At 38.7% G+C, this 144,179-nt stretch overlaps 3 protein-coding genes across 7 annotated transcripts; 2 read left to right on the top strand and 1 right to left on the bottom strand.

Annotated features, from left to right (window-relative positions):
- The first annotated feature begins 65,067 nt into the window (after positions 1-65,067).
- On the top strand, positions 65,068-81,148 carry ANXA10 (annexin A10). 2 transcript variants are annotated; one of them, XM_061373024.1, is made up of 11 exons: positions 65,068-65,560; positions 67,983-68,077; positions 72,303-72,416; positions 73,704-73,794; positions 74,408-74,487; positions 75,924-75,977; positions 76,076-76,169; positions 77,492-77,587; positions 78,320-78,378; positions 79,757-79,879; positions 80,793-81,148. In XM_061373024.1, the coding sequence occupies exons 1-11, from the start codon at positions 65,521-65,523 to the stop codon at positions 80,859-80,861; spliced, it is 915 nt and encodes a 304-aa protein (XP_061229008.1). In that variant the 5' UTR covers positions 65,068-65,520; the 3' UTR covers positions 80,862-81,148. The 2 variants fall into 2 exon arrangements, with proteins under 2 accessions (XP_061229008.1, XP_061228999.1); XM_061373015.1 differs by lacking the exon at positions 80,793-81,148 and having other exon boundaries at positions 79,757-79,981.
- A 1,382-nt stretch (positions 81,149-82,530) lies between these two features.
- LOC133222863 (uncharacterized) lies at positions 82,531-92,082 on the top strand. Its single transcript, XM_061373002.1, has 8 exons — positions 82,531-83,345; positions 84,705-84,791; positions 85,010-85,243; positions 86,957-86,979; positions 87,826-87,971; positions 88,865-88,965; positions 89,150-89,251; positions 90,239-92,082. The coding sequence occupies exons 1-8, from the start codon at positions 82,809-82,811 to the stop codon at positions 92,006-92,008; spliced, it is 3,000 nt and encodes a 999-aa protein (XP_061228986.1). The 5' UTR covers positions 82,531-82,808; the 3' UTR covers positions 92,009-92,082.
- Positions 92,083-94,909: 2,827 nt separating this feature from the next.
- On the bottom strand, positions 94,910-140,148 carry DDX60 (DExD/H-box helicase 60). 4 transcript variants are annotated; one of them, XM_061372960.1, is made up of 39 exons: positions 140,048-140,148; positions 139,350-139,400; positions 138,492-138,847; positions 138,297-138,357; positions 136,441-136,618; positions 135,968-136,309; positions 135,403-135,510; positions 134,638-134,799; positions 133,623-133,781; positions 132,971-133,112; positions 131,730-131,891; positions 130,278-130,380; positions 129,226-129,341; positions 126,799-126,962; positions 125,572-125,824; positions 124,593-124,756; positions 122,358-122,510; positions 120,374-120,523; positions 119,474-119,593; positions 117,991-118,086; positions 117,163-117,278; positions 116,462-116,607; positions 116,170-116,279; positions 115,969-116,073; positions 115,754-115,882; positions 114,795-114,922; positions 112,042-112,200; positions 110,707-110,851; positions 109,263-109,415; positions 107,278-107,382; positions 105,849-106,049; positions 104,700-104,804; positions 103,882-104,020; positions 103,108-103,229; positions 100,117-100,264; positions 97,859-98,001; positions 96,948-97,099; positions 95,694-95,756; positions 94,910-95,598 (listed from the first exon to the last, which is right to left on the bottom strand). In XM_061372960.1, exons 3-39 carry the CDS (start codon positions 138,838-138,840, stop codon positions 95,496-95,498), a joined length of 5,454 nt encoding a protein of 1,817 aa, XP_061228944.1. In that variant the 5' UTR covers positions 138,841-138,847; positions 139,350-139,400; positions 140,048-140,148; the 3' UTR covers positions 94,910-95,495. The 4 variants fall into 4 exon arrangements, with proteins under 4 accessions (XP_061228944.1, XP_061228962.1, XP_061228953.1 ...); XM_061372978.1 differs by lacking the exon at positions 117,991-118,086; XM_061372969.1 differs by lacking the exon at positions 139,350-139,400.
- Between the last annotated feature and the right edge of the window lie 4,031 nt (positions 140,149-144,179).

Genomic DNA, 144,179 nt, shown 5'->3' with positions numbered 1-144,179 from the left:
CCCATCTCTTGGAATGCAACCATAATTTCAAAAGCAACTGTATCTTCCTTTGATATAATGAGGAAGGAAATATACATAGGATCTTTACCATATGAGACAGGAAATGTCAGCTCCAAAGCTTGAACTGTTTTTCCACACTTAGATCCTATTTCTCTAGGTAGGGTGCTACCTCCCCCCCTTACTGCACTTCACATGATGAAGAAAGCATTCTCTATAATGGTCGCTACCTGTGTATTGTCTGTACTTTCCTTTCTAAATATACCCACTGCTTTAACCTTACCATACTTGGTAGGAAATGATTCAGTGACACACAATGTGACACAATGACACACACCCCACGCAGAAAGATAATCATTGGAGGGTCTGCTTTGTCGATACCTATTATGTCAAGGACTGTCCAGTTTTTCTGTTCCACTTCCACACATTTTGCTGCTTTCCACATTTACTTCTCAGGTTATTCATTACCAGTTTTATTTGGGGGGATTTTTTGCAGCCTCGCCAGATTTTCTTCTTTAGCTTCACATTAGCTACTTTTTGAAATATAGGTAATAACTAGAAACCATCATCATCCCAGTTGCCTTCCCCCTCTTCATGCTACAGTTATTCCCATTTTAATGGCATCTTTAGAAAATGATAAGTAGTTGCTGAAGTGTAGATGTGTTTGTACATAAGCAATGAAATTTCAAGGTGGGGAGGAGGGGAAATAAGAAGAGAACATCTGCTCAGTCACCAAGGATCTGCATAAATCAACCCGTCAGAATTACACGCCTCTCTTCCTGAAGAAACTATATTGAACCAGACATCATCTATGCACAAGACAAATATTTTTTGCCTCCTCTGGAAGCATATGAAAATCTTTTGGTGCAGCAATTACAAGTAAAGGGAGTAAACCAGTGGAGCACAGGGTCTACTCGCACTGTTGCTTTTAGTTTCAAAGCTGATTGAAAACAAGAGCCAAGTAGGAGCAAGGCAGCACAAGTCTCCCTGCCCTGATCTAAGTTGAATACAGAGATGCTAATGCCCACACTTTGCTTTAGCAAGGTAGAAGAGAGCGAAGAGACACCGCCTTCTTTACTGCTTCCCCCAGTTAACGCCTAGTCTGAAAAGCTGTGAATATCGCCTCCAATACTTACTGTGTCATTTCTTTACCAAGGTATTGCTATGTTACCTTCCAAGAGCTAACAAACTGGCAGGGGAAAGAAAATAAATAAATAATTAGGATGGGGTATTTTTGTTTGTTTTAATGGAGTGATGAAGTTTCCACTCTATGAACAGAAAACACTATAGCTGGGTCTCTCAGACATAGGCTGCCAGGCATAAGCTACTCATTTGTTCTTGAATACTTCGGGAAGTTCAGGGAGAATGAACATCCTCCACACTTACTGGGTTTTCTTAGGGACCTCATTACAGTTAAAGTAAGCAACATGCAGTTTGAGGGTTTCTGAAATAAGTAATAAAGTAGTCTCACTTTTGTTGCAAAGATAAATGAAAAAATAAGTAATAAACCAAAAATCTACCCGAGAAGCCATGCCAACATTTCCTCATCATTCAGATTTCTTCAGGTTTCTACATGCACAAAGTCCTTCTCTTTGCCAGCTTTTTTCACCTTGTCTTTTCTCCCACTTCTAACATGACTTAGAAAAAAAAAAAGTCTCACTTCATTCACTCCAAATCTTGGCCCCATGACAAAGAAAATGTTATTTGCAAAGATGTATTGCAGCAGACATCATGTTGTCTTCTGTTCAATTCACTGATTCTGCTGACATTATGTCACAGTATCATTTGTGGGGAACAGTTTTAAGGAATAGTAATATTACTGTAAAATTATCAGAACCAGCATTTATGTCCCTCTTCCTCACCTACTAAGTAAACTACAGATTGTTATTCAAGCTGCTAAAAAACATAAGCATTAAGGAAATGTCACAGGTCACAAAGCATTAGTCACTAAGCATTATGCTGTAGAAATAGTTTCCATTTCCTGAATTTTGGCCATAGCAATCTGCCATTCAGATGTCCTTCTGAAACAGTCTTTCTAAGGCGGGGGGTGACTATGAACCACACCTCTCAAGCACAGAACCGTCAAGAACAGCAGCAAACCTAGAAGATAGGAATGGAAATTGATGGAGCAGCACTGAGCAAGGTCTGTTCTGATTCTACAGGTATTTTCTGAAACTCTAAAAGCTGACATCAGAACAGCACAAAGGAGTACAAAACAGTGAAAAAAAAGCCAAGTCATAGAATCCCATTAGATAAGTCATACTCCAGAAAATCCCTACACTGTTTTCATCTCTTATCCCCAGCTAGAGAGAATCATACAATAGAAACACGTTCAGGCACAACTCCTTCAGCTTTGAAAGAAAGATCAGACTACAGATTTTGTACCTAGACAGGTTTATTGGAAGATTAACATAAGATCTATACATCTGGTTATATCATTACACTAACGATTGCCCTAATGATGAGGATTGTTTTAGATCAGATAGTCAGTTTTTCCCCTGAGGATTCAGTTCCTTTCTTCTGTGCTCCTAGATGCCATGCAGACCAGTGTCACAGTAAAGCGTTCTACACCTGTCAGTAAGCGCATATCAAAGTGGGGCATGTTCCCATTTTAAACACCCCCATGATGTCTGAGCACAGACATCTATCTGTTTGAGGTGATAGCCTGTACCATGTTCCAAATAACCACCCTTCTGAGGAAAAAAAGGGGGTGGGGGCAGGTCTTGAAACCTCTTTCATGGTGTACTACAGGGAAGCTATCCGCGTTCTGTTTAAAATGACTTCGACAGTGTGACGCAGACTGTAATTTTCAAGTACAGCAAATGCAATGGAGACTGCACAAATAAGCTACTTGATGCCAAACATTTAACAGACTATCCTACTTCAGGCTGGTCATAAGTGGCAACTACTAATTCAAAAGTATATCAAGACCTTCTTCCACACTGCCAACAAATGGCTTAAAAGCATTTCAGGATGCCCTTGTCTGTGTAGAAGTCTCCAGCAGCACACATAGACTGACGAGAACTTAAACTGCCCAGATACCTTGCTTCAGGATCTAAATCTATTCACTAACCACATTTAAAGAGCTGTCAGAAATCCACTACTGCCCGCCATAGATCAAAACTACAAGCACTGAGTATGTCTGAACTCCTCCAAGATCTGATTGACCTTGAAATACTAAAGCCCACTCTTGGGATGCGCTCATGGCCAATTAACAGTTCTCCAGTACCAGGTCAATTCACACTTACAATTTAGAATCACTGATAACCTGCCATTTCTTTGGGTTCATACTCGGTATAAAAGCCCCAAACCACACTACCAATCGTCTCCCATGTCTGTGCCTAGAGATGACTGAAGGAAAGCTACACATCACAGATGTATCCCACAGGTCTCTTTCCAAGGGAGTGGACTGTAAGGCTCTCTATTTCATTGTGCCCTTGAGACTAGAACAAAGGCTGAAATGCTTCCCATTGCGTTTGTACATAAATGCTGCCTACTTCCAGATGCTGACCATTTTACTTATGTTCAGCTTAGTTGATTTCACATCCTTGCACAATACCTTGGAGTTTAATTAAGATCAATAGTAAATTATATCACATGTTGCAGTTATTTTACAGAAGGCAAGTTGAAATAGCTTGAGAAAAATCCACGTAAATTAAAAAGCAGCTTGTTTCTTGTTTCGGTTCTCTTGTTTTGACAGTGCCTCCAGCATTTGCAGGTTTAATTTCTCTTTCAAGCTAGAGGCATAAAGCAAAATGCCAAAGAAAAATATTTTGTCCAACCTCAGCTAGTAATTTTGAGGTAATTACAGTGCTGAATGCTCAGCCTGAAGTTTCCAGATAATTAGAGGTTTGGGTTAGCTGCCTTTCTTTAGTAAGTATTTCATTTCCAACTCATCTCTGTTAAAATAACCCCCCAAAGCACACAGAAAACAAAATTCCCTGGGTTAGGGTAAGCAGACTTTGTCATATGACTAGTACACATATAGCTTTCCTAGAAATCGAGGTAAATACACTAGTTATTCTGAGTTAGAGAATGGCTGTGTGTGATAAAGCATGGCATTAAAGTATTCCTGAGACCACAGAAATCAGTTATTCTATTTGTTTTAAATATAACACCACCATCAGAGAGGCAGCCACAGTCTTATAAGAAGAACTGGTATGGTACACAGAGAAAACAGCCAAGGTTAATTTTGTTGTGATCAGTTACACTCCTAGGCTCTATCACACTACTGTTAACCAGCAGTCAGGTTTGCATTAGGGTTAGGGTGTTAGGTTTTAGGTCACAGACAGTAGTGCACAGAAAGAGCAGTCACTGGAGAACCTGGCACCCCCTTCCACATAGGGTACATGGAATGGGATCTCACTGCATGATTTCAGACTTGGCTTCAAGTAGAGCACCCACTGCTGCACTTGAGGCATGCTGTGTGGGTCCAGGTACAAGGGCCAGGCAACACTGTTCCTAAAAAGACCCTTTCCAAAGCACTGAATAGAATCATAGAATCATAGAATAGTTAGGGTTGGAAAGGACCTTAAGATCATCTAGTTCCAAATAATTCAAGTGTGTGTCCACTGTGGTTGCTAGCAAGCCAACGCCTAGCATCATTCCAGAGTGAAAGGCCAGGTTGGATGGATTAATTCTGGAATGCTATTTATCACTTTCATATAGCACTTAGAACAAGGAATGTGGCTTAAAGGATTAAGCTTTGCACTTTTTCTAAATACTGAATTCACTATCAAAGTATCACCATCATGACCAGTAGAGGAGGCTACAAAAAGGCAGCAGTACAGCAGCTACCTAGCTGTAAGTCTCTTTTTATCAAATTAAGAGCCCAGTGGTGCACCACTGATTTAATGAATACTTTCATCTCTTAATGCTAATGGCATCTTTTCAACTCTCTGAAGAAACAACAATATATTATGGATTCATAATCAAGAAATGCTTTATGACTGCAAATACTATTTTATATATCCCTCTGTATATAATTAAGAATTAAATTCCTTGCACTGTATTTGAGCTATAAGCAACCCTCTGAGGGTTTTTAAATGAGCTTTAATGATCGCTCCACATGAGGATTTTGAATACTAACATTATCAATAAAAATGGCTCTATAAAATATGCCAGCTCCACAGATCTGTTTCTCATATTATAATGTTACTGGTATCCTTGTGAAGAGCTACATCATCCTATGGGCAGAGTAGGTAGGATATTATCCATTATAAAAAGCAAACATTGTATTGAAAACAAAATTGCAAAGCTTGTATTTCCTGCTGATATACCACTAAGGCTGGAGTCTAGCAGCTCTTTCCTTGTTGACTTTGTCTTAAAAACATTCACCCCAAGAGATACATATCAAATACCAATGATCATCCAAGTAGCATTTCCACAGTACTGTAGTCTACCCATGCTAAGAACAGCTATTCCCTTCCCACCTACTGACATATCCCCCACAAGAATTGTTCATTATAGCAGTAGCACCTTGTATTGGTTGGGCATCAGCATCCACAGCTCCTTATCACTGCAGCTTCAGTAACAGTGCTCCCTCTCTCATAAACAATCCCAAAACACAATGAAAAACCCCAAACCCTTTCATAGTTGCTGTAACACTACCTGAATACTCTTGATTATTCGCCATGCTAGTTTTTATAATACTGTATTGCTTCAGTCTACTCTTTTCAAAACACAACTATTTCTTTTAAGTTAACGTTTGCAAGAAGGGAAAATGGATGCACACTGGAATAGTTCATTTACTTCACAATGATATTAATACCAATTTAGCTCTAACCTTGGCTCCACTCCCAAGAGGCAGCCAACACAGTCCCGGGCAGAGCTGCCACCAGAGGGCCCCAGGACCAGTGGGAATGTTGTGGAGTTCAACAAGGGTAAATACAATTCCCTGCACCTGGAAAGGAAGAGCAGGACATCCAGGCACTACCAGGCTGTGTATCAGCTCTGTGAAGTCCCTGGGGGCTGCCAGACCTCCCAAACCCACTGGCCATAGCCAGGCACTGATACTCTTCCCTTTCTTTCCCTCATAAGAATTTACAACAGAATTAAGTAATACAAGTAAGAGTTTCACTAGCCTGGTGCTTTGAACTGTAGCATCAAGACCACAAGTGATACAGGAAATCTGCTTGATATAAACACAACATCCAAAGGCATGCAGTTTCCTAAAACTATTTTTATAAAACATAAGGAAAATATAAGTGTGTTAGTTTGACTAAAGCATATTCTCATACATTTAAGGTACTGCAGAACTTACCCATTAAAGAATAATTTACTTAAAACATATTGAAATATTGGTTTAAAAACAAAGTGCCTAATAAAATACGCAACCATGTGTTATAAAGAAGGCTTTTCTTCACTAGAAAAGCAGATTATTCCCTGAAAGCACAACGGAGGCCAAAGATGATGTCATCACATCAATTTAAATTGTGTTCCTCACAAGCTCGGCACCTCTAAAAGACCATTTTCCTTTATTGCGATGCTTCTGCTGTTAGCTTCTATACCGTGGGTATCTAACACATTACAAACAGAGAAAAGAAAAAGGAAATGTGGAGCCTTGAGTTGATTTTAAAATCAAGAGGCCTTTGAAGTCAATGAAGGTAACACCCCAGAAAGAGCCAGCCCTTTATCTTCCATTTTTTTAACAAGATTCCTAACTAATTTTGTTTTAGGTCAGTGCTGGCACATTCCAGACACCAAGTGACATGCTTGGTAGCAAGACAGCACAACCTGAAGAGCCACTGCTGCCACAGTGTCCTGCACACCAGAGAGGCAGGACTAAGCCACAGCACAGCAGCAGCCAGTTCTGGGGACCTGGTTATACTGAAAATCCTGAAACACATCAGTATCTGAAACTCTCTCTAAAATGACACACTCAGCCTCTGGGTTTATAGCTCTCTATGCCATTTATTCCTCTTTATGAAAAAAAAAAAACAGGTTTTCTTCTGAGGGCACCTGCATCCAAAGAGGAGTCCAATTTTCACAAAATCCAAGTTGAAATGCAGTGAATACAGCACTCCCACAAAAATCATTAATCAGTCACCAGGATATTTAGCTTTACATTGGGCTGAATGCAATATGAGCTGGGAAAAACTGCACATCTCACGGGTTTGAAATAATATATTTATAGGTCAGATGAGTTCAGAACAGACTGAATGAACTTGAGCATATTTAATAAAACTAATACTGCTTTGACTAAATCAGTACTTTCAAGGGTTTTAGACAGAAAGCATTCTTTATTTAGAAGGCAATACATTTTTAAGGTTTGTCTGCACACTTTACATTATACTAATATAAACATCTTTGTGCTGGTTTTCCTCATGAGCAAGTGCATAGAGGGACTCTTCTGCTTCAGCTGATTCCAGAAAAGGTCTTCTCAAAGGCATATGAATTCCCCAATTAGTTATTTTACAGCATATCAGACACAAAATCCAACCTCAAGGATCCAGTCCGAGAAAGAATGTCTAGAGCCATAATACTTGTTCTTTTCATTTCCCACCCCAACAGTGATCTTCAGTTTTCTGCACTGAAAACATACATAAACTCCAGACTGTGTTCCTGTCTGCTCAGGAGGGTGCAAGCTCCAGTAGTGGGGGAAATGGGACCAGCAGCTTAACTAGCATTCAAAGCAGTACCAAGAAGATATTCTGGGTAATTAAACTGATGCCAGCCTCCTCTATACTCAGAAATATTAGTATTCCCTGCAGGGGAGGAGGGTGCAACTTCAGTGAGAAATTAATGGGATTTACAAAATCTGCATTACACAATATATTGTTTCCTATGAGGAAGTAGCTAGCAAGACGTACACAATCTCATTAAAATAAAAGAAGTTCTTTCCAATCATTACCATCATATTTTTCTTGACTTTCTTCTCTATGACAATTGGCTGCAAGTTTTAATTTATTTCATTAAAATCACTAATATATCAGAAAAGTGATGCTACAGCTACCAGCAGGAAAACTACTGAATATATTTTTCATTCCGAATATTCCTTCTGGCACAGAGGATACCAAGACTAATTTTGTTTCCCCATGGTGGATGGAAAGGAGCTCATTTACACAAACTGACAAATGTAGCACTTGTTACACAAGAATTTACAAATATTCCTTTCAACAGTATTATGTTCTCTTGCTGTAAAGCTAAAGCCAAGTAGATCATGTAACTGCAAGACAGTTCTACTAATGAAGAGAAAAACTAGAAGAGGCCTCCTGGATCACAAACATAATTTGCCTACTGCAGAAGTCAATTATAATAAGCTCTAGATTTATGAAGGCTCCTCTCTGGAAAAAAGATTTCCTCCCCAGCCCCCATCAAAGTATGAAAAATAATCACTTTCCACATACAACTAGATTTTGTCTCCTAATTTGTAGCCTACGTGAGTCCATTGTCTGCTTACACAAATTCATCCTCACTAATTCCCTCTTTCTTTTCCATTTATTTATCCCTGCTGTGCCATAGCAAAGAGCAATGGCATGCCTCTTACAGGCTTAATTTTCCCAGGATAAACAAAATCCAAAATCTCCGAGTCCTAAGATCACTTCAGAAATGGGGGGTGAAAAATAGCTTTGAGTTTGTAATTTCGACCGCATATGCATTACCTCAAAGACTTCACCTTTTGTGCCAGCATAGTATTTCAACATCTCCCACCACATTTCCCACTCAACACACCTCAGGATCAGTTGCTTATTTGCAATTAGAAGTACATACTTTTCCTATGATTTCCCAGTGCAACATGGTGACAAGCCACATCTCACAGCAAAAAGTTTTAGTCTTAAGGGAACAACCTTGCCCTCTATACTGCAAAGTTTCACTTGGCTCTAGTAATATAGTCCCTTTTCTAAACAGCAGTGCTCTGTAAAGCTGAAGGCTGCTCTGGAGACCGACAGCTTCATGCCAGTAGTAAACACCCTCCAACCTATCCCACTTCTCAGCCAAGGTCATCTATACGGGGAGATCCAAAATCACTACAAGAATAGTGTGGCAGAACAGATACCATTTTAGACCTTCCTAGATTTCTTGAGCATCACTCAGTATGAGCTTATCTAGGGGATCTATCATATTTGTCAAAAACTGGACTGAAACATTTTGCATTTCCCAGAACTACCAAATTTTAATTAGCAATCCAGGAGTGATGTTTTGGGGGTTTGTTGGGGTACTTTGCTTGGGTTGGAGAAGTTCTTTTGCTTGTGGCTTGGGTTTTTGTTTGCGAGTGTGGCTTTGGGGTTTTGTTTGTAGTTTACACGAGTTTAACTCTGTAAGTTTCATGTTTGAGAACAATACATGAACTGGATTTCTCCTGTAAGAGTTACTACTCTCATGGAAGAGGGGAAATCACTAACAGGAGTGACAGGAACATAAAAACTGATCCAGACCAAACAGCAAATACACCTATTCTGGAATACTGGTGACAAGGGGGTTGCCAGCACAAAGCCCAGAAGTTAACCTCGCACTTGCAACTTCTTCATTTGTCATCTGGTAGGAGTGGAAGTTGAAAGTAAACATGAAATGTAGGTACTGTTATTGTATTAGTTATGCCACTTACTGTACCTATCTAAAACAAAGTGCGTTTTATTTGGAATGTCTTTAGCCAGAATTAAAATGCTACATACTGCTTCCCCCTACACAGTAAAAGTAAGCGTGTTGATCAGGAGTTAAACCAGACAAGCTCAAAGGCCCCTGCCAACCTAAACCAAGCATGATTTATCACCAGTGATGAAAGAAAAACCTGTTAGCAGCTCACCCCCAAAAGGTGGGCTCAGCAGCACAGATTTCAGCCTCATGCACCAACTGCTTTTTTAAAAAAACCCCAAACAAGCCACCAAATCCCCAAATCACTCTGACACTTGGGAATCATTCCTGTTCAAAGCAACTCCTGTCCCAGGTTACACAGGAATTTTGTGCATTCAGAGCTGCTCGCAATCAATAGCTTTAACTCCAAAACATTATTACCTTCTACTGCTTTTTAAGGTGACCCAGTGTTCCAGAAGGGTATTTTGAATGCACGGATGTACTGCTCTTCTGAGCCCCTTCGGTGTCTCACCACCGATGAAGCTATTTCAGATTCAGATCCACTTGTTAGGAGCCACATTTTACTATTTACATGCTGCAGCACAGTTAGTCAAACAAAGAGCATAAACTTAAGCCATGGGTTCTGCTTCAAATTCTTTCTAAATTTGCAGTCTGAACCAACTGATGTCAGTCTTCAAGAAGCTTGCAGTCTATGCTCTGGGAATTATAGGTGCACGGGGCATTACAGAAGGATTGAATGAGAAAAGAATCATGCTGCCAGCCATTAGGACTGGCTCACATGAGTAAATCATCATCCCACACTGTGACTGTCAGGGTTGATACACAGCATGGTATCTCTTGTTGAACAGGGGATTTCAAGCAACTTGCTTTAAATACACAGAAAAGCATGCAGTTCTATGTCTCACACCTAACCATCCACAGGCTTACATGATTTATCACTGATGATAAATCATGCTGTACCTTCCCCAGCTGAAATAACAACTGGCACTTTTCCTCTATATTTTGCTGTAGTTGCTACATTTTTCCATACCTTCATCTTTGTGCAATATCAAATTGTTCCCTGATGTCTCAGACACATCTGAAAGGATCAAGTATTTGCTACATAACTATGAACATATAAGAACAGCAAAAGAGCATCACAGTTCATCTGGTAGCTGTCCAGGCTATTTCCATTTCATGCACATTTAAAATAGTTCTATTTACTGTAAGCACAAGGACTTGTGAGAAACAGAAGTGTTGTGCAACCCACCTTGTGCCTTTTCACCAATTTTAGAAGCTATGCTCACTATAGTTAAGTCTGTTCTACAATTATTCAGAGGTGGTAGCATTCCAAGCTTACATTCCCTCTCCTCCCCAAACATGTATGTACAGAATAACATGTAACAATGGCTGACATTTACACACAGGACACTGAAACACAGAAGAGCTTTCTGTTCTTAAGATGACACTGCTTAACATTGCTACTTCCAGAAGCCGCAAAAAAGCAATTTTCCAAGTCTCTGGCTTGCTTTCATTGACATGAAAGATATTGAGTCTGAGGCCAGAGGGTTATCCAAAACCAGTGAAGGGTTCAGGGATGGGCAACTATTAAAGCCCTTGAATCCTGAGGACAGCTGTGTCAGCCAACCTGCAGCTCAGGCTTGTCAGTATTCATTATGCTCTTCCCACAGCAGAAAAGAGCTTAAATGCTCATTAAGCCTGGAACTCTTCCAGACATTAAAGCAGTATGCTGACTTATCTAGCCTTTCAGATATGCCAGCATCATACCACCCTCTGGTTTTTATATCACCTCCTACACCGAAAAGCCCCATATCTAGGCCACTTCTTTAATTTTACAAAAATAAATAACATCTGCTATGCTGTTACTACTTATGGTTACTCACACACAAATATATGGGGAATATTATAATAATTAAGCAACCTTTATGATAGCACTGCTTGATCATTTAAACACAGATGTTCTCCAATGACAGTTCTTCATACCAACTGAACTTACAATACTAGCTCATAATAATTTCCAGCAGCTAAATTGCAAACAAAGACAGGTAAAATTCATTCAGTACTTCCTCAATATTCCTTAGTCATAGAAGCAATTGCTGCTTTACTCTAGCCACCCAGCATGGTAGTAAATGAAAGGAGATTGCAGTCGGATTCTCCAATCTGCTCCTGCCGCGCCACATCAATACACTATGACATACCCCTCAGCATATTGCTAAGGCAGGCTCCAGTCCTAACTAACATTGCTGCCCCTCAGTTTAGAGGATGCTTTTTGCTGAATGAATTCCTGCACTCAAAGAAAAACAATACCTTGCATCTTATCTTATTCAGGGCCCATATTCTTACAACGGCACAACAAAACCCACCAACTATAACTTGCCTGTCAGTGCTTCATGTTATTTTTGATGGACATCATTTACAAATGAACAGGCAAGCAACTAAACATATAGAGCAGACACAGGTTTCCTAAATCAATATTTAGTTGCTGAACTGGAACAACTTACAAAACTTACAGTATTCATAGGAGCAGCATTCAGTGACTTAGTCTAAGTTACTAGTTTACAGGCATGGAAGGGTGTTACAAAGCTCAAAGTGAAGCTTATATCAAGAGAGGACTGCATAACAGGGGGAAATCTCTGCAACAGAATGCAGACTGTGAAATAAAATTAAAAACCTTACCTACATAGCAGCTCCTTTAAATCACAAGCATCATCGTACCAGCTGAAACAGTCATGAAGAAACACCAGGAAAAAAAAGAAAACAAACTATTCCTATTTTCTCCTAAAGTAGTCATAAAACTGTGAGGAGATCTCTCTCCTTCACTCAATTAAATGTAATGCAACAATAACACATCCCCACACCACACCCCATTCTCCTCCTCACTATTTCAAACAACAGAGCCACCTGGTAGTCAGCTGAGATAATAATTCTTACTGCCACCTCCTTGTGCCTTGCAATAGCTTCACCTGTTCCCTTTAACCTCCCCTGCAACACCTGATACAGTCTGAACCTGTCCTGGAGACGAACCCTTTCCTTTCCATGTCTGTGATCTGTGTTACACATGACCTTGAATTGCATTATGAATTGGTAAAAGAAAATGCAGCTATTTGAAAGTGATGATTCCATGTTCAGGCTGGATATGGACAACATCCTTATCTTGGGTAAGGCCGCTGGACAAAATACAGTGTGTTGCGTGGCCAACTTCTGTCTAGAGTGCATCTTGCCAGGAAGGTGGCTGAGCTAGAAACAGCAACTCAGTCAGGTTAATATATGATACAAACCTGAAGACCCCCTCAACATTTCTTTTGCCCCCACAAATTAAGCTTGAACTCATAGAAATACTCATACATGTGTGCCAGCACACATAGAAAGTAAACTTCATAATCGTCACAACCTTTTTTTAAAAGCAGAAGGCTACTTTAAAAATAAAGGTAGTGGAGAACATCAGCGTAGCAGCAAACACAAGTAGCTATGGAAGACTATAGGGTCAAAACTTAAAGATGTAGAGCTGCTAACTAAAATAGATTTCTTCTGTTATAAAACTCCATACAACTTAGAGGAGCCGTAACACAAACAAAATAGGAAATGGCAGCCAACAGAACTCAGTTAAATGAAACAGAAATAAATTGCCAGGATTTATATGTCACAGACTACAGCAGCCTGACAGAAGTTCGCATATGGTGTTTGTTGTTATCCTTACACTTGCCTACTAATTTCTTTACCTTTTACATCTCTTCTATAACTCCATTACAAATTTTACTTGTGCTGGTTGGTCTGCTCTTAAAAATGGGATTCATTTGTGCAAACCAACCACAAATTAAACAGACATCGTGCGACATCTATTCAAGTGGGTCAGCAAAATGAAACCTTATGCCACTGCAGCGTATTGCATGGCTTTACAGAAAAGATTCTCCATCACTGATAGGCAAAGGACCCAGAACTGAGGGGGAGCCACAGAGCTCCATTTCCCTGTGTGAAGTGGAAATGGATCCATGCCCAGCTGGCATGCTATATATTTTCCTGTAAGAATCACAAAAGCACAATACAAACATGTTCAAGGGTCCGCATCATAAAATTTTCCTGAGCTACAGGCGCTCAGGAGGCATATGAATTCCAGCAACTGCGTATCAGACAAGTCACTTCCCAGACATCTCCTACTCTTCTCCTAAATACTCAGTGTTTATGTTGCATAGTAGGTTTCACACTAATCACATTTATAAAAGCATGCTTCTATAGCACATGGGTTCATCCCCCTGTGAGCTCTTTTACCAGTAACCAGCTAACATCCTGCTTTTTCATTTTGTGACTAGCAACAAACTAACTCATTTGTCAGCACTGTCTTAATTAAGACCATTGCTTACCCTGATAAACTTTTACAGTAAAAAAAAAATGAGCCTAGAGAATTCCATACTTGGGAACTGGATCCCTGTGCAAGCTGTTAAAACACTGTGCCTTCCCCATGCCACTGCAGAGGAGGGTGCTGGCCTGTTGAGCATTTAGAGACCAAAAGTTGCATCACAAAAGCAGAAAAACAGCCTTTCAGAGACATGGTTTCTCTTCATACTGCAACTGTTCTGCTAGTGGCAAAATAACTTCCAACAACTATGCTTAGACCACTGGCAGAGAACCCGTTTCATTTGAGCAATTCACACAGAGGGAAAGGGCAATTTTTACTAAAAGGAAAAATGTAACCAATTCCTATTATGTTTGGGGAACTATTCATTAGAAATCATAGGTCACAGGATGTAGCTAGAGACAGTGATGACTTTTGGATATCTCTATAGCAACTACATTTATTAAGAAAAAGAACTAAAACCTTTCTGCATCATATAAATAGTGGTATTTGTCTCGTGGAGTTTAGAGGGGATTTTTGTGTTAACTGCTGCATGCATATCAGTGCTGCTTACTTAAAACCAGTACTTGCACATTCCACCTACTAAGAAAAACGGTATTTGACTGCAGAGGCAAACTAAGTTTTTGCACTGGTCTCTATACATTAGTAATGTTTCTGTTAGGGGTAAGGAGAAAGGGAACTTAAATGTATTTTAGAAAACATAATTGGTTTATAAATTAGAAAACATGACTGTTTTCTAAAAAATCTTCATCAGTCAACAGCAGACATCTGCATAAATGCGACAGCACTCAAGTGAGTCAAACTCAGTTCTCTTCCTTCCCTCACTGACTGAATAGTGTAATATTTCTTTTCTCACCTGAAACTTTATTTTTTACAACCAAACCTTTACTTTAATAGTGTTAGATATTTCCTAATTCACACAGACCTAAATTTGTGCACACTTTCGTGGAAGGAAATTGCATTTATGCTAATATACATAATATGAATAATATGCAGCTTTCATAGCTCCATACTACTGTACACAGGATGTTTCCAGAGCTCCACCTCACTTAAAAACCACCTTGTCAAGCAGTGACTCCAGAAACTGCAAAGATGGGAGTTATAAAATGCAGGCTACTCTGCAGGCTGCATTACCTGGGAAGTGTAGCACCAGTGTAAGTAGGAACCAACTCACTAAGTAAACTGAGCAACAGTCATAGCAGATCGATATACTGTGCCAACCTGCAGATCAAAAACTGTTTTTCCTCCATGTCAGCTCTCAGTAGTAACCTTTGATCAGAAACAGAAAAAGGGACTACAGCTGCTATTAAAGCTGTGAGAGAGAAACAAAAGGGATTTCAATCATGAGAGATTCAGGGCCAGCTGTTCCAACCAAGCTGTATACATGAGCACAGGTGGCTCACAGAAGAAAAGGGCACACTTTAAAAAAAAAAAAAAAAGCATATTTTTTTAAGAAGTCTGGATTGCAGTTATGTTTACTGCATAATTCTGAGCAGACTGGACTCTTCTGCATGGGCTTTTTAAGCCCTGAAGCCGATGTTGACTGAAACTAGAGATTACTGCCAGTGGCAGCAAGTAACTTAATGTCCTCTGACCCATTTTTCTGATTTGGAGTGCAAAAGTGTTTTCAAAACTACCTCTGATGAGAGAATTCCCACCCCACCCACCACTCCCAACCTCTTTTTTGGTTTTGGGTAGGTCTTTTTTTTCATTCACCTATCAATTTTAAAAGATATATCCACCTCAAAGCTTTGTTTTCAGCTATTTTAACAATCCCTGAGTACTGTGCCATTTCACTCTGACAAACAAGGACGAATTTGATTCAGGACAGATGATGATCTATTTCAAAGAATATTCATTAATACCAACCTTTAGTAAGTTTTAGAAGTGATACAAAAGAAATAATTCCTGACACTTCCAACATACATAATTACTTTGTCCTAAGTGAATAAAACCAAATTTGCTTAGAGGTCTGCAATACAGAAACATACTGTAACTTAACAGATTTCAAATAGACCCACTCAGAGCATTAAACAAGTTCGTCTACAGCTTGTGAAGTATCTGCATTGGCTAAGAGCTCATCACAGCTTCATAACTCAAATGTTTATTCACCTTCTATTACTTTTGAAGGCTGCTCTGATATTAGCTAGTTAAAACAGGTCTTTATGAGCCTAGTTTAGAAGGAATTTTGCCTCTAACAGCTATCTTGCCCTGTAAAGAGCTGGAATAAAAAGCACAAGTAGATTTGTTGAGGTTGACTTGTATTGCTGTATGAGATTTCAGAGATACAGACGCATTTGAATGAACTACTGGGTAATGAAACTAGATGGCTGTTCAATTCATTGATCAAAGTGCTAGTAGCTCACATTCTGAATCAAGCAAAGTAGTAAAATGGTAACTATTGAACAAATAAATTTAATCTGTCAAATTCCCAGAAATCACTTAGCAACTTAATTTCTCGAAAAACTGTGGTTTTAAATAAAAAAAGTTTAAAAGATTTTGTCACTTGTGATTCTCAACAGCAGCATGTTGTTACGTGTTCTTGGAGCTGCAAGATATACAGAAGGAATTCAGATAGCATCTTCACAGATCAAGCAGAACAAGATCAAAAGAAACTGTGGATTAATAGCCTGCATTCAGACAAGTATTTTTTTAATGTGGCAATAAAACAGTCTCAAGAATTATTGTTTGAAGGATGGCTGACTATCCTTATTTGTTTTCATCTCCCCTACTTCTGGGAGGTTGAGCATCTCTTGAAAGGTTTGGGGGGGGGGGTGTTGGTGTGGGGGGTTTTCCTATTTATTTTTCTTGTTGTGTTTGTTTCTACACACTTTCACACAGATTATGTTGCTTCTCAGCACGAGACATTTCTGTTTAGCAAGACAGTGTGTTTTTTGTGAAGGGTAATCTATACTACTTTCTTAAACCACACCAAAAGCTCTTTTCAGACCTCAGACTGACATTTGCACAGTTATTTAAGTCTAATAACTACCTATTTGGCATTATTCCTCATGTGGCCCTGAAAGCAGCAAAGACTATAAAGTAGCAAAAAACCCAAAAATTATCAGAGCCAAAAAGCCATTTAACAAATTAGATACTGGAAGCTGTAAGCCAATGAACACCGACATTAACCAGGAGTTCTGGGTTTTTCTTAGGTGCGTGACAGTAGAAGGACAGGAAATAACCAATTAGGCTCCTAAAGGCACTCCAATTTTTCTTCTATTTATTCAAAAAATGTGTGGGTTTGTAGAGGGAAGCTAGTTTGAGCACTTATTTTCTTTCACAGCTGGTATTCCAATTCCATGCAGTCTCTTCAGATTGCTTCCTTTAAGGACTCCAGGCACAAAAATGTTACAGAGCAACAGAAGTCCATTTCTCAAGAAAAATTATGGGCAGAAAACCTAAGTTATCATTTCATCATATAATAACTTTTACACCCATCTACTTATTTTTAGCCAAACTCAAGAGAAATCTGTGGCTCCAGTCTAGTTATTTTGAAAAAATCCAGTCACAACTCTTCAAGAAAACTTTTTACAGCTATTTGTTGAACCTATAGCATGTACTGCCCCAGCAATGAGATGTATGTTTAACTACAGATTAATTTGCCTACTGTGTCTAGTTTAATGCTTTCCTATACCTTGCAGATTAAGACCAAGAGTCAATATTAGGTAAAGAAAAAAACATTCTTTTTTTTTTGGTAGTTTAGCAATCACCAACTATTAAGTCTATGATAGCTACCAGAAAGGCCATATAGTGTAAGATAATCAGTGTGTCTTTCCAAGGAATTCAAGCAACTGAAAAACAATAAAACAAACTCATTTAATCATTGCCTTTACCTCATCTTGGTGAACTCTCTAAAAACACAGATAAAAGGAGAAAAAAGTATTAACCTCCTTTAAATATTGGTAGTTTTCAAAAATCATAACACTGACCCTACCTGAGCCACATGGTTTGTCAACGGGTTGTCTGGGACACACCTAACCGGAAGCTACTCTTAGAGCTCCTGGGAACTGTGCTCTAGCATGGTGCCTCTGGCCAGAACCCAGCTTCCAGCTCCTGCTTCTCCAGGATACATTTGTACATACACAGCTTTACCCACTGCTCATGAATCATAGCCACTTTTCCATTTCTCCACCATCTCAAAAAACATTTAATCACGTGCCATGCCTATCCTCTGTTCATCTGAGCTCCACAGGTTTATGTTGCTGAAGCTTCCACTAATTTACTGATTCCTAAACAAAAGAGCATTGAAATCCTTTAGCCTGGAGGGGAGAACGGCTGCTATAAGGAGCTCAGACCCAAGCTATACTTGTCCTCAACACAGAAGCAATTCAACTTTGTGAGTTTAAAAATGAAGATTGTAGGAAGCAGTAAAGCATGAGAGTAAATAATGCAATTAACTTACTTGTACGACTGTTCCAGCACTATGCTGGTTTCTCCCTTCCCCTGACACATACACCCATTTGAAGTGAACTGAAAACATGATGTATTGCACAATTTTTCAACATTGAAATGTGACTGCATATGCACAACAGGTATGCACACAGGCAAAATATTCAAAGGTGGAAGGATCACATTCATCTCTCACAGGAACTAAAATATATGATGTGATTTATGTAGCTCATCTGAGCTAGTTCAGCTTAAAATATTCATTCAAACTCTCCCCAGACAGTTAAAAATATGGAAATATTTACAGAAATATTTTGCTAAGAACTCCAAGTACTAAAAGGATGAAGAGAAGAGGCGGGAAGAATCACAAAATAATATACTGTTTACTAGCTATTTTCTTACAAGCAATGGCATCTCAGATGGACGTGTAATATGTGACCACTGCTTGTACCCTTTCTTGCCCACAGTCTTATTAGTGTTCCTTTCCCCTGGGTTTCTGCGTTCCTGGGAGCAATACTTGATCTCCACAAGGGAGATCTTAATGGTGGTTCTACAGAGTTGGATTTTCATACAGATCGTTCAACTAATCCTATCTGTAGCAATAGCAAGCAATAGCAAGCAGTATAATGGAAATACATATAAACACAAATCCTACTTCTTGGCAATTCTTTTCAAATACTGAGATTTATTGTTTCTTTTAATAAGGACCACGTAGGTTCACAAAGGCAAATATAAAAAATAATTTGTGAACATGTTTTCAAGTAAATACTGATTGCGTTATTTTTGTTTATGAAGCTTTTTTCCTTGCAAGAATATTTTAGTTCAAGTAAGTGCTAAAAATATCATACAAATTTGTATAACATGGAGGAAAATCCTAATGAAAAAGTACCACTGCCATCCAGAATAACAGTAATAACTTTCTATTACAGATATGTTTCATGTAAAGCTATGTGCTTAGTCTACTACTAAAGTCTTACTACTTTTCAGGTCAAAAATTTGTCTTAGAACGTTATAATATTGCACATAGTGCCACTATTAAGACTCTTCATACTATATACAATGGTTTCTATGATAAATTACATAGCTATATGTTTTATATAGATATAAATGAGAAAATAGTAGGCAGTGAAATAATACATCATTTTCTTATTTTTCAGATCTTTGTGTTAGCGAACCTCTCTGATCAAGTTCTACCTGTCAACAGCCTGTTCAGAAAGAAAAGGATAATGTATGCTCCTCCTTCATTACTGTTTTTTATCATTAAATGCCCAAATCCTTACAAGGAATAAGCTTCAAGAGAACAGTGACGATTCATTTTGTACCCTATTCCTTGTCTGCTGTGTAATTTCATTAATATTTCATCCCAAGTTGCCTTTTTTGCACAGCACCAGTCTCCTGCCAAAGATCTCTTACAATATTTTCGCTGCCAGAAATTGAAGACAGATGATTTATTCCATAACCCCTTTCTTAAGAAGAAATACCTGATGTCAGCATTTTTTTAAATGGGGGTGTTTGCCTACTATTCACACATTCAATTACTCTTCCTTGGTATGGAACAGTCTTTTACATTATTTTATTTTGCAGTTTCAAGTTCTCTTCCTGCTGATTTTTGCTCTGCCTGACATCTTTTGATGATGTGTCAGCAGGTCTCATCATAGAGGCAACAGTCAAGAAGCAAAAAGTAGCTCCAGTTTACACTTTGAATCAAGTTAAGATGCATACTTCTTGTTTTCCTGCCAAGAATAAATTCTTCTAGTAACAGATGAAACAGAAGTGACTCGTCCCTCAATTCACACTCCACCTGTCGGTGACTAGATATTCTCCCACCCCCTTCATCTGACCTGGGAGAAAGGAAATCATAAAGACAATACACATTTGTTCCATAGTTTTAGAAAATGTGCTGTCCTGGAACCCATGAAAGAAAATTTTCATCATTAAATGTACTTATATCCTGTATTTTTGGCCTGGGTGGTTCTTGGCACCTAACACTGATTTGAGGAAGAGATGTCAGCACCTCACATTCTTCCCAGCAGCACAGCTGTATCATGCTTGACAGGTACTTGCCATATCACCCTTCGGGAAGTGTGATCTGCAGGACCTGTTCTCCCAAGCTCATACTCCTCACAGCCACATCCCTTCATGCTCCCCTGTTAATCTGCCTGCCTCCAGCCACTCCCCTATCCTTCAACAGCACTGGCAGTTATCCGTGTTTAATGTTTTGGGGTGTTTGCAGATTAGCTTGGCATCCCTTGAACAGCTGAAACTTCATCATTCCTGCATAGCATCAGCTGCAAACAGAGCTAAGAAGAGGCAGCTAAACAGTTTGTGAGTAAATACAGGGTGACAGGCAGACACTGATGCACACAGATAGGTATTATTAATCAATCCCAAAATAAGATTAAGAATGGAACGTGCTTGTGCACATCCCAGAGGTCATTAATTCAGCCAACATCTACATCTGAATAAAAGATGTCACTCGGGAAACTGAAATACTCATAAGCCCCGAACAGCTATTATCCTAATATGAAACAACCAGTGTGAATAAACAGTTTTGATAACAGGTGTTTCTCATAATGTCCAAAAAGAACACCACATTGACTTCATGTTTACAGCAGGCCTAAGCATCTTAGCCCCCAAGCAATTCACACTGTTTGCAGTTATATTTAGACCTGCTCTCAAGAACCGTAAGTATACTCTTGCTCTCCATCACCACCTCAGATATCTAGCTCACATACCTCTCCTATCCAGAGACTCTCTTGACAAAAGAGTGACTTCCACTGGAGTATAAATCCTTCTCTATGATTGCCACTTCTGCTGGACACATCTTCTCACAGTACAAGCTGCATTTCTCTCCTGTTTCTTATTTCCCAGGCTGGCCTCTTTCTAGTCTCAAGCCTCCCTTTACTTGGTTACAAGAGCTTAGGAGTACAAATTGTCCGGTGCAAGAGTTCAGCTGCCTTGGAAGCACTGACTCGCACCAGGTGTTCTCATCAATGACCTTGCTGCTCAGTGATGTTAGCTCCTTCTTCAGAAGAAACTGCTCTGCTCTGAAGAAAACTGGTGGTGTCATACACTGACATGAACTCCTCCGACACCACATGCTGCACATTACTTGCCATGCTGATGGAAATAGGGAGTTTCACTTTTTAAACTGTTTGACAAACAGAAAGGAAGGCACTGTCATTCTGTACCTTGCTAAGAGAAAATGGTTCTTTCACAGATGCCGTGGCCCACTAAGCATACATCCCCTACCACTGCTTTGGGAAAGCTTCACAAAGGGTGAGTTTCTCCTTTCTAAGGGTTGTTAGAGGACAAAAAAACCCAAACCCAAGAAATGGATCAAGAAGCAAAACAATATAATGGTAAAGGACCATCACAAAGGATGTAGAAGCAATTTAGAAAAGCTGTTCCTGGGTAAAGAAGAATGGAAAGTTGAAGATGCTGTGTTTCTGTAGTTAACTGTACAAGTTTTGGAATTCTATAACAAAATGGAAAAAACAGGCCTTATGTTGAAGTGCATTGAGGCAAAACCTCTGAAAGTCTTCACTCAATCTGCATCTGCAAAAGTTTGTAGATCTTAGTTTTCTGTTACTTCCCAATGCTGTTGTGAATCTAGGCTTAAGAGGTTTTCTCCCCCCTAAATAGGTGATTTTGGAGGATGGCTGCACAGTGCAACCAGAGAGAGAGGCATTTAAATCCTGGACATTCAGATAGAGAAATTTCTTCGTGAAGCTGGTCGCATCTGTAGCTTTGCACTGCTTCTAGCTCATCATGTATAGACACAGTTCCATTTTTCTGATGGTTGTTAAAGGTGACAAATAAAATTACTTTTGGCACTTGCTCTCAGCTTTCCATGGAATGAGAGTCAAACTCAGAATTCATGCAATAAAAAAATGTTGCATAAATATGCTAGAGTCTGACAGGTTGAAACAATCTCGTTAGGATAGCAAGGACAGACTGAAACAAATCAGGCCCCAGAAAGGTGCCCACAGTGTTTGGGGATTATATTATTCAAGTGGCAGAAGTGATGGAAAATTAGCAGATTGCTTCCTCATAGCAAAAATAAATCAATAATTTAATTTTGGTCATCATGCCTGAATCTCCCCACCCCAATTTCTGAGCTAATGACAGCTTGTGTAAAGACTTTGTTGCAGCGTGAAATCATATGTTCAGGATAAAGATGGTGTAACTGCATTGTCCTGTAATAATGGGCTGCATGCTGTGCACTGAATTTGCATGGCTTCAGAACTGTCCAGCTTGGTCTGTCCAACCCTGTCTTGACCTGCCTGCAAACTCCTTTTACTTTGGTTAGCTCTAACAGTAAATTTTCCTAATTGACCAGGTTCTAGGGCTAATTTGGTTTACCTGTGTTTATCTTTTATAGTACAATCATAGTTTTCATACAGATAGCAATAACAAGAAGCTATTCCACGTAGAATTAGATGTTTATGGATAACAGAGAAACAGATACAGAGAAATAGAATCATAGAATCACAGAATAGTTTGAGTTGGAAGGGACATTCCAACCCCTTTGTGACACAGGCTTAGTGCAATAGCAGAGGCTTGAGAAGTGGAGAAATAGAACGGAGCAGAGAGGAGTACAGGCATGAGAAAATAAAAGAGGGGGCACAGACCTGGTACTGGAAAACCCGCAGCTATAAACAACTCACCAGTGGTCACTAAAAGAAAAGTGGATCTGGAACTAGGTGAAAGGTCTTATGTGTAACAAAGAACAAAGTCGTGTCCAACACATGTGAAAGGCACAAAATTTGGATGTTAAATGGCACTACAAACTATGAATAAAGAATGATGACCAATGAAAAAACCCACAAAGGCATGAAAGAGTGTTAGCAAACACAAAAACGGCCTCAACCAGATCCCAAAGTGAGGGAGAAGAAACCAGCAACATGAACATAATGTTATTCCCAGCAAAGGAGTGCATACACTGACAAACAGCTGTAACACCCCCACCACCACCAGAATGAAACCACAGACTTCATGTCACAGAACTGTAGCAGAAGAGAAAGTAGAACAGTTTCTGACCCTTTCCATCATGAGTGTGTGAATAACAATTGTAACTCTGTTTTCATTTATGACATTTTTTCTGCACAGATGTATTCTTTCTCTTTTTTTTTTTTTTTTTTAATAATTACATTTGGACCAGTAATGATTCTTGGATTAGACTACTGAGATTTCAGTTATGTTCGCAATAAATTCTTGGTTTTACGTGAGGTGTGTTTCAGTTTTGCCCACGAACAAGATTTTGAACGCAACAACGGTTGGCAGTTCTAACTACACAGGAGTTTTAAAATACCTGAAACTTGGGTTTGCTAATGAAAGGTCGTCTTCTGCAGAGTAGTTGTATTTCTGTATATAACTTAATTATCCAGTAATAAATAATAAAAAAGGGGAAAGGGATTATTTAAAGGTTTTGCTTACTCTCCCAAATACTTCAGGAACATTTTTGTGCACAAATTGGACTGTATCTCTAATTTTGAGAACACTGTATTCTGTTCTCCTTCATAGCATACTCTTCTATTGTAAAACAATTTAATAAAACCGTAAGGTTAGAAAGACCTTGGAGTCCAGAATGTTAGTCATTAGTGTAGCAGGAAACTTACTACTACTGTTATTATTGCTACTCCAATTAGCTGTATTTTGCTTAAATATATTTAGGCACTATTTGTACTTACTTGTTCCTGTGCCAGAACTATTCATTACTCAAAAAATGATCTTCGCTGCCCATGTTTATCATTCTAAAATACTCAGTGTTTGTCATCTTACTTTTCAGTCTTTATTTTGCCAAGCTAAGAAGCTTTTTTTAATTGTCCCATTGAGACAAACTCTTTATTGCCCTGTAATAGCATTAACCCTTCTTTCTATCCATTCCAGTTAAACACTGTATCCCCTGAACTCAAACAGAACTGATAGTCATACTACTAATCCTTACTTTACTAATTCTTAAGTGTTTGCCCCATGCTTTGTACTAGATTTATTGTTGAATTACACCACACTTAGGCTCCTTTTGTTCTTAGTGCTGTGCAGCTTCTTCTGCTCTTACTCTCCACATTTTCTTGAGGGTCTGTCAGCACACTGCAAATGTACATTGAGCAGCACATTTAAATGTGCTCTTTTAGTGCCTCAATCACTTGTGAAGTTATTAAATATGATGAGTCCCAAACCCATGCTCAGAGAAACACCACTTGAAACCTCCTTTTATTTTAGTAGTTCCTCTGTCAGTATAACCGAATTTCTGCTTAATCTGTTGCATACATAACTCCCACATTTTATCTCAGTCTCCATCTTAATCTACATACTGCTTTCCCATGTGGCACCATATCGGATGCTTTATTGAAATCTATACAGATGTTTTCCATTTCTTTTGACTGGTCAATCATCCCTCCAGTCAAAGAAAAATATCAGGTCAACTGGCACTATAAAAAAAAGTCTAGCTTGGACTCCTATGGTAGCCTGTTTACCAGCTCCTTCCATGAATTCAAAAGAATTAACTTCCTGCAGCTGAAGATCTTGAATTCTACTGACTTCAAAGCAAACTATTTCAAAGGAAAATATCTGACTTGTCTTCCTATACTTTTACATGCTGAATGAAAAATGATCACAGTTTGTATGTTGAGATTTGTAAATGAGGATCTACACAGTTCTCTACCAAATCTCTAGCCTGTTCAAATTGGTTAATAGTGACAAAGTGGAGTTAAATTTCCTTCTGAGCTGAGGGACACAAGCCACTGACACCATGTGTTGTGTGAATATCCTCATTGCCAGAGGGAGTCACGAGCTGAGTCTGCATTAGCAAGTACAGCAGCCCAGTAACAGGAGATCTATCAGGCAAAACAGTTGGTGCTGAAGACCTAACATCTACACTGGAAATATCTCAGTAGGTTTTCCCTTTGTGCTAACTGTAGTCCAACTCTGTTGTGACCAGAGTGCACTAGATGCATTCCTGGAACATATTTTCCAGCTAAGCTTTGCCTGAAATCAGTCAAGCTCACACTCTGAGAAACTGCTTTGCAATGTAAACCGAAGCTCAGTAAGAGGACACATCCAGGAGACTTGCTTCAAAAGTTCATTTTCCATCTGAATTAAAACATGAGACTGTTTTCATTACAGCACTGCCAGCCTTAAGCTACACACAGCTTGAGATGGACAAATCCATCTGGAGGCCCAGGTACCATCCCTGGAGCTAATCTACAGCAGTAAAGATTTCAGCAGATGCTCCCAACCCTGTTTTTGCCATGATGAAAACATCTCACTCATTCCCCACTCCACTGATGGCATGAGAGCCCTATTCAGTATAATCAAAACTAAAAGTGAAACGCATCCTCTATCAACAGGCATCACCATGTCTTATTTGAGAAGTAGGAAGCTAGTCACTTTTCTATTCTGCCCTATGCTCATTAAATATAAGCTTAAGAAACGAAGTTTCAAGGACATGCTGAAATAATTTGTGTTTTCTGGTCTGGGCTTGTTGGTTTTTTTTCCCTCCTTTCCTTTAGACCATTAATAAAACATTAGTTGTGAATGGCTGATTTGTTCCAGTTCCAGCAGGTATGCTCCAGGCTTACTGCAAGGCTTTTCATTTTGAAAACGTTTTTGACATAACTTTGCAATATTACCATCTGCCTGAGTGACAAATCCCAGATAAACAGCTTTATTGGGACACTTTCTGTCCCTTAACACACAATCTGTGCTAAACATCCAGGGGCAGTTTTAGATATCTTAAGACCAAAAGCAAACACTACAACTTGCATTATGGGGAATATATTGAAAGGTTATACTAGCATATACAGTATGAGAGGCCCACACAGAGAAAGGCAAATGAAAAACAGATAGCGTTTATTAATTATTAAGAAAGAGAAAAAACAAACCAGTCTCCAATCTAAGCCATGCTTTTTTTCTATCTCATGATGGATGTCGTAATGAGCTGCAAGGAAGAAACAGGAACGGAAGATGGGAGTTCTTTCCCTTGGAGGTGGGCTAGGAGTCTGAAAGCTTTCTGTAGTCCACAGCATATGCTGAAAGAGCAAAGGTCCTTTACTGCCATCACCTGGAATAAATGAAAGTAGAAAAAGAAACCAGTCAATACAGTCAAAACTCTTTGTGTGCTGTTATGCAGATGCAACAACAACATAGGCTTGGTTCCTCATGAGAGTAGTCAGAGGCAGTGAAATTAGAAAATGGTATCTCTCAAGAGAAACAAACGTATCTTGATTCAACATTTGCAGAATGAAACCAAGCACATATGGTTTACAGTGAGGTGTCCCTGCCCATGGCAGGGGGGTTGGAACTAGATGATCTTAGGGTCCTTTCCAACCCTAACTATTCTATGATTCTATGACCTCTGCAAAACACAGATACCATTCTACCCCAGCAGGGCCAGAGCTTCCACACCTGGTATGCTCATAGAAGGACCTACAGAATTAAACCTGCAGTTGCCAAGGTGTTAAGAAAAGACTCCATAAGATTTAGAAGAAAATGTAAGAGTGTAAAGCAGAGTCATCAGGAGTATCAGACAGAAAGGCAGTGGGGCTCTCAAATCTCCATGTGTTGATTATGGTCAAATTTAGCTAAATATTATATAGTTTCTTTGTGTTCCACACTGACACCAAAATATATGTTTGGAGGGAAACATACACAGAACAATGTTCTAATCCACACTTACATCATTTGTCCTCTTTTCAGTATATCCCATATGGACATATCTTGCAGCTTAATGTGACAGACACTACTACAGCTGAAACCAACAAAGGAACACAAGAGTTAATGATCAATGAATGCCACTCACCCTCAATAGCATAATCATTTGGAAGTATTCTGATCTGCTAAAGATTGAAGAACTCTTACACTGAGAAACTATTAAGAGCTTCCCTACCCAAACAGGCACTTCAAAGCCTTCTTTGGGTTAAAAATAAAGATTCATCCAGTAGCTTTGAATCACTCCTCAGAGACTTTTGTATCCACTTTTTAAATGAATTGCAGTGATTCACCTCTAAAAAAACTACTCAGATGGTATGTGGTGCAGCTCTATGTTATCTGCTGCTCACATAGCTCATTAAGGAGTTTTAAGACTCTCAAAATAATACAGGAAAAAGTATCCACAATTCTGTGAATGAAGTCTGCGCTGTTGGGGTAAAAGTCTTCCACAAGCTTTATGTTCATTTAATTGTCTTTTCTTTTTCAAAAAGGTAAAGAAGAGTGTCACTAAAAATCCTGATGCTGCATTTCAAACCTGATTTGAGAAATGGTGCAAATTCAAAGAGCAGAAAACTCAGAATACTGGTGTAATACATTGCTCAATTTCTCTAAGTTTATGTTAACAATGGGGAAAAAATGTACAAAAACTGGCACTTTGATGATTCTTCAACACCTAGCAAAAGCTATCAACTGTGCCTTTTATTGGAAGAAGCAGCAAACAAGTTAGTGGTCAGTATTCAGCTAAGCTTTGTGGACGCAACACTAGTTAAAAAACTAGGCATAAATTCCTCAGCTGGTACAGATATTCATGGCTTATTCATATGGCATGTCTGTTCTTAATGTTTTATTATGTCTTTTATCAAATTAAGCCAGAAAGAGAAGTAGAGTGAAGGCCGAAAATGTAGAGTGAAGGTCAGAAGTAACGGGCATCGCAGATTGAAAACTTAGCATGTTAAGTGTATTACATGAGGGAAATGAGAATAGGAAGCATAAGAATAGAAAAGCAGCTCTTCAGGGCTGGAGTGCAAAGAGTACATGCTCTACAAGAACAGGCTGGCTTGCAGCAGCATACCTGGAATTAGTGTTGTGAGGAGGTATGCTATACTACAAACTTGCTGCTTGTGCACAGAAACACTTTCAAATGTACTTTTCAAAGGCACTTACCTTGACAAAAGCCATTTAACTTTTTTGCCATGACTAACTATGAAAAACAGGACTATCAGCAAAAGCATGGTGAAAACCAGCAAAAAAAAAATAAAAATAAAAAGTTTTGCAGACATGTCTTTAGCTTAAATAAGACGCAAAACACTTAAGGAAAGAATTTCAAAATCTGTTGAAGACTTCAGAAGCCCATATCCCACTGAAAGTCACAAATTTAAAGGAGAGTATTATGCTATTAATATAGTGTTTATTTTGCTCAAGGTCCTGTTAGACCAGCAGGATTGAAGTGCAACTCCTGCTTTTGCCACATACATGGAGAAGCAAAGAATAAAATGGAGATTGGAGGGTATCTTTGGAAATCACCTAGTCCAAGCCCCAGCAAAAAACAGGGCCACTTCTGAAGTTAGAGCATGTTGCTCAGGGGCTCACCCCACCAAGTTTTGGAAAGTTCCAAGGAAGAGTATTCTTATTTCATCTTTGGCAGGTCATTCAAATGACCTGGCTCACAACCTGGGAGTACGGACACACCTTACTTCAAGCAGTTGTATGGGAGTAAATTTAGTGCTTGTGATATATGTTTACCTTGATTAGGACAACTTATAAATAAATCTCTAATTCCCATGCATTTGAGTATCTCCGCTAATATTTAAGGACTTGGAAATGTAATTTTAAAAGGTGATGGGTATCAAACACTTTCAGAAGATAATTCTGATTTAAAGATGTATTTTGGAATACTTCTGAATATTGCAATATTAAAAACTGTAAGAGAAACTGGAATCACTTCCTTTACGAAGCTCTGTACTAGTTTTTTTTTGGTTTGGTTGCATTTTTAAGATAATAAAGCTTCTTGAGAGGAACCGTCCACTACCTTCTTTTTGCACAGCACACTGCAGAACAAACCTTCCAATTTCCCTGCCTTATCCCCATTTTAGTTCAGGCCTTTTAGAGCTGCTGTAAACCAAAATTGTAATAGTACCTTTTAATAAACCAATTCAGACTTTATAGGTAATTGCTTTTGCCATTGAGTGACCCTCCCTCAATTCAGGCAGAGCTGCAGAGTGCCAAGCAACAACAAGTTCAGTTTAAAACATTTCCTGACAAATTTTCTTTAGATGAAGTTAATGGCCCTGTGTCATTGCCTCAGGCCATTAACCCCCTCAATCAGTCATTAATCCCCAGAAATTGCCCAGGGCCTCAGTTGTTATTGTTTAAACACACTAAATTAGGTTTTGGACAAACAGAGCAAATGAAGGTCAGTATCAGGGAACAGAATTAAGTGAAAATTAAAGAAATTCTGAGAAGTACAGAATAGGTCTGAATCAGTTCAACAGATACAAGGACTTGCTCACAAGGTCTTCTGTGGTTGCTGAGGACAATGTCAGAAGAGCTAACGTCAGTGGGCTTTAGGTCGTATATTTAATGCTCTAAACTCTCATTTCTGGCACACAGTCACATCATAAAAGGTGCCTCTAATGTCAAAACACTAAAAACAAGTTACAGTTGAATAATATTTTTAGTTATCTCAGGGTAAACAATGCATTTCAAGTACACTCTTTCACACAGGACTCTACAGATACTTGAAATACTACTTTCTAGACTTCCCAAAGAGAAAAAGTATTTGGGAACTACCTTTATGATGGATTTTGTTTGCACACACACACACACACACACACACAAAACGCATACTGTTCTTCAACAGTATAAAGTATATGCATGCTTCCTTGTAGAATTTGTTGTTTCCTTTCCCCTCCTCATTCCCCTTGCTCCATTACATTTGTCATTACTATTGTTAGTAAGCATTAAGAACCAATTTTCCTAACCAAGAAACAAAATGTTTACTTGCCCTCTTCCCTTAGGTTCGTTTTCTTTTCATGTGCAGCGTTGTCAGCTGGGTACACCTAGCCTGTAGAGGACTTCTGCAAAGCTGAATCTTCCACTTCTACAGAAACAGTTGAGTTTACACCATTAAGACCAACCTTCCCCCTCAGCTTGTGAGGAATTTACACATGAGTGTACACAGCAGCAGCATATGGGTTTACAAGGCTTAATGGACTAGAATCAATCCAAATGCAGTGCAAGTATCTAACAACAAGGAAGCAAAAGTGGTGTACAACATTCATAAACCTAAGCCACATAACACTTTTCTAGTTATGGACTTTATTATATACCTATGTAGCTCTTACAGACAATAACTGAGTAGAACTGCACCAATTCAGAAGCTGTAAGCATTTATAATAAACTGATATCGCAGAAGTACAAAACATACCATGTCTAGAAAATGTGAATGTCATCATTGTATAGATCATTCAGTAACCAGTGAAATGTGCAAGTTAGTTAATGTCAAATAATTAGGCAAGCAGGACTTAATGATGCCTTAAACTGGTTCACTTCAGTACATACAGGGTAACTTAAAGAGAACTGATTTTCACACACATTCAGTATTTTCCATGTGCTTTGCAATACAGGTAAACCTTGGTTTTGCGTAGCCCTGCTAGGGCCCTTACATGTTACTACTGCAGTACCAACAAATCACTACATTTACACAAGCAGATCCACTGGCTACCACTACAACATAAGCAAAGATTATGCCAAAATGTTTGTCATTTTCTCCTAATGAATACATGCTTTTTCTTAGCAATACCAGGCTTTCGCAGCTTTCCAAGGCAGTGCAACAGCACAGGAACTGTATGGGTACTGGTGACACATAATCTCTATTGCAAAGAACAGCTCTTGCTACCTTTTGTGAGCATCACATCACTGTGGCTGCCATGGAACATGGCAGATAGGGTGGCTTTATCTTCAGTCCTACTTTTGTTCTCATCTAAATAATGCAGCAAACAAAGTCCTTAACAGTAAACCAATTCGGCTAATAAAACCCAACATTTTTACTTCTTACTCATAAATTTAGATCTTGAGGACATCATATACTTTATTTAAAATCTATCAGTGCCTACTGAGTTTCTTATTAAACTAATATTATGCACTATACCCAGCAACAGAAAACTATATAAAAAAAATCTACGCATTGATTCAGAGAAAACTCCAGGAACAAACTTGCCCACAAAGTTTTCAAGCTGACAAGCAGGTCAACTACAACAATTTATCTTGTACAAGAATTCTCAGTATGTTTTCTAGCTGTACTCTTATTTTTTTTTCTCTGTGTGTCATGAACCTCAGTAATTTTCCATCGTTACTATTACAAAGCCATGAAACTTAACATTACTCAGAACTGATTCTAAAGGTTTCTATATTCCATTTTGTAATTTTGTGCCCCCCCTTGACTCAAATTCCCCCTTTTTATGTCCTTCTGCAAATTCTTTTGCAACATTTTGTATATTACCATTGCCGTCTAAAGTCTTTTTGAAATAATTTCTCGTTTCTACATGGTGCTTAATTTCATTCCTTTTCCAATCTTCATAATTTATCATAGAACGTTTACAACACCAGAGGGAACACTGTATTATACCACAAGTAATCAATATTAAAACAGTTAACATCAATATTCCTGCAACCAGTTGCCTCAACCAGGAGAGATCAGGTAACCATGAAGTTAACTTTTTCCATGTTTCTTCAAAACCCCAGGAGGTGTCATCCATGGCCATTTTATGAAACACTTCAGTTTGTTTCCAAATTTCCTCCAGATCTATTTCAATTCTGCCACTTTGATCTATATAGGAACAGCAACTTTCATTGCTTATGGAACAAAGCCCTCCTTGTGAAGCCAGTAACATGTCCTAGAGCCATTTGGTTTTGTAGTACCACTTTAGATAGGCTAGTTATCTCTTTTTGTTCTGCTTGGATTATATCAATGGTTTTACTTTCCTCTATGGTTGCTGTGATATTTACAATTGCCTTTAATTCACTTACTCCCAAAGATGGAATTAGCCCTCTTACAAAACTATGAAATGCGGTGTGCCATTCAATAATAGGGTTAAACCCTTGCCTAATCCGTTTAGCAAAACTTCTAATCCAGGTCCCAGAAGAATACGTGTCAATAATAGTTACATTGGGTATCACAGCGCCTAAGGTGCATGCCCCCTTCCAGCTGGGGGGTAAAATCTTATAAGCATTTTCTCCACATAACCAATACCATCCTTTCCCTTTAGGAATGGGCCACCACTGAACTATGATACCATCTATATTAAGTGTGACTGCAATTTGAATGGTGACCTACATCTGTGGCATTTAAACAAGCATGATCTCCTACCCTGCTTCCTGGTGTAATACATCTTTGTGCACAGGTATAATATTTATTACCTGGATTAGGATTAACTATTTCAAATTTTAACCTTTCCCTCGGATATAGACTCCTAGTGTTCGCTCACAAATTTGTCCATGTGACAGTGCTAGGAATTGGAACTCCAGTTAATGGAAGGTCCGGATTTTCCCCTGATTTAGGCAACTTTGTACACACCCAACAGTCACTATGATTAAAACCTTAGTCACATTCTTCACTAATTTCAGGTATAAATTTTGGTCCCAAGCTTGTGCACCAGTTATCATATAAATCCAAATTATGACTGACACAATTTCATACGTAAGGGTCTTGGAGGTTCTATCCACCATGTCTTCTCTGGCTCTGGTGCTTTCTTTATTCTTGAATAATATATCCAAGCAGGTTGTTCCTTTATCTTCACTGCTGTAAAGGTGATCAATAATATCTGGTATGGTTCACTCCACTTCTCCTGTAGAGGGTCTCCTGAAAAATTCTTAACATAAACCCAGTCTCCAGATCTGAAAGGGTGAATCGGATAATCCCCAGATCCCCGACAGTCTAGTTCCAATTCAGTCACTGCCACCCCATGGCGCTCCCCCCCCAGGGCAGTCTCATTTCCAACATCCAAACTCCCCATAGCACACACACCAATCCAGTTCCACAGAAGAAGAGCCCACTCCCCCACCTCCGCCCGACATCCCTCCTCCACGAGTTTCAAAGCAACCACCACAGCCGTGGCTACAGCACGACCCAGCTTTTTCTTTTCTACCTATTCCAGATCCCTGTAAGCTCTCCCTGCTTCCTCCTTCACTCCCGTCCACATTTATTCAACAGCCCCTCAGTCCCGTCTGTCAGCATGTCTGTTCCCACTTGTCTGCTTGCCCCAGCACCCATCCCACACTCAAACACAGGACTTGAGCGAGCTCCCCTCCTTTCCTCCTTGGTTTTCCTTTTTTTTTTTCCCTCACAGCTGCTCACCCTGCTCTGCAGGGGCTGCAGACTCCTGCCCCTGCAACAGCACTTCTGCTTTAACCCTTTCTTAACTCTGAATGTGAATCTGCCGCTTGTTGCCAGTGACAGCAATCTCCTCCTTCTTATCAGTATCTGACAGGACAGGTACAGAGGGTGCTCCTCTCAGAGATACTTGTGATATATAATTTTCCTACCTATCTTCATGATTACTGTTTTTTTAACTTTAAACATCATTCCCCCAATATCACAACCTGAACATCTCCAGCTTAACTTTCAGTTTTTCCTCCAAAGCCAAAATTAAGGGATCTGGCGGAGCTGTATTAATTTTGCATTCAGTCTGTCACTCCACGTGGTTTCCTAAAGTGAAAAACATATCTGCATACATTACTTCATTCCATTTTCCTTGCTGCCTCAAAATATTAACTGTAACAATGTATTATAGTTCGGAGTTCCATTTTTAGGCCATTTTTCCTGATCTTCCAAAGTATACAAAGGCCACCATCAGTTACAATATTTTACCAATGTTTTCTTATTTAACGAGCACCCAAGAGACCCTCCCAGTTCTTTCCAGTGTGCCAAAATGCACCCTAAAGGACTCTTTTTCATGATCTCTTCACTCTGCTGATTTTCCATCATCAATCTCTCACTCACACACACTGGGGATCCTACAGACACACTCCACACAGTTACACTTGAAACAGAGACAGAGACTAAAATTCTATCAAACAAATCACAGTTAATAACACAGTTGTAACAGTCTGTCACTGATACCGAAAACACAAGACCCCAAATCCTTAATGTAACAAGCCACAAAACAAATCAAATACCAACAAGACCCAAAACCATTTTCACAAGCCACCCCCTGTGTCTTGTAGGACCCAAACCACAAGATGCCCTCTGCTTCTTGTGGGTTTATACCGGTAAAATCCAAACCCTTTTCTACAAGACACCCCCTGCGTCTTGCAGGACCCAAACCACAAGAAGCCACCCCTGCTTTCTATTAAGTTGGTAAATACCAAACGGACGCTAGCAGCCGGGTATACGCCTTTACCTACGAGATTTCCTATCTCAGTTTACGGAAGGCTTCCAAACCTTGCGTACACTTGCCAAACCAGCCCAATTACCAATTTAGCCTTTATGCAAGATGCCCCCTGCACCTTACAGACTATACAAAAGAATTCCTTTTAGGAAGATGGTCCTTGTCTGCTCCCGCAGCGATCCGAATGAGTCGATGGGTCCCTCCGGGAAAAATTCCCGAGGGCTCTAGGGAGCCCTGTCCTCAGCGGGTCCTGCAGCCGAGCAGAGAGGGTCCCTTATGGGGTGCCAAACTGATTCAGAGAAAACTCCAGGAACAAGCTTGCCAACAAAGTTTTCAAGCTGACAAGCAGGTATTCTTTACTGTGGCCCTGGGAGACATGGGGGATAGCTCCTCCTAACATGTGTCTCTTATTGCTACACAGGCGGTCCTTATATAGCCACTGGGCATACATACATATTCATGAGGCTACGTATGGATTACATCATTTTCTAGAAAGTTCCCCGCATGCATACAAAATTATGGTGGTGGTCTCTGAGGGTCGTTTACTTCTTCCAACAATCTTCATCACTTCTGGCAGCCTTTGAAGCACACGCAGTGGATCCTTATAACAGTTTAATTGGTTCGTTAGACCACAGACAACAATGCTCCTGTCCTACTTATCATTTGGTTTAACTGTAGCCCGTCCTGGACACCTGCGGTTCCCAGATACTCCTTATCCTTGCATCCTGTTCTTCTAGACTGTTTTTCTTAAAACTTTGTCAACTACAACGATTTATCTTGCACAAGAATTCTCAGTATGTTCTCTAGCTGTACTCTATTTTTTTTTCTGTGTATCATGCACCTCAGTAATTTTCCATTGCTACTGTTACAAAGCCATCAAACTTAACATTACTTAAAACTGATTCTGAAGGTTTATATATTCCATTTTGTAATTTTGTGCCCCCCCCTTGTCTCAGCATATAGCAACGTATTTTAATCTATTTTTATTATTTTTTATTAATTAATTATAATTATTCTGGACAATACAGTCACAGCCAAAGTCTGCATCAGTTTACAATTCTTCTTTTTGGGGGGTGGGGGCTGCAGTAAATGAAGACAGGTGAAGGTAGTTGTAGTTACTCTGCCACTACTGCCCTCTAATACAGATCAGATCAAGCAATAGCTATCTATTTTTTCCAGAGAAAATTTATGCCACCCTTAGCAAAAGCAAGCCAAACACAGCTGACTAACTAGCTGCTCACCTATACCAAGGAAACAGGGAACAGCTGTTGGAGTACCATGCATATCTGTACAGCCAAACCAGCAGCCCTCCTCCTGCAGTCTCTGGACAAGAGTTAGGAAGTTGTATCCAGAGATAGCTACTGTTTTGGGACCCCAGCCCCAGCCCAATCCTGGGTTTATGCTTTCCTGAGCAGCCACCCAAGAGACGCTAAGAGCACTGGAAGGAGGTGCTAGCATCCTTCTATGGCAGTGGAGATGGCCATGGCAATGGAGAAGGTCACTGCAAGTGCAGGTATAGTGGTCTTTTATCACAGAATACTGGGAGAGAGACAGGCTGGCCTCCGAAGAAGAGAAGGAAATCTTTCCTCAGTCACTGAAGTTCCTCTGAACACTCCCAGCAAACTTTCCTTACCAAGAATTTCCCTTCACCAGCAATCCACGACCAATTGGCCTGTTTCCACATCAATTCTGAGCTTCACTGATTCCCTCATGTTCTTCCCACAGACTCTCAGAACTCCTACAAGTCTCTTTGCAGTCTTTCATGCAACTCTCCCAAAGCTTCCTCTGCTCCTCAGCCCTACATTTACCTTTCTCTGACTCCTGCCAGACTTAACTTCACCAAAACCTCCCAATACATCTAAAGAAATATTGCACAATTTCTACAGAGAAAAGGATGCACAAACTACCTAAACCCACAAGTATTTTTTTCTTTCTTTCTTTTTCTTTGAGTAAGCCATAATGATTAAAAAAAAAAAAGGCATAAAAAAATATGTGGAAAAAAGCCACAAAGAATTTGTCAAGATAAAACCTGCTATATTCTTGGCCTTCTTTTACACTCTTTACCAAGTACATACTATTGGCCATTCTCAGAGTCAGGAAACTATCTTAGATACACAATTGACATGCTTTTACTGTCATGGTCAAAAACAAGCCATTGTTTATGAAAATCTATAAAGCCACTCATCTTTCATAAATAGGTTTTTTTCTCTGTTCTTTTGCTTGACCGTGTAAGAATTACTAATCCCGTACATTTGACTTCCAAAGTAGTTGTCATGGAAATTAAGGTAATCTTGTGAACTGTAAACATGAGTTCCTTCTAAGAGCAGAGAGAGACAGAAACAAGAGTTCTTGCTTGAAAGTGAAACAACAAATTCTGGTTTGAGCTAGACAGTCGCATTTCACTCAATGGTAGAGAGTCTAAGTCACAAGCCAGCAGAAACCATCACACCTTTACTATAGAATTTATCCAAATTTACCTGGCTGGCTACATTCTACCTCCCTCCCTGTCCAAATATTTTATAACTATCTTAGTACAGTTTGAAATTGCATCAGTAATTATTCAAAGACATTAATTTCTGCTTATTTCAAAGGTTTTGTGGTAAATAAAAATGGACTTAAACTCACCTGTCACTTATTCCAAAACTGGAGTGAGAAATGAGGTATTTCACTATTAATCAAGTTAGAAGTAAGCAAGTGACAAAACAAATTTAAAAACTATTTATAATTCCAGTGCAGACAGTTTCTGGCACAAGCTTTCTTTCAAAACAATGTTGCCCCCAGTAACGTACTGGAGCAAAATACACTGATCTACTTAGAGCAGTTTTCACTCACTTCTTCCTATGTGGCACCCCCTTCTTCAACGTTTGCATAGATCTGGATTTTATGAAATTATAACATGACTATTTTGCTGTCTAGTCTCAATCACAGCACTTAAAATGCTAATATTATTTAAAATAAACAAATGAACAAAATATAACAACTCTCCTGCTTTTTCTTTGGAAGTTGCAAGGGAAAAAAAATGCACCTTTAACTCATGTTCCCCAAGAGCAAGTCAGGGCCTCCCAGCATCACCTCTTCAAAAGCAGGTTCTCTTCTCCGTATTTCTGAACTGTCTCTGAGCTTTGTCTTTTGTTTAGGCCCAGGTAAAAAGAGTAGCTGTTGATTTAAAAAGCTTGTGCAGAATATCTCAATTCTCTCAATTATGTTCTCTTGTAAAACTTTGTACCAGTCTGAAAGCTACCATTATTTTGTAGTTCTTCCACTCCAGAAAATTCCTCAAACTGAAAAGCTCCAAATAAAAACACTACAACGGCACCCACTGTATCTATTTGCATGATGGGATTTATACCTCATTATAGTTTTACATGCAGCTTGTGAATAGAGAAAGTATCTCCCTATACCCACTTGGTTATGTATTTGTTGACTTCTCTTTCTTCAAACTCTTGATTAGCTAGAGGCATCAAGAAGATTGTTACCATTTCATTACTGCTCAGAAGAGAGGCTAATAGAATTCTACCTACTATATCCAAATCAGCTCCATTTAACATTTTAGCTACTTAAGATTATTTATTTTTAGATTCTCAGCTCTATGGCATCTCATCACACTTGTAACATATTTCTGTCTTACAAAAGTTCAGCTCATACTTCATATTTGTTACAGAAAACAAAAGCTTTTCCTTTCAAAAATTACTATTTTTTATTTGCTTCTGCTTATTGAAAACCTGCTAGTTACAGACTCAAATCTGCAGTCATCTGCAGTGTTAAGTCTTTTGGTTGGTTCTATTTTGCTTTGTTTTTTAAATAAGTCATTAATTGCTGGTAGATGAGTTTCAAAAAGAGGAGTGGTTTGTCTCCATTTCTGCACAGATGCCACTGCCAAGATTTGAAGGCAGACATCAGAAGTGGAGCTACTTTGAAAATCAGGATACCTAACTAGTCATGAAAATCAGATTTGGGAACTAAATTTCATACATTTTAGTTCCAAAATCTTGAAAACAAACTTCACTAGTACATCATCAAATCCACTTCACATTGAGGTTCTGTTGTCATGATAAAATGGTACTTATAATATTTCCATAATTATTTGCTTGAGAACCATAAACAAGAACAGGACAAAAAAGAGCACAGGATTTTAAGTTTTCAATTGCATCCATATGTTGAACTGCTACCACCTCAAAACTGTAGGACATTAATACCTAGAACTATAGCTTAGCTTATCAGGCAAGATTTCAAGTGACATATCTCTATATGGAAAAGGAACATATATGCAGTGGATGCTGGAATGTGTTGCTATTTCTTCATCTATCCACAGCATTTGAAATGCTTATGACTATAAAACAGTATTTTGGCCCCTGGGCTATTCCTCCCCAGCCTAGCCAGACAGTGCAGAAGCATGAGAAAAACACAGCAAAGACAGAAGGCCTGACAGCACAGTGAGTTTGGCTCCACTTGTGTGCTGGTTGATGATGTGATTCTGGAATTTTTCCCCCAGAATCTCATGGACGTTGTACGTCACCCAAGGAAAATACCATTTGTTCTGCTGGATTTTTCATTTCCTTCCCTTGAAACTATACCTATACAACTAAAGAAATAATAGTTGGAAATACCCAAAATCTGGAAAGAAACAATAAATTATCTGCCAGACCCCTAGAGCAATTTTATTCCTTTCTCTTCCCTTCTTTTCAGTACTGGAAATACTCAAATTGCAGCCCGTAGCTGTAACCAAGGACTCAGTCATGGGAGTTTAATTACAAGCGTCTAGTGTCATTTCCCTTAAATATAAATAATACATTAGGTGCGGTTGCCTACACTTTTCTCTTTTCCTATACTAAACAGTGGGATGTTGACAGAACAGTGAAGTAGCTTTATGCTCCTTTCCAGTACACAGTGTTCACAATTATATAGCTGTGGGAGGACTGAGACAATATTTGTCACAAGTTCTACTTCATCCTTTAAGGATGCAGCAGCTTCTATTTACCCTTTCTGAATGGACAAGTATTGCCAGAAAAGCCCCAAAACACTACTGCATATTAACTAGCAAAATGTGAGCAGTTATCTACAAAACAGGCTGATTGATCATTTTTGGTAGTTTTCTTCTAAAGCACTGCCCAGATCATCACAAAGTGCAAATGATTACAAAAGCAGTGTAACTTCACATACAGTATACACCACTTTAAATATTAGGCAGATTTTCACAGCATTATTAATGGAGATTAACAGCATTAACTGCAAGTCCAAACCATGTTTTCTTAGCAGCCTGCGAAACCACACACAATACAGCATGTGTTTCTCCACAGCTGCACAGCTGCACTGGTTTAGAAGTTACTACTGTGCAAGTACATGCTAGTCAGGTGTTTACTTTTCCAAAGAGTTCTGCTCCAAAGCCACCTAAGTTGTATCCTTCCTACAGCTAAACAAATTGAAGCTAATTCATATTCATCAGAAGCAGGCTGGATGGATCCGTTGAACATGCTACTTCCCTGAGCATTGTACTTGGTAAAACCGAAAGGGAAATTCTTTTACCAGGAAAGCTCCATTTCATGAAAAATGTTTAGGCATATTAAAGTATTGTATTTTCCTAATGTCTGACAACTTATCAAATTCTCCTGAACTGTAGCTCACAAAATGTTCTTAAATGATCACGGTGTTAGTACCGCATAACCGAGAGTCTCATACTGAAGATCAAATCATAACTTTCTAGGCCTGTATTCCCCAAAACTGTAAGAACTCTTTCACTGTAGAAGAAACCAGGTATCACTAAGTAATTGTGAACTTTAAAGGAAAATACACAGGTTCCCTCAATTATTCTGCCACTATTCTAAATCCTACCCAGCTGTTTCAAGATGTTTCTAGACAGAAAAGTTAACAAAAGGACATAATGCTCAGTGGTAATAATCAACCCTCATAAATTATTGCAAAACTGTAGTTCTGAGCCAGTTACTGTGTATTAGGCCCTGTAAGGAGCTCTCACAGTGAGCCTGTCAGCAGCATAGACCCTGACACTAGCTACAGAATCAGTAGATAAGGAAGATGAGGATAGCCCTTCATGAAAGAAACTTAGTTTCAGTACGTGCCATGCTCGTTCTGCACTCATGAAACAACACTGATGGGGGACTGGGCTTGGGCTGGGTTGGCACTGCACTCCTGGGACAATTGGTAGCAGCTGAAGTTTTGGGATAATAGGGGAGGTCTGCACTAAGATCACAGTGCAGCACCTGAACCATCCTGTCTTAGGAAGCATGAGCTATCAACACTGGCAGCTGCTAGTGCTTGGTAGCTAACCAGTACGCTGCAGATGGTGGCTGTGCTCCACTGGAAAAGGCACTGAGCAACTTCCTTTAACTGGAACAGGTCTCATCTCTTTTAAAAGGGTTTCAGGGCTCTTAAATCTCCATCAGTCTCCTGTGATTAAGAAAATCCTAGTGGTGAGTGATCTGTACAAGGCACAAGTGAGTAAAAGGGAGTGGAAGAGGCAGAAAGTGCTTTGGCAACAGAAGCATGGAGGACGAGGAAAATTTCACAGGTGATTTTAGCCTTGGGGTACAACAGTTCATTTAGGTTGTCATACTCCTGAAGAGAAAAACACCGAAGCAAATAAACAACTAAAACCAAACTAAAGCAAACAAATATGTTTGGAAAATGTATTCTGAAAGGTGGTTGTGTGTGCTCTCCTTCCATGCCCATTTTCATCACAGAAATGTTTTCATCCTTACATGAGTAGTATAAAATAAACCCATTCTTTCATGGTTAAACCTTGTTTAATAACATAATTTACTTTCAGTGATCTGTTTAATAACAGTATGCTACTTCTCAAACAGTGTTAGATACACTGGATGGCTGTTCGAGCACCCTACACCCAGACTAGGCTGAGGGCACACAAGGGTCTGTGCTGCAGCCCTTGCCCTGCAGTCCTTGCTGCCAGCTCCCCACTACCTCTCAACCTGGAGGTTAGCTGCTTAACAAATTCAAGTCCCAGCTCTGACAAAACACAGCTGCATCGCCTTGACTCAGGATGCTTTAAACTTTTGAGCTGTATTTATGCCACAAATGCCAAAATGCAGCAACCCGAGTAAGGGCCAGAGGAAACAGCTGTAATCAAAGTTTTGAGTAGTTAAAGTTCAAAGATAAACAGCTGTTATGAATGCAAAGACAAGGCTGTATCCAAATTATAGCCTCTTCTATGAAATTTCAGTCAATCAGTCAGTAGTGAGGAAAGTGTCAGAGCATGATACTGAATCAAAAACATAGACTATAGTATTCAAGGGAAATGGCTGCAACGTTTACATGAGTCATCTATGCAACATTTTGAAATAGTATGCAACAGAAAAGAGCAAAAAGCAGAACAGAGAAAATAGATTTACTGGCTACAGTTCGGATGACAGATTTTGCAGAAACTGGGCTGAATGCTACCGAGGGTACTGATAGGAACATTATTAGAGATTCTGCACAACAAAAAAAAAGGCAAAGACTGTTACTGATAGGTACATAAAAGGAAAATATTAAAAGAAAGTAAAAGTAAAGGAGTAAATATAAAATACTGATTAAAAACATCTGAAAAATGGCTTTCACAGCATCATGCACTAAGGTCTACTCTGTGGAGAAGTGTTCATCTGACTACCTAAATACTGCAGGAACATATAAGCTGTTTTGGTAAATACAATGAGATTGGAAAGAATGAGAATTGTAATCCAAGTTGCAGAAGTTTTTACACAATAAAAACTCTGTATGGCTATATATACCTTCAGGCTTAAACTAAGATTCCAAGTACAGAGGACAATGAAAATTTTTCTTGGATGTACACGAATTCTGCAGAATGGAGGCTACCTTGCCTTTGAATGCACATGACAATTAATGTCGTGATCTTTCAATATGGAGATCAGACCAATCATAAACAGAGTTTTCATTTTCCTATCAACATTAAAAGAAACAGGACTCATCTTCCTTGCCACGGAGATACTGGAAGTTGAGTTCATAGTGTTTATTTTCAGCCTAATCTGGTCTTTCCTGCCTCCTGCTTTGTAAGTTATTTATACTAACAGGATAATATATCACACACAAGATAAAGCCAAACATGCATATGTGTTCTTACTGCTTTTCATGAATAGCATCTAAGTAACTTTATAAAAGATATTATCATATGCACTTACAGAGAGAAGATGGAGGAACAAACAGGTGAGTTAACTTTCCCATGGGGTCTCAGCCCATTGATTGCATATCTAAGAACACAAACCATGCATCCCAAAGCACATTTTGTGGTTTTATCAATTCTTTCTCACAAAACTGAAAATAATGACCAAAATATAGAAATCATAATCCATAACCTCAAATTATCACAACAAAGAGACATATCCTCCACACAGGGGAGGAGTTTAAGATTATTCTTACTTTTTATGGCCAACTTTGGAAAGTTAAGCTTATGTGATTGGTAATGCCTCCAAGCTTTCAGCCTTACGTACATTAGACATAAATAATATTATTTTTTTCAGATGAAAGTGCATATTCTAGTGTCAACCTTACTCCAGTTTCTAGGGCAACAAGGAGGGGACACACACACACAAAATGCACAAGCCAGATAAAATCAACACCTGTTTATGCATGAGTTGTGGCTATCAGCATTGGCAAAGATTTAAAAATCAGATGACTGGCACTAGGCTATTAAAGAAGCAGCATTAATTTTACTCCTTCTGCTGCACGCACCACATTTCATCTATGTCCCTTTGACTTCACTCCCAAGCAGAAAATTGTTCTACCTTAAGTATGGCAGTTATTATCATTCCTCCTTTCAGACACAAGCACCCAAATAAATGAAATTTCAACAGTGCTTAGCTTCAAGCAGCTTCTAGGCTTGAAGGCTAGTGGAACTGCTCAGGATTAAAAGACATAAGAACAGGCTTAACAGTCTGGAATAATGTAGGCAAAATATCATATCACTTTTATGTGAAGTAATTTGACAGTGAAGCAATAATATTGAGCTTCACATTGACCTAATCAAGACTAAGTTATAGCACCGTATCAAACCTTTATTATCGTTTTTGGAAAACAATTCTCACAGAAGTTGATTCACTCTATCTGTAGCACTTTTGTCACAGCAGTTGCAGCTCTGCTGTAAACAACTTGGTAATTGTATTTCTCAGTCTTTATGGCAGGAGACGTGGTAATGGATTTAAGCATGTCATTGCGACAGAAAAGTTCCTTGCAAGAAACAAAAGCTCACAAATAAGCTACGCTCTCCAGATGAATTGTAGTTGTCCCACAAACACACCCACAGCCCCTACGCTTCTTTCTGAGAGCTTGCATGGGAGATGAGCAACATCTGTTGTCAGCACAAGCATGCAGGAGAGAAATGTTCCACCCTCTGCAAGATCAAGTGCTTGCATAGGAAGCAGCACTGTAATTTGACAGCTTAGCATACAAGAAATCATACATTCATTATGTTTTCTACAAGCGCCTGTGTAAATCACTGGTCTATAAACACTGATTCATTGTGTATGCTGGTCTTGGTATAACTTACAACACATGGCAACTTATAATATTTAAAGCAGGCATCAATGTAGAAAGTTACAGCTGCATCTTCTAAACACAGCTGGTCTTAACAAATTGCCTAAATTCACAATATTTTGTATTTTATTTATATATATATATATATAAAAGTAACATGCTGTCTATGGGAGCATAGTGAGGGTTTCATTGTATAAAGTAAACCTTAAATGTTCTTTGTAAAATGTATCATATCCTTGAAATGCTTGCAGTAAATTCTGCATGAATAACTCTGATTTACTTTGAAACTGTTACCAGATAAATTACACATCTATATGATTTATGTGCCATGAAACTAACAAAACTAGTAATAAAATATTGTGTTAATCAAAACCAAGAGTTCATCCTTATATAGCTGCATTGCCAGAGAACAATATTAATTTTAAACTGGAACACCAATGGACCAAGAATGCTATGAAATGTTGCTGTCATCTACACAAATTAGTAGTGAACAAATTTGGTGACTATTTCCTTTTCATTTTTCAATAGGCAGCAGCTTTAGGACTCTTACTCCTGGGATAATTATGTGGTTTATGGCACTTCCTAATTTTTCATCCTTTCTGTGTATATTTTCTCAAAGGAATACCTTTTTCCTCTGTTATGGCATTTTAGCAAAAGTGGATTTTGTTTAAATTAATAAAACAAGCATTTTTGAACACTTGCAGAACATCCAGAAGAATGTTTTAAGTAGTATTCAGAACAATTCTGCTTGAGCATAAGGGAACAACTCATAGGACTCCTTTCCATTCACCTGTATTTCCACTACCTCACCACATAACTTCCTGAATATACCATACATCCACTATATTCTGTAAGTTTACATTTGCTCCAGGCATAAATTAATTTTCTCCACAAAATACCCTAGTTCTCCTGCCCAACCACCTTTGAACAGCCTGACATTCTTTTACAAAAAGCCAAAATAAAGAAACAGTTCATACAGTGCTGGACAACAGCCAGCTTTTCTAGGTCAGCAGAAATCTGTCTTCAGTTGATACAAATATTTCCTTCCTATGGGGAACATATTTAAAGCTTAGGGTTTTTTCTTGCAAATGCTAATTGCTTTAGCTTTCTGAGCTATCAAAGAGAAATGACTGGAGGGAAATTGCTAGGAGAAGAATACCTAGGGCAAAGTTAAAAGAAAGCATTTTCATACATTTTAAGGGTGAAAGGATCACACACATGCCTTTTTCTTTAAGGACCCTTGCAAAGGCCCCTTATGCCTCAAAGTACAGCTCTGTTTCCTAAACTTCTAAATTCCTATACAAGTTCTTTCGTCTGCTTTTTTACAATATAGCTCATTTCAATTTCCATGGCAATCATATTTTTGAGAACTGTACATGTATTCTGCATTTATGTTAGTATGCTTGAAGTGTAATTGAGAGAGATGCCAGCATCGGGACTTAAGTGTAGACATGGGCACACCTATTCAAATGGACAGCAGACAATTATTTGAACTACAGCTAGACGAGAAAAAAAGCAAGAAAGCTGAGCTTATCACACAACAGAGCATGGCACAGAAATCCCCAATGTAGCACATACCCAAAGTGGGTGTGTATGGGAATGTTTGGGTATGTAGCACATACCCAAAGTAGGAATGGCTTTAAATCGATAGTAGATTTAGATTAAGTAAATTCATTACTGTGAGAGTGGTGAGACACTGGAACAAGTTGCCTAGAGAAGCTGTCCCTGTCCATGGCAGAGCTGGGACTATATGATCTTTAAGGTCCTTTCCAACCCAAACCATTCTGTGATTCTATGCATAACCTCATGTCCCAGAAGCAGTAGAGCTGTTGGCACTGTCCTCAGCCTGAGTTAATAAGCCTTCCCACTCAAGCATATCAAAGCTAGAACAGTTTACACCAACTAGACTATATGGTATTTATGCCTGATCATTAGTCTCAGTCCTCTGATACTGGTTTCTGATATAGGTATAGACTGCTTTTACTAGACCAGCATTTCTGCAAGTCTTCCTGTAAATGGGAACCTGCTCTAACTGTAGGAGCGCAGTTTCACTAAGAGATCTGAAAGCCCTGACACCTGCTACCAGCTCTGCTACTGCTTCCTAGGTGACACTTTATCACTGTTTTCTTCATTTGGAAAATAAGAGAAAAATGCTAGTTTTCTGGGGACAGCATGCAATCAATCAAAATATTAAACATAATAATTTAGTACAAGGTGTTACAGATATGAACAGTTAGCAGGCAATTCTCTGAAGCAAGACATTGATACAAAAAATGGAATTAAGAAGTTAACCACAGTTTTCATTCAAGCAAATGATCCTTTAAGGAGAATATTCAACAAAGCCTGAAGTTGATAAAGACTTCCCCAAATTTCAGGATCATTTACTAAGCAGCGGCAAGATATGCAGAACACAGCTCAGCATGAGATACAATTCGTAAATAACTATGGTTGTGGAAAGACCTGGCCTTTAATTTACTCCTTTGAAAGTCTACTCTTTTCCCTCATTAATCTTTTGCTCAGATTTACTGTAACCTGGAGAAATACAGTAGTTGAAGAGATAAACAAAGGAAATGGAATTGGACATAAACTACAAAACAAAAAAAAACCACACAACCAACTTCCAAAGAAAAGAATAATAAGCAAAGCAGAACAGCTTGATTGCATACTCAATGTCTAAGACAATGTAAGTGCTATGTATTTGTTTGACAAATATGTATTGTATTTAAATTCATAAAAACAATTACAATGATATTTCCCTCCATCAGTGTTGCACAGTTTACCATGCTATTCATGCCTAAACATTTTAAACTAACTTCTGTAAACAAAATATCTTCTGGTATAAAGGATAAAAATCAGTTCAGTTTACAAGTGAAGGAATTCTTCATACCCATTACCAGTTGCCATGGTAATAACGCAGATTCAAGAAATATGCATTTGCCCGTTTGGCACAGACACTCTGCTTCCCAAAAAAAGGTGCACAGAGGAAGTTAAATGTCTGTAGGAAGACCATACCAAGGTCAGATACTCATCCTACTGGCATTTACACATTGCCATTAAAGTTACATGCTAACACTATTAATTATGCTCAGCTGCCTCCCTTTCCTCTTTTTTTTAAGCAAATAATTGGGAAGTTTTATTATAGTGAAAAATTCCTTCCATGGTAGTTAAGTGAAAAATACATTGAAATAATGTGATTTTCCTTGGAGTATTAGGTTAGCTACTGTCACTGGTATTTTTTTTTTTTTATAGCCTTCATTCCAATTTTATATGTAAACTGTGAAACTTTAAAAAAATGTGTCCATGGTTATTCAAACACAACCATTCCAAAAATGACAGGAATTCTGATGAAATACTTTTATACAGCTTTCATAAGCTTTTTAATTAAAAGTTTTTCTTCGCTGGAAATGTAGTTATTTTTCATTTAGCTACCAAGCTTTGAGAATGGGGTATTTTGTGAGGCTGTAGAGCTAGAGGGGGATGTCATCCACGAGACCTGCAAACTACCACATAGAAACTGCCAGAATCTGCCAATCTTTTCATTGTACTCAAAAATTTTTAACTGCTTCTCACAGAAACAAATTATTTTGTATGTGTGTGAAATTTCTTTAAATTATTACACTTCCCTAAATTTAGTACTTTCTCCTAAATCAGGGATCTGTGCTTTTGACATGCTGAAAGATTGGGGTTTTTCAGATGACCTATGCTTGTCCCAAGAAAAGTCACCCAGATCCTGTTTGCATTTACAGGTAATAAAAATCTGGAGACTCTTTTCAGCTCCCTAACTTTCCTTCAGTTCCTTTCCCATCAGGAAAACATCAGTGCAAGCTTAGTATAATTCCACAGTATTCAAACCAGTGACAAGCAGGACTGAGAAGCGCTCTGTAGGCCCAGGAGTTTTTTCTTCTTCTGATGAACCACCAGAAATTGAAATTCTAAATTCCACTGACACAATGTTAAAAGCATAATTTTACATGTACTAAGTAGTAACAATTCTGCTGTTTCTAGAAAGCTACGCACACTTTAACTTTCATTACTCACTGTCTCATTCAACCCTATTCTCTTATTTAAAAGCCCACATTGCTTCATGTGATCAGCCTTCTATTGCTTGCTACATCCCAAATCACAGCTGGCAGTCACCCTTCCAAGGCTTAGATTACCAGCTCCACAGTGCTCATTGTATTTGACATTGCCTCCCGCGTATAATATGCTCAGAAAGAGGGCAGAATTTTGCCCTGGCAACCATAAGGGCAAATTGACAGGTAGATAAGTGTCCAAATTTATTTTGTAATATAAATACAGACTTGGGAGTTGAGAAAGTTAAATTTGACTCATAGATCTAACAGCGATTCATTGTATTTATCACCAAATACTTTGCTTAATCATGGTGAGTAAGATTAGGCCACGATTGTAAACTCCTACAGTGAGTATAATCCCCGTTGTCACATTTTTCAAACGCCCATGACTATTACTATTACACTAGAGCCAGAGATTTACCTTTCCACTACTTCTTGACCTCTGTTGTGTGCTTATGCATTGTCTACTCTGGTGGGGGCTAACAATTCCACCAGCTCCAGTTATAGTCAGGTTTTCTTTCCACCACATAAACTATATGCTCATCAGCACAGACTAAAAAGTCCCATGCTTTTAACACATTACTGCTTGGCACTGCAGTAATAATAGACATAACCAACAATACAGATGTATTTGTTAGCATCCGCATTTTGATTATCTGAAAAGACGCCAGAGCAATACCTGAAGCTTATTATACTGATAACATGAATTTTTGTTTTAATTTATATGCAACTGACATGCTAGAACCTAATTTTCAGGGGAAATATATAGAATAATTTCATATTAAATCATTTTTACTTTTCACTTTAATTAAACTATTCTGGATTAGAAATATATGTATCTCTAATTAGAAAATAATTATGTCTCATTATTTTTACTCAGGGTTTCCATTAGCACAACATGGAAATTATCAGTTGCAACGTCTAAGGCTAATCACACCAGTGAGCAGAACAGAGGAAGTTTGAGGAAGAACCTTTACCACAGGTGAAAAACCCCATTTTCTGGGAGGACGTGAAGAGGAACGGACCCCTCGTCACTCCTACAGAAAAGAATTATGTCTCTTCAAAAGGATAGAACAGATAACAAAGTGGGAGAGGAGAAAATTAAGAAGGAACAGAAATAGGAACATTTTTGCCAAGAAAGAGAAAGGAAAGCAACCAGGTGCCCAGAACTAATAAAAATCTCACCCTATAACCGGGTGAGAATTGCAAAGATTAGATGGAGGAGGAAACAGAAAAAGGCTTTTCATCTGTCCAGTCCACTATGAACAAGAGAACAATTTATTTTTTTTTCCATTTCCCCTTACAACAGCTTTTATTTTCTTGAACTGTTAAGGTCTCCATCACTACTCTTTAGTCTGAACAAACCTAGCAATTCCTGTCTCCCTGTGTAAGTAATTATTTCTCCTCTCTTCTGCAGTCTCCAAGTAGTCCATATCTTTTTTAAATGTCAGATTGCCGAAACCACTTGCAACACAAGTTCTTTGGTTTTCTACCTAAGGACAGGATAAGGTCCTCCCCTTATTCATACCTCTGACCTACCAAGTCTTGAAAGAAATGTAAAGGTGAGATTAGGTTCAACATGCTCACTCTGGAACACAAATATTGGATCCATTTTGTTGAGCATTACGTGGACAAATAGGCTATGCATTTCCTTGTCATAAGCCCTGCCTTGGAGGAGAAATGACAGGAAAGGACAGACAAAGGACACTCACAGGGAAAAAGAAAGAGGTTGAAACTTCCCCTTCTGTTGAACGCATTCTCTGCCATTATTCTAGACTCTCTCACAGCTTTTCTCAGAAAGATTCATTAAATCCAGAATTTAGCTCAGCAATCAGTTGTTTTCCTCACATTATATGCCAGGTATTAATATTTCACAATAAGTTCTGTTCATAATATTGTTCCTGTGTGGAGCAATGGTTATTCTCACGAGGGCCTGCACAACCCAGGATTAGAACTGAGTGAGACAGCCTTGAACTCTTTCTGACTCAGCTGAGCTGGGGAGGCCTGGAGTCGAAGAAATGTAAGCAGAACGCTGAAACAGGAGCTTGCTGGCCACAAGGAATGCACCGCTTATCACAAGGCATGCACCCTGCTGTTGTAGAGATATGTGTGTAAAACTTAGCTTAGCCAATAGCAATGTATAGACAGGCGCGTGAAACATTCCTGATATTAAGTTTTGTCTACTTATTTATACCCCATGCTTCCTGATCACTGAAAGTTTTGACACAAGCAAACTAAAACGTTACTGTGATCCTGTAAACTTAATCCATTTTGTCTGTACTGAAGATTAACTATACTACATTTTAATCACAGCAAGGAAATGCATCTAAAACTAGAGTCTGAAAAAGAGAGGTTTTAAATGTTCTCCTATTCTTATGGCTACTATAAAATATGTATGGCCAGGAGACTGGCTCCTACTCTAGGTACCAGCTTAAGCATGTGACATCTTCCATCTGATCAGACCGGATCCTTTATGGAACATTTTGCTTAGCTGTACGGTGGGACTATATTCCCCAGCCATCCCCAAAGAGCACTTGAAATACAGAGATGAAAGTCAGTGCTTGGTATAAATCTAATGAAGAAAAGTACCTACCACAGCCCTCATGAAAAAAGAGAAAGCAAAGACACACCAGTCCGAATCACGTTTTACAGGCATATGTGAAACTCTTCCAACTACTTCTAAGTACACACATGTAGTCCTTATACATAAGGCAGGCTGACATGCAAAAGCTTGCACTCAAATCAATACCACTGAGTTCATAAAAGCCCAGAGAATGATTAGACTTGCTAAGATATTAAGGCTACAAAGTAAACTACTTTTTTATTCTTTCCAAAGTCTTCCTAAATTGTAATAAAAAATAAAAAACCCCACCAGCTTTTAGTAAGTGCTAGAAAACATGATAAATACATTAAGAAAATAAATAATAATAAAAAAAAAAACTGAAGTAATTTAACTCAGATTTCAAGCTACTATTCCTGTCCAACCACTGCAGAAAAATTATCTCTTTATACTGGTACCATATCAGGATAATGGTAGCGCATGCATTCCATTCATGTTGTACTACAGGATATGCAGGCTGATTCTGCACCTTTATTGCATATTCTGTATTTTCTTAATGGTTTATCACAGTAAGAAGTAACAGAAAAATACATGTTATTAGCTGTGAAAAGCACTGGTTTGCTGTCAGTTGAATAGCCCGGATTCTGTATAAGTCTTTGAATAGAGCAATGTTATGGGATTTTCAATCAGCTCTTTGAAGGATTTAAGAAATTGTAATTTGCATGAAAAGACTCTCATCTGCATGGTTCCACTGGGGCCCAAGGGTCTGCCTTCATCACTCCAGGTAACACATGAGGGTTATAAAACATCTTCCTATGTGTGCCAGGTAACAAATAGTCATTAGGAAAAGGGATGAACTGAACAATTTCAGCACAAGGAAAAAAAAGGAACTAGAGCAGACCCAATCTGAAAAGTAAATCATTAACACAAGCACTTTCTATAGGTGTTTCATTCTGTGCCTAGCTGAATTATGATTCTTAAAATCAACACAGCAGAACAGAGGGTGTTGTGCTAATGACTCTGTTTACTTACGTTATAATCATACTTATTCACATATGATTAATGACTAAGTACACAGCGAATCTACAGAACCTGAGGACATACAGTACCAAGCTGCGATCCTGCTTCATTGTTACCTTGGTGCCTAAAGTACTTGGTATCGGTTTGATTGGATGGTTTCTTTCAATTCTTAAAAACAGAATAAGAGCATAACAAGAGATAACAATTCAATTTACTGAACTGTCAGTTTAATTCTAGGAAAGCTACTGTTTTCATCTCAACAGAACCTGAAGACTTGCATAAGAATGTATTGTGGAGATTATGTGAGTATAATGATCTATTCTTCAAAATCTTTCAAAACTTTCATTGCTCTTGAGTCGCTGTCACACATGTTGGGACCTATTTCACTCCACTTGTAGAAATTAATCTCGGAGTGAATTTTTTGTGATTTGGGTCTAACTCTGGGGTTATTTGTAGTATATATTAAGTGTCTGAAACTAAGATTAAAATATAAAGAATCTCACAATTTTAGATCTTTCAAGACAAAATAATTTATCTTTTATCTCCTTCTGCGACTGTGAGCTTCCTATACTTTTACCTAGCTGCTACATAAGACACAAAAGCGCATACTACCACCTAACTCTATTAAACATAAAAATGTGAGTTATACAGAAGTTACTGGTTCATAGCACGATTTTGGTAGGTTTATATTTTCACAATATGGTCTATAACTGTATAAAGTAAGTGAATGACCTTATAATTTATAAACATTTGGTTTTGTTCACAAGGCGAAAAGCATTCCTAAACAAAGAACTGCTACCTCTACAAAGCAGAACAACACAGGAAAGCTGCCAATTATTGTTCCTCATCAATAAAATGCAGCAATATTTTAAATGGTTTCATTAGCACTCTGCAAGAAAACAACAGATCATTCTGCAGTTTTAAATCTCCATTCTGAAAGCTGCTATAATTATTAGTTCATGACAGTAAAATGTGAAATTGCTTTTGCACCTAGCATACTGATAATTATGTTCACTGAGGACTTTCTTTTAATTACTATTAATAGGAATAATGATTCACTCCTCTCAAATGCTTTTTGCATGTGCATTCCCAATAAATTTACAGATCAATACAGAATTTTCTGGAGGATAAACATTTTTTTTCTTCCCTTATTTGAAAATATAACTACACTAAATATTCCAATCTCATCGATAAAGTCTTTCTTGCCATAAAATTATACTGCATATATGTTAAGTAATACATATTGAATGGGTTTTACTAATGTGTTTGGTCTTCTGCAATTTGGGATCTTGCATTGTTTACTAGATCACTTGAGAATTGAAAAGGGATTTTCTTCTTTGTTTCTTACTTTCCCTTTTAATTACTATGCAACTAATCTATTCCTTATAATTAAAGGAAGACAGGAAGATCTCCATCTGACAACACAGGTAGATCCACTTCAGTTGGAGAAGTCAGGAAATTCAGCTTCCTTTCTTCTGCTAATTTACTGAGACCAATTGTATATAAATAATCAACACTGCATCTGCATATAGTATGTTGTCTGATATTACTGGTAATACATTATCAAATAACATATAGAAAAACTATTTTGTTTTAAAGTCATTAAAATTGGTATTAAGATTTGTAATAATATTGCAATAGTCTGACACTATTATAAAAAACTGTGTGAGATATTTAGATCAGCTGTTTTAGGCTTAATTAATGTAATACTTATGTGCTAGTCAACCTTTCAGATCACATAAGCAGAGAGAGAATTTAAGTTCCTAATTTAAATCTTCTGACGTGCACCAAAATACTCCAAAATAAATGGTGTGAACAACACCTCTCTATTTCCTCTGCTTCTGAACATATAAAGACACACTGATTAGCACTTTTTTTTGTTTTTTGTAATCACAGAAGTAAGAGAGCAAGAAGCAACTGTAGACAATGGGGTCCACTATTGGTCTCAGGAAAGACATCAAAAAGTCATTACAGGCTTTTGATGAAAAGTATTGTGATGGATTCTCAGTTTGGGTAAATATTTATTCTTTATTCCCATTTCCATGTGTTGTGGGATGGGAATGGAGAAAAATTGGCAGTTTGTATGAATTAGCTCACTAGGTCCTAACCAGTGGAGGAGACTTCCCTGCAGACAGAACAGGACATGTAGTGCAGAGCCCATACAAACGTTCTTCCTGCATGTCTGCTGGCTCTTCAACATAAAGTCAGTCATGGAGCAGTGGCAGCTTTCTCAGTGTGACTCGGCAACAAAACAGAAAAATCACTTGTAGCAAACAGCAAGCAAGAAAGCAGAGGTTACACGAGACTGAGTGGTGAGGCTGTCACATTAATTTCTTGTCTACTCTTTCTAAACAAAACATTAGATTGAGAAAAGTCTTAACAGTATATTTTAGACTTAAGTATACTTGCAAAGAATCCCAAAACATTAATATATCATTATTCAGAAGCATAAGAAACATGAAAAAAAGAAATGGAAGTATTACTTTCAAAATTTACTTGGTTCTTTAAGATTATCTCCTTAATATTTTATGTTACCCTTATTAGTAATTACGTATGTTATATATGAACAACTGGATAGTATGGAGTCCCCCAAGATCAATAATGAGATGTACAAAATGTGAACAGCAGCAGTTCTGCCAGATGTAGCAATGCAGGATGACATTATCAGAGATTACATACAGAAAATGGCTCCCCACAGTACCACAGAGATAAAACTACCAAAAATCAGAAAAGGTTACATCTGTGACCTCTCTAAAATCCATATACAGGTAAAGATGGGAGGCTCTGAAGAAAGGATTTTCTATATTTACGAGTACCCTTTCCATTACTGTGTCATATATTATTCAAACAGAGTGTAACACATACAATAAAGTCACACTAAACCAAAATACTCATGAAATTTTTATTTAATAAAGTTGCACCCAAAGAATATCATTGCAAAAGTAGAGCCAGCTTATACCATGTAGTTAGGTAATAAAGCAAGCATTTTATTTTAGTGGATATTCCCTATGGGGAACATTCAGACTAAGGAGTCTGACTGTGACTTTTGTTATCAGCAGAACGACTTACTGAACAAATATTATTAGAAGACTGTTCATACTTTAGATTGCTTTTTCCATCACAAGACTGAGTTGCCTGAACTTTACACATAATTGGATAAAAGCAGCCTCAGCTTTTACTGATACTTCTGTTGAACTGCTTATGGCTTTGGTCAGGAAAAGCTGCAGCTTTCTTGCTCTCGCACAGAAGGAAGGTAGAGTGCAAGTATCATTTCTCAGTCTCTTTCCAATCTCTTGTTGGTTTGATTCATTCCACTAACACCACACAAACCTGTTCTTTCTGCATGGCTGTTTTAGAATCAGTTCCTTTCAAAGGAGTTAAATGCACATGTGGAGAAACATAGATACATATATGAAGAACCCACCTGGACCACCTCTTTGGGAAAAGATGTTTTTTTGTAGATGAGGGTATATTGACATCAAAAAGAGGATTAACATCACTGAAGTCAAGAATCCCTGAATCACCTCTGGAGATCTGTCTGCCTCACTTTTAGGTGCTTGGATACTTTGTGAGAAGAAAGCAAAATATTGTTGGTTTTCTTCCTCCTAAATAATAAGTATCCTTTTTCTTTAGGATGCTGCAGAAGAAAGACAGTATGTAAACCATTTCTCCGTGCTCCCATACAGCATCTGGTCTAAAGTAACCCATAAAAAGGCCAAATTGCTCTCAAAAATAACTTTCCTCACCTGCTTTTTAAAGGCATTTTCTTTGTAATGCAGAAAGTCCTGCCATGCTGAATACTGTGCTTGCAAAGAGTGTTCCAGCAGAATGGTGTGCCTGTGATGAGGGATGCTAGAATCCAGATACCAAAATTAAAAGCCTTTTAAGTTGTGGAATTCTCTCAGTGACCATACCAGGCATTTTCCGTTTGGATTCTTCAGAAAATTTGGCTGCATATTTGTCCATCCATCTGTCCCTACCAGCAACTGAACTTGATAGTGAATTTCTATCATATTTGGCAGAGGAATGGCAATTTCTTCTGAAGTTTTCTGAAACCACTTCTCAGTGGAGGTGAGGCATACAAATTCTTTTTCCAGTTAAAAAAAAAAAACACAGCAGTTTAAACTCAACAGTCACATATTCTATTTGCCTAGCATTTATTAGGCAAGCAGTACATGCATCCTTTGGACTCAGTCACATCTTTTACTTAGCCAGTAGCTTACTCAGAAAGGACCTGATGGATTTTGAGTGTAGATATCGATTCAAGGAACAAGAAGGGAAAATTACATGATTGTGGTTGGAGGAAGTAGGAATAGAGAGTCAAAAGAACCTGTTAGAAACCACTTGTTACTAGCCACAGTACTCACAGAACAACTTATATCACAAAACAACGTATTTCAAAACAACACACCATCCTAATATCACAGAATCCCAAGGGTTGGCACCCAAACAGAGTAACTGAATGGACATTGTTTGGTCAGCAAAACACTTATATATGCACTTTTCAGGAGGGATATTTGTGAGCGCAGACAACTTGAAGGAAAACTTTATTGTATTCTGTCCATTGTATCTAATTAATATATCTAAATATATGCAGATCTGGGAAAAGCCAGAGAGGAATGTATGAGTTTCTATAAGGTTCATTATGAAGATTGTGGGAACATGCAGTGTATTAGCAATGAGGATATATGAAGGATATCTCTGCAAGAGAGGAATTAGGACATTATACAAGTTTAACCATCATCTTGTGTTAAAACAGAGCTTTACTGACTTTGACAAAGTTCCGTACATTTACACCAACAGTATTTCCTTATGGCAATATTTAGATATTCCCTCTTTTTTTTTTTCTTTTTTTTTTTTTTAATGACAATATTTGCCATGGAAGAGCTGAAATGACCTATTTGCACTGACTTTACTCTGGTTCCAGATGCTTAGAAGTTCAGGTCTGCAACTGCAATGGATGCTAACATCCCCTTGGGAAGTAACTACATTCCGAAACTGGTGGAATAGTGAATACCTCACTTACCATGGGATCTGCTCTAGATTATTATAAGTCAGACCCACTTAGGAAAAACATCTTTTTAACATGATTAATTTATGACTGGCAAAGATAAACTGACTTGCTGTAGCTTCCATATGGACATTATAGCTAGGCTCACTTAATACCATAAACAATAACTTTATTTTCTGTGCAAGTATCAAAGTCTGACACCCCTAATAGTCAAACCTCTTAGGCTCTATGATCATTGTACCTTCACTAGTTCCCCTTTTGGGAAATGAAAATGCATAAGTAAATTGCTCATAATGCTCATAGTGGTTTTATACTGACAAAGTACACAATGCTTACCAGTATAACTCAAATAGTTATGTACAGTAGGCACTAGTGATCACAGACACAAATGTTTTGTGCCTGATCCTGCAAAAAGTTCATAATTCTTCAAAGTGTATGTCTGGAATTGGTGTACACCCTACAGGATGGGCCCCCAGAGCATAATGCAAGTTTCTGTATTACTCAATCCCATGCCACTGAGACCAGCAGGTGTTTGATAATGTTTAATTTTTAAAATGTCATTGGCAAAATTCCTGTTAACTTTTGGTCTTGAAAGAAATTATAGAATTATTAGATTGAATGGAGGGCTGGTAGGTCATCTAGCCCAGCCTCCTGATCAAAACAGGGTCAACGCTGCATTCAAAACAAGGTGGTAGAGATTTGCCCAGTTCTGTTAAAACCTCTGAGGATGGAGGCTCCACAAATTCTTCAGACAAATTCTTCTACTGCTTGGTTATCCTCACAGTAAAAAAAAAATCTTCTTCACATCCAGCTAAAACATTCCCTGGTTTGTTTTATGACTGTTGCCTTTCATTTATCATGTACCTCAGTAAAAAGCTGGGCTTTGATGCTCTTCACACAAGTACTGCAGAGCACCTGCTGAGTCTCCCCAAAGCTGTCTCTTCTACAGGCTAAGTCAAATTCTCTCCTCACATAGCAAGTGCTCCTGCTCCAGCTTTTTGATCACAGTGGAGACCCTCCAGTGTCCACCAACAAGCTCTCCTTGCTTTACTCAGCAAAGTAAAAAGAGTTTTGCTCATTAAGGGCACAACCCAAAGCTGCCTGAAATCAATAAAGACCTTTACTGACACTAACCATAAGACTTAGATAAAGTTCTGAGACTGTTACATGATCCAGAAATGCCTTCCTGCTCTTCTCAATTTTCAAATATTTCTGTTTACTTCTGAATCATAGTTTTGTTCTACTTGTGTAGGTGGGTTGGACAGCACTGTATGTACAGAAATTATATTCTAATATAACTAACTCTTCCTCTGACATCACCAAGACAACTGGCAACACAACTTTCATTGCTTTGCCATAAAGTGTAATTTCTGCTCACTGCAAACAGCAACATAATGCTCATTTTAAGTGTGAAATTCAGATCACAAAGCTGATGTGAGCATGAATCTTAGATCTTTTCTTCCACACTGCCACCAAGTCTTGCCATCTTTCAGACTTCAGAAGTTTGTATTTCAGCAACCGTGTCAGTTAGTTATTTTGTACTCTAGTAAACCTCTGAATCACTTTTATTTTAAGAAAACAGACACAGAGCATACTTGGCTTCAGTTTGAAGAGAGTTCTGCCTTGAATTTTACTATTAAGTATAGAGCAGCTGCTTACAGCTAAGTAATTACAATGGGACTTTCCTACAGAGGGAAACAGATATATTAAGCTCAGGGTCACAGAAGGCAATAAGAGCCTGCCTTCCCTCCAGATAATGGAAATAGTCCCAGCCTCTTTAATATAAGCATGTGTGGGACTTAAAATAGTTTAACGATTAAGGACAGATAGGGAAATTGGGGTATTTTAGGAGATTTTCTCCTATTAAAAAGTTTCACTCATAAAGCAAATTTCAGCAGACTAAAGCTGAATTAATGTTTAGAATTCTGATCAGAAAAGTTTAACTTTCAAAGAGCCTGCTTTTCTATAAATCAAAGAAACTTAGTCTTTAGACGAAATGCTGGAATTGAATTCTTAACATTATAACCTAGAAGCGCTGAACTACAATTAAACAATAATGACTTAAATTGTCAAATTAGTCCTTAAGAAAGGGAGAGATTATGTCAGTGCAATCCTAGCCTTTCTCCCCCTCCTTAAGCCACTGTTCTGCTGATCCTATTCTTCTGAATTCTTTTGTCTTTATTCTACAGCAGTCTACTGCTCAAGGTGCAGAACATGCTCCATACTGCTTTTTCTCATCATTTACTACTGCTCTTGCTGGGCACAACAATGAATGCTTTTTATGCTGTTTCTATCTAGGATGGCTTCTGATAAAAGCATGAATTGGGTGCATTGACACACCTCCACCCCTTTTTTTTTTTAAGATGATCATCACAGTAATTCTCAATGGTGTCTCATAGCAGTTGCCACCTCATGTTTTCTACTCTGCAGAGGAAGCTATAGTGATTCTGCAGGCTTTTATTCACTTTGATTTATGATGTACTCTCTGGTCCTGTGAAATATTTTCAACTAATCTTCAGAAGGAGTTATTGTAATGCGCTTGCTGCCTCAAAGCTGTTGGAATCTGGTGATGGTACCAGTGCTTTGGCCTTCCTAATAATTCATCCTGATCAATGTGGAGCTGTTGCTTGAATTACTCAGAACCCAGTTGGACATTTTATTCACTGGAGGGTGTTTAAAGGTTTATGTCTTCTCTATGTAGGTAACTTTTTTCTTTCACATAAATTTCATTTGATGTTCAGCATCTTCTGGTGGATATTTGGGAGAATTAAATGTATTTTTAAAACTAAACATTAAATAAGAAAAATCTCAAAAGGGGAATGACTTAGCATCCCTGCAGGGACGATCTGATGGATGTGAATGAAAAGTCACAAGATCATACCATCAATTTCCCTATGCTTTTTAGAGTTTAAGGGAGAAAAAGATGTGTGAGGAAAACAAAATGGCCATAGACTCGAAACTGGCCATCTTACAGTCAAGAGTCCAATATTCTCTCAACAGGTTCTTTTAGATATTCCATGCATAGAGGTTTTATTGTAAAATATCAAATTTACTTGTTTCATGATAAGGGATTTTACTCAGGATTTTCAATCTAGCAGAGGAGTACAAAATGTACTGAAAATACAATACAAATGTAATACTGATGAGATCCCCATTACCTTCTTCTGCTACACTGTTAGGCATCCCCAGTCACTGGAAAGCTAGCTCAAACCCATTGCTCTCTCCTGAATTATTTTGCTAGTTGTTGGGTATTTACACTGTATTGGGCTGAGACACACAAGTATTGATTCCCATCATGCTGGTCTGGCTAACTCAAGGAGACTCACACCCTTTTAATGAACTCAGGTATAAACATTCACACCACCACTTCATCCACTCAACTGTTGATAGATGTTTATCTAAAACAAAAGCCACCCTCAGTCCCTTTTGTGTTGAGACAAAATCAGCTTTCCTCACAACATCTGTGGTCAGCCATATCCTGCATTATTTACAGTATCACAGTATCACAGTATGTTAGAGATTGGAAGGGACCTCAAAAGATCATCTAGTCCAATCCCCCTGCCGGAGCAGGAACACCTAGATAAGGTTACACAGGAACGTGTCCAGGCGGGTTTTGAATGTCTCCAAAGAAGGAGATTCCACAACCTCCCTGGGCAGCCTGTTCCAGTGTTCCGTCACCCTCACTGAGAAGAAGTTTCTTCTCAGGTTTAAGTGGAACCTCTTGTGCTCCAATTTGTACCCATTACCCCTTGTCCTTTCATTGTTTGCCACTGAGAAGAGCCTGGCTCCATCCTCGTGACACTCCCCCTTTATATATTTATATACACTAATAAGGTCACCCCTCAATCTCCTCTTCTCCAAACTATAGAGACCCAGCTCCCTCAGTCTTTCCTCATAAGGGAGATGCTCCACTCCCTTAATCATCTTAGTTGCCCTGCGCTGGACTCTCTCCAGCAGGTCCCTGTCCTTCTTAAACTGAGGGGCCCAGAACTGGACACAATATTCCAGATGAGGTCTCACCAGGGCAGAGTAGAGGGGAAGGAGGACCTCTCTCGACCTACTAACCACCCCCCTTCTAATACAACCCAGGATGCCATTGGCCTTCTTGGCCACAAGGGCACAGTGTTGGCTCATGGTCACCCTGTCGTCCACCAGGACCCCCAGGTCCCTCTCCCCTACACTGCTCTCTAACAGGTCGTTCCCCAGCCTATACTGGAACCTGGGGTTGTTCCTGCCCAGATGCAGGACTCTACACTTTCCCTTGTTATATTTCATCAAGTTATTCCCCGCCCAGCTCTCCAGCCTGTCCAGGTCTCTCTGGATGGCAGCACAGCCTTCTGGCGTGTCGGCCACTCCTCCCAGCTTAGTGTCATCAGCAAACTTGCTGATAGTACACTCAATTCCCTCATCTAAATCGTTGATGAATATATTAAATAATACTGGTCCCAGTACCGACCCTTGAGGCACTCCACTAGATACAGGCCTCCAACTAGACTCCGCCCCATAGACTACAACTCTCTGGCTTCTCTCCTTCAGCCAGTTCACAGTCCACCTCACTACCCGATCATCCAGACCACACTTCCTCAATTTAGCTGTGAGGATGCTGTGGGAGACCGTGTCAAACGCTTTGCTGAAGTCAAGGTAGACCACATCCACCGCTCTGCCATCATCCATCCACCGTGTTATTTCCTCATAAAAGGCTACGAGATTGGTCAAGCATGACTTCCCCTTGGTGAAGCCATATTGACTGCCCCTCATAACCCTCTTAACCTTGATATGCCTTAAGATGGCACCAAGGATAAGGTGTTCCATCACTTTCCCGGGAATGGAGGTGAGGCTGACCGGTCTATAGTTACCCGGGTCCTCCTTCTTGCCCTTTTTGAAGACAAGAGTGACATTTGCTTTCCTCCAGTCCTCAGGCACCTCTCCTGTTTCCCAAGACTTGGTAAAGATGATGGAGAGCGGTCTAGCAATGACCTCAGCCAGTTCCCTCAGCACCCGCGGGTGCATCCCATCTGGACCCATGGATTTATGGATATCCAGATTGCTCAACTGGTCTTTAACCCATTCCTCATCTACTAAGGCAAACCGCTCCGTTGACCTATCTTCATCCGAGGTCTCAGCGGTACAGGGCTCTTCAGGACTGCCTCCGGCAGAGTAGACAGAGACAAAGAAGGCATTCAGTAACTCTGCCATCTCTGTATCTTCTGTCACCAGGGCACCCGTCCCGTTCATCAGCGGGCCTACATTGCCTCTGGTGTTAGTTTTACCTGCCATGTATTTGAAAAAGCTCTTTCTGCTGTCCTTGACCCCTCTCGCCAGCTTTAATTCCAAGGAGGCCTTAGTCATCCTAGCAGCTTTCCTACATCCTCTAGCAGCAGCCTTATATTCTTCCCAAGTGGCCAGCCCTTCCTTCCATGACCTGTAAACTCTCCTCTTCCACTTGAGCATACCGAGCAATTCCCTATTTAGCCATGCAGGTCTCCTGACCCTCTTCCTTGACTTCCTACGTGTCGGGATGCTCCAATCTTGAGCTCCTGGAACTTCATGGGCACACTGCCCTTACCCAGCTCCTCTGAGCCTTGTTTCATTACAGGAGTTTATGGTCAGTCACAGCTGACTTCAGGGGAAATGAATGAAGTAGCACTATGTGTAACTACGCTCAGGTGTTCAATCAACCCTAAAAATGACCTGCTTCCAAACAGGGCAGTAGGAATTCTCTAATCAAAGATAATGGAAAGGAACAACTTATTTCCATGTAGCTGCTTTCTCCCTGATCAAAATTCAATCTGTTGTAATTTCAGTTACCAAATGCCTCTACTGCTCTGCCCCCTCAGTTTGTGCAGTGATGAACCCTGCTGCTATGTATGCATTTCCTAGACATGCAAACCCTGTATAATTTTGGGGGGAAACATGATTTTACACCTTGAGCCATACATCCTGGAAGCAGAGCCCCAGCTTTCCCAAGGTGACTGCTGTTTTGATGTGTTTCCTTGTTTTCCTGAGGAATGTCAAACAGAAGAATGTTGTGACCACAGATGCTTCTAAAATGACAAGACTGTAACAAATCTTTGAAAAACAAATTCCTGCCACAACCTCTAAGTTTATCTCTCAGTACAGGAGATTACTGTAAGCATTCAGTCTTGCCCCACAACTTAAAATTACACCATCTCTTTCATGCTTTTGCTCTCCCCGTAAAACTATGTCAAAGGGCAGTAGAGCAGTCACTTGCTCAGAAAATCAACCTCTTGGTTTGTGCATTACTTTTGCAGCATTTTTTTCCTTCTCACCTGCTGTGTAGCAACCTGTCACCACAGGACAGTAGTGCTACCTGCCGCCATGGCCCTAAGGCCCGGTCCTCTGTGACAGGTGTATAGATTGTCTACCCCAGATATACTTCAGAGGGGCACAGACAGTACTGCAGCATCCAAGAATCAATCCCTGTCTCCACTGAACTCTCTACCAGTAAATCTCCTTGGGTTTTCTTTCCACAGTAAATATCACACAGCACTCTTAAATTATTTGCTACTGGACATAGGAAAAAAAGGCTACAACACAGGTAGGCTATCGCTGTGTAATCACACTCAACTCACACCAGCAATGGCTGTGACAGGTTCAGAGAGCACTCACATGGAATGACAGATAAGCTCCTGCTTTCTACCTTTTGTTTAAAGTGCAGGCTCAAAGTCTTTGAATCTCGTATCTGTTACTTTCATCCATTTGCATCCTACTATTCTTTATTATTATTCCCACCAAAATGTCTTCTGTTTTGGCAACCTTATCATAATATTTGACAATGTGTTGTTCTGTTTTTCTCCTCAAGACTGATGAGCATTTTTGTCTCAGATACTTTGGGGAGCATAAGTAAGAAAGCCAAATTTATTTATTTTTTCCTAACTCAGAATGTGTATCAATATATATTTTTGATTCTGCATTCTAACAGTTTCTTCTAGCGCTTCTTTCCACAGGCATTTTGTTTATTAGTAAGCTTTGAGCTGGTTTGTCCAGTTCACCAGGCACAGAACTCAAGCATTTCTACCTCCTGAGCTGTAGAGAGTGATGACTGAATAATGACAAATAATGCTAAGAACAGCATTATTTGACATGTTAACAAGAGGGAGGAAATGGAGCCTCACATACCACCTAGCCAAACAGCACTCCAACTCTGTACAGTTGCAGATGGCATGTGCCTAGGAAAATTCTGGTGAGCAAGATCTGAAGAAGTATGTGTACTGTCAGTAACTACGATGTCATGAGGATATAAACTCTCAGTTTCTGAGGCTAGTATCTGCAGAGCCCTACCCTACAGATACACTAAGTGACAAGTGAAGCCCAAGCTACAGTAACCATTCCCACGCTGACAAAGGAGGATGGGATGGCTCATATATCTGAAGGATGAGTCTGCAATTCATTTTAGATATAACAGCATATATCAACCTATAAAAATTGGTATGGTCCCCCTGTCTTCTCTATGGCCAGTATTTATCTCCATATCTCCAAAAGATTATTTTTTCCTCATTATTTTCCTGATTGTTTTAATGAGTAAAAAGGCACTATTCATTTTATGTTCACTTGTAAAAGTAGGTCCTTGTATTTAAAGAATAAGGCAGGAGAATATTTCTCTACTAGTGAGTACTTTCTTCCTTTTGTAAAGGCATGTTGCCTTGTTGGTACTTTTTCAAGCAACTTCTTTAAAAATCTTAAATTTTTGACCATACGTTCTTTCCCTCACTTAGCCACTGACAATTTATTGCCTTTACCTTGGCTTGGGGGTCTAAAGTAATGATCAAATATATTAAAAAATTGTGTTTTCATTCTAATCTAAAATACTGACTTCTTGCTTGGTGCTTTTCAATTCCTTTGCTAAAATTGCAAGCCAGAGAAGCCTTGATTAGAGGCCATACATGAAATCTGTACGTGTATGTCATTACTATGGAAGGCATAACATATAAAAGGCTTTGAAGTGTATATAAAGCTAGCAAATAAATTAATTAGTGTAATTATTGTAAGTCCTTACTCTAGGAGGTATTAAAGACATAAAATACCTAATTTGTATTTATAAAACATACCCCATTTTTCCTTGAAATGTACATGTCAACAGTGTCATTTTAATCATGTACTGACTGAGACAAGGAATCATTATAAAAGATAATCTTTATACTTGGTGCATTCGGAAAAGCAGGTAGAACCCTGAGAGGAACTAATGAGGTTAACCAGGGGACAATATAAAGTGACTTTCAACCTCAGTTATTTTCTTCTGTATACATATGGGCCTGTGACTCTATTCAAATGAATACATCAATTCTGTTTATTATTCACAGATTTCTTAAAAATGAAATCAAGTATCACTGATAATGAACTGGCTGTAATTTAACGAGTTACAAAGCAACTAGAAAAAGAGTGCTGCCTTCTACATGGAATATCAGAAAGCTACCTGACATTATGCATTAACATCATTTATTTAAAAAAACACTGTATTGCACAGAGATTACGTATTATATATGTATTTTAAAATTACCTATATATTTAATTCATCATTTTCTCATTAGTCTTTTCAAATTAGAAATACCATGAGAAATAGATACTGAAGACTGTCAGGGAAATCGTGGATTAACTATGAAAGATAAAATACAATTTTCAGAAAAAGGTTGGAAGAGAGGAACAAAAATGTGATTACATTTTAACGCAAAAAAAGTTATTTAGAATTAGTTTGGGTTTTTTTTCAGGCCTAACTCATGCTAGGGGTGACTTCCTCAAATATCATCTGTCTTCCCAGGATTTACTGCAAGTTTAGGTTCTGTTTCATAAATACAAAAATTTCTGCGTCCTGTTCCCCATGAAGCAAAGACAATTTAATGTTATGATTGTTGGTTTTCAACAGAATCATATATGAAGTGTTACAGATGTAAAACACCTTAGTTAAAAGCTGCTTTCTCCTTTAGCTGACACAAGGAACGATTTTTCCTGCTCCAAATTTTAACCCTGTTATGGATGCCCAGTTGCTAGGAGGAGCCCTACAGGGAATCAGTGAGTATCATGACTAATCCTAACACTTTTGTTGTTGTTGTTGGGGGGATGGGGCTGTTAGAAAGTTCTCAGAAAGTAAAAAGCATTTGGCAAAACAAAAGTTCACAAAATTAAAAATGTCACCAAATATCTGTTGATTCTTCAAGGTCACAATAAGATACTGGTGATGTCCAAACAAATAACATATTTGCATTTCCAGAAACTAAGAGGTGATTAAGGTTAATCTAAAATCTGTACCAACACTTACAGTAACAAATGCTTTGCTTGAGAAAATAAGAAAAAGAAAACAGAATTCTGTGTTAGTCACTACAGTGAAGGCCAAAAAAGGAAAGGTTTGTAATTGTAACTTCAAGAATTAATTATTACCAGGGACTGTTAAGTCTTTTAATCAGTCATCAAGAAATAAAAATTAATGGAGTAGAAAGTTACAGTATTATATTTCACTCAGGAGTAATTTTTGCTTTCAGTCTATGTACCAAGAAAAAAAAATTGTTCATCAAAGCATTGTTCTTTTTAGATCTTTGTGTTTTCCTGCTGAACATTGTTGGTATTGCTGAGGGTCAGAATATTGATTTCTTTTTTTTACTACCTGAAACATTTTCCTCACATTAAAATTGGTTTCTGTATCACAATTTTTATATCCCTTGGGCTTTTCACAGGGTTGTACAGCACCAAATCTTGCACTCTGTTTTCAGTTTCTTTAATGGAAATGTAAGGACTCAGACTTAAAGTCAAATGAAGCACAATGAGTATTATTGATCAAGGGGAATCTGAAGCATCTTTCTAATTAAGTTGGCTACAGATGAAAAGTTTTAAACATTTTGCTAAACTTCAAACAGTACTTTTAATGCCACGCCACTTACACAACAATGCAGAAATCATTGTCTTTATTTAATACTGTAAATACATGTGTGTTAACCTCACTTTTCATTTACCTAACAAAGTCCATGGAACAAAGTTATAATTTAAAGGACCCCTGGCAAAATAAAAAGTTCAGCTTCAGAGAAGTTTAAGTCTCCATAGCCTTTACAGGAACTGACAGCCTGACCCTGAATCTTGCACATGACGTTCATTCTTGTGAGAATGTTCAGTCACATACTGTCCCACTGATACCACCGGTACTACACAAAAGAATAAAGTTATTTAGGTTTTTAAACCTTTCCTGAATTGTTCTTGTCTTTCACTGTAGAGATGATATAAACTGTACAGATTCCGAGTGATCATTCTTTTCTAAAAAACATAGTAAGAAATCCTTTGTACAGTTGCAGCAATACTTCCATTTTGTGAGTCTGACGGAAATGAATCAGACTGATGTTAAATTGGTCTTACTAAAAAGCTGATGCAATTGTGGCTAGATGATTCAGAAGAAAGAGAACTCAACCTGCTGCATAATGAGCAAATAGAGACTTCCTCTGCCAGCTTAAAAAATATATATATATATTCAATGTCCAATTACATTTGTGTCAAAATGAAGCCTGTCAGTTATAGATCATATAATAAAATCTGCCTAAAGAAGCTGCAATAGGAACAGAATGTGTACCTGTAACACATATATACATGCCCATATAACAATGACTGGTAGAAACTTGAGAGTCTACTCTACTTCATTCAGATGCTAGCTGATCCCCATGCTTTCCAGCCTAATTCATCTCTGTGGCAAATATGATAAAGTCAATTGATTTATACCTGGAGATACATTTATGCTGGATTTCATTAAAATACTACTCAGGCATCTGAAATTTTCAAAAGCCAACTTTTGGGACGAAAGAACATTTTTAAGTTATACAATAGTTTTCAGAGTATATTTTTCATAAGCAGTAAATACTAATTCATTATAGAAGTTTAGCAGCATTCTCTAGCCATCATGCAAAAGATCATAGGTAACCTTCAATAATATGCCCTTGGAAATGGGTGAAAATATTATATTTTTTAAAAACTTCATAACTTATGCAGTTCCTTTGAAAATATGTATCTTTCAGTTTTTCAAATGGTCTGACCATCATTTTTCATCCCTGTAAGAGATCCCTAATCCTGAAATGACAATTTATTCAATATCAATAAGGCATACAAGTATGACTTCCCAGGCTCAGCCACAAACTCTGCTAATGTGCCTTGTTCTGAATAGATGAAAGCGTCTATCCATTTTATTGATGCTTTCAAATCCATTGAGCTTCAGATAAATGGTGATGCACCTGATAATAACTGGGTACTTCACTTTCTGCTAGTATTACACCAGCAAATGAAAGGTATATAAGCACTGTAAATATCACTGATGTTAGTAAATACCAGCAGGATATCAATCAATTTATCTGTTTTTTCAAGAAATAACTTTAATTTTCTTGAACAAAACATGAATAATCACAAATGTAAGTATGTAACAACACTTTGTTAATTTAGAGTCTGTTTTGTGTTTCTATTACAGGTTGTGAAAAAGATGTGTTGATTGATATCCTCACGCAGCGCTGCAATTCACAGCGGCTTATGATTGCTGAGGCGTACAGAGACATGTACGGCAGGGTATGACACAGCGCTTTGTATTTTCATTACTTCTGTCTCTCTTGTATCCGGTGCAGCTGCTCAGCCCTTCTCTCAGGTCAATCACTGGAACCAACAGCCTATCAGGCAGCTGGCTGGCACCAATAGACTGGCACACAACTTTGCTCATGTAACTACTGATATCTCTGAACGTTTCATATCGTCATTTATATAACAGCAGAAGTACATCTGCCACTCACAAAGTTAAATAAAGGGGACATGAACAGTTCCTAGTTCATTCTCCTCCTTTATTGACCAAAGCAGAATTTCTGGACAGACTTATTTCTTTGTCTATGTGCTTTTGCGGGGTTCTGCATTACTTCTTAAAGTTTATTGGAATACAAGGTAAAGAGTATTGCATTTGGGTTGAAACACCAAAGGGAAACACCGTAACAGCAATTACAAGTAGTTGTATCTGATGCACTTGTTTATATTCTCATTTCAAGCACCAACATTCTTAGACCTCATACCATGTAATTCCGTTCATACTCTAAGCACAATACTCGTCTGAGCTGCTTAATGTTACATTTATGAATCTCTGAAAGATGTTTCAAAAAATTTAGAATCACAGAAACAGAAAGGTTAGGATTGGAAAGGACCTTAGGATCATCTAGTTCTAATCCCCCTGCCATGGGCAGGGACACCTCACACTAGACCATATCACCCAAGGCTCTGCCCAACCTGGACTTGAACACCGCCAGAGATTTACCATTTCTTCAGGCAGCCTGTTGCAGTGCCTCACCCCCCTCACAGTAAAGAACTTCTTTTCCTTATTTCTAACTTCTGTTTCAGTTTAAACCCATTACCCCTTGTCCTGTCGCTACAGTCCCTAATGAAGAGATCCCTTTCTGGCATCCTTGTAGGCCCCCTTCAGATACTGGAAGGCTGCTATGAGGTCTCCACTCAGCCACCTCTTCTCCGGGCTGAACAGCCCCAACTTTCTCAGCCTGTCTTCATACAGGAGGTGCTTCAGTCCCCTGATCATCCTTGTGGACCTCCTCTGGACTTGTTCCAACAGTTCCATGTCCTTTTTATTTTGAGGACACCAGAACTGCACACAATACTCCAGGTGAGGTCTCACAAGAGCAGAGTAGAGGGGCAGGATCACCTCCTTCAACCTGCTGGTCACACTCCTTTTGTTGCAGCCCAGGATACGGTTGGCTTTCTGGGCTGCAAGCACACACTGAAGGTGGCTCATGTTCATTTTCTCATCGACCAACACTCCCAAGTCCTTCTCCTCAGGGCTGCTCTGAATCTCTTCTCTGCCCAACCCATAGCTGTGCCTGGGATTGCTCCGACCCAGGTGTAGGACCTTGAACTTGGCATGGTTAAACTTCATGAGGTTGGCATCAGCCCACCTCACAAGCATATCAAGGTCCCTCTGGATGGCATTCCTTCCCTCCAGCATATCAACTGAATCACACAGCTTGGTGTCCTCGGCAGACCTGCTGAGGCCGCACTCAATCCCACTGCCTATGTCACCAACAAAGATGTCACCAAAAGACCACTGAGGGACACAAGTTATTACTGGTCAATTAACGGGTGTTGAGCCATTGAATGCAACTCTTTGCAGGAGGCAATTCTGGCCAGACTCAATTCTAACTGGGCCTTAGCTTCCCTGACCTGATCCCTAGCTTTCCAGACAATGTCCCTGTATTCTTCCCAGCTTGTCTGTCCTTGCTTCCACCTTCCATAAGCTTCTTTCAAGACATAAAAAGACAGCTTTTTAAAAAAAAAGAACCAAAACAAAAAGAAAAAAAAAATTACCCATATTTACTATATATAAAAACATACACAGAGATAGTTATCCTCATTCTTTTTTAGATCTACTATTGCTAACTAAATGAATTTGGGAATGTTAAAATGCCTGCATTTTCTTCAATTACCTCAGCTATATAAGGACAAAATAAGTACATAAGGACAAAAATAATAGCAACACCTTTTGTAAAATCCAGCGATGAAAAGGGATGTATTGGAAAAGTAAAGAAAACACTCTGATTAAATTGACCAGACGTTCCCTTCCCCTCACAGAAGAAAGGCAAAAAAAAAAAAAAAAAAAAAAAAAATCCAATTTTTTCCTCCTCCTGAAGACTGAAAAACTAATGGCTCACTGGAAAATGCTCTGAAGGTCAGTGTATGGTTGCCATTGAATCCATCAGCATGAGTGAGGACAGTGAGTCTGCAGAAATACTACTGTGTAGCCATCAGCGTTAGAGTTAACTAGAAATGGATCATTCACAAACTCCACAGTAACTGCTGATGTGGTAGCGTGTTACACCACTTGTCTGTTCACCAGTAGATCAGTGTATTTTCTTTTTTGGATAGCTGAGCAGTTTTCTAGGATGGGATGTGTCTTCACCTGAACTGCTGCAGTTTACACTTCAGAAGACACTTTAGCACGCACTCGTGATAGCATTTCACTGGCTGTAATCCATATTACGGGACATACTGCATTGGGCAAATGTGCCATTTGGCAGTCCCAGTTCATGAGTGGCAAACTCTACACAACAGAGAAGACACAGCTAGGCAGTAACAATTTTAGCATTCTCAGTTTCATCTGTGGTAAACCTGTCAGTCCGATCCTAAACCCTCCTAATTTCAATTCATTCTGCTCAATATGGTTGCTACTGTTCTCATTCATTTGACAAATGTAAAGTGTGACACGTCAGAAGTAGAAATAAATATAAAAAAGAAAGTAAAACCCTGAACTGGCCTTAAGATTTCTTCTTACAATTAGCCTTCCAGGCTCCCTACAGCAGAGATGATTAGGAAATGTTACTAATGACAACTTAGTTGTCTTTTTTTATTTTTCAGTACTTCCCTTAGTTCTGATTGCAGGAGTAATTTTTAGCTATTACTAATCCATTTTCCCACAGGCATATTGTCAGAAGTAAAGTCTTAATGAATTAATTTCAATTTCATGTGTGATTTAGTGGCTGTCAAATGCATCCAATGTGCTTTCACTGAGGACTCTGTATGTTTCTTCATCATAAATTCAATTTTTAATGGGTATATGTCCCCATGCATTGCTGCTGTAGCTACTAATTTAATTATATTTAGATATGTATCAAACCCAAACTACAGGCTTGAAAAAGCTGCAGCTCCAGAAACAATAGTTTCTTTCATGGGAACTGTTTCGGGTACTCCTTTAAATTCAGACTTACGTCAGAAAATATCTGACAGCTGCCTAGCACCGTATGCAAGATACATGAAAAAAATGAGTGCACAAGTATCCTCTTAATCAGAAACTGTAACAGTGTAACTAACAAGCTTTGGCATTTGCACTGTTTTGAAGGATGCTATTGGGAAAGGGAAGAGTGAGAAGGAAACTCCCATCCATTACTCAGGTACCTGGCAAGCAAGTACTGAGACACATGCGGGGGAAGAAGAGGGTTCCTTTTTATTAATTCAGCATCTGTCAAAAGTTGTGAATTCACTTTCAGTGTAATATACACACAAACTGGAGCACATAACCAGTAATCCAAAGCAGGTATTTTTATGTATTAGAAGCAATGTGGATGATTTAAATTACTCACATAGTAGGTAACACTGAAAAAGGCACAAGAAACTGAGTGTGTTCATGGGATTTGACTTCCAAAGGTGCTTTGCTCCCACAGATTCACACAGGGAATGTGCCAAGGGAGCTGCAGATACTTTGCAGTGGTATTCAAGTTGACGAACCTTTAAGTAGTAGTAGCACTTAAAGCCCTGAATTTTCTTGTCTTCTAATGAACCAAAAATCAACAATCCTATATGGTCTGCTGGCTTGTGTATCTATTGTCACCTCACCCATACTATTAGAAGAAGTAGGTACTATTTAAAAGAGTATCTTTCTTAATTTTAGCCAGAATTAATCTTCAACTGGAACACAAGAGGTTCCACTTAAACTTAAGAAGAAACTTCTCAGTGAGGTGACGGAACACTGGAACAGGCTGCCCAGGGAGGTTGTGGAGTCTCCTTCTCTGGAGACATTCAAGACCCACCTGGACACGTTCCTGTGTAACCTTATCTAGGTGTTCCTGCTCCGGCAGGGGGATTGGACTAGATGATCTTTTGAGGTCCCTTCCAATCTCTAATAGACTGTGATACTGTGATAGTTCATCTTTATTCATTTGCAGAGAAAATCACAGGTACGTTTTTAAAGTTGTCCTAATCAAGTGTGACTACTGAAATAATCCTGTCTATGCCTTTTCTTTTTATTTTCAAGGATCTGATAACGGACCTAAAGGAGAATCTCTCTCATCACCTGAAAGAAGTCATGGTTGGCTTGATGTATCCACCTGCCTCCTATGATGCCCACGAGCTCTGGCATGCCTTGAAGGTACCTGTCAAATTCAGCATTTCTTAAGAGTCTCAGTCACTAATTACAGTACTGAACATGTTAAATTGCTTTTTTTTTCACATTCAAAAAGTTGATAAACAGCTGGAAGTTAATACACTGGATAGTGTACTACTACATAGTACTCTAGTTCATCAGAAATACAGTGCTATATGAAGTTTATTCAACGGTATGCTAAAACCATCATCAATAATACCCTTGTCATGTAATAAATACAACCTATTTAATACCCATGGTAAACTCAGTAACTGAAGAAATATTTATACAGGGAAAAGGCCCTGATCCTGAAAGCATGTATGTATGTCACAAACAAAATTAATTGGAGAAACACCTCAGAAAAAGAAAAACAACTTTTTTTTTCTTGTCCTTCAAACACTTAAACCAATGCATTTTTTAGTACTACTGCTTCATTTTTAATTGTGGTTGGCATTAAAGAATTGTGAAATATCACTGGTAGCACTGCAGGCATGATTTTTATTAAAACTATTGACAAGATTGCTAAAGTTATATTTTTTCTAAATGTAGCTCAAAGTTGAACTTTCTTGATTTTAACTTTCTATCTTGACCTGGATTTATACAGCCAAAGTGAAAAACAGGCTACGTGTGTCTCCAGGCTCAGGCCCAATGTCATGTTCTCCCCATTACCCTAAATGCAGAATACTCACCAACACCACACCTGTGCATATTAGAAGCTGCCTTTTTTGTGTCAATTCAAGTTTACAAAATTAACTCAAATTTCGTGGGAAAATACAGTGATTTGCAGCTCTGCATACATGACCATACTGCTTACCTTAAATAACAAGTTCTGCAGTAGACATAGAGTCCATTAATATTCCTAAATAAATAAAAATAAAATTAAAAAAAGCAAAACGTAATAGTTGTGCTCATATCTACTTCAGATTGCCTGAACACTTGATTGCTGGGGATATATGCTCAATCTTTGCATCTGATTTCTTTCAAATTCTTACTAAAGCTCTAAAATTCTACCCATTATGTTTCTGTCAACACCAGTCTTGCTTCATTCCCCTCTTGTTAATGTACATGCTGAAATTCAGATCAAGTAGGAATTTATTTGAAATACAGGGCTCTATTATTCATTTGAAGTCATTTTCTATTTAAACAGGTAGACTACACAAAAAGCACACTCTGCTTCGCTCCAACAGAAACTGCTTTTCATTCTTTTGTTACTTCTGATAAGCACAGTACTGCTGTCTTCTAAAAGCTGTGGTTTCTACTAACAACTTTTCATACTTAATTCTTTCCACACAGGGAGTAGACACAGAAGAAAAATGCCTAATTGATATATTAGCCTCAAGAACAAATATCGAGATCTTCCAGATGAAAGAAGCCTACTTAATGCGTAAAGTGTCTTACAAGTGTAACGTAGTAGTTATACTATGTGTTCTCCCAAAGTATTAGCACATATGAAGGAACTGAGCTACAAAAATGATTTCTCAGTACTACCTTGTTCCCTTCCCTCTATGAACTATATTCAAAAGGCTGGAGCAGAATGTTTTAATTTGAAAATACACCACGGGATTTTGAGATGCATTGCTGCCTATGACATTTGAAATACTCTGAAGACACATTTGGGGCTTTTCAGAGACTTCTGCATGCTTTATTCAAAAAAAGTACAGTAGCTGTTTTCCTTCCAAAAGTCCTTACTCAGGCTGGATGCTCCACTCACCTGCCTTGATGAGACATTTGAGTATCCTGCCACCACACAGCACCCATGGGTGGGTGGAGAGGTGAGGCAGAGCACAGGCTAAGGCCCCCCAGCAGGCAGAAGCACCTGGCAGGCCCCAGACAGACCTAGCTCCATGTAGAACCTGCTCTGGGTTACTGTGGAACAATCACCACAGAAAATGGACAAGTATTTGCACCCTATTTATTTTTCCTTTGTTTGCTAGATTAGTGCTATTCAGAATATGTTCATTAGTGATTTAGATTATATGTTTTTTGGTTCACCCTAGAATATAATAATGATCTTCAACAAGATATCGATTCTGAGACTTCAGGCCACTTCAGAGATACACTCATAAACCTTGCTCAGGTACCGTAAGAACAAGTAGTATACTTGCATTTCTAAAAAATTCGTAATAACTTTTGATAATATTTAAGAAGTCTTAAAATTTAAGGTGACTGTGATTACAGCTATTTCAATAGGGCTACACTTTTGAACAAAAGAGAGTGGAAAGCAAAAGGAGAACTTCAATTCCTTCATCTACTTTGACTTTTGCGTTCAGATGGAGGCAAAGGTCAACAGACTATTTTATTGAGTAAGTTGCTGGATATTCAACTGCTGGCCCTCTGCTCAACCTGTCTCATCTCAAAAGGAGTCTGTGTGCATGCACAAATGAGCTTTTCATTTTTAACTCTTTTCTCCATTGTCAGGATATACAGTTCATAATTCAGTCTAGGCATTATGTAAAAAGGAGATATATCCACATTTGACTATGAAAGAAAGCATTTAATAGTTCTTTGCTTAAAACATTATATTCTTTGTGCTACTGCATATGCTAAATCACAATACTTTTGCATGGAGGCAAATTCTCACTATCAACACACCAACTTTGGCAGTTACCAACTTGGAGTTTTATATTACAATGTTGGTCAACTTTGTCAGATAATGAGTTCCAATTCTCACTATAGTCACTGTGCTCATTATATTAAAAGTCCTTTTTAAACAAAAGTATAGTGACAAAAAAAGACTGCCAGGAGATAACAGCATACACAAGGCATAGCATAATATATATGCTGTACATACATCAATACAGCATATATAAGACATATCTGTATTTTTATATATGTGTGTCTGGGGAAAACATTCTTAGTAAGACCTAAAATAGCAGCAGACTTCACTGAGATACAGAGATAAAGAGAAAATGTTTCAAATGTAGAAACTATAAACAGGAAGCATTTTCTTCTAATGTTGGATGTTTTTTCCCCCTAATAATGTAAATTTATCCCTGCTTAAACATGAAGAGCTACAGGTTAAGCAACCTCACTTCTCATCTATATTAAATAAATGAGACACATTTTACTCATCAAAAGAACACATTTAAAATAGATTATCTGGGACTACATTATTAGTCCTTGTTTTCTTAAAGCACAAATATTGATAAAAGAGGTCTGGGGCAACTCTGATAAGAAATAATCAGTGAATGTCAAATGTTACTCTTACCCTTGTTTTCCCCTCATAGTTACATATTACAGTAAACAATATAACATCAGTAATACTGGAAATGGTGATGGGATGGGGGTGGTAAAGTAAAAGCTCATTTAAAATGGGACTAAAAAAGGGGTAGGCTTACCCACTTCCTCCATTTCTTCTACTCACAAGACCATGAGTCATTCCAGAGTTCCTCTTCTTGGAGGAAGTGAAGATACAACACCACAACTTGAAGGTATTTTCTACAGTTACAAATTCAACCACTGAATATACTGATCCAATCTAAAAGCCCATATGTGTATCTTTTTTCCCCCCAGGGAACAAGGATGGAAGGTTATGCAGATCCTTCTACAGCTGCTCAGGATGCAATGGTAAACATGCGCTCCTCTCAAAAAAAAAAAAAATGTTGAAAAGTGATTTAGGACTTACTTAAAATCTTCTGCATTTTTTCCCTTTTCTGATATGTTAGATTCTATGGGAAGCATGTCAGCGAAAAACAGGAGAACATAAAAACATGCTGCAAATGATTCTCTGCAACAAGAGTTACCAGCAGTTGTGGATGGGTAATCCAGCAGTTCAGCTGTTTGAACAAAAGAGTGGAAAGGAAAAATCTTGCTGTGTAGCTAAACTACGGTTTACACACCAAGCAGCTCAGTCTGCAGCAGGGTATTAGCCTAAAACCTAAGTGCAAACTGTTGGAGTTCCCAAACTCCCACTGATACTAATGGGACTTTGGAAGTAATGCAGAATTTTGAAACTTAGCCTGATGACTACAGATATCTGTAGATAGGACAGACATCAGGATGTTCAGTAACAGAGAGAAGAATGCATGACCAAAGAAAAGCATACACTATGCCTGCACTGAGTTTACACGCAGCACAAGGAGGCAGATTTTTCTTAATTATGTTCTCCATAACTAACTCTGTTATGAGGGAAAACACCTTGGGAGAGGCAGTTGGAGTATTTTCAACAAATGTTTGTATGTGAAAACACGTTAGTGTGTTATAGCTTTTCCCTGGAAGTTTCAAAGAAGTTTTTGATGGGAGCACTTCAGGGTCCACATCCGCTCTCTTGTAACAAACATACACACAGAAACAGAAGCAGAATGGAACATTTTTATTTAAAATAAGTAATAAGACATAACTACAGATGGCAAGAAATTTATGTGAGATCATCCAGATCTTCCACTGTAGAAAAGAAACCTGTTGTATCTGGTTGGTGGCAAAAAGTCTTTGCTCTGCAGTGAAAAAATAGTCTGTTTACCACTATGCTGCCAGATCTATTTCTTATGTCAACTTCTAACAGTAGCTTAGAACTACTTTGCTGTCATGGATCAACAACTTAATTCTTCTGTTATGATCTGCTCTCTTTCTGCAACAGTGATTTGAGGGCTCTGCATGTAATACAATCCTCTGTAAGTTTTCTAGTAAACAGTGAGTTGAAAATTTTCCCCCTTTCCTAAAGGAGAAAGCAAGCCCTGTGTATTTGTGTGTCTGGATACCTGCATTATGCCAATTTTAGCCAACCTGAGGAAGGATGTTGTCTCAATGACATGACATTCTTATGAGTTTCATAAACAGAGGTTGCTAGGTAGAGAATTTATTAAAGTCCCCAGTGAAACAGAGGAAACAGAGGCTTTGGCATGCATTCATTGTACACTGGAGAACCCAGAGAGAGAATGTCCTGGAAGGCAGGTTTCAGGCTATTCCTTTAGATTGCCTCACCTGGGGAATATAAGCCTAATGAAACACTGAGAATAGATGGGGGGGGGGGGGGAAATAACTCCATAGTTATAGTACTGGGGGTAAGAAGGAAAACACAAGCAAGCTGATCATTACTAATAAACTAGAATAAAGCAAGATTCTCTCTCCCCACCCCCCCTCAGTTTTTCAGGAGTTCCAAAGTATCTCTGGGCAAGACATCGTAGATGCCATTAATGAATGTTATGATGGATACTTTCAAGAATTATTGGTTGCAATAGGTAACGTAAAAATATTATTTTACACCAGCAGTAATCTCTTAAGATCTAGTATGGTATCGCTGATGTATTAAATGTATTATTTTCTGATCTTTTTATTCACTTTACCCTCCTATATTGTGTAACCGGATTTCCAGAGATCATTAGAAAGGAATATGTGAACTATTTTTCCACGTTTGTGTAAATCTAAAAATGTGTATGTGCAGCACTAGCTTCAGACTGAGCAGAACTGGTATCTGTTATTTGATTACAAATTCTGTTGATTGATCATAACTGTATAACCAACTGAATCTACACATTAACTAACTGGCAAAGTTTTGGGGACTTCAGTGGTATATAAAAAAGTTCCAAGCTTTATGTGCCTTTGTTTTCCATTTATAGAATAATGATAATATTTCTACAAAGATGTTATGTGAGTATATTCACTAATACTTAGTAAGTCCCTTGATGCAAAAGCAATGGGCACCCACCCCAAATAAATACCAGAGTTTTAAAATTACAAATATAGTTATGTTTGTGAAGACAGGTAAATGATTTTAAGATGAGTCATGGACCACACTACCCAGCTTTGTACTGACTATTATTAATGAACTAGAATAAAGCAAGATTTTCTTTTTCCCCAAGTTTTCCAGGAATTACAAAATATCTCTGGACATGACATCACAGATGCCCAAAGCAAACAGAAATTGTTTTATAATAATCTTATGTTTACTTGTTGCAACTTTTCTCTCCTAGTTCTCTGTGTTCGTGACAAGCCTGCCTACTTTGCTTACAGGCTTCATAATGCAATTCATGTAAGTAGTCTTTCTTCTTCACCTATCACACAACCTAGCTTCCCTATCTTTATGTCTGGTTGATTATTCTTAAGAACTTACAAATCAGACCAATCAATCTTTAAGGTGTGACTGTGTATTTTAAGACTATTGTTGGACACATACATTTCAAAGCAGCAGTGGCTAAGCAACAGTTAGGATATAACAGTAACAATAAAAGTTTAAATATTTAGATTCCTTAAAAAGGTATCTGCCTGGTAACTTTGTTCTCTTTTTTTCTGACTTGAAAACCTTTATTTTCTATGGATTATATCTCCCCCTGCTGTGCAGAACTCAATGTGCACTTTTCTTACTATGCAATTTTTGTCTTTAGTTTTCACTAGAGACAGTAAAAATCAAATCATAAATTAATGTTACATAAACAAAATTGGTCATACTTTCTTTGGGGATTCGATGTCTCAAGTTCTTTTTGTGTGCACATACTAACATACTAAAACAAATGAGAGAGAAGAAGAAATGTGAGTAAATGCAAAGAAACACCTACAAATTCTTCTTATTAAAGGTCACTGAAGACATATTCTTTTTTTTTGTTTTGGGGGGTTTTGGGTTTTTTTATTCACTAGTGAAAATAACGAGGCATTATGTTACGTAAAATTGAAGTATACTCTGTGAAGGCTAATCTTTTAAGTGTATAGGCCATAATGGTTTATAAGACAGATTTAATATAGCCATCAAGCATGTATGGAATTCTCTATATGCAGCTTTTTAACACTTTTTTTTTTTTTTTTTTGAGAACAAGATTTCAGAATCAACGGCTGTTGATAAAACTACGGTTTAGCTTTAAACGATCCAAACTGTTCGTCAGTTGCCCAAACAAAATTTTTCTTATGACTTTCATTGTCACTAGATGTCCCCATTCTCCACAGTTACATTATGACAAATTGTTTGGACACAGTTAATATAAAACATAGCTGAATACAAGCCATGTAAATTCTAAATCACTGGTTTAAAATCTGCACTCACATTTGGCAGCAGTTGTGAGCTAGATCATTGGCTTCAGTATAGTTTGAATGGACTGCACAACAGTCACAACACCTGCCTACAAACTGAGTACCTAAGACTACTGACAACAGTTCATCAGGTGTTTCTATTCGAAAGTTTCCATTCATGGTCAAATCACTGATATGTGGTGAATCTCTGTTATCCAGTAACATGAATTATATTATTTGAGCATGTGAAAACTCTGTAGGATAAAACCTTTGAATGCTTAGACTCTTTCTTGGATCTCTTTATGGAGAGCCTAAGTAACTGCCTTACGTATTACCTATTAATATGAGCATATATAGATAGGCAAACACATACTGTCCAACTGCCAAGTAGGCTCTTCTTTTCTTTCTAGGATTTTGGGTTTCACAATAAAACAGTTATAAGGATTCTGATTGCTAGGAGTGAGATCGACCTGATGACCATACGACAGCGATACAAAGAGAGATATGGGAAATCACTCTTTCATGACATTAAAGTAAGTTTTTACACACCTTTGCGTATATTCAGCAATGGCACCACACAGGCTGTGACAAGCCCTACCACAAAAATACAAAGTGTTAATCTCCCTTAAATCACTCAGTTTACAAAAAAAAAAAAAAAAAAAAAAAAATTAAAAAGAGCGATGTGTCAAAACAATAGTATATCTTAGAATCATAGAATAGTTAGGGTTGGAAAGGACCTTAAGATCATCTAGTTCCAAACCCCCTGCCATGGGCAGGGACACCTCGCACTAAACCATGCCACACCCATCTTCTCAGTTCCTGAAGGTGACTTCAGTCAGGGAACAGTGAATTCTCAACTCACTCTCATTCCACGTGATTTTGTCCCGCCCCTATAGCAAGAGGAGGATAGAAACAGGGTAGGACAGTATATGATGAGGAGTAGTATGCATTAATAGTTTCTACAGTACTTGGTACCACCTTCTTTCACACACTCTGGAAAAGTTTGGCTAATACCACTTTTGTGCAAAACTGAGATAAAAATCTGCATTTATGTAGTCTAAACCTTTAGAAGAATTATTTCTCTTGTACTCTTGCTATGGCACTGTTTAATTGTACAAAAAGGACCCTTGCTAAGACATTTTACCTTTTTTATGTTGCTCTAATCCAACTGTAAGCGTGCAGTAACTCTAGAAAATTGCTTGTGATTTTTTGGTATTGAGAAGTGTTAAACAGATTTGCTCCTACCTTTCAGAGGCAGAATGCCTCTAGGTGGCCAAGCAGACAAAGCCCAAGGTATGTGAAATTAAAACAATCTTAGCCTGGAATTATTGGGAAAACAGTGAAGTATTTTACAAAACCTCACATCATCAGTCTAGTCCTTGTCACACACCAAGAAAATTAAAAAAACATACAGTTACAGAAATGTTCCTTTTTTTTTTCTTGCAGCATTTTGCTTCAGGGCATTATGAGAGTGCTTTACTTGCCATATGTGCTGGTGATGCTGAAGATTACTAAAGAAGATGAACTTTGAAGACTGTATAAATCTATTCTAAATAGAAACTGAAGGTATATGTAACACACTAACTGTAAGAGACCCTATTCTGTTTCTAAAAAATGAGAACAGAGTAGTTCTGATTTTTTTAAACAGAAAAATCACTGCTATACATTTGCTAATATTAGATCTTTCTTGAGACAGGAAAAAATGTTGGCAGGAACATGATTCTTATCTCTGGTTCTGATGAATATTTGTTTCTATGATTAATGTAAATTAATGAAGCAAGAATTAAAATAACTGCATGTAAGTGTATGTTTATCATTTAGTTCCACAACTTCCTAAACTTTACCTGACAATAGTCTCTGGAAAAACCTATTCACTTCCACATTGGAGAGAAGAAAAGCTTTGTTTTACTTACTTTTTGGAGCACAATTTCTCCCCATAAGTAATTTCTTTCACACTTCTTATACCTCGTGTTTTATGCTCTTAAATATTTAGTTACTACCAAACTAAGAATCTACCCCATTCTATTGAGAATGCTTTTGTATTCTCATAGTTACTAACATTTCCTTCTTTCTATTTGAAACTAAAGAAAATATTGAAATCAAGTATGCCAAACAATTCTTTATTTAGTGCCACGCTCTGGAAACCCCTGGAAGAGGAAGCATTATATAGCTTGGAGAGAACTGTAGGAAGATTAAACATTTAAATTCCATTTACGTTTCTCTCATTTTAATAATTAACTGAGTATTAACCTTCAGAGCACTGAGGTATTTCCAGGATGCGCCAGACGGTATATTTAAGGAGCTGAACAGTAGTAGGTGACACACCTCCAAATGAGATTGTTCAGTGTGGAGAAGAGAGGACTCTGCGGAAAGCTTGTTGTGGCCTTTCAATAAATGAAGGGCATTGTAAGAAAGATGGGGAGAGCCTTTTTACCAAAGCCTGTAGTGATGCTGCAAGAGTCAATGGCTTACAACTAAATAAGAGGAGATTTAAATTGGACATAAGGAAGAAACTGTTTATAATGAGGGTTCTGAGACACTGGAATAGGTTTCCCAGTAGTGGAAGATGTGGATGCTCCATTATCAGAAGTGTTCAAGATCTGATGGGTGTCTGAAAAACCTTATCTAATGAAAGATGTGCCTGTCCACAACTAGGGAGTTAAGACAAGGTGGTATCTAAAAGGTCCCTTCCAACCACCACCCTTCAATGAGTTTGTAAGTCTAGGCCAATGTGTCAGCATTAACAAAACCCCAAGCTTAAATTACGATTCTGCAGCTGTAGTACAGGGGCAGTTAACACCAGCCGTACCTCAGCCCTGTGGAGTCACTTGGCTCCAGCTCTGCGCACCCGCACGTCTCTCAACCGCCACTGCCGTGCTCGCGCCGCGCTTCCACAGAGCGAAGCCCGAGGAAGCCTCAACACGCTCGGGGCAGGAACTCCGCGTAGTGCCTGTCACAACATGGCTGCAGTGGGGCCAGCGCCCGGCACGTGACCCTCACACACTGGGCAGGGGGCGGGTCCCAGCACTCTCCGCCCCGCCCGGGGCAGTGGTCACACACGGACAGCCCCGCGCCACGCCCCCATGGTGCCTCACGGCCCCGGCTGCTCTGACTGGACAGCAGCGTTGTCAATCTCGGCTTTCCCCCAATCGCCAGCGCGTCCCTCCTAGCCCCCTGTTCCCGCCTCCGGGTTCCACTTCCTGGAAAGTTGGCGGTTGGAAGCGGAGGTTGAAGTTGGACGTTTGAGGGGTACTGGGTTCCCGTGCCGGGGTCCGCCGCCTCTAAGCGGGGCTGCTCGCTGCCGCCACGCTGGAGGCGGCGGGACGGCGCGACGAGCAGGGGGCAGCCTGTGAGCCGGGCCTGGTGCAGCGGGGTGAGCCGAGACCGCCTAGTCGGGCCGCCTGCGAGCCCAGGCAGCAGGAGTGGCGGCCCCGTTCTCGGCCGCCCACCTACTTGTTACAGATGGAGGCCAGCCTGACGTGCGCCGTGTGCCTGTCTCTCTTCGAGGAGCCGGTGACGCTGCCCCTTTGCTCGCACAACTTCTGCCGGGACTGCGTGCTGGAGTGCCTGGCTTCGGCCGAGGCCTCCCGCCTGCAGCAGCAGCGGGGTCAGGGGCAGTCCCGCCACTCCCGGGTGGGTTCGGGAGCTGGCGGCGACGTGGCCGGCGCCCGGGTGTCGTGCCCGCTGTGCAGGAAGCTGTGCCCGCTGCCCCGGGGCGGCGCCGCCGCGCTGCCTGTCAACACCACCCTGGCGGAGTTGGTCAGGCTCTACCGATCCGGCACGGCCGGGACCGCCAAGGTCGAAGAGGCAGAGCAGGGGCCGGGGTTTCCACTCTCCCTGCAGGCTCTCGGGGGAACCTGCCAGAAGCATCCGGGACGGCTGGTGCAGCTCTACTGCCGGATGTGCCGCCAGGCGGGGTGCGGGCTGTGCGTCTCTAAGGAGCACCAAGGCGTCTTCCACTCCGTCAACCTCATAGACGCTGTGTACCAGGAAGAGAAAGTAAGTGCGGCGCTTCCTCTCCGCGCTGGGGCTCTGGCTGGGAGGTTGGGCTCTCCTACAGGGTATCCTTCCTTGCCCGAAGTGCTTTTACTCAGGAAATGCAGGGAAAAGCGCTGTGTAGTGGACAGGAGGGAGGCAGCGAGGGATTGTGTCTCTTTGAACCAGGTGATCGGATTTGCTTTTGGAGTACCGGGGTGTGCAGTCAGACCTCATCCACCACATACAGGGGACCAGGCGATTTTACAGTGCCAACAGATCCGAACCCAACTTAAGAAGCATCTGAAGGGGGGGGGGGGGGGGAATGAAGGAGGGAGTGTCTTGCTTTAATATACAGACCTGCATTCTTTGCTTCTAAAACACACCCATGCTGAGAGTTTATTGCGTGTCCAGATCCAGTTTTTCCAAGTTCAAAACAAAAGCCCCACCCACAGATACTTTGTTTATAGGCTCTCTAAGCTGGCATAGGTAATTTGGGTCACAGATAATTACATATTTAGAAATAGATGGGTTAGGTAAGTAATAATAAATGTAAAACCAAAATGCACTCCTGTATGAATGAAACCAACTGCCTTGCCTAGTGCTTGGTTGGCTGATTGTAGTGACAAGTGGTTGTGCTTTTTGACAAAATTGGGTAGAACGAGCTTTTTGTGCCGTATGCAAATGGGGTGCAGGGTGGCGAGGCATGTCGGTTCTGCTATGCAGTAATGGAAGCTGCTGCATGAAGCATATAGGTGTAAAGGTTTAAGTACACTACTGACTATTCTTTAAGCTAAGAGCTGCTTTTGCACTGATTTCTCTCTTGCCTCTCCCATCGCCAGTTACACTTCACTCTGGAAACCCAAGGAAAATAGTATTTGCACTAGGCTTCTTACCTAAATCTTAATGACACTAGTGAGATAAAGGAAGAAAACACAGTGATAATCTTAGTTCAGAACCAAACAATAACTGACTTATGCACAGCTTTCTGTTTTATCAGTGTGAAGCATAAAAGCCTGTCAATATTGTGTAGTTGCTTGTCAAACTGGAATAACTGTGTTAAAACTTACATTGAGATAGACACGTGTGTGAGGGGAGAGGTGAAAAGCAAAGGCTGAGGGAACCGATGTTTTAACTATAAAGTAACCCTGTAGCAAGTCTAGCAATATATACTGTAGGTGAGCATTACTTGGAGAAATAGCCAAAGAAAGTTTGTGTACTGAACCAAGAAAGCTCTAAATGCTATTAAGAGATCTTTTAAATCGCAGGCTTTCTTTAACGTCTTGTACAGAGCATGCCATGATATGATCCTAGATAACCACTGAGATGTATTTACTTTATGGAGTAGATAAAGCAATGATAAGCATTTCAATTGTCTTGCAGTTAACCTTCTTCAGCAGTCTGAAAAAAATGAGAACGATAAATGAGAAGCTGACAAATGAAATCTCGAATCAACTGAATGATATGGATGTGAGTTACAGATTCTCGATATTATATATGTGTGTGTCTTTGTTTCTTTTCTCATGGTAGGTTAATCACAAAATGGAGCATACTGGTGCTTCTTTGTGGCATAAATGTGCTTTGAGCTTCCTCAGGGAAGTGACTCCTTGTGACTCCTCCTGACTAGGGAAGTGTCTGAAGACATTATTACTGTGTTTTCATCTCGTTCTATGTTCTGGTGCTTCTAGATGGCACTGAACAAGGATGCTGACATGATTGCACTGGAATTCAGAGAAATCTTCAAGACTCTGGAAATGAAGAAACAGCAATTGCTAGAAGATGTTGAAAATCAAAGAAGTAAAAAAGAAAAGGAATTCGCGATTTGGAAGAAAATGAAGGAAACTCACAAGAAGACCATTGAAAATTTTCTGAAGGATTGTGAAGAGCTTGTCCATGAGTGTGATCCTCAGCGTTTCCTAGAGGTGATGGCCTTTTTCTTACCGTTTAATATCAGTTGTATAATGAACCTCAGATATAGCCTCCTGTATAGTAGGTTATGATTATAAAAATTACTGGGTTAGGAAAAACAAATTCAGCAAACGAAAAATACAGACTAAAATTATTTAACACTTCATATTTTTTATAACAGTGCTTTTCATTTTAGAAAAGTTGAAAAAACTTTATTTGCAGCTTATATTTAGTGAGTTCAGTAGACATTTAGGCTCTTCACTGAAAACTACTTAAATTGACTGTAAAGCTGCTGCTGTAACACTTGCTATATTATATTAGCAGCTGTGAAAGTTTTGGTGCAGATAGGGAGTAATTTTCTAGTACTGCCTTGAAAATTCTCCCATTTATTTGTTTTTTAATATTTATTTTCAAGTGCTTTGTTTATTAAGCACTTCTGGTGCATCTCTGAACTTGTAAGACACTAAAAATGCTGTTTGGGGAAAGATTGGTGGCAGATTTGGTAACCTGTCAGTGCTGCACAGCAGGGTACCATGTTGAAACCTGTGAACTTTGCACAAATGTGTGCAGTGGAAATAACTCAGCCTATTTAAGGCTGGCTTGGGTACTTCTGACATACACTGTGTTACATAGTATACATGACCCTGAAAGTCTCCCTCATAGGGTTCAAGGGAACTGCAGAAAAGAAACATGCAATCCATTTTAGAGATGAATGCTAGAGGAACGCAAGACACAAGCTTTATCTTCACTGTTACCTAAACCATCAGACATCTTTTTATAACCTTTTATGTGCAACACTGGCTGCAGTTGTACAGAATTTAAGCAGATGGTAGATATGGAGCAAATACTTTAATAGCTATTGAATTTTGTGTTCAGTTTCAAGGCTTGTGCTTTCCTAAAAAATCACAGCATGTTCTTTCCTGCAGTGGGTCTTTTTGCTGCTTTCAGGTAAATGAGAAGCTAAGAAAGTACTTGGTTTGCCCAAGTTTCTGGTAACAACTTATTGAGGAAAATTTTGCTTTTACCCAAAGTAAAAGCGTCTTCCACTTCTGGAAGGAATATTCTGACTCCAATGAGTAGTATGCTTTAAATTCACTACCTTCTACCTCCCCCCATAACAGCACACAACTCAGTGAGGTGGGGTATTGTTATTTAAGAATTAGTACAGTGAGATCACCAGGATTTTAGGGGGAAGCAATCTATAACCCACTCGGTCTTCTACTTTTCGTTGCCCGTTCTTTGGGAAGTGTCATTTGACTATAACGCAGTGCACTTCATACTGCCCTTATCTGTCTGATTTCAAACTAAAAGACAGCTTTTTTTAAATCTTGGTGTAACAGTGCCATGAGAGCAGGTAGCAGATGCTTCCCTCACCAAGAAATACAAAGTGGTCCTTCATTTGAATGTTTACAAATACCTGAGTATCCAAAATGAATGAGAACCATACGGGTCATGGCTCATTATTTGAATACCTTCATTTGGCTCTGACGTAGTGCTTTTTCTCTTTAACACAAAATATTACAAAGTACATAATTGACCCAGACACACTTTTATTTTTACATTTGGATGCTCTCTTTTTTCCTCTTAAATGTTAACAGGTTTATTTCCTATAGTTCTGTGAAATGAAAATACGAGTTCAGCCTCTGAAGTATTTTGATAAAGCAATAATCTTTTGAGAGGTCGAGTAAAATTAATTTGTATCTTACAAATTCTTGTTTTATTTATAGGTGGCCTGTGGCTTGAATGCAAGGTATATATATTTTTTTCATGCTTTGTTAGTTTTAACATTAATAACTAAGAAAATAGTTACTTTGGATATAGTCAGATATAGTGACTTAAAATGAAAATAATACTTAGTAATTAAGACATAATGCTTTCAGATTTTTGGATGCTCAGTATTGCAAAGTTTAGGAAATCTGTCAAGAATTTTAGTGATGTGCTGGCTAGGATTAGAGATAATCTTTTGAACTGCATCCTGCAAAAAAACAAGTCTAGGAATTCATTATACACAGTGACTGAATATTTTTTAGATATCTTATTTAAACTCAGGAACACTGAAGCATCCCTGCAGATTTAACCGAAATCCTTAAGAGCATGTATGGAGATCCTGCAGTGTCTTCATTTTTGTCTGCAGTGCAAATACCCTGTATATTTCTTCCTAAAGATTCTTAATTACATTTCTTACAACTTTTTAAGCAGAGTTTAAGAAAGAATATTGGAAAAGGAGTTCTTTAAAATATGTTGTGATTCAGACTAGCATTAGCAATGCCCTCTGAAGAAAGAGTATAATTTAGATTCAGGTATAGCATGCTAAGAAAAACAGGTGGAGGGAGTGTTAATCTCTGCTTAGCTTCAGGCACTACATCTTGCAACTTTGATTGCGTATGAAACCTAGTTCAAGGGAATTGTCGGATAGTAAGTTTTAAGAAAAAGATTTAGGAAACTGTACACTTCATTGAAGACTTTTTCTGATTTCTTCTCCCCCTTTGTGATTTCTTTTCAAACTATTTCTTTTATTAGGCAGGTGTAATTTAGTTGTTGGCACATGAACCTTAAGGAAAGCGTTTAAGTTCTGTGGTGGTTTTTTCTTTTCCAGAATGAAAACTCAGCTTGACCTGATGAACATAGCATCCAGCTACGAAAAAACACCAGAGTGTACTCAAAAGAAGATGGATATCAATCCTGTGGTTAATAAAATCTTGGCTTTGAAGTTAATGCCTGTTAACGAAGGCACTGATAAAGGTAGGGAAGAAGGACCTAATACAGGACAAGATTTGGGAAGTCATTATAGCAGCATTACAGTATCTGAAGGGAGCCTATAAGGATGCTGGGGAGGGACTCTTCATTAGGGACTGTAGTGATAGAACAAGGAGTAATGGATTTAAACTTAAACAGGGGAAGTTTAGATTGGATATAAGGAAGAAGTTCTTTACTGTAAGGGTGGTGAGGCACTGGAATGGGTTGCCAAAGGAAGCTGTGAATGCTCAGTCCCTGGTGATGTGCAAGGCCAGGTTGGATAGAGCCTTGGGTGACATGGTTTAGTGGGAAGTGTCTCTGCCTATAGCAGGGGTGTTGGAGCTAAATGGTCTTAAGTTCCTTTCCCACCCTAACTATTATATGATGGGAACCTGCAAATTGCTAGTAAACCATCTGCATGGCAAAAACATGTAAGTCGTTAAAAAGCATCTGAGCAAATTAATGGATGATAAATTAATCAAGGGCTTTTAAATGTTTTATGAAGGTGTTTTCTCTAGAAAGTCCCTATGTTACATTTTTGGAACCCGGGAGAAATATTACATTTATCCTATATAACCAGTATTGCCCTGTAAGGAACATGTTGCTGAACTGACGGGCATCTGTTGTAATGTAATCAGATATTAACTATGTTCTGATTAAATGCTTTTACCTCATAGGAGAAAATAATAGGTTTTTTTTATTAGGGCACACATCTCCAGGCATTTAGAATGCCTTACATAGGCCTCTGGCTTTATATCAAAAGTTTGACAAGCACTGAGGACTCACTTCATGCAATGTACTTTTAGTACTTAATTGGAATCTGTTTTAGATGCACAGGAACCTTTCCGTATCTTCTGTACTTAATATGCTCTCCATCACTGTTCTTTTCTTTGTACTAGATCTACCTTCTGGAGGAAATGAGGACTCAACAAAAAAGACTCTATTTAAAAATAACATAAATCAATGGCAGAACCAGAAGAACACACCCAACATGTTTCTTGTAAGTTACTGACTATGGGGCCACAAGACTCTACTTATTTGTCAGAGCCTTGGGCAATACCGTCTAGGGTGAGGCGTCCCTAGCCATGGCAAGCGGGTTGGAACTAGGTCATTGTAAGGTCCTTTCCAACCCAAACCATCTATGATTCTGTGAATGCTAATGTCTGCTGCAAAACACTTTTCAGCCTCTAGCAGGACAGAAAGAAGCACTGGCAGATGGCAGCAGGATTTGTACTCACCTAATGTCAATATCGGAAACGTCCACGTCTCAAAACATGAGTCATGAGGTACGATTGAACATCTGTTATAAATACGGCCAAGCTGCTATTTGTTGCAACACAACTTTATATATAAGTTTGTCTAGCCATTTTCAGTTTGTAGAAAGAGGAAGTCATCTGCCTGTGTTCTGTTTTCTGAAGATAATAGAATTCATTCTTCTATGAGTCCCTAAATTCCTACTAATGTGAAATGAAACTGAGAGTCCCTAAATTCCTACTAATGTGAAATGAAACTGAATCCAGTTTCTTTTGGTTTCGTTTCCAATGATCTAGTTGTACAACTGCGTTGCTTTTTTTTTTTACTTAAGAGTTCCATGTGGGTGGCTGAGTGATTTTTTTTTTTATTTTTTTTTTTTTTTGTCTGTACGGAGTGATTCTAGTTACAGTTGGTAAAGCTTGGCTGGCAGTGCATCACATGATGCATGTTCCAAGAACACCAGTGGCAGGTGATTAAATGGAAAAGTTGCTTTGGTTCTTTAAAGACAGTATTATTGTTCTTTTGCATTTCTTTTCTGTGCTCCTTGAGAATGCCAGTTATATATTTACTGTATCTAAGGGGAAGAAAACCCACAGATCCCCACCCAAAAAAACAACCACCACAAAAACACCAAAAAACTGCCGAACACCACAAACCCGAAACATCACTTACATTCGTCTCAGGGGGTTATTTTTCATGGCAATTTGAGAATGTGCCACTTAATGTCTAAGGTGGTATTTTTTTAGTTATTTTTTGGTTTGTTGGTGACTAAATACAGTTTTCTGTAGTCTTCTATTTCAAAACTGCTTTCATCATGGTTCATGTGCATCTTGTTCAGTTGTTTTAAAACAAGATTTTCCCATCGTGACTCATGCTCTGTTGCCTTCCATCAGCAATGGAAATACACATCATAGGTGCTATAGAAATGTGAAAACTTTTCTTCAGTCTTATGTGAGTTTTACAATGCCTGAATCCACAAATGCCCTTTTACTTAATGGGATTCTTTGCTGTGATTGTAGGAGTTACGTTACAAATTCTATGTGGAACATCAGAAGCTCACCAGTGAGGTCAAGACACAAACTCTGTCTGGAAATAAAAAGTGTAAATTTGGAGGTACTGGGGCTTTGAAGGCTAGGTCCTCAGGAACCCGTTTTGCATCTTCACTTCCAAAAGCAAATAGTCCAGATAAAGTGAAAATTGGAATCCTGCAAAGAGCAGATGGCTTTGAGAAAAGCTTTTCTGGAGCCAGTCATCACAGCATCCCATCCACAAATATGAACTCTTCTGAAACAAATGGTGACTTAAAATTATTTCTTGAGAGAAGTTCCCAGGAAGCAGCCACTCCAGCCTTAGAGAGCTCTGAAGACTTAGGACCTAAAGAAAAATTGCCAATGCAGGAATCAGCGGTTACTGGTTCCAATGAAATAGACACAAATCCTAGCAATTCATTTGGCTTAAACCCAGCAGCCTCAGCAGCTGTTACTGTTTCAAAGTCAGAATGTCTACATGTTTCTGCAGAGAGACCTACTTCCCCGTTTACTTTTGGTGCATGTAACAACTCAGTACCCACATTTATTAAAGATGCAGGTACATTTTCCTTTAAAATCAAAGACACAAAATTTGTTTTCCCTCAGTTTTACCCTGGAAAATGTGATCATGCAGATAAAACCAGCATCCAGGATGAAAGCAAATTTAGAAAGCATGGTACTGTAGCCAGACCCACAGTTTCTGATGCTTCATCTAGTCCTGATTTAGACTCAGTAGAAAGCGAGAAGCCAGGTTTTTCATTTCCCTTTGGCAAGTCAGTAAAAGGTGGTTCTGCAGGATTGGGAGTCAGCAATTCATTTAAGGTTTTACCACTATCCCCGTTTTTTAGCCAGTCTGAGAAGCCATCTGACAAAAATACATCATCTCATGTGAGAGAAATAACACTTTCTGCAAAGGAAACTGCAGGATATGGAACACAGAAACCATCTGTCTCAGGGGAGCAAAAAGCCAACACCTCAGAATCTGCCACAACTGTAGCTTGTAATACTTCAGAGACCAACACTACAGCTGCGGTGAATGTCACCAAGTCTCCCATCCTCCCTGCTAATTTTGTATTTTCATTCAAAAATACCTGTTTCTCATTGCCCTCACCAGTGTTTTCATTTGGAAATACTGCCAGAAATACCTCTGGTTCACTGACTTCCTGCATGTTTCTGCCTGGAAATGGTACTGAAGAAGAGAAGATGAACTCTGACAAAACACCTCTGAATGTAGGGAAGCCTGTATCTCCAGAGAGTGTGGAGCCTGCTTCTAGACAGAGTCAATCAAATTGTGAAGATTCATTCCTTCCTATTGACTCATCTAAGAAAACTGAAAGTGCAGGGACACTTCCTGATGGTAGTAATTCTTGTAGTCAGCCTTTGTCTTCAGCCATCCTTCCTGTTAAATATGAGAATGCATCTTCCACTCAACTTCCTACAGCAACAAAACCAGAAACAAAGGTAAAAGAGGAAGAAAGTGAAACCGTTGCTGAAAACAACTGTTCCTGTCCTAGAAAGGAAGATGAGCCTGAGTCTGTACCATGTCAGAATGCAGCTTGTTCTGGTCTTGGTGCATGCAGTGCTCCATCTTCAGGAGGTTCTGTGTTCATGGTAAAAAAGACAGGAGGACTGCCAAGTGACAGCGATTCTGACACGGAACTGTTAAGTCAAACGTCTGTCTCTACTGCTGGCAGCGGTGAATCAGAGCATTCTTCTGTTTCTGAAGACAATATATCTGGTAGAATAAAATCTGAGAAATGACAAGAGAGTGAAATGGAAGATAGCTGTACTTAAATAGGCTGAAATTAAATAAATGTTCCTGAACACATTAAGAAGTTGGGGGATACCTGTCATTTGACAGTTGTTATCAAAGTCTGGCCATATGTACTGTATCTTCAGGAATGCAGACCTTCAGAGAAGCGCCACCTGGGTGGGTGGGTGTGGGGTGAGGAGGATGGAGATGGGAGTGGCTCAGGCAGTCGGTTCAATGAAGCCTCAGTGAGGAGAAGCAGGGTATTGATGTTTCAGTACAGCAGCACGTGCACTAGGGTTACATTAGTAAGAGAGCACAGACACTAGCATTCTTGTCACGGGGAGGGAGGGAGGGAGGGAAGGAGGAAAGCCACAGAGAGAATAAAGGATTTTGAAGGGCATTACTGAAAATTGGGTTGCATATCTCCCTTTAGCTGTGGGTTTGGGTTTTTTTTCCTGATGCTGTATTTAACGTATATTGAAGGTCCAGCTCCTAGTGACATCTCAACAATTTCTCTTAGGCTTTTGAAATTGAATCACCACATCAGTGGTTTTGTTACACGTTGCAGAAGAGTGTCAGCTGTACCTTGGAAATGCTGCCTTTATGAAAAGTAACTGTCACAAGTAGTTTTCACTTGCTTTCGGCAAGTTTGGGAGTCAGTGGACAAGATCTTAACTTGTTGTTTTGGTGAAAGTGTTAGGAGGATGTAGCTTTTAAACCACAAAAATTTCTTTTTTACAATTTGCGTAATAGTAGGAGAAAAAGCAAAACGGCATTTCTCACTGTATTAATGAAGTTTCAGTCTTTGAAATATGATGTGAAGTGAGGGCAAAAATACCATTTTAATGTTTCATATCCCTTTAGAGTTTTTCACTGTCAACTAGAAGTTATCTTTGTAACTTCATAAGAGAAATATTACTAAGTTTAAATCTCTGTAAAGCTTACAAATATACTTACTATGACAGAATACTAAGAAATACTTTTCTCAGTTTAGAAAATGTGGCCTCATTTTAATTTGATTTGCATTCTTTGCCTCAGTTTTGCTGTGGCAGTGCATTCCTCTATTAAAAGTGCTGAAAAATGGTTTCTAGAATTTATAAAACTTAACCAGCCTTCCTTTTGCATCGGCAGTCTAGTAAGGAAGGTGCTGAAAACTGTTGTTGTTTTTACTGTTATGTTCATCTCTTAAGTCTTACTGTATATCAGTTTTTCTGCTAAGTATTGCTCTGCTTTTTTCTCTATAGACATTCTTGTCATGTTCTGCATGTGTAGGAGAAAAGTGTTAAAAAGGTGTTGCATTAAATCACTGGAAAACAAAGGCTGAGCATGATAATGGCAGAGTGCCATGGATGGAGGTTGATCTCAAAGTGGAACAATTTTAGAGATGGATAAGGCACCTATAAAACTTGTTGCCAGGCTGTAGAAAATGGTTTTTCTCCATTACAATGACAAAAAAATAATCCTAATGAGTAAGGGTTATTCAGAAACCCTGCTGAGTTTCTTAAGACAACATCTTGTCTGTTCATTTCTATTAGTAGTGTTTCATGAGAGTTTGGTAAAGTTAACTTTAAGGCAGATACTTCATCTTTTAGTGAGAAGACACCGTTACCATAAAGCAAATAGACTATGGTGGACTGGTTTCGAGAGCAGAAATTGTTGGTATGTGAGTTCAGTACAGTCTTAGGATTGCTTTTCAGACATGGCAAGTTGTTGTCTATGTGCCTGATAACTCAGCATTCAGGTTTTCCAGGGCATGTAAATGGTAGGCAGGATGTTCCACTCACCATGGGTCACAGTAATTATAGTCCACCCAGGTAACAGAAAAGTGGAATTACTGATTTTCTGAAGTCTCACAAGTTGATTCCTTGGTCAGTGTGACTTAATCACCTCCTTAATAAAAGCTGTAACAGGAGTGAGGTGCTTTCCATATACATTATTGAAATTGAAATGTTCCGTTGCTAATGCTTTAAGAGACATGACAATTTTCAGCATATAAAATTAGTACAGTGTGACAGATCTAATAAGTTTGATTTTAAGCCAGGATATGATGCTTACTGGTCAAATAAAGGAGAACACAGTAGGACCAATTTCTGACTTTATTCCTTGGTCAATTAATTGTGTCTTATATAAAAAGATTACTTCATTTATTTTGTGGAACATGAACATGGAAAGGTATAAATGAAGCCAGTTTTACCCTAGTTGAGTTGTGGAAGATGTATCTGCATATGGCATGACTTGCCAGACAGTAAAGAATAATTTGAGTAAATTTTATTTTCCAGGCGGAGTTAGATCAGTCTTTTTCTACCACTGTGATCCATTTCCGTCATAATTTTGTTTGAAGAAGTTGAAGCCAGTTGACGGTAGTTAAGCTGCGCTACCTGATTACGTACAGGTTTCCCTCCCCCAGCATGTCCTAGTACCATCTTGCATGTAGTTTAATGCTGCCTAAAGAGATTTCAGGTTACAGGCTTCATCAGTGATCATTTGAACACGAGAGGTAATTTGAAGAAATGGAATTCTGAAATGTCCTTAATGCACATTTTGCTCATTATCAACAGAGAATAACTTGCATCACTGTCTTGGTCATCACTGTAAATTTGTGCATGACAATGAGGACTGTGGGCAAAGCCTAGTTCTCCAAGGCTACCTGAGCATTAGTATGTATGTAATATTTTTTCAGACTACAAGTACACTAAATGTAGTGTTCAACTGAAGAGTTTCCAGTAATAATGTGAAAATATTGTTGAAAACTGTTCTTTCCAGCAAAACCCAAGAGAATAGTTAGGAAATATATTTCACTGAACTCAGTAATTTGTATTGCAAGGGACTTTTTGACAAGTATGGTAGAGGTGTCCTGAATCTTTTTGACTCTTAAGGATAGGTTGGGTTAAAAATGAAACAATTCGAGATATGGTTGTAACATTTTATTAATCATACTACATTGTACTGATGTAAAACTCTTTATACTTAAATTTTTGTAGACTAAAACTGCAGACTACTTTAAAAGTTTTTATAATGATTCGTGAAGGTACTACTTCAGAACTTCATAGAAACCTTGGAATATAATTAAAACAATCTATTTGATTACGATTGCTAAAGTAATTGCTGAACATCCTTCACAAATGTGCTGAAAGTTTCCAGTGCTGTCCTACTGAGAGGCTAATCTCGCCAGCTGTCAGAACTGTGACATTTGTTCAGCTTGTTTCTGAGAGCTACATTAACATGCATATCACTGCCTGAGGAAAATAAAAAAGTGCCGTTACCTCATTTCTTAACCTATGAGAAACAGTTATTTAGTCATTATTTATTTAAAATGTCAATGTATAGAGTTTCATTTTCTGAAGTAAACTTTGTATTACTAGTATTGGATATTACTAAAACTTGATTATAAAACACATTTGATGATTCTGACCTAGTCACTTCCTAACTTAAAAGGCAGCTGATCCGTGTGGTAAGGCTTATGTACTGCTGCTTCCCCACACCCCCCTTTTATCTTCAGTTAATGCACTGCAGTTTCTCTGCATAGATTCTGCCCAGTTGTTGAAATGCCAGCAGAACATTGTCATTTGGATCATCACACAGTTCACTCAGTGATGTGCTGGGGTTAAAAAAACAATAAAAAAGACATTTAATTTCAAATTGCTTTAAAGATGAAATATCTATTGTATGTTAGAAACCACAAGTTTATCATACCTAATGGACTTAATGATGAGTAAAAACTCCTTGAGTGCATAGTAAGCTTCTCCTTCATTTAACCTAAAGAAAGAAAATAAAAAATTAGCATGGATATGCATGTACTGTTTCTGCTTTAATAAACCCTGTCATGTACATTGGGTAAGGATGCAGAGCATATGCCATGGCTTCAGACACTGACATACTAGTTCCTTAGTACTGTGTTGAAGATAATGGAATCCCAGAATGGTTTGGGCTGGAAGGGACCTTAAACATCATCCAGTTCTAACCCCTCTGACATGGGGGGAACCCTCCACTAGGTCAGCTTGGTAGAATCAAGAATGTGATTCTACAATGTGTATTTCCTTACCTCTTCCTAATCTGGCATTAGTGTCAAACTCTGCTACTGTAACCACAACAGTACAAGGAATGGGTACTGTAATTATTCTTAGAAAATGCTTTGAAGAGTTTACAAAATAGGTAGATAATATTATATGCTCCCAACAGCACCCTCAGGGAGCAGAGTGAAGTGGTATTTCATTGCTCATAAATACAAATTACTGGCTATGAGCATGAAGGTAAAATAAGGATAGTTGAGATAGAGTAGTTGGGAGAGGGAACTTGTGGTTGGGAATGAAACAGGTATGTGAATGGCTTCATTAAGAACTGCAAGCTAAAAGTTTTATAAAGAGAGGGATTTAATGAATGAGGTTACAGAAGGCTAGTGAGAGTCAAAACCAAAAGCGATCCTCCTGCATCCCTTATGCTCTAGATTTTCCTTAACTGGAGTTTTTAATCTTTCACATTCTTTTGCCTGTATATTTTAACACTGAATTCTTCCTTTAATCTGTTTCTGTCTTCATTATTTGACCAAGTTTTTGACATCTCTCTGCTACTATGTTACCATCTTCTAAACTACTGCATTGGGCCTGCCCATTTTAGGGACTTTCCTGATTTCTTTCATAGTGAAAAAAAAAGCCCTTGATTAAATAAAACTTCCAAAGAGCCTGTCAAAATAACCTGCATCACTGAAGTCAAGACTTCCCATTTATGCTACTGTTTTGAATACCCAGGTAATACTTTACAGTTAATGCCATTGGACTTCCATGTAGTATATGTTTTGATCTCATTAAAATAGTCAACCAACCTAATCAGGTTTAAAGCTATTCCATCCATAAGTCCTGGAGGAAGAAGTCTTTAAACAATAAGATGTACTTGTTTACCCTATTGTAAACAATGTTGCCACTTCACCATATTAAAAATGTTAGTACATACCAGTTATCAGTTGTCAATGCAATCAGGGATCCATGCTTATAAAAGTCCAGTGCATATGCATTGAGTGGCTGCTTCCTTCCTTGATTATCATACTTTTTCAAATAAAGAAGGGGGCAGTTTTTGACATTAATTCCGAGGGTACGTAAGACAGCCTGAACAACAAGAAAGTATCTGTTGAATAGATGAAAACCTGTGGTTTTCTTCATGTGCCTATTTTGTCAAACCTTTAGACCACAGCTGGGAAATTCCACACTCCTAATCCTGTACCACTCCAAAAATCTGCACAAGAATGTGTAGGCTGTAGACACAGGGAGAGTTTGTCAGTAAAGTGTCCTGCACTGCTAGTGCAGCTCTGAGTCATTCAGAGTCATTTAAAGTTTGACTGGGCCACTGCATGTCTCTTGAGTTTTAGATGACGATATTTCCATGTGTAGATAATATGTTTAGATTCTCTCACTGAAGCTTTTAATATAATAGTCAACCTTAAGCATGGAACATTTTAAGGATGAAGGCAAATTTCAAATCCCCAGTCAGAGAAATTTCATTTTGTCTGTAACGGAATTACGAGTTGTGATAATTCCCCCATGCTACATGGCCCATATAGATGACCACAGAAAATACAAGCTGGCAATAAACATGCTGATATAGTATTAAAGTACTTTACTTGTCTTGGAGTTGAAAGGAACAGAGGCCTTGCAGGAAAGCCCACTACAGATTTTTTTCCTACATCCATCTGTGGTTTTGCATTGCAATAATGTGGTACTACTCAGTGCTGATTTTGAGACCTTTCAAATTGTTTCTCCTAAAGTGACACTTGAGCATGGGGTCACCATATTACAGAGGCAAGAAGACTGTAATAATTTTTTTATTTACCTATAATAAAATTCTGCCCCCATGAAAAAATAACTTACTTTATTAATGTTCTCCCCAAGAAATAGATCGTTATCAACCATTCCAGAAACACATGCAAAAGGTGAGATGGCAGATATGCTTTTGGTGGTGTCCATCAAATAAGATGCTAGTTCAGAGCCATGCCAACTCTTGGATGTAAAATCTAGACAAAGTTTCAAGTACAAGGTAAGCTATGCAGACTCAAGCTCCCTTTCAGCAATCAATTTTAAAAGCCAGAATTTTTCAGGCAGTAGCTAATGACAGGACATACAGTTAATCTTCTAAACTTAAACCCTTCTTGACAGATGTTTATTTCTTTTGTTCATAAGAATGCCTACACACTTGATTACAGAATATAAGAAAGAACTTTCTAATAGTGAGAATGATTATGCCTTAATCCCCCCTTGCAACTTCAGCTTTTCTCCTTGACTCATCTGTAGCCAAAATTGCTAACAGCACAAAGTTACACCAAAACCAAAGGGAATGTTAGTTCTAGAAGACTTATTTTACCTTCATCTTTTATTCTGTCATACGTTAAAGAAAAACAGGTTTTCAACCTGTATGCACATGTCTTAATAGCTTGACATCTAATAATATTTTGTTATTGCTAGCCTCTGGACACCCAGCCAATATTTTTCTTGAAGTGTAGAGCTCTAAAGAATGAATATTCTAACTGAAGCTTAAGCATGTGAAGGTCACATGTTTTGCTCTGCTTTATGCAACCCATTATGGATTTCTGGTTTTACGACATGGAATTTCAGCTGGTTTATGGTCTACCTGTAACTTCAGTCACTGTCTATAGAAGACCTGTCTCATTATTTCTAAATATATTTGTACTTTTGATTTTCCTTTCCTAAGCGGAAACTTATTCTTTCTTTCCATATTAATAGTGATATGTCAATCCTTGTCCTACAGTCTTTTCTGCTATGTATTACAGTAATTACGCTGTAGTTACACTTGTAATGAAATGAGAATGAAACCACATTAACCATTTAAACAAGAAACTTTAACATTCAAGTTAGAATTTTCTATTCAAGAACAGGAAATTCAATTTTCATAGCTCACATCCTGGGTAAAAGTAGCATTAGTAACACTAACACAGATAAAGGAATATATATCATGTAATACAAGGCAGCCCATGCTTTGCTTCTCTCATCTGGAATTCCATCATTCTGCTCTTAACTTCCTCCATTTTTCAGGTTACATATCAAGGTGTGAGGCCCTCAATTGTTATAATTAGCAATCTTAAACTGAATATGAAAAAAATGGAATTTCAGTATAGCATTACTAATGTTATACCGTGATGCAGCACTTTCCAGTGGTCAGTACTGGAAATGGATAACTGCTATTTACCATCTCAAGCAGTATGTTGTATTCAGTCTTGTTTTGCATTCGCCTTATCTGTTTATCTTCCCCAGTGCCTCACCTTTGTATTAAGTTGACATCCACTTTACTACAGAACTTTTTATCACCCACTTATCACCATACTTGAAACTCAAAGCAGATGGCAAGATAGGGTAGCTTGTAAGGCAATTTGGGCTTTTTCTTCTTTTTTTCTGTCTCTCCCATTTGTACAGAGCAGAGAATAAAAAAAAAAAACTGAATGCACCAGTGTAGGAAAATAGAGGATGAATAAATGCAGTTACCTGCTATAATTAAAGTGCTTCCCTACTTTTTTGAAGGCTTGTTATTTTCAGAGGAGCTAGGCAATGAGAGAGTGGTGTATTACATTGCTTTTATATCTCTCTTCCAGAAATTAACATTAAATTATGTAGTAGGTGATATTTTTCACCCAATGGCAATCCATATTGCATAGTCATTTTATAAGTCATGCCTCTTCATGGTGCTTTGGTTATTGAACATCATCACTGGCATAAGTAATTTAGTTGAATTAACAAATAGTCTTTAGTTGTTTCATCAACCTTGAGGCTGTTCAGATGTTGAAAATCTAACCTTTGTAAGATTAAGCAGGCACTTGAGGATCTGCAAATGTGTTGACAATTAGATAAAAAGGCTTTTATTAAATAACATATTTTTTCCTTTTATAAAAAAGTCAATTTGATTTTTATTTCCCCAGCAATAAAATATCAACTAAAATTAACCTTTTCCTATACAAAGCTTCTACTGTATCCAATAATCTATAATGCTTGTAAAACAGAAGTTAAATAGAAATTGTATCACTGAAATCACCATTCTTTACAAAATAAGAATTAACCTACGTTTCCTAATGCAATCAATTTCACAAATTATGAATATGCACTAATTTTTCACTTCCTACCTGTCTTTGACAGTGGAAGTCTGTATTCTTGTTCCATATCTGCCAGCTTGGCAGTTGTCAGAAGAAAATGAGCAAAGTTTTCCTCCACTTTTCTGTTGTACTCATTTACAGCCTCTGCAAAGTCTTCTGGCAGATCTTCTAGAAAGACCTGAAATAACATACCATTTGTTGCCTAATTCAGGTTATTTCTCTTAAAGTGTCAGTTCTAAATTGGTGCATATAGAATGTCTTTGTACACACATAGCATATTAGTAGAGAGAAGGAAAGAGTACAGCTCCAAGCTTTACTCAGCTTGTCAGGCTCCCCAGCCATCTAGAATTGATGGATCTTAAAGACAAACATAAATTTCATGCAGAAAACGACATGGAAGACAAACATCAAGTAAAAAAATTCCTAGATTTTTATTCACACGGTACTTGCCAAACTGCTTTATTAGAGGTGTTTCAGCTTCCTAAGAAGGGATTTTCAAAGGGCTGCCTTTCCCAGGTCTTGTTTTCCGTATCTTGGTGTTCAACAGGTTCCCTACCAACATGACAGACACGGCTGCCATTAGCTACAGTAGGCCTGTAAACCCTCCTACATGACTAGCTACTTCTCATAAGTTTTCCTCTTGGAATGCTTGCTGGAGACTGGCCACAGAAACATCTTCACCTGGAAGAAGTTTCCCTTGTTCCAGCTATAGCTGTGTGCTCCAGAAATCTACAGGCTTTGCCTAGAAGAGCTAATAGGAGCACATGACAAACATTTCACTTTCTGCGTGTACCCACGGTGGGTTAACTTTGTGCATAACATGAAGTTTAACCATGCCAAGCGCAAGGTCCTACACCTGGGTCGGAGCAATCCCAGGCACAGCTACAGGTTGGGCAAAGAAGAGATTCAGAGCAGCCCTGTGGAGAAGGACTTGGGGGTGTTGGTCGATGAGAAAATGAACATGAGCCGGCAGTGTGTGCTTGCAGCCCAGAAAGCCAACCGTATCCTGGGCTGCATCAAAAAGAGTGACCAGCAGGTCGAAGGAGGTGATCCTGCCCCTCTACTCTGCTCTTGTGAGACCTCACTTGCAGTATTGTGTACAGTTCTGGTGTCCTCAACATAAAAAGGACATGGAACTGTTGGAACAAGTCCAGAGGAGGGCCACAAGGACTATCAGGGGGCTGGAGCACCTCCCGTATGAAGATAGGCTGAGAAAGTTGGGGCTGTTCATCCTGGAGAAGAGAAGGCTGTGTCCTGACCTCATAGCAGCCTTCCAGTATCTGAAGGGGGCCTACAAGGATGCTGGGGGGGGACTCTTCATTAGGGACTGTAGTGATAGGACAAGGGGTAATGGGTTCAAACTTAAACAGGGGAAGTTTAGATTGGGTATAAGGAGGAAATTCTTTCCTGTTAGGGTGGTGAGGCACTGGAATAGGGTGCCCAGGGAGGTTGTGGATGCTGCATCCCTGGCAGTGTTCAAGTCCAGGTTGGACAGAGCCTTGGGTGACATGGTTTAGTGTGAGGTGTCCCTGCCCATGGCAGGGAGGTTGGAACTTGATGATCTTAAGGTCCTTTCCAACCCTAACTATTCTATGATTCTATTCTATATATAACTAACGTTCATGCTGACCCTACTAACACCCTCCCATTTCTGGAAAAAACCCGAAGCCTAGTGTTACATGCCACAGAGCATAATGGTGTCCTTTTGGGTCTCACAAAGCTACAGCTCCCTGGTCAGAGGCAGAACTAACAAAATTCTAACCTAGTAAAGAGAAGTAATAAATTGCCATTTGGGGAAGAGTTACTTGAGTTGTATAAAGAAACTTTGTGCCATTTATACCTTTACATTTTGCAGTATCATGACAGTAACTGTACCATCATCTGTCACCCCTGAAACATACTTGAATAAACTGGTACTTTTCATTTTAACCTGACACTCCCTGTTACTTCTATGGTTAAATGAAGGCTTCTTTATCCAGTAAGTACATTCTTCATTATTCTAGCTACTTGTATTGCATGTAAGTTTTAAGGTGGGGGGGGGGGGGGAAATGACGGGAGGGAGCAATAGACAGAGTTTGTGGCAGGCTACTGTAAGAAGAGGCCCAGGGCTGCTCCACGACAGACACTGCCAGCTGCAATGGCCCCAACATGGGGCAAAGCTGAGCATACCAGGCACAGGTGCAGCACCTCTAGGAAAACTTCATCAAGAAAGGGTAAAAAATATTAGGTAGAGTGAGAAGCAGCAGTGCCAGCACCAAGATCAGAGAAGCGGGGGAGGAGGTGCTGCAAGCACTGAAGCAGAGATTCCTCTGCAGCCTGCAGAAGAGACCACAGTGGGGCAGAGATTTCCCTGCAGTCATCTCACTGGACTATGCTGAGGCAGGTATCCACATTGCAGCCTGTGAAGGCCTCCACACCAGAGCAGCTGGATGTACCCTGAAAGACTTACAGCCCCCGGGAAGCCCACACTGGAACAAGTTTATTCTGAAAGTCTGCAGCCCACAGAGAGGACTCACACTGGAGCAAGAGTGATATGTGAGGAGGAAGAGGCAGCAGAGAGAGTTAAGAACTGACCACAGCTCCTCCTTTCTCATTTCCCATCAGCCCTGCACTGCTTGGGGAAGGGGTGGGGAAGGTGAAGGAGTCAGGAATGAAGGAGCAAAGTTGAGCCTGGGGAAGGAAGGGGCAAGGTACTGCTGAAATTTTAAACTTTTGTTTGTCACTACTAAACCCCATTTTAATTGACAACACATTAATTTGCCACAAGTTGAGGCGGTTTTGCCCATGATAATAACTGGTAAGCGATCTGCCTGGTTTTGTCTCGACACACAAGCTTTGCCATCCTATTTTCTCTCCTTATCCTGTTGAGATGGAGTAGTAAGAGAGTGGCTGAGCAGACATCTACCTGCTGGCATTCCAGGCTACTGTACATCCACAATGACACTAGTCTGACAAAAGGAAAACAAATGCTTTGAAGTGGAACATGGCGTGAGTTACAGTAAAGACCAAAGCTTCATCTACCTTTGACTGGCAAAATGTGCGTTTGTATTTCAGTGCACAGGCTGGAAGGTATCTTCTCCCAAAGAGGTTGGCTAGAATGAGCACTAGCTTTTCCAGGACATTTTCTGAAAAAACAGTTGAACCTATGTCAGAACAGAAAGGTTTTGGGTTAAATATGAAAGTGGAAAAGGAAAAAAAAAAAAATAGTAATTTTAAGGAAAAACCAAAACCCAGTACCTCCTATTCAGGAGTACTCTTCCCAGCTGCCATTGTCATGACACAGGTTATGCTGGCTAAAGATCAACTCACTACATACAAAAAACTCTGCTAGATAATTAAGCAACTAAGAGTATGTACAAATAAATACTGTGTTCTTAAATGTTCATATCCCGCAGCACATCTCAGTGCACAGAGTGCACTTGACTTATGTAATGAGACATTAGTAGTACCTAATTTTTTTAATCTGTTGGTATTCAGAATGGTCATCACCTTATTGTCTGTAAGACATTCAAATATTGCTCTGGAGTCACAATTATTGATTTTTCTACATATAGCATTCTTTCTTAACTTACTGGAATGTTTCACAAACAATACATTTAGGTTCATGATACCAACATTGCCATATGTATGAGAAACATGAGCATATGCTGTGTAGGGACAGAGGCCAAGGATACGAGGATGAAGACTAGGCAAGCAAAGGATGGTAGCAGCAATGAGGCATCAGAATATTTCAGAACCACTGGGGTTGGAGAGCCCACCACAGACTACAATTAAAATGCAGAGACTATTATTTACCTTTAATTGGCCGGCACAATTTGTGGAACAAACCTTTCACAAGAAAGCTCACTAAAACGAAATTTGAAGGTTCATGATAGTACAAGTGTGTCACAAGTCCAGCAAATCCGATGGGTTTACCTTCTTGATCCAAGTAGCACTATTGAGTTTAAAAGCAAAACACACTTAGTTGTGAAGGGTGACCTCGGATATGACAGAAATATAGAATGGTGGCATTCAAAAGAATAGTCCTTCAACCTAGTGCATGGGTACCTGTTGAGAACATGCAATTTCTACCGAAAGGCAAAAATTGGTCCTTCCTAAAAAACAAGTCACCAATTTTCCCACTGCCTGTAGTCCTGAGCTGCAAGTCAAATGGAGTCATACATAAAAATTTTCCAAAATGGTTTCCATCAAATTTAAAGTATTATTATGGAGAGATACACCAGTAATTTACAGTCTTCTCTAATTTTTTGTTACAGATGTAATTTCTTTCAACATTATGGAAATCGTGTCGTCCTTAGTATGCTTTAAACCCTTGCCGTTTCACATGCATGTATCTTTATATACAAAACACACAGCTCTTACTTGCCTAATCAATTTGTAACTATATGAACCACACCACAAAACTTTTCCTGTTGAGTTTATTCCGTAAGTAGCTCAGAATTAACCTCAAATATAAAACACTCTAATTTTATCAATTTTCTTAAATTTCTAAAAAGAAATAGCCTATTGCTATGAAATATAAAGTATATGGGTCTTCAAATAAAAGCATACTAACACAAATAAGACTCTGTAGATTTAAGAGCTCTCCTTTATGAGAAGGAGTTAAAACCTACCTCTTTGATCAGAAATTGCAAGGAAAACACAAAATAGATTTTTAGTATTTGAGCATATCTCTCTTTTCTGAATGACATCAGCGAGTGCTTCAACACTGACAATGCCTGGTCAAACAAACATAAGAAGATAATTTAGAAATCCAAGGAAATGCTGATACTGTAACAAGCAAAGAAATATAATATCCAGCTTTTATCTTTGTTTCCATACTTGGTTTTCAGGGTAAAAATGCTGGGTGGGGTTATGTTGTAGTTTTATGTAAATCGAATGCTTAACTCCTGGAAATGCTTGTGAAAAAAAGTCCATCCTCTGTCAAACATGTGCTCATTTTCTACATTTATGCTAAGGTTTGTAAAGTGAATTATGTAGAATTCATATAGAGATCTAAAAGACAAGGATTTAAATATCATTAAACTAAACCCAGGAAGTTTTGAAATTAGTTCTTACACTTTAATGTCACTTTAATATTTTAACATAGAAGTTTACCAATGTACTTTGTTATCTTAAGACCTATGTCTGTGTTTACTCATCAAGTCCTTGAAAACAGATGTCTAAAGTGGATGTAAAAAACCAGACTGTCTGGAGGCAAGAGTTCCTTAATAATTACAAGAGGAGATCTCTGACCAATTTTAATCATGGTCATGGGTTGCTTACTTGTATCACTGCATTAAGAGGCAAGAATAAGAACTTTTTGATTCCAAAAAGTTAGTAACAAATGAGTTAAATTTAAGCAAGTGAGTAACACCAAATTTTCTCATTGCTTCAATTGAGACAGCATTTCACAGCTCCCCTTTTCCCTATGGAAACGTATGCTCACAGTTTTTCCTCAAATAAAGCTGAAATTTTAAGTATTGGAAGACTTCCCGATTCTCCAAGTTAATGCAACTGTTGCATAGAGCAACAGTTACTGTCAGGAAGGTCCACAAATACCTTCCTGACAGCATTCTGATGACATGATGATAATATCTGTTGCAAAGAATAAATGCATAAAAGTGGACAATACTGTGGAAAAGATGGCACAGATACTAGAAGCAGTATAGCAGATTATGCAACTTCATTTGGAGGCAGATTGCTTACTTCTGAAGTACATAACTTTCTTCTCATGTTAAGGAGACATTTCATTAAATTACTAGTAAGGAAAAAAATTAAACCTTTGCTTTGGCATCTTCTTCGTCATCAGCCTTCGCAGCCAACAGCATCAGTCTCAATATTAAGGAAATAGTCAGAGGAAACTGGCCTTTCAACTCAGGTATGTTGGATTTGATAAGTCTTTCAACTTTAGGCATTGGGATATCATAGAAGAACACATTTCCAGTCATATCATATCCCCGTCGTCCAGCACGTCCTGACATCTAAGAATAAAATAATTAATAACTATAACAATATTATTAATTTTAAAATAAAATACAGCTACATTGTGTATGTTGATACCATCTATGCAGTCCTAACAAAGCATTTATGCAGAATTATTAATGTGCACAAAATATACTGTACCTCAAATACGGCTGGTTTACACAAATGTGGTGATTTACTTCTTACAATATTTGATAGACCTAAACACTGGTCTGGATACTTACATTCTCTCACATGTCCTTTCAATACTCGTATTTCTCCAAGCTAAGTTTTAAATTTGTACCTACACACCAGATTTGTTTTCAAGTTACATTTAGCTCTGAATTATTTCTGGGTAGATTTAGGGCAAAGGGTAGTCCCACTATGAATAAAGAGCAGAGAATATGAAAAAGGAGTACAAGGAGCTTCCTAAGGAAGTACTCCCTTGCCTGGATCACTAGTTATTGGACAGGTCCATTGTGGGGACTTGCCCCTGTACCAGATGATGTTACAAAGCTGGAATCATATCATTTATGCGCAGCAGAAGGGAGATGCATTTAGGTCTGGCTACTGCACAGATCCACTCACACTGACTCTGAGGGCTACCTGCCACCAGCTCTACGTGGCCTATACAGCCACCTGAGCCAGAGGCAAACTAACAATACCTCATGAAAATGCAGGGTTGCAAAGTAGTACAAGAGCAGGAAATGGGAACCAGTGAAGAGGTTAGAGTCTCTCAGCCCACCTAGTAAATTGTGGCATGACTGGAGCCATTCTGCTTTATTGCATTTGCAACCTCATCTACACACTGCTGTGCTGCATTGTGTAGAGTGCCACTTCTCAGATGGAAAGAACTCAAATGTACTTAATTAATCCAGTCAACAATCTTTCTTTTCCTCATTAAATCCCCACTGCACATTCTTACAGTGTATTTTTCATGCATTTGTAAAACTCTGGCTAGAACAAAACAGCTTTTGTCTTTCTGGCTCCCACAACTGAAAGCTGAACCTATTCCTTTAATTCACTGGGCAACTGTAATACCTTCATTGTTGAAATAGGTCTTTAGACTACATGCATTATTTGGGGGCTGGCATTTCTGAAACATTAGTAAAAGTCACCAAAATGAACAGCTGCAACTCAGAACATACCCAGAAGCATGTGTAAAAGATGTTTTTTCTGAATTTGTGTGTGATGGCACCTACATTTATATTGTTCCTGTAATAAAAAGTAGGTGTTCTATTTCCATACCTGTCTGTAATTTAGGGCATCTAAATAGACAGAATCTTCAGCAAAGACAACAGATTTACATGGCATGTTGATTCCTAGAGCAAGGGATGAAGTAGCTGTGACTACCTGTAAGATATCAAACATGAGTAATTCTATTAGAAATGGCAATATCCATTTAAATAGAAAACAAAACTACCTGTGTTATCCAACTTGTATCAACAGTAATTCTACTACTATTTTTTATATAGCTAAACATTAACCTGATGAATTTAACATAGTGATGAACACACATGAATTTGACTCGTTAGTATAGTTCATATAGCTATCCTATACGCATATCAAACTTTTGTATCCTGCAAGTTTATACCATATCTTTCATGGAATACAAATTGAAGTATTGAAACTGAGCAGAAATTCAAACATTCCATGAAGTCCATACAAAGTACTATAATCCTATAGAGTGTATTTAATACATTCAGTTAGCTGCTGCAATAAAATACAGTAAAAAATGTTTCTATAATTACATTAACAACAAAAGAAGGGCTAATCTCCATCCTTTATTGGATATGGTGGGAAAACATAGCAACAAAAGATGAGGAAAAGGCTGATGTACTTAATGATTTCTTTACCTCAGCCTTTCATACTAAGACCAGTTGTCCTCTGGGTATCCAATACCCTTAGCTGGAAGACAGGGAGGAGAAGCAGAATGAAGCCCCCATAATTCATGGGGAAATGGTCAGCAACCTGCTACACCACTTGGACACATACGTCTATAGGGCCAGATGGGATCCACCCAAGGGTACTGAGGGAGCTGATGGTAGTGCTCTCCAAGCCATTTTCAATCATCTCTCAGCAATCCTGGCTAACTGGGCTGGGCACAAAGAGCAGTGGTAAATGGAATTAAATTCAGTTGGTGACCAGTCACAAGTGGTGTTCCTCAGGGCTCAGTACAGGGGCCAGTTTCGTCTAATGCCTTTATCAATGATCTGGATGAGGGGATCAAATGCACCCTTGCTGCGTTTACAGATGACACAGAATTGGGTGGGAGTGTTAATCTGCTGGATGGTAGGAAGGCTCTACAGAGGGATATGGACAGGCTGGATCAATGGGCTGAGGCAATTGTATGAGGTTCAACAAGGCCCAGTGCTGGGTCATGCATCTGGGCCACAACAACCCATGCAATGCTATGGGCTGGGGGAAGAGTGGCTGGAAAGCTGCTCAGTGGAAAAGGACCTGGGAGTGTTGACTGGTGGCCAGCTGAACATGAGCCAGCTTGTACATCAGTGGCCAAGAAGGACAACAGCATCAAACCATAGAATCATAGAATAGTTAGGGTTGGGAAAGATCTTAAGATCATCAAGTTCCAACCCCCTATGGGCAGGGACACTTCCCACTAAACCATATCACTCAAGGCTCTGTCCAATCTGGACTTGAACACCATGAGGGATGAAGCATTCACAGCCTCCTTGGGAAACCCATTCCAGTGCCTCACCACTCTCACAGTAAAGAACTTCTTCCTTATATCCAATCTAAACTTCCCCTGTTTAAGTTTAAACCCATTACCCCTTGTCCTGTTGCTACAGTCCCTAATGAAGAGTCCCTCCCCAGCATCCCTATAGGCCCCCTTCAGATACTGGAAGGCTGCTATGAGGTCTCCACGCAGCCTTCTCTTCTCCAGGCTGAACAGCCCCAACTTTCTCAGCCTGTCTTCATAGGGGAGGTGCCCCAGTCCCCTGATCATCCTCATGGCTCTCCTCTGGACTTGTTCCAACAGATCCATGTCCTTTTTATGTTGAGAACACCAGAACTGTACACAATATTCCAAGTGAGCCTTTAGCAGAAATAGTGTGGCCATCACTTGTGGACAGAAGTCAACACTTTTTAAATTAGCATGACAAAGTAAATGCAACATATTTTACCATTGGTGAAAGCTAAACTATATTTTTTTCATTAAGTATGTGCAGAAACTAACATGCTAAAAGAAGAACTGTTCCCAATTTACCAACCTTGATATATCCCATCCTGAAAAGCATCTCCACTACTTGTCTTTCCTTACTGGCCATAGATGCATGATGATACCCAATGCCTCTCAGTGCCAAACTTTGATGCAGATAACCTCTTCTCTCAAATCTAAGTCGATAAAAAATCTTCCTCAAAGTCTACAAATAAAAAGAAAAGTATTAACCACAATGAAGTGTTAATAAAATAGTCTTCTCTGATAAAGTTCCAAGTGCTATAGAGAAATATAGCTATCAGAACAAATTCCTAAGTAACTTCATAAAGCTGATAATCTATTGCTCCTTTGTCATCCCTGCTCAGTATCACCATCTCATCTCACAATGCAGCTAAAAGCTTCCCTTTCCCAAACTCAGAAACACCACTGAATTAAGCTTTTCCAGTATTTTTGGAACTTCACTGTACAGCTAAGTGTCACCTGTTCCATAATCCAAGCTATTTCTTCACTGACTTTACCCCTGTGCAACTGTGGGAAGCAGTGCTCCTTCTATGCTGGCTGACAGTGGTTCAAAAATGCCATTGGGATCCCAAGTTCCCAGCATAAGGAATCATGAGCGTTTTCAAGTTTGGTCCCAATACACAGAATTTTCCTGTCTTTCAAGGCATACCACAATGAGCCAAAAGTATTATCAAGACACTTCATCAAAATTTTGAGCACCTTCTCTCTGAATTAAGAGCTATATATAACAATTGCTTTTTAAATCAAAAAACCCTAGCCATGAAGAGAGCTGTATGAACCACAGTCATGTTTCACGAAGTTTAGACCTGAGGGGATCTCCTGGACCAAGACCCAGTCACCCACTGCTGCTGGAAACCACATCACACAAATCTCTTTCACTAATCATTCCTTAATTATTTGTATACAAATATACACATTAGTATTTCTGATGGACATCTGCAGATTTTCAGTGCCTTTCTCACCTTTTCTTTCCTCAGGGGTCATAAACACATTGAAAAGCATAGAAAATTTTGCCTTTTGGGGACTAGAACCTTAAGAACCTAAAATAATTAATTAATATTTCTATGAGATATGAAGGGCTTAAAAATGTTTTTATAATTGAACAAAGGTGCCAAATAGCCTCTCTTGATGGCTCAGTCAGAAAAATATGAGTCCGAGACCTGAATCAACAAGTAACAGAACTGCACTACTAATAGTTCATGGAAATCAATTCATAATAGCATACATCCCAGGGACGAGTCAACATCTTTTTATGTGGCAGAATGAAATTTGTCCATACATAACATACAAGTTATCTAAGATTGATACCTTGAATAAAATGTAAATGGAAATATTCAGAATGTTTCATGAACTTGATACTTACTGTTGTAAAGTACAACTGTATCATACATGAATTTTATGTATTTGTGCACCAATTCATGCATTTTAGACACACAAAACCATAACCATGTTATAACCATCAGTGAATTACTTACATCTTCATCCACTGCTTTAGGATCAGCATAAGTACATGAAGAAGGGATATCAGTTAGCTCTTTAAGTCTTTTTTCCAATTGTTTTTTTTTTGTCAAAAGCACCACGGTGTTTTCCATTTTACTGGGGTTCACCTTTTTGGTATCCCTGTATACAGTACACAATTTAAAATATTTTTTCCTGTAAATCACATACATTCCTCAATTTTAAAATATTCTTTGGTACTGAAAGATTCAGACTCATTCCCTTTTAAACTGGAGGTTCAAACATGCAGGTAAATCTGTTCATTTACTGATAACAGCTTCATTTTATCAAGGTATGTATGCAAAACAGCAAGTAATTCTGGGTGAAGGAGAGGATATGGATATACAAAAATGAAAGGAAGATGAAGACAGCAACTCTAAGCATCTTGTTCAGCAAATTAAGCTACCAAAATTGCATAGTAGAAGAATTAAACATTAAAAAGAAATGCAATGGATTTATTGCCATTAACGACATGGGCCATAGGGAAAACTATTTAGAGTCAGATTTTCAAGCTACTTCAATGTCTAAATATGTGTCTAAATTCCTACTGGATTTTCAAGTTTTATTAAAGTCATCCAAGTTCATTCTTTCCTGATATTATGTCCAAAGAATACACTATAAATTGTTATGATTAGAACAAAATCGTGATGTTTTCTGTTCCTGACAGTCTAGATAACTATTAGCTTAATTTCATTGCCAAATGCTTTACAAAAATTCATACTCTATGTTCAGAAAATCAAGAAAATCCAACGTTAAGGGTGAAACAAATATGGTACAGTCCAAGCAAAAGGCTGACAAATACTTGAAGAACATCTACCCACTCAGGTGAAGCCATACTTGAGAGATTCTCCACCTTAACCAGCCTTGGCAAGGCTGAACTATGAAAATACCTTCCCACAGTGGCTGACCCAGCACCAGGGTTTTAAGAGCTCCATGACAAAAGTTACTGCCAAGGCAAATAGCCATTCTGGTGTCTTCATATCTCAGGAGCAAATTAATCTAAATTGCTCAATCTTATATACTCAGGTCTCTCACTTTGGTTCATATGTTGTAGTGCCAGCACCTTACACAGTGTCAGCAACAGTGGTATCTTCCCAGTGCCTAACAATATGCTAGGTACTGCCGATTGAAACCTGCCACACAGCAACTCCTACTGTGTGGGTTGCTAGAGCAGAGAGAAGAACAGGGACTCCTGTACTGCAAGCTGAATGAATGTGCTGCTATAAGGTACATTCCCCAGAAACAAGTTATCACAAAATGATGCTCTATCATAATATGTAATCTTTTTAATAATATATAGTTATAATACTTACTCAGGGTTGAATTTTCCTACCATTTTGTTAACTTTTCGTAGTTCAGCCCTTAATCGGTTTCTTTCCTTCTCGATATTAGAGCCTTGTATAAGCCTTTGTTTTTTCAGCAAATAAAGGAATACACTCTTGGCTGCACTTTCCACTGTATCCACATTAAATCTTTAAAAGCAAATAATATACATCAGCTAGGTGAACTCTAATAAAGTTTTTATTTATATGTGATACTGTTATAATAGTATGCAGTGACCCTTATTATCTGGCAATAGTTAAGGATATGCTTCTAATTATTAGATTCTATTCCATGCCCAAATCATAGTCTGCGTTCACTTTAGAACTGTTGTTATTCCAAAACAAAGTGGTAAAATGTAAAACGGTTCTGCCAATAAATTATTTATAGAAAGTATGCTCAACTCTACCTTTCCCTAAACAGAATACTTGGACATTCAGATAAAGCCAGCTGCAGCTTAAGTTATTTTAATTCTTCTCAACTACCCAAGTTGAGAGTCAGTGCCTGACTGTCTTGGTCTTCTACACAACTGTTCTTCCTCATAGCTTTTGCAGTATTGGACTGTTTAGAGTTTAACTGGAATGAACACTTCTCCAGCTTCACCCTCAAAAAGTATTTTTTTGTTCTTGTTGCAGCAGCAGGTCCTGTTAACTAACATCATACAAGGTGTTGGCAACATATGGGGTAAGGGTGCATCCTAGTCCATTAGAATATTCACAAGTCATTCAACTCCGGCAGTCACCAAGAGCAGGAACAAAAATTGAAGGACTTGATCCTTTCAGACACAAAGACCAAATACAGATTTTAAGGATAGGAGATAATCTCTCTTTGCTTCAGCTTTTCTCCTCTTCACAGATGCCAGAGCTCAACAATAGTCATTTGCCATAAACTCTTTCTTCCCTTTGAAGTTCAGACTAGATGTTCTAATTAATTTCTACTGTTGAGTTTATTCAGCCATAAAGAATACTGAAGTGCTGCCAGCCTGTTCTTTTCCTTGGTGACTCTAAGAAAAGAGAACTCAACTACTGTTTTTTCCTTACCATCAACAGTTGTGATGGCAGCTTGGCTTCTACAGCTCTGATACCTGCTCTCTCAGGAGTCTCCACTAACTCTACGCTAACATAACACCATATTGGATAACTGCTTTGCAAGATCATTCATCAGTAACAGCCTAGGGAGAAAAAGCTTACCAGCACCAATGAATCTCCAAGTCACTGTCTACTGCTTGTGAGAGCTACTTATCTCCTTCATCATAATTGCTCAGGACTGGGACGTTTAACTCAAGAGATTTTATTTTTTTTATTGGTTGGTTGGGGTTTTTTATTTGTCTAATTCTTGTCTTTATCTAACTACAAAGACACTGGAGGGTCTGTCAAGTGCAGTTACACTAGCCCTGTGCCTTAAAAGACCTTTAGAGAACGGATTTCTGTACTTCATCCTCCAGTCTGATATCACTAGGTTCTGCCTGCATATTCACTGGTCTGGGATGTGTTCTTGACTCACTAAGATTATTTATCAACTGGATAGGGTATTTTTACTCTACTTGGTGACAAGTCTTTTGTCACCAAGAATTTCTAAGGACCCATCATTCCAGGGTAGATGAGGGGAAGGCACTTGTCCATTTCCCCTATGGAGAAGCATCTTGGCACTTCCTATTGAGTGCCCCAAAATGATGCTGCAGTTCATAGAGCAGCCCTGAAATTACTCCCTTATTGAAGAAACGGCAAATATCTAAAAGTCCTTTTGAGAACTGTCAGTTTCAGCTTGAAATTGGCCATAACATTGATTTACAATTAGGCTGTCACTGAGAAAAAGAAATAAAAATATTTTACCAGGAACTAGAGTAATTTGAGATGGGCCATTAATACGTGCATTCACTTTTTGCTTTTTGCTTTCTAGAGCTCTTTCAGAAATGCCTTTTTATCAGCATCAAGCATGCGAGAATTGGAATGGCAGTGAGCATTCCACCCCTAGCGTCCGATGTAAGGAAGGGCACAGCTTCATACCAAGATGAGAATGCTTTCCATTTTTACATGATTGTTTCTCTGCATTACTACAGTGAAAATATGTGCTAGACAACTGTTTACTAATAAGCAGCTTCTTTTCAGTAAGTCCAACATTGAGGTATGTGCCTACTTTGCTAATATTAGCAGTATCATTAACTGTAATGGTATTGTCAGCAGGCTCAGAGCTGTGTGTATCTGATGTTACAATTACACCTCACATATGTGGAAAGCAGGCTGACTGATGCATGTCACTGGGTGTAAAGTGAAATTGATAGAGGCTCTGCAGTAGAACCACCACCATGTAACAAACACACATGAATAGAACCTCATTCCACCCTCTTCTCTACCAAGCCTGCCCCCAGATAACTCCATTTGCACCTCTAAGTAAACAGCATATGTTTTCCAAAAGTTTACTGACTACACTGGGGCAAAGCAACCAAGAATCTGACTCTCATTGCAATGTGATTCGGGTTCTTGTAATTTTTTCAGACATCCATGCATGGATTCCACCCGTTCCACAGAGTAATTAAATGCTCCCCACTTCAATTTCAGCTAAACCTTTAGTGCCATAAATATACACAAGTTGATAGAGCTTGTAGGCCTTTACCTTGTGGTTTTAAAGCAAAGGTAACAAACACCATACAAATGGCATACGCCAAGCTATATCAATGCTTATGTCCAATACCTTTTTTTCTGAATATAGGCAATACACATACAATACATGCAATGTAAATACTTACATAAAAAATATAGCTGGCAACTTATCCATCTCATGTAATTTATTAACAAAGCTTGCAAAATGCTTCCACTTTTCATTTTCTGAGCAATCCACAGGTTTTGGTTTAAGATGCTCCAGCAGCTGATTCACCTGACCAAAGTAGTATTGTGGAGATTTTAGTGGCAGAACCTTCTGACTGTAGGCTAAAACACATGAAGCCCTCATTTTCCTCTGCCAGCTTCTATCAGCTCTTTTTCTTTTCCTCAGTTATTCAGAACTGGAATAGTCACATATTGTTTGCAGTCTAACAAGTCTGCAAATTATCAACTGACTTTGGTGAGAACTCCAAATGCAAATTATTGTAACATTCATGGCTACCATCACAGTGAAAATAATAAAGTATCACTAACATAGTTATTATGATCTGTTTTCACATTTAAGTGTCATGTTTCATGAATTATTTTTTTAAATATGTATTTCCCAGATATTCTTTATTTTCTTCTTGTTATCGATTCACCACCACCTCGTACTCTTTTTTATGATATAGGAATAGGTGACCTCCAATTAAAAACTTGATTTTTTGCTCATGGTTTTAATTTCTATCTTTTACATGGAAACATACATACTGTCTGTTGCTACACGAAAGGTTTCAAGTGAGTAGCAAAAAAATGGTAGACTGAAGAAGCAGAGCTATAGTATAATATTCTCACCAACTGTAGGAGGTACCTAAAGGAATAAGGAACTGAAATCTCACTGCAGTATCAGAAGTCTGTTTCCCAGAAAAACTTGTGAAAATATAACCTTGAAAATGCTTATGGAAATGCCACAAATATTAGTGCTTATCTTTCAAGTACAGCAGTAGCTAATCAGTAATAACTATGGGAGAAGAAACTCCTATTATTATAGTATTACTTATTATTATTATTATAATTATATTGAAGTGTACACAATCTTAAGAAAGTGCCCAGTACCAACTGTTACCTTCTGTCTTTGGCCAAGAGCAATCCATTCACTAAGTTCTTTCTTCAGTTCCTGTTCATATTTCCTCACATCTGCCTTTTTTATTAGTACTTTATTCTTGAAAGAGACAAATGCCTCAGGATCTAGCTCCTGGAAAACAACATTAATATAAAACATAGCAGTAATTTGTTAGCAATTTATTTTGATACATTTTGCCCACAGCTGTGTATACACACCTTGGCCCTCGGCCACTCTCGCCAGACTTTTACCATTGTGTCATAAAGCTGGATGCTCTCTCGTGAAGACAAGGAAAGATCTGAAGGCATACCATAGTTCTCAATCTTCAAGGAGTTTAAACAAAAGAAAAATAAAGGAATTATTTTGATGGAATCCATGTAACAGTTGCTACGCAATGTTGATCCCAGTATTATGCTTACGTGATTGACTGTTAATGCAGCACATGGATGACAGTGTTCAATGAGAAAATCCCCGCTCTCTAGAGAACACACATACTTTACCAAATCGTTGTATCTTTCTTCATACAAAACTGAGAAGAGACAAAAATACTGTCATGATGCACTTGAGTGTGTTAAAAGGCAAGTACTTAATCCTGCAAGACTTATAGTTACTTAAAAGAAAAAAGCAAAATGAAATATGCTTAAGTTCATACACCATGATTAAAGTTTTAGCTGAATTTATTTCATAGTTACAAAATACTCTGATACACACCTAGTCTAACACGATATGATTGCTTTTGTTCCTGTACTTTAAATTTCCCTTTATAGTTTCTTGTAAAGTTCTTCTCAGAGTTTGTAGAGCTTCTTTTTATTCTATTCTCGGCACGTTGCCAATACCTCTTCACAGACTGCAACCACCTACAGTGCACATAAAATAAAGTGGCAAAATATATTTTAAGAAAACTGCTACAGCTACAGTAGATGAATAACTACAGTCTGCTCAGTTTCTCCTATATAATTTCCAGTCCCCCTGTCACCACCTTCAGTGCAATGTTCTTGAGCTTATCCCAGGATGCAAATAAAAAACATGAAATAACACCATTACATACATATATATATATGTATATATATGGAGAGAAAGAGTGAGAGAGAGAGCGAGAGAGCAGGTGTCTTCTCTGATGGATGATGGACAAATAGTCTTATCAGGCTTTGGCAATTCAAACAGATGCAAAAGCCTACAAAATTCCCCTGCACAGTTCAATTATAGGGTCTGAAGGAACAAGTGGCACTTTTTCTCATACGCAGTTAAGAGTTACAGTACCATTTTTTGTCAATTGGGGGAGTAACGGTAGCATAATACATAGAGCAATACAACTCCAAATCAGTTGCCTCCCAATAGTAGTTATCTCTCTATCTAAACCCACCATATCTGATTTAAATATACTCTTGTGAGCAAGAAAATTCCACACGTACTCAGTTAGGTGTTCTGGATTACTGACAGTAGCAGAGAGTGCCAAAAATGGACATCGAATTGTTACCAAAAGGTGCTCCCAAACCTCTGCTCCAATTTCACCACCAAGACAATGGACCTGTGTTTTGGGGAAAAAGGATTAAAAGAAAATAAGAAGTTCCTTATCAAAGGGCACCCAGAACATGGGTTGGTTTGTGTTTTGCAAAAATTCAAAGTTTGGCAACATCAACACTGAGTAATTCTTGTATTGCAGCAAATGGCCACAAGATTCAAATCAAATGTCCAGTAAATCCCTTTCTAGACTTAACCAGGTAGCAAATCAGTGCAAAATTTCAACACTACATTCACTGTTTGTACCCCAGGTACTCATTGGCGTTATTAGCAATTAATTTTATATATAAGAAAGAATACCGCAGGAATTTTAAATTTAGCAAAATTAATCATTGACTTTTCCCCTGGAATGACTGACAAATACAATATGATGCGAAATCTCTACAATCCCAGTCTGTAATGTTCTATTTATGCCACTGAGACTATACAGTGGTGGCTTTTAGTTTTCCAGCTGAATGGCTTGAGAGAAATATAGGAAGCTCCTGGTAGCTTTGACTGAAATGTATGCTCCTCTTGAGGATCAACAGGGTTTTAAGTTCTTTCACTGAAGCATATAAACACAATCAGCAAACAGGAAAAAGTAATTAAGTCTGGAATAATATTCCTGAAAGTTGGGGGGGTTTGCCAGCAATAATGTATGCAATTAAAAACTGTCACTGGCACTTTTCTTCCAGATTGTCCATAAATTTGTTACATTGGTTACTATGGAAGATGCCTACCTCATCAAATATAACATATTGTATCCGTTTGGCCCACTTCTGGCAACGAGGAGACAGCATCAGGATTTCTAAACATTGAGGCACGGTCACTAGTATCTAAGAAAAAAGGTTTGTAAAGCACTGTTTTCAAGTAAACTGACTAATCAGCTACAAGTAGACCCTGTATTTAAAAAAGCATTTAAAAACATGTATAGGTATTTAATTTCAAGGTAAACAAGATTACATTAATGATTTGTCACTGCTGTCTTAAGGAAGGGCAAGAAAGAAGACACAGGAAACTAACTGCAGATGAGTTAGTCTCACCTCAGTCCCTGTGAAGATGGTAACTAATCCTGGAAATAATTTCCAATCATGGAGAAGAAGAAAGAACATGAACAAAAAAGTCATCATGAGCATTCAGCATGAATTCAGGAAGGGGAAGTCATGCTGACCAACCTTGGGAAACTTCTATCATGAAATGACTGGCTTGGTAGATGAGGGGAGAGCAGAGGATGTTGTCTTCAATAAAGATTTTGACAACATCTGTTCAAGATCCCAACAGACAAGCTGTTGAAGAATGAGCCAAATTAGCAGACAATGAAAGTGTTGGACTGAAAACTGGTTGGGAGGCTGTGCTTACAAGTTGGTGATTAGTGATACAAAGTCTAGCTGGAGGCCAGTAAGTAAGAGTTGTACTCCAGGAGTCAATAGTGGGCCTGATCCTGTTTAACATCTTCATTAATGATCTCGATGATGGGAAAAAGCATACCCTCAGCAGGTTTGCTGATGACAAACTAGGAGGAACAGCTGATATGCCAGAGGCTCATGCTGCCATCCAGAAGGACCTAGGTTGGAGAAATGTGCTGACAGAAACCTCATGAGGTTCAACAGGGAGATGTACAAAGTCCTGTACCAGAAGAGGAAAAACCCCATGTACTTTGTTTGCTGGAGGCCATCCTGCTAGGAAGCAGCTCTGCAGAAAAGAACCTGAGGGTCCTGGTGGATACCAAGTTGAACATGAGGCAGCAATGTGCCCTTACAGCAAAGAAGGCTAATGGCATCCTGGGCTGCATTAGGGGGAGTGTTGCTGGCAAACCAAGGCAGGATTCCCCTCTACTCACCACTGATGAGGCCACACCTGGACTTCATTTCTGGGCTCTCCACTACAAGAGAGACCAACCTAGTGACCTTCTATGATGGAGTGACTACATCAGTGGACAAGGGAAGGGTTACTGATGTATTCTATCTGGAATCCTGTAAGGCATCTGCTGTGCGCTGGCAACCAAAGGATTTTAATGTTTCTCCTTTTAACCAGAGCAAGTTATCAATTGCATGCCCCCTAAGGATGAATAGGTAAGGTTGTATGCCATACACTGAAACTTTCTGGTAAGCAGTACAGGTATGCTTAGATTGGCACAATTGTTGTAATTAGAATTAACATTTTCAGAAACCAGACAATCCGTAAGTCATTATTATTATGTGTTAAAACACCCATAAAAAATACCTGAGAATTCATGACGTCATGGCGATAATCTCGTGTGAAGACTCCACACACTACCAATCCATCTGGAAGTTTCTTGGTAAACCGACTGTATATAGTTCCTACTACTTGGTTTACAAGAGCCTTAAATAAAGCAGGTCATTAACAAAAGCAGACAGTGTATCTCTAAAGACATGGCGTTCTGAGACATATAAAAGCATTCCATTTTGGTACCAATATTAACATACTAGACTATAATACATACCATGTAATAGTCTATTAACTCTAGACTGTCAACAATGTTAACTTTAAAAAGATATGGTACTTAACATATTTGCTTAAAGAAAACAATCCATAGAGATCGTTATGTAATAACATGTAACTCACTATCTAAAAATCACACCACTGCAATCAAAATAAGTTTTGGATGAAATCAAAACAGTGGGCCTCAGCACTTAAGTCAGTTTTTAACTATTGAAAAAATGGTTTTTAACTCATTAAAAAGTATCCCACTGCCTAGAATTTCATAAATTGTCTCTCTAAGTCTCTAATGGTGAACTTACTGTGAAAAAGACAGCTTGACTCGATGGGTCGCTGTTCTGTTCAAATATTACTTTACCATGTTGGTAGGTTTTGAGGCATTCTAAGTATTTACATAAAATGCTACTTTTAGCACTTCTGTATGTATTAGTGTTTCTGACCTTAAATTGGCTATACAGATATTAATAAACAATAACTCTACATCAGCTTAAGCATTTTTTTTTAAACATGGTGTTTACACATAGAACAGAATGTAAAGATTCCATTTCTAATTAAAAAAAATGTAGCAACAAGATTTGTGTAACAAGCTACTTCAGTTTTAGAATCACACTGAGAAATATCAGTCATATATACAGAACATGTAGTAGGATGACACAGCCTTACCTTTGTAGGAGCAACATAAACAACTACTCCTTCATTGCTTGCTTTCAGAACTTTTTCCATGCAATAGTATGATGCATATGTTTTTCCTGACGAAGTGGGAGCAACAATCACTGCAGATTCATTATTATCTACAGTATCAAGAAGCTCCCGCTAAAAGAAAAGCAGTTATTTATGTCAAAGTATCTTGCTAGGAAGTTCTTACTGAGTAAACCAGCCCTTTGGATGTAAACATCTCCTATTTTTGCACATAGATTTGATATAGATTTTAGAGTAGAGAAAGTCAGAGTTAACCTGGCTGGTTTATGACTGTATTCTTTATTCTTACACTGGTAATAGTAAGAAAAAAAAAAAAAAAAGCAAAGAGGAACTATACAGGCGCTAACTTATTTCAATTATTTAGTCTGAAATACTGATACCAAAACTTTCTGAATCCAAACTTGGATATATTCAAGTTAAAAAAATAAATCAATTAACTAAGCAATGTACAATTTAGTTTCAAAAACTTCATTATTACAGCCATAGAATGGTTTGGGTTGGAAAGAATCTTAAGATAATCACCAACTCCCCTGCCACAGGCAGGGATGCCTCACACTAGACCATGTCCCCAAAGCTCTGTCCAATCTGGCCTTGAACACTGTCAGGGATGGAGGACTCACCAGTCCTCTGGGCAACCTGTTTCAGTGCCTCATAACACCCTCACACTAAAAAACTTGTTTTATATAAGGCAGTATTTGTTTTCTTGCATTATAACAGTTACATCAGTATGGTCCAAATCTCCCTTCTGCTCCTATACAGCATTTACTAATTTGTTTCCTTCCCTATTACTGTCATCCTCTATGCCCTCCCACCTTACACAGGTCTGTGAAAGGATGGGGGAAGGGGTACAGAAGAGTACAGAAATAGTACTAACACTATCTTTCTCTATCAGTATACATGCGAAGTTATAACTTGGTGTTCAAGCAACTGTTTTGCAGAGATGGAGATGTAAAGCAGCAAATTCAGTTGGCCTCCCCAGTCGAGTAATTAAAAAAAAACAAAAACTTTGAGTTAGACTTACTCTGCTTTAGACAGGAAAGTTATTTCTCAAGTCAGAATATGGATAATTCTTTGGGGACAATGAATAGAGGATGAATAGTCAGATTATCCAGAGATTATAAGGTGTTACCACCATTAAATATAGTAAGAAGCAGCAAAATCCCATGGATTCAGCATTTCTTATGTTGAACTCCATATGCCAAACTCTTTAGAAAAGCTCCCATTGTAAAAAGAATATGGAATTGTCCTGGATTCAGCAGTAGCAGTCCTTTTTCTCCTTCTTACTAGCTGGTGCAGTGCTGTGGTTTTGACTTTCAGCCTGGGAACAGCACTGATGTTTTTAGCTGTTGCTCAGTAATGTTTACTCTGACCAAGGACTTTGTGAGTCTCATGCTCTGCCAGGGAGGAGAGAAGTAGGGAGGAAGCAGAGACAGGACACCTGACCCAAACTAGCCAAAGAGGTATTCCATACCACAGTACGTCATGCTCAGGATGTAGAACTGGGGGCAGTTACCTGGCAGGGCTAGATCACTGCTCAGTCAGGCTGCGTATTGGTTGGTGGGTGGTAAGTGGTTGTATTTTCTTCCCTTGTTATTCCCCTTATCATTATTGTTGGTGGTAGCAGCAGTGGTTTGTGTAATATCTTAGTTACTGAACTGCTCTTATCTCAAACCATGGGAGTTACATTCTTTTGATTCTCCCCCCCATCCCTCCACGAGTAGGGCGGGAGAAAAGGGGGGGGAGTGAGCAAGCAAGACTGTGTGGCTGACTGAGTTTAAACCACGACAGGAATGCAGTCCAAAATGATCTGAATTTGTTAAACTTAGTGCAAAATTAAATTTGTTAACACTATTTTTAACAGGTAGTATAATAATGGGTATTTTTAAATTGGGGAAAAAAGCAAAGGTAACTTCCATTAATTTTATGCTAAAAGTTTGTATCTCATTACCTGCCATGTGTCAGGTATGAAATGTTGCACTCGGGGATCTGGATCATGTCTCTCTTCTCTGAGCAAGTAATAATCCATGTATTGTAGCTGAAAGCGAGCTGGACCCACTTCGATCGCATAGTTGTTAATCTTCTTATCATTACTTTCTCCTGCCTATAAGGTCAAATGAAAATTCAATCTGGTTTGAAAGGCAGCAAGAGTTGAGAAAATGGCACATCTTTTGCTTTGTGGAACTCTGCAAGCTTTGAAAAAAAATACAGAAGTGCAGGTGACTTCAAAATAATTTCTTGCAGAAATATACACCATAATAGCCTTATGTCAGTGTTTTGCTTGTATCTCTTCAAAGGAGACTATGTCCTAAAAATTGTATGCCTTCCATAGCTAGTGCTGATAGTGTTTTTCTTGTCAGAAGAGGTAACAAACCTGGCTAGCAGGCAAAGCTCAGCCTCTTTAAGCTATTGCCTGATAGAGCCTTCTCATTATATATTTATGTCTCTTTACTTCAGCCTGCCCTGACCCCTTGTGCAATGAATCACAGTTGCAAAAGGAAATTCAATGTTAAGGCTGAATGTAAGCCCAAATTGTATTTTTAAACAATGCCTGTATACGCTAAAAAATACCAAATTTAATATTCAGGGACATGTCTAGTTACAACAACTGATCCTGAAATCCGTATAGAAAAGTATTACATGTACAACATACACTAAAAGATGAGAATCACATAATAATTAAGGCTGTCGGGGATGTCTGGGTGTAAATTAAACCAATTTACTACTAAAAGCAGATGCAATTAGACCAGGTCACTCAGGGCTGTGTTCAGCTGAGATTTTACTATCTCCAAGGATGGAGATTTCAAAACTTAATTCAATTTCTTGAAAAAAAATGTTTACAGTTAGTCCAGAAAGGCAGTTATGCCTAAAATTCCCCCAACTTGGCAAGCTTAATCTAGAATTATCAGAAACAAGTAGCTGCAAACCAAAAGTAGATCCAAAATCCACTGATTAACGTTTAGCCCTTCCAAGCAAGACATTAAACTTGCCAACTTATCCCTTCTATCACCACAAACCTTTACAACAGACCTTTTGAGACCTCAGATCCTAAATCCTGAAATATAATACATTTGGGACACCAAACACCCTTACAATAATAATGCTGCCAAGAGCAAACAATCATAGTACACTAGTTGAATTTACATAGAAAAAGAGAAGAATAACTTCCATTCCTAAAAAGAAGAAAATTTCTTACAAGAAAATCACCACCTCCCTCACCTCAGTCCTGATCCTCAAGGAAGGATGATAAATACTTTTCAGAAACAAGCTTCCAAAAATTCTGAACTCTACTGTGCCTGAAAAATGAGACACTCTAATGATTTGTATTAGTCTGACAGTTCACCGCAATCTTCCTTCATTTTGCTACTGACCTCATATTCTGCAGGTTGTGAGAGAGGCTCTCTGCCTGAGAGCCATTTAAGCATCCTCTCTCCCTATCAACATCCCATTTACACACAAAGGTATCAAACCACTTTTAGCATTAAATCAGCCAGTGGGCACGTTGTTAACATGTAGAAAAGCATAAAGTCAATACTTAGAGAAATTACTTCTGAGCCACATTCAGTATAGCTGCTGTATATGCTGGTGGTTTCAGCTGTTCTAGGAAGGACAAGCAATGTAGCATCTAAAACTGTTTCCTTCAGAGGTGATCAGTAATACCATAACAGTAAACAAAACAGTTTTCATCTACTGCAGCTTCAAAGATTTCCCTCTCTAGAGTAGCACATTTTGGCCAGTTAGAGAGCAGCTGCTCATCACTTAGCTTTAAGAGTTATTTTTAACATGCAGAGTTCAGCTGATGTGATGAACTGAACAGCAGGTACCTCTCAGATGTCTAAGGCCTCAGGCAGACATAACATAGAGCAAATCTTAATGCCTGTTTGTATGAAAGGTTTTGTTTCAATGGCTGCAAATTAATCTTGCAGCCATATAAAGTTATGTTTACTAAAGGGGAAGTGCTCTATTGTGCCAGCTAGCTCTCACATCAAGGAGAGCAATGATCCATGGAACTAAAGAGGATTAATATCTGAAGCAAAAATAGATATTCCCAAATCTATGGCACAATAAAAAAATAAAATAAGCTCAATAAAGATCTTCTATACTCTACTCAAATGTTTCAGAAAGCACTACTGATATTCAGCTACAGATCCTGTTATAGGAGAATCATTACAGTCTATAAACTTACCTGGCCAGACAGGGAGCATGCCAAATTCTCAAATCCAAGATATCTAAGACATTTGGCCAGCTTTTCTAGATGTGGTTTCTCCAACATATCTTGGTATTTTTCAAGGAGAATATGAATTCTTCTCATGACTTGAACAGCTTTGCCTAAATCTTTCTCTTTGTTACCTTAATAAAAAAAAAAAAAAAAAAAAGCCTACAGTTATTTGGAAGCTGATCCTATCACTGAGAATTTTCTAATATGAGGTGTTTTTAGGACAGACCTCATCCATGCAACCAAATTTATGCCAATTAAAAAATGAATTTTATTTTAAGACAACCCACCTCTAAAAAGCAGTGCTACTGAAGACCAACCACCCAAATAATTCTATCTGCTTCTGCACACTCAGTTATAAAAGGAAGTCATACTTCTGACATCTATACTCCCCCATTTCACCTTCCTGACCAACACATTTGTCAATCTTATTAGCAACATATTTCAGTCCAGTGTTTACAATGCTCCCCCAACACATTTAAAGCAGTGTGTGTTTGGACCCTCCTGACTGAGTGTATGGACTGAACAGGTTAATTCTGGTAAACAGGAGGCCACTAACCACAGCAGTTCAGATTTCTGTACACATTGTCATCAGATAATGCTGAGCTAACCACCTCAGCTAATTACACAATCTACTGCAATATAGATGCATTTAGTGTGCACAATACATAAACATTAAAGATATATACAATAAAATTAATTATGTATGCAACATCTACAAAGCAAAACAGAAAAATATCTACAATCTAAGTTCATTGGCTACCTTACAGCTGACTCAAAGGATCTTCAAATTGCAAGAGTGGACCAGAGTCTGTTAAAACCACCTTCCATGCTACTGAAAGAGGGCTGTATTTACACATCTTTATTCCAGCTGAGAATGTCCAAAGTCAGCCACTCTTGATGAAAGGGAATGGAAGCTGAAAAATGAACATTAATTTGGCTATCATACCTTGAGTTCTGCAGTGCTCCTTCCACACCTCTAAACAGGCAGACAGTCCTGTCATTTCTACACTGAACTTCACAGATTTAGTTTTAAGGGTCTTGAGAAGCTTCTCCAAATTATTTATTCCACCAGTCACATCTGCTTTTATTTCTTTTTCAGTTCGTATACACAAGGCTTTCCATTGCTCTTCTTCTTTCTTTTCTTCTTTAGCTCTTAGTCGCCTGTTGTTTTCCTCTGCAATTATTTCTGCTTTACTTTTCTATCCAATAAAATGAAATTATTTAGCACTAACCATCACTGTGTGCAAGTATCATCTAAAAAAGCTAATTCATAAACTCAATCATAGCAGGTACATTATAGTTTTCAATTAATCTGTGTGATGCATTGTGTTTTATGAATCATTTAAAGTAGTATTTTGAAGGAGATACAATTTCTGAATCCCAATATATGTTCCTCAAAAAAGCTTAATTTTAAGTCAGTATAAAGCTTCATAAATTGTATAAAAAAGCACAAATCTGGAAAAATCAGATAGCAGTTGTCTTAATTTATACACAGGTAATTCTCATTGTGTTGAGATGCTTTTCAATAAATTAAATAAAATTAAGAGTTCAACCTGACCTGCTAAAGTTATTTTATATACAGATTTACAGGTAATTTGACAGCCCATAATCTATAATCCATAGTACAGGCTATTATGAAATAGTACTCAAGTTACTCTTGTTCAGTATTTGTTGTTCATGAGTATGCAAGTACATTCTACATACCCTGTAATGTCTGAAAATGTTCACCTAGTTAGGATTAATTGCAGTATCTACAGGATTTTTTCATAGAGAATGTTTCCAAATAGTGCAGGGAAATGAATAACTGGATAATGTTTCTTCCTGTATTCCTCAACAGTTTAAATTAAATTCATTAACTTCATTTTCTTTCACTCCACATTATACAGGCCATGAGCCAAAACGTATCAGCCTTTAGAGTTCTTATCTATTTATTTGTTTTTTATTTACTTGTGCCTGTTAAAATATAATTACTCATGACTATTCCTAATCAGGAATAGAAATACATTTGCCAATTAGCGAATTAAATTTGAACTACAAAAGCAATTTAAACCTCTCCAACTAAGAACTCCCAGTGCATTGAGAACATAAAACTTCAACTGTGGTAATCATAGCAGGAATCCTTTCCTGGATAAGAGAAAAAAAGATTTGGAAAGGGCAACTTGAATATACTCACATGCTTCTTTTGTGTTTTTTTGACAGCAGCATTAGCACTCCCTGACACATCCCCTTGATGTACAATAAGTTTCGAAGCGGTGCCTTCCAAAGTGCTTCCATAAAAATGACGGAAAGCCTGTAACTTCTGAATTTGTCTTCTTTCTGCTGGATCTTTGGATTTTGCTGCAAACAAATGTAATTGATTGGAAAATTCTCTGACAAAATTGCAGCCTAATCTATTTCCAAGAAACAATATTTGGGCAATGGATAAATTTCCTAGAATTTCCTCATTGACCTAAAGGCCAAAACCACATTTTGAAAGAGGCTGGCAACTAAGACTCACTAAAATCCAACAGTACTTTGAATTATCTGAGAGACAGGCAACGGACTCAAATTCAAACTACATTAGGCACAGGTTTAAAATACTGAAAAACTTCACAAGCAGGGTGCCTGGAAAGACATTGTAACTGTTTTGAGAAAAATGCCTAGGCTTCTCACACAGTCTGTGAAAATAGAAACGTATCTTCTGAAGTCAATTCAGATGATCAGAAAGTGAAGTCTTCGCCATGAAAGCAAGAGTCCATCATCAGAGCATAAATAAATGCTGGAAGAACAATTATGTTAGCCAATGGAAGATACTGAATTGAGCACATGGGTTTAGGGCAATGTGTCCCTGTTCATGGCAAGGGGGGTTGGAACTAGATGATTTTGAGGTCCTTTCCAACCCTAACTGTTCTACGATTCTATGATTCTATCACACTTTCACACTCAGGCCTAAGTACTTCTCTCTGCCCTAAAAATCAAAATGATGATTTGGTTTCTGATATTTCTGTTTTTCGTAAGACACACTGAGGTTATACATGCCAGCATTTAGCGCATTCACACAAGGCACAGGAGAGATAGGGCCCTCTCTTCAGCTAGAATGGATAGACATAAACCTTCAATTCCAATGTTACAGAAGGTGCTCTAATCATTATTTCACAGGCTATGCTCTCCAAACTTCCCAATGAAATCACAGTGCACAGAAGAAGGCAAAAATTCATCCAGTCAGAAAGACGGGCAGAGGGAACCCTGATTTCACAGGTCAAGTGGTGCAAATGCCCACCAGGAAACAACATTTCTAAGTCATTGAATGAAAACCATAAGTAGTACTGGAACTACCAACAGTAATCCATGACTTCTCAACCCCTGGTAGGTTTTTCACAGTTTAAATCACCATATGACACAATAGATGATAGGAACATCTTTGAGAGAAAGTTTTGTGTACCTGCTGGTACGTACAGTATCAGATACTTAATTTCATGTACATATTCAAATAAAAGCTAAGTCAATGACTTTAGCATCTGAACCTGGAAAACATTTACAGTGAACTGTAGTGCATAACGTGAAAAATCATGATACAAACAACTTTTATTTACTTCCATGATAGTTTCAGTGGGATACAGTTAATTTTTTTCACAGTAGCTCGTATGGGGCTGTGTTTTGGATTTGTGCTGAACAGGGATGTTTTAGTTGCTGATCTGCAGTGCTTACAGAGTCAATGCCTTTTGTGCTTCTCACTCCACCCCAGCAATGAGGAGACTGGGGGTGTGCAAGAAGATGGGAGGGGATACAGCCCAGACATCTGATCCCAACTGACCATAGGGATATTCCATACCACACGGTGCCATGCTCAGCATACAAATCTGGGGGAAAAAGAAGGAAGGGTGGTGGGATGTTTGGAGCAATGGCATTTGTCTTCCCAAGTAACTCTTACACATGATGGAGCCCTGCTCTCCTGGAGATGGCTAAACACCTGAAATCCATGGGAAGATGTGAACAAATTCCTTGTGTTTCTTTGCTTGTGCATGTGGCCTTTGCTTTAACTGTCTTTAACTGTCATTAACTCACAAATTTTCTCACTTTTACCCTTCTGATTCTCTCCCTCATCCCACCATGGTGGGGGAGTAAGAAAGTGGCTCTGTGGTGCTTAGTTGCAGGCTGGGGTTAAACCACAACTTCTTTTATTTATTTTAATTCTGTTCTCTGAAGATAAGATTGGCTATGCAGGCACTGTGCAAACGTTTGAGCAGGTTTTGCACCTGTATGGATGTGCTTACTAAGCATTACTCAAACCATATATTTACACATTAAACTCCACATGTACATAGTTTGCTTATACAAATCTGTGATGCATTTTACAAGCAAAAGGGAATGTATCATGAGCATCTTAGCCCAAGTGCTCATTCTGTTATATTTGTTAGACCTATTTAACATAATACACAATGCATACACACAATGCACAGGTACATCAGCATTTAGTTATTGCAGTAGCTCTGGTTTGGCAAGTATTTGTAGAGCTGCAACTATTACCTGAAATGAGAAGTCCTTTTACAAAACCACAATAACCTTCACAATATTGTTCTAGCCAACACAGACACATGGGTTTTGTGTTAGTTCTTCTTACCATCAGCAGTGCACTGTACTCGCTCATATTCCTCAGTCAAAGGTCTGCCAGAATGCCAGTGACGAAGCTCATCAAATTCCCTGTATTTAGTAAGTGAAGTAACTGCAGGATCATTGCTAAAATACACAAAAGTTAAACAGAGCATAAATTACAAGTGTCTTCTGGCACCTCTAATAAAACATTCAAGGCATTAAAAAAGTGTATTTATCAAAGGACAATTTTACTGCGGCAGAAAACCAATCCAGAGTTTAATTCTATTCTAAATGTACTGTGTCAATATATTGACATTACAGAATGGTTTGGGTTGGAAAGGATCATCCAGTTCCAACTCCCTGCCATGGGCAGGGATGCCCTCCACCAGACCAGGTTGCTCCAAGCCCCCATCCTGGGCTTGGGCACTGCCAGTGATGGGGCACCCACAGCTTCTCTGGGCAACCTTCCTCTTTGTCAGGAAGCATTGCTCCTGAGCTTGGAAACGGTGATCCCTGAATATTACTCAGCTTTCTAGGGCTTGTCTTCCCTCAGTTTTTCAGAAATAATTACTAACAAAAAAAGCAAAATCCCAGTTTGCCACTTACTTTTATACAGATCAATCACAGAATGCAACTAGATAACTTGCACGCTGTATAAAAAAACACCCATTGTGCAGCACAGAAACCAGTTCCACAAGCAGATCAACTGTAAAGGATAATCTGTTCTTCTTTTCTGGTATTTTTATTTAATGTTTGCCTTTTCCTGAAATCAATCTGAACTTTGCTATTTAGAATAAGACCTTTCACAGACAAATTGTACATTTAGAAAAACAGTTACAAAATGTAAAATAAGAGTCAAAGACTATAACGCAAATAACAGTATGGGAAAACACGGACATACTGACTCTTCTCTGTTCTCATTCTGAATCTGTTAATATTTACGCCAGTATATGTAAATGTGAAATTTTACCCAGTCATAGCAAAAGCACTTCTACATTTGTGCAAATCGAGCATAACATAGATGTAAAGTGCAGGGAAGCAGAAAATAAGCACGTGTAATGTTATTTCACATATATGTACCTTCTTAAAACAGGTAGGTCTTTCAAAACATCTCCAGCATAAGCTTCAACAAGACCAGATTTCACTGAGATTAGTCCAATGTTGGAAATTTTTCTGTCATACTCTTTACAGTGTAAAAAAAAAATTAATATTGTTTAGTTAAGACTACATATAATTGCATATCATACTTGAAAATTCTGTCAAGTTACATTTTGAAGTCTGTAAAGCAAAATTTGCTACAAGGGAGCAGCACTTGACTACTTCCCCTTTTCCTGTTTCTTCTCAAGAATGGGAAGAAAAAAGAAGCAGACATCATTATGCTTCCAAGCAGATATTTTCATAATCCATTTTAGACACTTACATTAACATATTGAATGCGACAACCCATCCCGTCTCACAGGCATCTACTTTCTGCATTAATTCCATGAAAAACACAGTCTCCTAAATATGCACTTTCAAAAGCACTTGCATTAGATGACTGGAGATGACATGTAGCATTGTTCATCCTTCCCACATTTGAAGTCTAGCCACAACTTCAGTCTCCAGGGCATCCAAAAGAAGCCCAGAAACGGGCAACACAAATGCTTTACCAGAAGAGGTTTTAATATCCCAAAGATAACAAAGAAACTGGGTGCTATTTGCCCACTAGAGTCCACTTTACCCGCTTTGAAACTAGCAGAAGAATACCCACAAACTTCAGTAATATTATATTCCAGCTTCTACTGAATTTCCTTCTTAAGATGAAACCGGACTTTTGAAGGTTGTAACTAAACTGGTTCTCAAGAAATGTCAGATATCAGGCAAAAATCTCCATCTACTCCTTTCAGATGTTCAGAACAGATTTCGTAAGTGAGGGAATAAACTAATCTGAGTCAACTTTGCAGCTCCCCAATTACAGGTTACTAAACAGGATACTTGTTTAGTTTAACACACTTATGGGCAAGTCGATTTCTACAATCCTCAAGGATTGTAATGTGAGCTACAGTAATGTCTGGACTCTGCCATTAGGGTAACAATTGTTTATTTAACTTAGTTTGCTGTTCCTATACCCAATATCTCTATAATCCTATATCAACATACACAAGGATGCTCTTCAGAGTCATTCTTCCTGCAGCATAATCATTACTTTAATTACAATGCTTTTTACTATTATTTGTATTATACTTATAATGTTTTTCATACTACATACAATAGATTTGGGCTAGCAATCATGGAACTAAACCAAATTCCTACTGAAATCAGTAACAACACTTGTGTTGTCTACTTTAGAGTCAGAATTTTACCTATAAGGCCTCGTCACATTTTAGCATCAGCAGTAAGTTTTGCTAGTGGGTTGAAAGGAAGGAAGAGATGATCCATGAAGCATGGATAAGATTTGTGATCAGGATAAAATCAGATCACTACTGCTAGAACTTTTAGCGATAGCAACAAAGATCATGCTTCTAACTCTCTAATATGTGGAGTTGCCAGTACCTGTAAAAGATGTATGTTTCTGATCAAGAAATGGTTGGGAGGTGTTTCGTACTGGGAAAGCGTCTCCAAGACAGCATTGCACAGCCAATTTTGTTACAGTGTCCCATAAACATTGGTATTCATCTTCCATTTTTTTCCCCAATTCCTTTTTGAACTTTAATCCTGAACAAGGATGCAAGAAAGAGGGAAAGAAAAAAACAAAAGGCACTTTAAAGTTAAGTTTCCTCAAACAGAGCCTATCTATTCACCTATGCATCACCAGACACAGACTTCAGCCTTATTCAATTTCTTTGGTCATCAAAACAATTTAGAACAGAATGATATGCATTCACAGTTTTTAATAGCCCAGGGTATAACTAAGTAAATATACCAAAAACATGTGTTTTGCCAAAAACATCAGATTTAAATATCTGCAAGCTCCACAGCTAAAGAAGAGTTTCTCGCACCCTCCTGCAGGTTAGGACCTTGAGTTTTCCTTTTAGTGTCCAATAATAGGTATTACATTTCATACTCCTAATTTATATTTCCTTTAAAAATTCCTTTACACTTGCTTTATTGAAGTACATAAAGGACATCTTCTGACTAGACACATAAAGAAAGTGTTATGGTTTACAACCAGACAAACTCATGCCAGAGGATTCCAGGTAAACAGAATTACTCTGTTAAGAACATCTGCTACTTATATTTTTCCCTACTTCCTTGCTCTGTCAGATTTTGTAACTGTTTTGTGAATCTTAACACACCTGATGGTGTTCTTAAAGCTCTGGCTCCCAAATTCATGTATTTATGAACCAATATATGACTTTGTCTGAATCAATCTCATCTGAAATTTAAAATATTACCCAATGTCACAGTGACAGTATAGTATCTGATTTCCATTCTGTGTTGCACTAAGACAAAATGAAACAGACAGAAAGCTGGTGAAAAAAACAAATGTTTGAGAATACTTAATAACAGTGATCTAGAGCTCTTACTGCCTATGCTATACCACTCTTTCTCTGCTTAAGTCCAGATGGTACATCAAAGACAAGATATGGTAAAGCATTCTGAATGAGTACTGGTGAAGGACACTTTCACAAGTGATCTTCTAGACTTGGTTTCCCTATTATGCCATAAAACGTATCCATTATTGCATGGGTAATTAGAAAACTGTGCTCACTTCTCCTTGTACAAGCAGTTTCATTTTCATTTTGCAGCTTACTGGAATTAGAAAGATAAGTAAACTGTTCAAAGATAAATACCTTTATTGTATTCGACCTCATAATAATATGCAAGATTTATGAGCAGTGAATCATCATTTAAGTCAGGCAGGTAAGTTAAATCCAATTTCCAATCATTTGTATTGCTTAGCTGTGTCAGAGCAAAATGCATACACAATTGTTGCTGTTAAAATAAAGCAAATAATTAATTCTTAGGGAGCACCTTTTCATGTGGAGAGATCACAGCAACTCCAAAGCAGGGTTAACTACCTTGGTTCTGCTGACATAAAAAAACAACACACTGCCTTTTGACTTCTCTGCAAGAATGAAACTGCCTTCACTGTTCTCCTGCACTACAATAACTAACTTTAAACAAGAAAAAGGCCTGCCATCAAAATTCTCATACTGGATGAGACCAAAATGTCCATCTAGCCCAATAGCCTAACACTAACACTAACTCTGTCTAACTGGAGAGGTCTAAAGAGAGTTCAAATATAACGTATTACCCCAAACATTCTCCTAACCCCACTGAACTGAGGCTGACAAGATTCCCAAATCAGGTAAGGCTTGTTTTCAGCAGGTACATTATGCTCTTTGATCTCCTCAAATGACTAAATTAGCATATAAAGGAAAATGAAAACTGAATTAACAACTACACCCGATGACAAGGGAAGTAAGACAGTGCTACACATACCATTTTTATTAATGGTAAAACTTGCTTAGTCCAGCACGATTTCATGATCCTAATCTGAGCTCTCTGTGAAAGAGGCATATGAAGAAGAAAAGTCACTGCAAGACATTGCAGTCTACAGAGGTCAGCTGCTTCTTTTGGAGATAACGGTTTACTTCTTCCCTGTTGAGAAATGACACATAAAAAGTTGACCACATCCTTCAGTAAAGTAACTGTGTTCACCTCTAAAGCAGCTTAAAGCAGGTAATAATTTTGACATATTTAAACAATTTGTGCATTGTCATCATTACTGGATTCACTTAAGTCAAGCTGAACATTCAGTTAATAATGTAAAAAAAAAATCTTTTCTGAAAAGAATATGACTATGAAAATCAAGACAAAAAACAACTGTCAGTGTGTCTGACTAGAAATGTTATTTTAAGAATAAAGGCTACTATCTGGAGACGGGTCTGTATTCTTTTCTCAACTGCATAGCAAAATGTCTGTATAAAAATCCACTTTTAGCTATCCTTGTAGTCCACTAAATAAGTGTCTATCAAATTATTACTGATATTGCATCTGTGTTAATTTGATGAAAATACAAGGCTTGTAGTATGGCCTCAAAAATGATGCCATGACATGTAGAAAGAAAGGTGTTTTTCTGAAACATCCTGCTACCTTGAAGAAAAGGTTACTTTTTTGTAAAATCCAGTATGCCACTGAGTGTTAGGGAACTAAAAACAATGAGCACAACTATCTTCTAAGGTAAAATTCCCTGTGGGAATAACTGCTCCTCAGGTAAAGCTTTCCCTAGAAGTAGTCACTGTGGCAGCGGGCACAGTGACACCCACAGACTGACCATGCTCCTTTGGAAAAAGCTGTGGCCACAGTAATTATCTAAACCAGACCCCTTAGAGAGCATAGTCAACAAAGGAAGCATCTGGATACCTCTTCAGCTTGAGATCTAGGACAGTCGCCTCTTCTGCTAGCAAAATGTATATAGTCACTACGCTGAAAAGATACCTGAAAAAATTCTTACTCTTGCTGATTGCTTTTTCTTTGTTCCCACGGAATTACTTGCATTTTCCAACACGTTGCTGTATATTTTTAATCCCACAGCACAAGCAAGAACACAGACCACACGCCGGATGTCAGATCCTTTAGGCCACAATTGTTTCAATAGACAGACACTCTGGTGAACCTGTTGTCATAACATTATGAATAGCACACGACTGCTATAATAAAAATTACAAAAAGAAGGACAAGTCTTATTCTTTACTAATAACCACCAGAGAAGATTAAAAAAGGACATGAAAATTACAGAAGAAAACGTGGGCACAAACATTAGTCAAAACAGCCCTTTTTTGTCATGTCCTCAAGGGCACCAACAGCCTTGACAGTCTCTGTCTGACTTCTGGGGCCTCCTCCCACCTGCGCAGGGCCCTATTTCTGCCCCTCAAGGCCCTCATTCTCTGGACTGAAAAAAAATCATCTTGCTGGACCAGATGGTGATTTCTGCCGAATGGGCTGGTTCCCATCTTCTGCCAGACAGCTACCCTTAAACAGCACCCCGTGGATCAGTTTCCAGCTGAACCATCCTACTTGAATGAACTTTAAGGAAAGAAACAGTTTCAAGCTTCTGTGAAGAAGACTGGGCATAAAGGAGACTTTCTCAGACTCAGGGTGTCACTTCAGGATAAGGAAGAGAGTCCCCAGTTCTGGCGAGTAGAGAATTTTGGGTAAAGGAACGAAGGACAGCCAGCCCAAGCTGAAAAAAGAAAAAGGGTCAAAGAGGTCAAGTTACCTCCTTTCGTATGCTATTCAGGCTCAGCTTGAAATGACCATATAGACACATAACTGGTTCTTTACACTTGACTAGGTTTCCATAGGTACATTGCAGATCTTGTCCATACTGAGAAGTGCAGAAGTCGGTTATATGCAAAAGTAAATAGATACAATGCATCAGGCACTACTAGCCACAGACAGAAACAGTTTAGACATGTTAATCTTCAGCCTTCAAGAAACATCTACTCTAAATAAAATCTTACAAAAATCACATCTCTGCCCTAGATGCTAGTCTTTGTCTAGCATATTACAAGTCAACTAAGACATGTAGTACTGAAGATCAGGGAAAGGCTGTATTTGAGACTATCTTGTTTTAAGTTAACAGGAATGTGAAATGAGACGATAGAGAACAAAGCAGGAATTTGCCATCAAATCCTTACCTGTTAAGGATTTCAAGACCAGTAAAGAAACATATCAGTGCTTTATAATTTTAGTATGTAAAATACACTGAGATATCTTCATCAAATCTGTTAAGAAGGACTAACACTGTTAATGCAAGCTGACAAAAAAGTTGTGTAACTCACCTTTACAAAAAATAATCTGTGCTTATACAGACTCTGAACATGATATCCATAAACTCTAAGAGTATCATACTCCTGTCCTGAAGTGAGCACAACATTGATTTTCTTTGACAGTGAATGAGCAATTAAAATAGACAAGTAGTCTGTCTGGAGAGAGCTCAGTCCTATGTCAGATACAATGATGAAGTAAGGATAGCTTTTCTTCAGGAAAACCTCCCATTGGGATGATAAACAATTGGAAAATTCAGTATGAACAGTGATGCTTGTGTTATGCCTCAGGTGTTCTATTAACGCAGTACGTAAAAAAAGAAAATGAGGATACGGAAAGTACATCTGTTCTGCATCCTGTGGGAAATAAAAACAATGAAATTATTTGGTTACATATGTTGACACGATGAGCAGTTTCCTAATCAAATCAAGCATACGGTTTTGAAGGAGTGTAGTGGTTTAAACAGCAAATGTTACTTCTTCAGTACCTTGAAGAAAGCAATGACATATTTTGCTCCTTTTTCAGTGAAATCCTGCAGGAAGCATTCAATTCGATAGAAGAAGTTCAGATATTGTGTTTTCTCATCTAAAAACATAAGTAGTAAGGAATCCCCATCTATCACAAAGAATTCAGACTCAACAAAGTCTTTTAACAGGCTGACATATCTGAAAGATAAAGAAATAGCATATACACAGCATTAGTCCAAGAAAAGTCACGAACATGAGACAGAAAAAAATTGCTTACTAACAAATTTTAAATGTTTTTGTTCATTAAAACAATTAAAGATTAAATGTATAAATTAAATCAAAGGCAAACCATCCTTCTTGGATCTAAGGTTAGTCCTAACTAGCCTTCAAATCTTTCAGTTATTGAATGTATTAGCAATTGTCTCCTTTACAACTCATGACACTTATGTAGTACCCGAGGCTTCTGTGACTCCTGTGGCACCTCTTGTCCACGCCTGCTTATGTGGAAAGTGTTGTCTGCTCCAAGAAATACCCCACAGGAGATAACCACAAAATATATTTTGAGAACCTTCCTCCCTGAGTTTCCAGCTAAAAATAGCAAGTGGGTTATCAACAGTCATCATGACAATGACAACTACCTTCCTCACCCAAGGAATGTTTATGGGAAGAAAAATACCTTAATAGCAAGAAGAATCCAATCGCAATGCATTTCTTCAAGAGACTAAAGAATTAAAAGAAGTCTTCACCCCCTTCCTGTTTCAGAAAACTATGAAAGTTGATAAAATTTACATTAACCAGTCTTAGTTCAAGCTTGAAACAAACCCTCTGCACTGGAGATGGCAAATATAAACAGACAGCACCTCAGTAGCTTTTAATATATCTTGGGAATTGACTGTGTTCTACAGCTCTTCAAAATCCATCAAAGCCCATGGGTACAATGTTTTATCCACGACAGACCAAGGCGTCAGAAGAACTTTGCAGGTCCAAATGAAGAAGAAGCAAGACCTTCTAGTAGAGGTTCTCTGCTCTTGTGTTTGTCTATTACATACTACACTGTCTGTTACAATGCTAATGCATTTATGGGAACAGCCATACTGTAACAGTAAGACCATGATTGTTTTCTTCAAGGCTGTCAAAAATGCCTGATACACATCACCTTGGATCCACACCTGCGAAGGTCCAGCTTTCCTTTCCACTGGGAAAATCAGCCTCTGGCTTACAGGCCCAGTTTGTTATCTGATGCAATGAGTAGCCTTCTATGAAGAAAACCTATGTAAACTTCCATCTTATACATGTAAATTGTCTGCCTTTAATTCATACTAATCTCTTCAGCAAGTCAGCTCCAGAATGCAGAGGCAACATTTCACTGTCAATGTGAATGTTACTACTGCTAATACTTTTCCATATCAAGCAGGGAAAGGAACCAGAATCTGGAGATGCAGAAGATCATGCATGAAAACTGACAAACAAAACCAAGGAAGGTATATATGAAATGGAAATTTTTGTTGAAAAACTGTTTTAAACACTATAAAAATAGTAGACCTAAACCATACGAGGAAAGATCTTAAAAAAAAAAAAAGGTAATTTGAAAAAAAAAAAAAAGTAGCAACAGATTAAATTGTAGATCAGGTCCCAAAATGTGCAGACAATCTCTACTCTTTGGGCAGTCTTTCTGTTACATTAGGAATCTTCCTTCATATAGAGGAAGTATGGAATCCTAAACATGCTTCCAGTGTCCTGATTTTCCACAAACCTAGGGGATAAGCACATATGTTCTTTCTCTGAGGGGTACTACACTGTGATATCTATTTAATCCAAAGAAACCATTTTTATTACCATTTATTAAATTTCTTTCCATGAATCCCACTGTACTTACTCAGCTCTTGATAGGGATGACCACATGTGTAGTCTCAGATATTCAAGGCATTTTCTTATTCCTAAAATAAACACATACATGGTTATTGATAGAACCATATAACCATAACCCATCTATTAATTACAACAGAGTCAAAAGTTAAGACCCTGCAATAAAAGCCAAGGACATGAGCATAAGCTAGTAACAGCTCCTCACCAGGACTTTGAGAATCACATTCATGATGGAGAATTCTGAACTCCTCGCCTTCAGTTTGCGATGCCTGCTCTTTCCCTTCTCCAGTTTTCACGATGCCATAAGCCTTACTGTAGTCTATGTCTTCAGCTTCTTTTTCTCTGTCTTCCTCTTCTTTAAGCATTCGCTCAACAGCTGCATCTGTTTTGTCACCAGGCTCATCGTGCCCAGCACTGTCACTTGTACACCCACTCTCTTTATCTTCCTTTGCCGGAATGAAGTCAATTTTCTCACTGTTGCTACACTCGCTATCCACATCGTCATATTGAGCATTCTCGTTTGCAGCATTATGAACAACTTTCTTGAAATCCATCACAGATCTTGGCATTCAAAAGATGAAAACTCTAATCAATCAAGAGATAACTTTCAGGGAACAGGGTATGCTCTGAAGCTTCAACCATTATCTACTTTTTAATCATGCTGGAATAAAACTTTAAAGAAAGTATTTCATGAACATCCCATTGAGACATTTATTCACTTTAAAATTCAATATATATTTTTATGACTTGTAAGGAAAACATCAGCTTTTGTCTTTCTTAAAGTTTACCTAAGAGGAACATTAAGTATCTCTTTTGGGTTTTGCCTGAAAGGACCCTTGAGGGGTTGGTCATAATTTGCCGTATTGGCTATATCTACATGGCACACTCCAGGGAATGATCCATGTCACAATTAGTCTAGTCACAATTAGGAATGCCACAACATCTTCATTGTGTGATGGGAGTAACCATTGTTTGGTATCAACCCCACTTTTTAATCAATTTTCAATTATCCCCCTCTCCCTCCTGCCAAGAGTAGGATTCTCTCAAATCTTGAGTAACTCACCTGTAATGGTTAGCATAACACCCCACCTAACAAGGTCACGATGTTCAGTTCCTCTGAGCAAAAGAACAAGCAGCTTGGGATACCCTACACAATCCCTATCACATCAGATCACTTCTTACAACTTCAGTTTTCCCTAGTTTCTGTTCAAAGTAATGGCCTCATGCAGTATTCATTGTTGTAGCATCTCCCATTGCAATACTCATATGTCACAGATTATGTTTATCCTTCTTTTTCCTGAGACCATAAAAAGACTATTTAGATGTCTTTTTTAGATATCTAAAATAACCTCTTTAAAAACTAACAAAAGAAACTAAAGTGCAACCTGTTTTTCAGATTTCACGAACTCAAAACTAATTTGCCATTTTCTTTCTGATTGTCACCTTGTCTTAAAGCCCCTACCAAATAAAATTACATAGAAACAAAAACATTTTCATTATCTACTTGCAAAATACTGTACATTGTGCTATATTACAGTGATGTGCTTAACATAACTTTACAGTTTTCACACAATATAACTATTTATATACATACAGCTGCACAAAACCACCTTTTGTGTACCTGCCTATGTACTTTTTGTCAAGGCAGCAATAGACCTGAACCTTTTCTTCACTTTATTATCTAAATTGAAAAAGCTACATCAACGGCTCGAGAACACCATTTTGGGATGAACATTTCTACATGCTGAAATTGTCACTTACCTAGGAAATGGCCACCACTACTTTAGCAATCTCCTAAACAAGAGTGACTCTCCATATCTGAAAACGTAAAGTCAGATGTTCTTAAAACGAAACTGCATCTGTCAAAGAGAAAAGGAAAAAAAAAAAAAAAGGCTTAAATACTTTGCTACATCCCTGCTTTTTCTGCACTAACATATCAACACCTGGGGCTATAGTGTGGGCAGAGACAACCAGGTGGCTTTGACATCCTGCCAGCACCCCTCCATCCTGAAGAGTGCTCCCTTGCTGCCCACAAAGTCCACCCTACATGCTGTCCAGCCACCTCTCTAGCCCTAAACCAACTGCAGCCCCAGTGCAAACCCAAACAAATCACCCTCCTCAAAACAAAACCCAACTCCAGCCCTAACCCGAATCCCAGTCTCAGCCCCAGACCTAAAGGCAATCTAACCACAACTTCCAACAAAGCCTGCTGACACCGCCCGCTTCGCAGCCCGGTTGGGTTTTAAGGCGTCGCCGGCGGTCGGCCCCGGAGCAAGGCCCCGCCCCCCATCCCACTAGCTTTCGGTTTCCATTCCCGGTGCAGTGAGGCCAAGTTCAGGTTTCGTTTCCTAGCGCTGGAAGAACTGCGTGGCGGAACACGATACTGCAGCGTATTGCCAGTATTTCCTTGCTTCCACCAAAACATGCTTTTCACTCACAGCAGCTTCAGCTGATGGTCCAAATCTACTAAACCTGTGTTGCTCTAAGAATATACTGTTAATACAGGTTGCATATACGGTGGAGAAAATACTAATTCCTATTTCTATTCCTTTATGCACCACAACCTATTCTTCTATCAGCCTGCTTCCTTAAAGTAGGAAATTCCTTATAAAAAGAGATACACTTTACACTGCTTTTTAGCATTTGAAGCAAAAACTTTAGTGGGAACAGTACTGGACCTCTATCACTCAGTTTAAAATTGCAAAGCCTTAATTCACAAGGGAACCTGGGTACCCCCATACTGTTGAAACATTCAGGAAAATGGAGTTTACGTATCAAATTGCCTTGGCAAGAAGTGATCAGCCCTGCTCCTCTTCAGCTCAAATACTTGTACAGGATACAGCACAGAAAACTGCTGGGGTTACGTGTGTAAGTAGTCTCAGGGATCCAGGTAAGTTTTTGACAGCCAGCAGACAACTGACACATAACACTTGTCACATAAGCAGATCAGATGCCTTTTCCATATTCTTCATTTCCTTTGAAGCCTCTACAGATTCCAGAAACGCTATCATTTACAGTTAGTGCACCCACAGTGCTCCAGCATATCAGAACTGTTTTGTTTACCTAGCCAAGAAAAGCCCCTATTCCCTCCTCTCAACACACGTTCTCCTTCTGTGGTAGGTAACAATCCCAGAAATAATTGGAACCCTTTATTTCCTTTCCTCAAATTAAATGGGAGATGATCTTTAGCCCAGCTCTTCAAGAGGTTATTAATATAACTTCAGTTAGGTCCTGAAGACAGACCTTTAGATTCAATTCTCTGTCCCTCTGGATAATGCATTTTGGTTTAGAAAAGTGTATTGTAGGTCTGCTATTCACCTGACTAAAAGGCAGATCAAACACTTTCCTGAGGAACCTGGTGCCACCTCCATGCAAATCTACTTCAGAACGAAAAAAACAAAAACACCACTCAGGCAGAGGTGCGACGAGGAGGTGGGGGAGGAGAAGGGAGCACACTAGTGCAAACATGTGGGCCCTCCCCCCATGGAGGACCCTATGCTGGAACAGGTGGATGTGTCCTGAAAGAACCACAGCCTGTGGAAAACCCACACTAGAGCACGTTTATCCTGAAGGACTGCAGCCTGTGGAAAGGCCTCATACTGAGGAAGGGACAGAGTGTCAAGAAAAACTGTTAGGTGCCTGACTAACACCTTCAACTCTCATCCCCCCTGTACCACTTAGGGGACAGGGAAGGACAGAGGAGTCAAGAGTGAAGGAATGAAGCTGACTTGCAAAGGGGAGGGTGAGGGTGGGAAGGTGTTGGTTCAAGTTTTATTTTTTGTTTCTCACCACCAAAATCTATTTTAATTGGAAATAAATTAAATTACTTTTCCCAAGTCGAGTCTGGATTGCCTGTGATGGTGACTGGTAAGCAGTCTCCCTGTCTATGTGTTGACACACAAGCTTTTTGATCCTATTTTCTCACCCCTCCTGTTGAGGGAGGGAGAAAAGAGCTGTGTAAGCATGTGGCAGTCAGTCACAGGCAACCCAACACACACATTCTTTTAGCTCTCTCTACATAATGTATGAGGCAAAGAGAAAGGGGTACAGATAGATGCTTGAGATGAGGAGCCGAGACAGCCATTTTTTCAAGCATCAATCAGAATACCTAAAATCATCAAACATTTAGTACAGAAAAACAGCTGAAGAAATTTTAACTTGAGATACCTTATGAAGGGGAAATTAACATTTTTAACAAGAATGACCTTGTCGTGGCAGGGGGAAAGCCTAACTCCAGAACCAGGTTAAACAACAGAAACAGGAAGGCCAGAGGTGGAAGAAATCCATATAAGGGAGAACCAATTCCCTTGCTGATAAGCTAAGAAATGTTGCAGTATTGATTTGTAATACAGGTGGTGCTGGTACACGGAAGTAGAAAGAATCAGCTCATGCTACATCTCTGCAAACTCCCTGTAGCACTGCAGCAGTACGACTCTGTCCAACACTTTGTCCATTAAATCACTTTATACTTAAGCACAAATGTGTATGTTAATTCACCTCAAGGGGTACAATAAAATTTCCCCAACACTTACTAGAAGCTGCCAGGAATCACCTATCCTAAGCTAAGCCCTCTCCTTTAAAAATAATTGCACAAATTAAAATTTTGCATAAGTTGTGCCTCAACTGGTTCTGTAAAATCTAGCCCTAAATTCAATACAGATGGTGGTAAAACTAGTACATGTCTGAATGTGAAAAATTGTGGACCCAAAGATTAAGCTATACATTTGAATGTTTTAATTTCTTTCATTAACCTTACTGCACCAACACAAAGTACAGAAATTATTGATAAGAAATGCAGTAATGATCTGATTACTTTTCAAACAGTAATTAAGTGTAAAGGCCATGCCATAAGGAACACTGTGCTCATCTGGTCTAACACCAGACACAGAACTTTCACATTTCTCAGAGGTCTCTTAAAGAAACAGTGGAAAATTAAAGGAGAAAAGTAAAAGTGCACATGTTTTGCTATAGAAGAAAAAAAAAAAATCTTTGCTCAGTGTTAAGATAGAGTTACTATGAACAAGCTAAAGTTCTGGAATCATAGAATAGTTCTGGTTGGAAGGGACCATCAAAGGTCATCTAGTCCAACCCCCCTGCAATAAGCAGAGACATCTTCAACTAGACCAGGTTGCCCAGAACCACATCAGCCTGGCCTTAAATGTCTCCAAGGATGGTGCATCCACCACCTCTCTGCGCAACCTATTTCAGTATTCTACCACCCTCATTGTACAGATTTTTTTCTTCACATCCGGCCTTAATCTCCCATCTTTTAGCTTAAAACAATCACCCCTCATCCTATTGCAACAGGCCCTGCTAAAACGTCTTTCCCCATCTTTCTTATAGGCCCCTTTTAAGAACTGAAAGGCTACAATAAGGTCTCCCTGGAGTCTTCTTTTCTCCAGGTTGAACGCCAACTCTCTCAGCTCAATTTCTTAAGATCAGCTAGATTTTGAAGCTTTCTAATCCAGTTTGTAGGAACACAATTGTAAGAAACTAGGGAGATATCAGGGGCAAGGGGAGAAGGGAAGGGAGATGCCAAAAATACATGAAAAACCAGAGGGATTGCATGTACACAGGTCGATGGACAGAATGCTTGCCTAGTCATGCACCTGCACCTAGTCAGCACTGGCTGTGTTGTCTGCTCGTTGAACTCCATTTCTAATCCCCTTTCCAGATGAGAGACTACCTGTTCTGTGTACAAGTGTGGGTATGGAGGTCTGAGTGCCAGCAACTGCCATCAGACCACAGATCACACTGCTCCATGTGTCTGTGGAACCAGAACAGGAGTGAGTGAGTGAGTAACAGTATGTAAGTCAGTGCAGTCCCTAAGGACTATAAAGCCAGATCTGTCAGCAAGCAGGTGACATGGCCTGAGAGGCAGGCACGCCCATCT

The sequence above is a fragment of the Neopsephotus bourkii genome, unplaced genomic scaffold (genome assembly GCF_033783945.1).
Source record: "Neopsephotus bourkii isolate Nb327-2 ecotype Australia unplaced genomic scaffold, CSIRO-AGI_Nbou_v1 NB_168, whole genome shotgun sequence".
Lineage (NCBI taxonomy): Eukaryota > Metazoa > Chordata > Aves > Psittaciformes > Psittacidae > Neopsephotus > Neopsephotus bourkii.
The sequence above is the reverse complement of the archived record's forward strand: the minus strand, read 5'-3'. Positions and strand labels throughout refer to the sequence as shown.

Bases quoted from the DNA above. Each gene is read 5' to 3' on its own strand.
- ANXA10 (XM_061373015.1), top strand. From the start codon at position 65,521: ATGGATGCCCAGTTGCTAGGAGGAGCCCTACAGGGAATCA. The intron at 72,417-73,703 runs GTACCTGTCAAA...CTTTCCACACAG, and splicing joins AGCTCTGGCATGCCTTGAAG to GGAGTAGACACAGAAGAAAA. The intron at 77,588-78,319 runs GTAACGTAAAAA...TTTCTCTCCTAG, and splicing joins AGAATTATTGGTTGCAATAG to TTCTCTGTGTTCGTGACAAG.
- LOC133222863 (XM_061373002.1), top strand. From the start codon at position 82,809: ATGGAGGCCAGCCTGACGTGCGCCGTGTGCCTGTCTCTCTTCGAGGAG. The intron at 85,244-86,956 runs GTGATGGCCTTT...TTTTATTTATAG, and splicing joins ATCCTCAGCGTTTCCTAGAG to GTGGCCTGTGGCTTGAATGC. The intron at 86,980-87,825 runs GTATATATATTT...TTTCTTTTCCAG, and splicing joins GCCTGTGGCTTGAATGCAAG to AATGAAAACTCAGCTTGACC.
- DDX60 (XM_061372960.1), bottom strand. From the start codon at position 138,840: ATGGATTTCAAGAAAGTTGTTCATAATGCTGCAAACGAGAATGCTCAA. The intron at 138,358-138,491 runs GTGAGGAGCTGT...TGTTTATTTTAG, and splicing joins ATGTGATTCTCAAAGTCCTG to GAATAAGAAAATGCCTTGAA. The intron at 129,342-130,277 runs GTACATATATGT...TGTGTATTTTAG, and splicing joins GACCTACCTGTTTTAAGAAG to CAATGATCCTGCAGTTACTT.